Here is a 144,179-nt window from a genome sequence, read left to right on the forward strand (position 1 = left end):
CGGCAGGTACGTCTTCAGTAGAATGGTATTTATATACATATATTGGTGTCTGTGATGGTCTGTGGGTCACAAGAGTATATAAGAGATGTGACAGAATCCAGGTACCATTTCTGACCTCTGATTCTTGCTGTTATGGTTATCCTCTGACCATTGTACTCCCCGCATGACTGACCAGGAACCAGAAGGTGGCCAGTCAACACCTGATCTGTATTCCGATTTCAGGTCAGTTACTAAAAAAACCCGTATTTGTCTTTTGGTGGTAGGTTACGGCCGCGCCATAATGGCATCTACCTTCCCTATGTGTGGTTTCAGGGTACGACTGCCTACTCTGTGCCCTACGTACTGCACCTCTGTCATGGCAATCTGCATTTGTTGCCTTAATGGTTAGATTGGCAGCGGACAGCCTTCCCAATACCTGTGACCAAGGTGATCTTCCCAGGTTGGACTGAATACAGCATTATCATCCAGGTACTGTAGGCTACTCTGGAACTTTGCGTTCCTTCTAGAAGTTCATTCATGGCTGTTCGCACCAGGCAACGGGTGCAGTGAAAAATGGCGTGGGATAAATAAGGGCGCGCGGAGACGCCGATAAAGTTATTTAAAACGCTATTTACCGTTTTAATCAAACTGCGCTGCAGCTTACCCCTCCTGGCTGTAGTGAAGCCCCGTCATAGCACCGGCAGACTTTTCTGGATGATCGGCTCAGGCAAGTGCCTGCAGCTGCGAGGATTGCAGAGGCTGGGCTGTGTGCTGAGGGCCCCATAGTTCCGGAGCTGTTACCGCTCCTCTGATTGACCAAACATCATGGAGCACAGTGCAAGCTGGTCAGGCAGAGGAGCGGTAACAGCTCCGGAACTATGGGGCTATCAGCGCACAGCCCAGCCTCAGCAATCATCGCCGCTGCACGCACTTGCTGAGCCGATCATCCAGCAAAGTCTGCGATGCTTCAATAGAAGCAGGAGGGGTAAGCTGCAGCGCAGTTTGATTACAACGGTAAATAGCATTTTAAATAACCTGCGCCAATTTTTAACAGTTAAAACGCTAAATAACGTTTTATAATATAACTGAATGTGGCGCCATTATTGTACCGGCTGTGCTGTGCGCCATTATTATCTGCTCCGCCAGGCAACATCTACATGTCAGTTCACATGTGGAAACCCCTATGTGCCTGTTCACTAACAGCAATACCTCTTCAAATCATAATACAGAAGATCTGCAGCACACCTCAAATGTGTATATTTACAGCAGTAAGGAGATAATAATGGGAAGAACCCTCAATCCCATGCACAGACCGTAAATTAAACTATATAGAATAGAACTCCTGTGCTATTGTAGTTAAATACTACTGATACTCTTTTTTTTTATTGTTGCATAAAAACATAAAAATCTATATTGATAAAAGTGCTAAGATCATGTAAGCACAATAACTGACTAAACACAGCTGAAGAAACAAGAACAAGATTAAAGCATTAAAGATGTCAGGACACAATCATATTGGACCAGTCTCAGTCAATACACACAGGCAATCCAATCATACTGAGAGATCTCGCTTGCTCAAACAGTAATCTTGGGTTTGTAACCGTCTATTAAACTACCATATGGCTTCAATATTCAGAGAGGTAGTTGTTACTATAACACAGATTGTTCCCTTTGAATTAAACTCCGTAATGTATTGGAAACTGCCCCGTACGCATAGAACACTAAATGCAACGTCAATGCTGGTAAAATGCAAGAATCTACAAAATGATATAGGGAACCCCGGCAGGTACTGTCTGCGAGATCAGCTTATGTTTTTATGCAACAATAAAAAAGAGTATCAGTAGTATTAACTGCAATAGTACATGCCTGCTCACTTGTGGCAACACCAATGGCGTAGCAATAGGGGTTTCAGAGGTAGCGACCGCATCGGGGCCCTTGGGCCAGAGGAGCCCCGGAGGGATCTCCCTCAACTACAGTATTAGCTCTCTATTGGTCCTGTGCTCATAATAATCACTTCTATAGATACTTTGAATAGTAGTAATTATTAACACACTGTTCCCCATCCCCTTCTTGCACCTCTGACACTGTAGTTGCCATTGGCAGGTTTTGGTGCGCCGCAATTGTTATGTATAGAGTGCTTGGGGGGCCCCATTGTAAAACTTGAGTTGGGGCCCACAGCTCCTTAGCTATGCCACACCTACTTGCCAGTTCACTTTTTATAGAACATTTTATAGAAGTAGATGTGATTGGTGGACTCATGTCTTGCAGGGCTCTGCGGGGGAGGAGCTGGAGATTGCCGGACCGGACTGGAGAACGTGGCAGTCACATGTATCAGAGAGAAGGGGGACAGGAATATAATAGAATTATGGTGCAATATGGAGACTCTATTCTGCTCCTCTACAGAAGGGAGAGAGGAGATCAGCATAGAGAGATCTTCCATCCAGGGATCCTGCCGGGATCTGGTGTTCAGGACAATACGGGGATCTGATCATGTGACCTACAGCTGCCAGACGGGAGAGGCGGGAGATCCGGAATCAGCTACAGGTATGTCACCCACTGAGATCCATACCATATAAAGTCACATGTACCAAATATCACCGACTCTGTGACATAACACTGTACAGATGTGGTGATCTCTGATGTCTGTTCTATTATTATTATAGTCATAGTCTAAAGTCCTACCATATTATTATTATGTATTTATATTGCACTGACATCTTCTGCAGCACATTACAGAGTACATAGTCATGTCACTGACTGTCCTCAGAGGAGCTCACACTCTAATCCTACCATAGTCATAGTCTAATGTCCTACCATATTATTATTATGTATTTATATAGCACTGACATCTTCTGCAGCACATTACAGAGTACATAGTCATGTCACTGACTGTCCTCAGAGGAGCTCACACTCTAATCCTACCACAGTCATAGTGTAATGGCCTCCCATATTATTATTATGTATTTATATAGCACTGACATCTTCTGCAGCACATTACAGAGTACATAGTCATGTCACTGTCTGTCCTCAGAGGAGCTCACACTCTAATCCTACCATAGTCATAGTGTAATGTCATACCATATTGTTATTATGTATTTATATAGCACTGACATCTTCTGCAGCACATTACAGAGTACATAGTCATGTCACTGACTGTCCTCAGAGGAGCTCACAATCTAATCCTACCATAGTCATAGTATAATGTCCTCCCATATTATTATTATGTATTTATATAGCACTGACATTTTCTGCAGCACATTACAGGGTACATAGCCATGTCACTGACTGTCCCTCAGAGGAACTCACAATCTAATCCTACCATAGCCATAGTCTAATGTCCTACCATATTATTATTATGTATTTATATAGCACTGACATCTCCTGCAGCACATTACAGAGTACATAGTCATGTCACTGACTGTCCTCAGAGGGGCTCACACTCTAATCCTACCATAGTCATAGTGTAATGTCCTACCATATTATTATTATGTATTTATATAGCACTGACATCTTCTGCAGCACATTACAGAGTACATAGTCATGTCACTGACTGCCCTCAGAGGAGCTCACAATCTAATCCCACCATAGTCATAGTCTAATGTCCTACCATATTATTATTATGTATTTATATAGCACTGACATCTTCTGCAGCACATTACAGAGTACATAGTCATGTCACTGACTGTCCTCACAGGAGCTCACACTCTAATCCTACCATAGTCATAGTCTAATGTCCTACCATATTATTATTATGTATTTATATAGCACTGACATCTTCTGGAGCACATTACAGAGTACATAGCCATGTCACTGACTGTCCCTCAGAGGAACTCACACTCTAATCCTACCATAGTCATAGTGTAATGTCCTACCATATTATTATTATGTATTTATATAGCACTGACATCTTCTGCAGCACATTACAGAGTACATAGTCATGTCACTGACTGCCCTCAGAGGAACTCACAATCTCTACCAGTCAGTGAATGTCTTCTGTTGCTTTAATAGTCTAAGGAGAATAGTGTGGACCAATTAACTGCATGTTTTAGAGATGCGGGTGGAAGATGGAGTACCCACTCAAACATGCAAAAAATGTACAACTGACCAAGAGGTGAAGCAAGGACTCCAGTTCTGCAAGGTCCTACCAACCTCCTCTCTGCTTCCCCATTGCTGAAAGATGACCTCTTTGTGGTCAGCACTGCAGCTAAAGGGAACCGCCTCTTGTCTGCCAATAAGGAGCTAATAGATGCTAACAGACAAATACTTTTGAGATATTTATTTCATAAAGCACAAAATTGTATTCCTTACCTTTTAATGCACATTTACCATCTTGACTGCAGCTGCATGTCATTTCACCTTCCAGCAATCATCACTGTGATATGAGCTTTTAAAGTTCAGGCACTTCTTAAATAGTCTACTCTAAAGCATAACTGCAGTGAAAGGAATATGGAAGCTGCCATATTTATTTCCTTTTAAACAATGCCAGTTGCCTGGCAGTCCTGCTGGTCTATTTGGCTGCAGTAGTAACTGAATAACACTAGAAACAAGCATGCAGCTAATCTTGTGCCAGATCTGACAATAATGTCAGAAACACCGGATTTGCTGCATGCTTGTTCAGGGGCTATGGATAAATGTATTAGAGGCAGAGGATCAGCTGGACGGACGGGCAACTGGTATTGCTTAAAAGGAAATAAATATTTCCTTTCTTTTTAAACACAGGACTCTCATTCTCAGCCAACGTAAGAGTCCTGTGCATGTGCGTTTCTCTAAGACTGAACCGCCCATAGGCAAGACTCTTACGCCTTCCGGCGTGATGACGCATAGCGTGCACGCACGGCTGACTTCAGACCGAAGACAACAATTAACAGAGCCGCTAGCGGGACACCAAGGGACCTTGTGGGCTACTGGGGCTGGAGGAAGCCCCAGGTAAGTCCAAATTGTGATTTAAGACAGAGCTCAGGCCCCCTTTACCTTTATTTGTTTCATTCAATTCAGAGCTGGAACATTTCACGTTAATCCATTTCTGATTCAATGCCGTTTCTCTCATTGTAATGTTCTACTCCTTGTTGTAGATCCGGAGTTCTCCTCCTGGCCAGCGGCTCCTCTGGAGACCACTAACCAGAACATGACGGCCAATGGAGAGCAAAGCAGGTCCAGGAAACCACGAGAGAGTCACCATGCCACTAAGGAGAGAGCAGTCCCCGGACATCCAACCCAGCCTGCTGATCTGCAGAAGAAGGGACATAAAAGGAGGAAGAGACAGAAAAGACACTCCAATACATCTCCAGCAGGGTCCAGGGGTAATAATTGTGATGAAGAAGATGGAAACACAAGCAACAATGGATGCAATGACTGGCAAGATGCAGAAGAATGTTGTGGTGATAACAATGCTCGAGAGAGGCCTGGGGATCCAGACAGAGGAAACCCTAACAGGACACCAGGACACTCTCCTGACAGCGGTGAAGATGTGACCACTGAGAGCCCTCAGACAGATGCTGCAGGTACCAGCGTTAAAGATGTGACTTCAGAGTCTCCTGACACAACGCCTGAGGCTGGGTAAGAATAGCAGATCTCTCACTGACACTACAGGGAAGAGAGGCTGGGCCCATAAACAATACAATCTCCTATAAAGGTGCCCATTAAGGGTAAAATGTTTTCACCAAATGTGATCTTTCGACACAATTTAAATGATCGTAACTAATCGGAAGGCAATTATTGATTGTTCACATTTACTGAACGATTCTTTCTTCAAATCCGATCATGAAATCCAACTTTCAGATTGATTTTATCCTATTTGGAAATCGACCAAAGAATCGTTCCTTATGGATTGCCTTCATAAACGGCAAATTTTCTACACAATTCGATCATTAAAATCACATTAAAGTCAAATTATCGCATTTGGTGAAAAAATTGTACCATTAACCCCCCTGGCGGTATGAATCTGCGCGGCCGCGGGAGGGTTTTTCTCACTTTTTTTTTTTTTTTTAGCATGTAGCTAGCCTAGCGCTAGCTACATGCTTCCCCGCGGCGTCCGCCCATCCCCTCCGATCGCCGCCGGCGCAGCTTGCACATAAGGAAATCCCGTTCTGAATGGGATTTCCTTGAGGGCTTCCCCCGTCGCCATGGCGACGAACGGAGTGATGTCATCGACGTCGCCGACGTCGTGACGTCACAGGGAACCCCGATCCACCCCATAGCGCAGCCTGGCGCCGATTGGCCAAGCTGCGCAAGGGGTATGCGGGGGGGGGCCCATGTATCGCGGCGGGTAGCGGCGCATTGGCGGCGGCGATCGCAACAAACACACAGCTAGCAAAGTGCTAGCTGCGTGTTTGAAAAAAAAATGATGCAAATCGGCCCAGCAGGGCCTGAGCGGCACCCTCTGGCGGCTTACCCCATGTCCAGCACGGGGTTACCGCTAAGGAGGTTAATTAGCACCTTAACGATTGAGTACACGATCGATCAAATAGGCAGTTACAGGGCCAGGCCGACACAGAGGCTGGAGAGGCACTAGCCTCTGGGCGTGGGAAATCAGAGCAGGCACAGGATCAGCTCCTCCCCTCCCCTCCTAGCTGTATATGCCCGCCTGAGCCGCCCTGATATCATGCCTCAGAGCTCGGACGGTAGTTGCTATGGTGATGATGCTTTACCAGCCGCAGTGCGCAGCTCACCTCACCACCAGCCTGAGGGTTCCAGCAGGGAAAGCAGGGCTACAAGAAAATGGCGTCTTAAGCCCTGCACTGGAGACTATTTGTGTCTCCAGTGCAGGGCTTCGGGCAACATCTTCCCATAGCTCTGCTCTGTCTGTCAGCATGGGAGTTTTGCAGCTGGACTTGCTGCACTGAAGATCATGAGGGGAACTACGCTGGAGGCCAGGAGAGGAGCGTTCTGCCAGGCGAGTAAATATTTTTATTTACAGCTGCACCATGGCTATTAGGGGGCACTATTGGGGGGACATAAAAGAGGAACCCTACCTACGTGCATTTTCTGGGGAAACGCTACAGCATTATTTATATTTTCTGGGAAAACGCTTCACCAGAATTGTCTGGTGAAACGCTCCTGATATCTGCGTCTGTCACCTATTAAGTCTCAGCAGGATATGATATGGACATGAGGAAAGCTGGCTGGAAAGTAAATCTGGCCATACACAATACAGTGTTCTTGTCCAATTACACATTTGATCCGATTGTCTAATTGGTCAAAAATTGTGGTTAACCATGGCACCGCGATTGTCCCGTGGACAACATTACATGATCAGGAGTGGTGTTATTTTGCCGATGTTGAGGATGATCTCGATCATGGATTGCGGTCCAGCCAGCAGGGAGGTGACATTTTTATGGCTAGCTTAAGACATAGATATAGAGGGAGGAGATGAGTGTAGATGTGATATTACTCTGCGTTCAGTATATACAGTCATTGCATCAGCACCCATACAGCTGTGTGAGCCAAGGCGCTCTGGGAATCGGAAGGTTGGCGATGGAGAATGGCTGCCAGGCTAGCTGTAGACACTGATGTTTGTGATGTTTTTTTGTGTTGTAGTTCTGGGAGCAGTCTGACGATCCTCATCCTGTCTCTTCTGGTGGTTCTCCTCTTCCTGGCTGCCGGCACAGTTCGGAGATGGGCTGATGGGATGGGTGCCAGGCTAGCTGTAGACACTGATGTTTGTGATGTTTGTTGTGTTGTAGTTCTGGGAGCAGTCTGACGATCCTCATCCTGTCTCTTCTGGTGGTTCTCCTCTTCCTGGCTGCCGGCACAGTTCGGAGATAGGCTGATGGGATGGCTGCCAGGCTAGCTGTAGACACTGATGTTTGTGATGTTTGTTGTGTTGTGGTTCTGGGAGCAGTCTGACGATCCTCATGATGTCTCTTCTGGGGATTCTAGTCCTCCTGGCTGCCGCCACAGTTCGGAGATGGGCTGATGGGGTGGGTGCCAGGCTAGCTGAAGACACTGATGTTTGGGATGTTTGTTGTATTTGTAGTTCTGGGAGCAGTCTGACGATCCTCATCCCGTCTCTTCTGGGGGTTCTCCACCTTCTGGCTGCCGGCACAGGTCAGAGATGGGCTGATGGGATGGCTGCCAGGCTAGCTGTAGACACTGATGTTAGTGCTGTTTGTTGTATTGTAGTTCTGGGAGCAGTCTGACGATCCTCATCCCATCTCTTCTGGGGGTTCTCCACCTCCTGGCTGCCGGCACAGTTCGGAGATGGGCTGATGGGGTGGGTGCCAGGCTAGCTGTAGACACTGATGTTAGTGCTGTTTGTTGTATTGTAGTTCTGGGAGCAGTCTGACAATCCTCATCCCGTCTCTTCTGGGGGTTCTCCACCTCCAGGCTGCCACCTGCCGGCACAGTTCGGAGATAGGCTGATGGAATGGGTGGCAGGCTAGCTGTAGACACGGATGTTAGTGCTGTTTGTTGTATTTGTAGTTCTGGGAGCAGTCTGATGATCCTCATCCCGTCTTTTCTAGGGCTTCTCCTCCTTCTGGCTGCCGGCACAGTTCGGAGATGGGCTGATGGGATGGGTGCTAGGCTAGCTGTAGACATTGATATTTGTGATGTTTGTTGTATTGTAGTTCTGGGAGCAGTTTGACGATCCTCATCCCGTCTCTTCTGGGGCTTCTCCTCCTTCTGGCTGCCGGCACAGGTCAGAGATGGGCTGATGGGATGGGTGCCAGGCTAGCTGTAGACACTGATGTTTGTGATGTTTGTTGTGTTGTAGTTCTGGGTCTGGGTGCAGTCTGACGATCCTCATCCTGTGTCTTCTGGGGTTCTCCTCCTCCTGGCTGCCGGCACAGTTCAGAGATGGGCTGATGGGATGGCTGCCAGGCTACCTGTAGACACTGATGTTTGTGCGTACGTTAAAAAGGGGCGATGGGAAAAAAGGGCGCCGGGTTTTTAACGATAAACATGGATTACGTTTAAAAATGTATTTCGTTTAAAAGTAATGTTTTTAAACGTTATAAATAATTAAATAATGTGCATTAAATCGGCAATTGTAAAAACGTTAATCTTTCGTTTAAATAATGAAACGTATAATAACGTTTAAAAAAAAAATTACTAAGTAACCCTCCCTGTACCTACCCCTAACCCCTAGACCCCCCTGTTGGTGCCTAAACCTAAGACCCCCCCTGTTGGTGCCTAAGTAACCCTCCCTGTACCTACCCCTAACCCCTAGACCCCCCTGTTAGTGCCTAAACCTAAGACCCCCCTGTTGGTGCCTAAACCTAAGACCCCCCTGTTAGTGCCTAAACCTAAGACCCCCCTGTTGGTGCCTAAACCTAAGACCCCCCTGTTGGTGCCTAAACCTAAGACCCCCCTTTTGGTGCCTAAACCTAAGACCCCCTGTTGGTGCCTAAACCTAAGACCCCCCTGTTGGTGCCTAAACCTAAGACCCCCCTGTTGGTGCCTAAACCTAAGACCCCCTGTTGGTGCCTAAACCTAAGACCCCCCTGTTGGTGCCTAAACCTAAGACCCCCCTGTTATTTTTTTCGTTTAAAAATAATGTAAAAAAAAAAAAAAAAGAAAAGAAAAAAAAAGTAATGTTTTTCGTTTAAAAATAATGTTTGGAAAAAATATTGTACTGGTTTTCGTTTAAAAATAATATTTAAACATGTATAAATCATTAAATAATGTGTAATCATGAGAAACAGTAATAAAACATTAAGTCTCCGGGCGCCACTTTTAAAACGTTAGTTTTCTCCGGCGCCCTTTTTTCCTACCGGGCGCCCATTAAACGATATTTATTATAGAAGTGAATGGCGGCGCCCGATTTGTCCACTAGCCTCAGGCGCCCGAATTTACTGTTTCCGATGTTTGTTGTGTTGTAGTTCTGGGAGCAGTCTGACGATCCTCATGCCGTCTCTTCTGGGGCTTCTCCTCCTTCTGACTGCCGGCACAGTTCGGAGATGGGCTGATTTCTGTCCCCCTGGCTGCCGGGACAGTTCGGAGATGGGCTGATAGGATGGGTGCCAGGCTAGCTGTAGGCACTGATGTTTGTGATGTTAGTGCTGTTTGTTGTGTTGTAGTTCTGGGATCAGTCTGACGATACTCATCCTGTCTCTTCTGGGGGTTCTCCTCCTCCTGGGTGCCGGCACAGTTTGGAGATGGGCTGATGGGATGGGTGCCAGGCTAGCTGTAGACACTGATGTTTGTGATGTTTGTTTGTAGTTCTGGGAGCAGTCTGACGATCCTCATCCCGTCTCTTCTTGGGCTTCTCCTCCTTCTGGCTGCCGGCACAGGTCAGAGATGGGCTGATGGGATGGGTGCCAGGCTAGCTGTAGACACTGATGTTTGTGATGTTTGTTGTGTTGTAGTTCTGGAAGTAGTCTGACAATCCTCATACTGTCTCTTCTGGGGGTTCTCCTCCTCCTGGCGGCCGGCAGAGTTCGGAGATGGGCTGATGGGATGGCTGCCAGGCTAGCTGTAGACACTGATGTTAGTGTTGTTTGTTGTATTTGTAGTTCTGGGAGCAGTCTGACGATCCTCATCCCGTCTCTTCTGGGGGTTCTCCTCCTCCTGGCTGCCGGCACAGTTCGGAGATGGGCTGATGGGATGGCTGCCAGGCTAGCTGTAGACACTGATGTTTGTTGTGTTGTAGTTCTGGGAGCAGTCTGACGATCCCCATCCCGTCTCTTCTGGGGCTTCTCCTCCTTCTGGCTGCCAGCACAGGTCAGAGATGGGCTGATGGGATGGGTGCCAGGCTAGCTGTAGACACTGATGTTAGTGCTGTTTGTTGTATTTGTAGTTCTGGGAGCAGTCTGACGATCCTCATCCCGTCTCTTCTGGGGGTTCTCCTCCTCCTGGCTGCCGGCACAGTTCGGAGATGGGCTGATGGGATGGCTGCCAGGCTAGCAGTAGACACTGAAGTTTGTTGTGTTGTAGTTGTGGGAGCAGTCTGACGATCCTCATCCCGTCTCTTCTGGGGTTTCTCCTCCTTCTGGCTGCCGGCACAGGTCAGATATGGGCTGATGGGATGGGTGCCAGGCTAGCTGTAGGCACTGATGTTTGTGATGTTTGTTGTGTTGTAGTTCTGGAAACAGTTTGACGATCCTCATCCTGTCTCTTCTGGGGCTTCTCCTCCTCCTGGCTGCCGGCACAGTTCGGAGATGGGCTGATGGGATGGCTGCCAGGCTAGCTGTAGACACTGATGTTTGTGATGTTTGTTGTGTTGTAGTTCTGGGAGCAGTCTGACGATCCTCATCCCGTCTCCTCTGGGGCTTCTCCTCCTTCTGGCTGCCGGCACAGTTTGGAGATAGGCTGATGGGATGGCTGCCAGGTTAGCTGTAGACACTGATGTTTGTGATGTTTGTTGTGTTGTAGTTCTGGGAGCAGCCTGACGATCCTCATCCTGTCTCTTCTGGGGCTTGTCCTCCTTCTGACTGCCGGCACAGTTCGGAGATGGGCTGATTTCTGTCCCCCTGGCTGCCGGGACAGTTCGGAGATGGGCTGATAGGATGGGTGCCAGGCTAGCTGTAGACACTGATGTTTGTGATGTTAGTGCTGTTTGTTGTGTTGTAGTTCTGGGATCAGTCTGACAATCCTCATCCTGTCTCTTTTGGGGGTTCTCCTCCTCCTGGCTGCCGGCCAGGGGCGCCGCGAGGCATAAAGCGAACCAAGCGGTCGCTTGGGGCCTCACAATCTTAGGGGCCTCGGCGGCTCCGTGACGTCGGCGTGACGTCACTTTTTCCCCGCAGCCCCGCCGGGCTGGCAGAGCAGAGCAGGGCTACAGGAAGATGGCCGCCGCCGAAGCCCTGCTCTGGAGACTATGTCTCCAGTACAGGGCTTCGGGTGGCCATCTTCCCGACCCGTAGCCCTGCATGAATCAGCGCGGGAGATTGGAGGAGGAAGCCAGGAAGGGAGCTCCGTGGGAACTGCGCGCCTGAGAAGCCGGCCGGGAGAGGAGACCAGGGAGAGAAGACTTCTGCCAGTGCCAGCCTGCCAGGTGAGTAAATTCTTTTCTTTTTGCAGCCGCAGCCCTAATTGCGAATTTGCGATTGATTTCTGCTGAACTGTGCCCTAATTGCATTTGATATCTGCTGAAAATGTGGCCCTAATTGCGATTGATTTCTGCTGAACTGTGCCCTAATTGCGTTTGATATCTGCTGAAAATGTGGCCCTAATTGCGATTGATTTCTGCTGAACTGTGCCCTAATTGCGTTTGATATCTGCTGAAAATGTGGCCCTAATTGCGATTGATTTCTGCTGAACTGTGCCCTAAATGCGTTTGATATCTGCTGAAAATGTGGCCCTAATTGCGATTGATTTCTGCTGAACTGTGCCCTAAATGCGTTTGATATCTGCTGAAAATGTGGCCCTAATTGCGATTGATTTCTGCTGAACTGTGCCCTAAATGCGTTTGATATCTGCTGAAAATGTGGCCCTAATTGCGATTGATTTCTGCTGAACTGTGCCCTAAATGCGTTTGATATCTGCTGAAAATGTGGCCCTAATTGCGATTGATTTCTGCTGAACTGTGCCCTAAATGCGTTTGATATCTGCTGAAAATGTGGCCCTAATTGCGATTGATTTCTGCTGAACTGTGCCCTAAATGCGTTTGATATCTGCTGAAAATGTGGCCCTAATTGCGATTGATTTCTGCTGAACTGTGCCCTAAATGCGTTTGATATCTGCTGAAAATGTGGCCCTAATTGCGATTGATTTCTGCTGAACTGTGCCCTAAATGCGTTTGATATCTGCTGAAAATGTGGCCCTAATTGCGATTGATTTCTGCTGAACTGTGCCCTAAATGCGTTTGATATCTGCTGAAAATGTGGCCCTAATTGCGATTGATTTCTGCTGAACTGTGCCCTAAATGCGTTTGATATCTGCTGAAAATGTGGCCCTAATTGCGATTGATTTCTGCTGAACTGTGCCCTAAATGCGTTTGATATCTGCTGAAAATGTGGCCCTAATTGCGATTGATTTCTGCTGAACTGTGCCCTAATTGCGTTTGATATCTGCTGAAAATGTGGCCCTAATTGCGATTGATTTCTGCTGAACTGTGCCCTAAATGCGTTTGATATCTGCTGAAAATGTGGCCCTAATTGCGTTTGATTTCTGCTGAACTCTGCCCTAATTGCGTTTGATTTCTGCTGAAAATGTGCCCTAATTGCGTTTGATTTCTGCTGAAAATGTGCCCTAATTGCGTTTGATTTCTGCTGAAATGTGGCCCAAATTGCGTTTTTATTTTCTGGTGTCTGGGGTAACTGTTGCTGCATTTATTATTTAATGGTCATAGTTGGCTATATTTGCTGTGCTACGGTTAAGCTTCGCCCATACAATGTCATGGCCGCGCCAATCTTTCGGCGCGCTACGCGCGCCTCAATCACCCCAACATCCATTTTTTCCCCGCAAACAGCCCCGCCCCAATCCGCCCTCCTGCTCCACCCACATGTCATGGCCACGCCCACTTATGCGGGATAGCCACACCCATTTTTCGCCGCCGCAGGATAGGGCCTCTTGCTACAGTCCGCTTGGGGCCACAAAAACCTTAGCTGCACCCCTGCTGCCGGCACAGTTCGGAGATGGGCTGAAGGGATGGGTGCCAGGCTAGCTGTAGACACCAATGTTTGTGATGTTTGTTTGTAGTTCTGGGAGCAGTCTGACGATCCTCATCCTGTCTCTTCTGGGGGTTCACCTCCTACTGGGTGCCGGCACAGTTCGGAGATGGGCTGATGGGATGGGTGCCAGGCTAGCTGTAGACACCAATGTTTGTGATGTTTGTTTGTAGTTCTGGGAGCAGTCTGACGATCCTCATCCTGTCTCTTCTGGGGGTTCTCCTCCTACTGGCTGCCGGCACAGGTCATCGATGGGCTGATAGGATGGGTGCGAGGCAGGGGCGGACTGGCCAGGGGGGAAGGGGGGCAATCTCCCCCTAGGCCACCTTTCATTCAGTGATTTAGGGCCGGGCCAGTGTCTGGTGTATTCAGGTTTGTTGTTGTAAGGCAATGTGAAGCACTAAGCTAGCTGATAAAAGTGCAATTAGAGGGCTTGCTAGCTGGTAAATATAAGCAGCATGATGCAGATCTTGCCTGGAGGGTCTGTGGGAAAACATCTGTCTTGTCTCTCCCCATTGTTATGACTGCATGTGTGGATAAGGCGTTAAACAAGTTGAAAAGTTTTTGACAGTCCCTAGACTCCAGGAGGGCTGCTTTCTGACTTGTGTGAGAGACTGGCAGGGTGTCCTATTACAGGCAAGTAGCCTCTGTGTGATGTGAGACTACAATACAGCTCTGCTCTATCTCAGGTTATTCTCAGTCTCTCTGCACTCCTCTCTCTCTGGGCTACTGCACGCCAAAATCGCAATAGCAATCGCTAGCAATTTGCGAGTGTGATTTTGTGAAGCGATTTTCAGAGCGATTTTTGAATGAATCGCTCAAAAAAATGCTACATGCAGTGTGTTTGCGATTTAAAAAAAAAATCACAATGCTGCTGCCTGCTGTGAGAACACGGTCATAAGGTAACATTAGCCAAGCGCTTTTCAAATCACTGTCGATTAAAAAAATCGCTCAGAAGCCCTCTTGGTGTGCACCAGCCTCCTTCATTCACCTTTGTTTCCCTCTTCCCCTAGTGCTGGCTGTGTGTGTCTTCTTCTTATACAGGAAAGCTAAATGAAAGTGCAATCCTAGTGAGGCAAATTATTGATATAATTTAGAATTTATATAGCGCCGCCATCTTCTGCAGCGCTGTACAGAGCATATTGTCTTGTCACTTAACTATCTTCTTCCTTCTCTTTCAGCATTTCTCTCCTCACCGTTTCTCCCCTTCTCTGCATAAGGTCTCAGACACACTATAAGCTCTTTTCTGAGCGATTTTACAGCGATCACGATTTTACCGTGATTTTAATGTAAGTCAATGGAAGCCCTTTTTTAAAAAGCTCTCAGAAAGTTCTGATGGCTAAAAAGTGCTCATAAAAGTGCTTATAGTGTGTTTGAGCTCTTAGTATTTGTATGCTGCGAGTAAGTTGGGCACCAGGAGCGCCGAATGATGGCTCTTCCTGCTGCCACCAAACTCCCTGGCGGTGTTAAATACTATTCCCCCTCCGAGTCGTTGCAACTCTGAGGGAGGTGTAATTTGGGTTACGGTGATCACGATCAATTAAAGTGGCCATACATCTGTTGACTTGACAGCCAATCGACCATCAGTTTTGATATTATCGAATAGGGATGGTCGGAAATGCAGAAAATAGGCATATGCGGATTTTCTGCATTTACATTACAGTAAAAATCTGCCGATTTTAGCAGTTACCGGTAATAGCAAAGCCCCCGTAAGTCCTAGAAACACCAAATTCTCAGGGTTTATTAAACAGAATCTTGTGAACAAGATGCAAAAAATTTTTTCAAAAAGACCTTATAGTTTTTAGGAAAATTGATGTTAAAGTTGGGTGAAATTTCCGTGATTTCCAGCGGAAATCCGCCTACCGCACTTGCATTACCAATTTCCGCAATCCGATGCAGAAATGCAATTTCCGATCGGAATTTCGGAAATTGCATTTCCGCGGAATCCGAATGAGCATCCCTATTATCGAATCAGATAAAAATTTGGGGTGGAATTTGGTTGAATGTATCAATCTGAGATGTTGGCCAATGTTGTTGTCAGGTGCGATAATCACGGCATGCGATAACCACAAATGATAGACACGATGTAAATCCCGGCCGTGGTCCCTCAAAATGTATTATTTATGTGCACCCGTTGCCTGTATTTCTGCATTGGTGCTCCACAAGACTACTGGCATATACGACGTGGGGTGAGTGTGTGACGTTATTTGGGCTGGGGCTGCCATGATAAAGGGCCTCTGGTTTGTGTTCCCCCCCCCCCCCCCAGGCCAAAAGGTTCCAGTCCTCCCCTGGTGCCAGGCTAGCTGTAGACACTGATGTTTGTGATGTTTGTGATCAGTGGCGTAGCTAAGGAGCTGTGGGCCCCGATGCAAGTTTTACAATGGGGCCCCCCAAGCACTCTATACATAACAATTGATACGGCGCACCAAAACCTGCCAATGGCAACCACAGTTTCAGAGGTGCAAGAAGGGGATGGGGATCAGTTTATTAATGATTACCACTATTCAAAGTATCTATAGAAGTGATTATTATGATCACAGGACCAATAGAGAGCTAATACTGTAGTTGAGGGTGGGCCCTTCGGGGCCCCTCTGGCCCAAGGGCCCCGATGCGGTCGCTACCGCTGCACCCCCTATTGCTACGCCCCTGTTTGTGATGTTTGTTGTGTTGTAGTTCTGGGAGCAGTCTGACGATCCTCATCCCGTCTCTTCTGGGGCTTCTCCTCCTTCTGGCTGCCGGCACAGGTCAGAGATAGGCTGATGGGATGGGTGCCAGGCTAGCTGTAGACACTGATGTTAGTGCTGCTTGTTGTATTTGTAGTTCTGGGAGCAGTCTGACGATCCTCATCCTGTCTCTTCTGGGGGTTCTCCTCCTCCTGGGTGCCGGCACAGTTTGGAGATGGGCTGATGGGATGCCTGCCAGGCTAGCTGTAGACACTGATGTTTGTGATGTTTGTTTGTAGTTCTGGGAGCAGTCTGACAATGCTCATCCCGTCTCTTCTGGGGCTTCTCCTCCTTCTGGCTGCAGGCACTCTCACACAGAACCCTCCCTGTACCTATCCCTAACCCCTAGACCCCCCTGGTGCTGCCTAACCCTAAGACCCCCCTGGTGGTGCCTAACCCTAAAACTCCCCTGGTGGTGCCTAACCCTAAGACCCCCCTGGTGGTGCCTAACCCTAACCACCCCCCTTGTGGTGCCTAACCCTAAGACCCCCCTGGTGGTGCCTAACCCTAAAACTCCCCTGGTGGTGCCTAACCCTAAGACCCCCCTGGTGGTAACTAACCCTAACCACCCCCCTGGTGGTGCCTAACCCTAAAACTCCCCTTGTGGTGCCTAACCCTAAGACCCCCTGGTGGTGCCTAACCCTAACCACCCCCCTGGTGGTGCCTAACCCTAAAACTCCCCTGGTGGTGCCTAACCCTAAAACTCCCCTGGTGGTGCCTAACCCTAACCACCCCCCTGGTGGTGCCTAACCCTAAAACTCCCCTGGTGGTGCCTAACCCTAACCACCCACCTGGTGGTGTCTAACCCTAACCATACCCACTGCACAAACACCCTTACACACATATAAACAATAATATATATAATCCTTAAAATACTTCACTATAAATAACATGAATAAAATAATTTATGTATTTGTAATAGAATAAATAGCCTTAAAATCACGTACACATTAATAATATTATAAATAGAAAAAGGTGTATATATATATATATATATATATATATATATATATATATATATATATATATATATATATACGCAGTATATATAATAGAATAAATAGCCTTACAACTACGTACGCATTAGAATTCTTAAAATAATGGTAGTATTAAAAGCGATATATTAGTGTTAATAAAACTATAATCGATGCATTATAAGTGTAAAAAACAAAGTTAATACCAAAAGCGATGTATTTCTAATAGAATAAGGTTGAAAACGATATTTAAGCATTATACGTATGAAAACGAATCTTAAATGACAAAATAAGTGTAAACGAAAATTTACTTGTTACAGTCCCGTAAGCGAAATTTAAAACCGGGAAAATAAGTTATAGCTCCTATAAGCGAAATATAAAAACGGAAAAAAAGTATAACACAGAGTCAAAACGAACTTGTAAACGATATTTGTTATAAACCTTATGCTATAAACTAAAACTTTTGTTAACACGATCCCTGTAAAACGCTATTTCTCGGGCGCCCTTTTTTCCTGTCGGGCGCCGAATAGCCGATATTTTGCATTGCAGTCTATGGGGCGCCCTTTTTGTCCACTATCCCTGTGCGCCCTTTTTTACTAGCCCGTTCTCCTCCTTCTGGCTGCCGGCACAGGTCAGAGATAGGCTGATGGGATGGGTGCCAGGCTAGCTGTAGACACTGATGTTTGTGATGTTTGTTGTGTTGTAGTTCTGGGAGCAGCCTGCTGATCCTCATCCTGTCTCTTCTGGTGGTTCTTGTCCTCCTGGCTGCTGGCGCAGTTTGGAGATGGGCTGATGGGATAGCTGCCAGGCTAGCTGTAGACACTGATGTTAGTGCTGCTTGTTGTATTTGTAGTTCTGGGAGCAGTCTGACGATCCTTATCCCTTCTCTTCTGGGGGTTCTCCTCCTCCTGGCTGCCGGCACAGTTTTTCTGTGGAAAAAGAAGCAAAACACAAAAGGTAAGCACTGATACCCAAAAGTTCTTGCCTTCCTACTTTACACTGGAGGTAAATTATATTACAGGGAGTAAGAACTATTTGCTCCATAGTTTCATAGTTAGTTTGGTTGAAAATAGACATACAGTAGGTCCATCGAATTTAACCAGAAAATGAAGTACAAACCAGCCTGCACTCTCACATATCCCAGCTAATTGAGAGGAAGGCAAAAACCTCTTACAAGGCATGGGCCAGTATGGACCAACTTGCCCTAAAAGGGAAAAAAATCCTTCCCAACGCCAGATAAAAGTTAAATAAAATCCCTGGAACAACATTACCAGGAAGTACCTCGTAACTCTAGCCGTGGATGCCCATTAATGCAAGGAAAGCATCCAAGCCCCCCTAAAACGCAGGCTTAGAATTTGCCATATCTACTTTCTATGGTAAATAACCCTTTTCTAAATAAATGGCTAAAACATTTTTCCTCCATACGCAGATTCCTTTGCACAACCCTAGGGACAAGAAGCTCACCTGCCACGCTTTTGTATTGCCCTCTGATGTATTTCTACATGCTAATTAGATCTCCTCTAAAGGCTCGTACACACATCCAACAAAGTGCAAGACAAATCCAACAACATGATTAACCGCACGACAACCCATTGACACTGCCTAACGACCAACTGATTTACATACAGAGCATGCAAGCAGAATGACAGATTGCACGAGATTCTAAACAAGGACAAGTCTTTCAAATGACTTGTGCACACATAGCCACCTGCATGATATCAGCCCAGTAGTCGTGTGAGTTGATCCGCTGGTTGGATCGGGCAACCTGCCTGCTATTAGTCACTCCTGTAGTCATTGGTCACGTGTACACACGCCCAACTATCGTCCAACAGGGAATCAAGTTTAGACAATTTTTGGGCAGAAAAGTTGCACGTGTGTACAAACCTTTAAAGAGAACCCGAGGTGTGTTTAAAGAATGTTATCTGCATACAGAGGCTGGATCTGCCTATACAGCCTAGCCTCTGTTGCTATCCCAAACCCCCTGCACTCTGCAATCCCCCATAAATCACAGCCGTGCTGTGAGGCTGTGTTTACGTCTGTAGTGTCAGTCTCAGCTGCTCCCCCGCCTCCTGCATAGCTCCGGTCCCTGCCCCCGTCCCTTCCCTCCAATCAGCAGGGAGAGAAGGGATGCAGGCGGGGACTGGAGTTCTGCAGGAGGCGGGGAGAGCAGCAGACTGACACTATAGAGATAAACACAGCCAGCTCTGACAAGCTGTTTGTCAGCAGCATGACTGTGATTTATGAGGGATTGCAGAGTGCAGGGGGACCTTAGTGGGGTTTGGGATAGCAACAGAGGCTGGGCTGTATAGGCAGATCCAGCCTCTGTATGCAGATAACATTCTTCAAACCCACCTCGGGTTCTCTTTAACACAGTAGACTGATTATCCATTCACCTAGCCTGGGGCAACCAATCAGACATCAATTTATTTACTACCAGTGAAAAGTGAACCCCTGTTATGATTGTGATCTAGCACTTTACAAATCACAGATGGCAGCATATAATTCCACATTAATCTGTGGAATAACCTAATTTTGTGTGTTGTTATAATTGTCTCTCTGTAATTACCCCCTTTATGTTTTTCCAGGTGATCACCAAATAGGGGGCGCTAGTGCACAGGTAAGCCACGTGTCTGCTACTATAGGTGGAAAGGGATCTGAGATAAGTGGAGGGAATATGACCAGACACCCCAAATATCATGGCAGAGCAACATCTGACTGTTTTCTATCTACACACAAGAAGATATTGTTCACTACACTCATGTGTGTTGCACATGAGTACAGCCGGTTCCCATGGGGGAATCTATACGTTCTCACCCAGTTTCCATAGAGGCAGTGGCAAAGCTAAGGAGGTATAGGCCCCAGTGCAAGTTTTACAATGGGGCCCCCTCAAACACGCTATACATAACAAGTGATATGGAGCACCAAAACCTGCCAAGGACAGCCACAGTGTCAGAGAGGGGGGCTTGGGAGGAGAAAGCCGAGTGTCAGAGAGGAGTAAGCATGGGAGGCGATGGCGGCAGTGTCAGAGAGGTATAAGTAGAGGAGGGGACAGCCACAGTGTCAGAGAGGGGTAAGCAGGGGAGGAGACAGCAGCAGTGTCAGAGAGGTGTAAGCAGGCGAGAGGACAGCCGCAGTATCAGAGATCTGTAAGCAGGGGAGGAGACAGCTGCAGTGTCAGAGAGGGGTAAGCAGGGGAGGAGACAGCAGCAGTGTCAGAGAGTTGTAAGCAGGGGAAGAGACAGCCGCAGTATCAGAGATCTGTAAGCAGGGGAGGAGACAGCTGAGTGCAAGAAAGGTGTAAGCAGGGGAGAAGACAGCTGCTGTGTCAGTGAGGTGTAAGCAGGGGCTGGGGAAGAGACAGCGGCAGTGTCAGAGAGGTGTAAGTAGAGGAGGGGACAGCCATAGTGTCAGAGAGGGGTAAGCAGGGGAGGAGACAGCTGAGTGCAAGAGAGGTGTAAGCAGGGGAGGAGACAGCTGCTGTGTCAGTGAGGTGTAAGCAGGGGCTGGGGAAGAGACAGCGGCAGTGTCAGAGAGGTGTAAGTAGAGGAGGGGACAGCCACAGTGTCAGAGAGGGGTAAGCAGGGGAGGAGACAGCTGAGTGCAAGAGAGGTGTAAGCAGGGGAGGAGACAGCTGCAGTGTCAGTGAGGTGTAAGCAGGGGCTGGGGAAGAGACAGCGGCAGTGTCAGAGAGGGGGGCTGGGGAGGAGAAAGCTGAGTGTCAGGGAGGAGTAAGCATGGGAGGCGACAGCGGCAGTTTCAGACGGATTTGTACTCTTTACCGCCCAAGGCCACTGTCACCAGCTGCCCACCTTCAGTACGGGTAGTGAGATGACCCCTCCCCCCTTCCCTCCAATATAGGTAGCCAGATGACCCCTCCCCCTTCCCTCCAGTATAGGTAGCCAGATGACCCCTTCCCTCTAGTATAGATAGCCTGTTGACCCCCCCAGTATAGGTAGCCAGATGACTACCCTCCTTCTAATATAGGTAGCCAGATCACTCCCTTAATCCCTCCTTTTCCCACCCCCCCTTTCAGTACAGGTAGCCAGCTCTCCTTCACACTGCAGCAGCCCTCAGTGTCACTCATTTCTCCACTCGCCTCCAGTGCAGCTCTTCCTTTCCATCTCCAATGCTGCCCAAGTCCATAGCTGCAGGCCACAATGCAAATGTGCACAGAGAGCAAGGTGGCTGCTGCACAGGCGGCTAGCAGCAGAGTACAGCAGTCAGGCGCTCGCCTGATCTCCCTGCATTGCTGCATTTGCAAGCTTGCAAATGCTGCACCAGTTTAGCCTGCTGCTTTGGTGCCCTTGCTCCTGTGGTGCCCTAGGCCATGGCCTAGGTGGCCTTGGCCTAAATCCGGCCCTGAGAGTGTCATAGAGGTGTAAGCAGGGGAGGAGACAGCGGCAGTGTCAGAGAGGGGTTTAAGCAGGGGAGGAGACAGCTACAGTGTCAGAGAGGTGTAAGCAGGGGAAGAGACAGCCACAGTGTCAGAGAGGTGTAAGCCGGGGAGGAGACAGCGGCAGTGTCGGAGAGAGGTGTAAGCAGGGGAGGGGACAGCTGCAGTGTCAGAGAGATGTAAGCAGGGGAGGGGACAGCTGTAATGTCAGAGAGGTGTAAGCAGGGGAGGGGACAGCCACAGTGTCAGAGAGGTGTAAGCAGGGGAGGAGACAGCGGCAGTGTCAGAGAGGTGTAAGCAGGGGAGAGGACAGCCGCAGTATCAGAGATCTGTAAGCAGGGGAGGAGACAGCTGCAGTGTCAGAGAGGTGTAAGCAGGGGAGTGGACAGCTGAGTGCAAGAGAGGTGTAAGCAGGGGAGGAGACAGCTGCTGTGTCAGCGAGGTGTAAGCAGGGGCTGGGGAAGAGACAGCGGCAGTGTCAGAGAGGGGGCTGGGGAGGAGAAAGCTGAGTGTCAGGGAGGAGTAAGCATGGGAGGCAACGGCGGCAGTTTCAGAGAGATGTAAGCAAGGGAGGAGACAGCGGCAGTGTCAGAGAGGGGTAAGCAGGGGAATTGACAGCCACAGTGTCAGAGAGGTGTAAGCAGGGGAGGAGACAGCGGCAGTGTCAGAGAGCGGTAAGCAGGGGAATTGACAGCCACAGTGTCAGAGAGGTGTAAGCAGGGGAGGAGACAGTGGCAGTGTCAGAGAGGGGTGTTAGCAGGGGAGGGTACAGCTGCAGTGTCAGAGAGGTATAAGCAGGGGAGAGGACAGTGGCAGTGTCGGAGATGGGTGTAAGCAGAGGAGGGGACAGCTGCAGTGTCAGAGAGGTGTAAGCAGGGGAGGAGACAGCGGCAGTGTCAGAGAGGTATAAGCAGGGGCTGGGGAAGAGACAGCGTCAGAGGGGAGGCTGGGGAGGAGAAAGCTGAGTGTCAGGGAGGATTAAGCATGGGAGGCGGTGGCGGCAGTGTCAGAGAGGTGTAAGCAGGGGAGGAGACAGGGGCAGTGTCAGAAAGTGGTAAGCAGCGTAATTGACAGCAACAGTGTCAGAGAGGTGTAAGCAGGGGAGGAGACAGTGGCAATGTCAGAGAGGGGTGTAAGGGGAGGGGACAGCTGCAGTGTCAGACAGGTGTAAGCGGGGGAGAGGACAGTCGTAGTGTCAGAGAGGGGTGTAAGCATGGGAGGGGACAGCTGCAGTGTCAGAGAGGTGTAAGCAGGGGAGGAGACAGCGGCAGTGTCAGAGAGGGGGGCTGGGGAGAAGAAAGCCGAGTGTCAGGGAGGAGTAAGCATGGGAGGCGATGGCGGCAGTGTCAGAGAGGTATAAGCAGGGGAGGAGAAAGCGGCAGTGTCAGAGAGGTGTAAGCAGGGGAGGCGATGGCGGCAGTGTCAGAGAGGTGTAAGCAGGGGAGGAGACAGTGGCAGTGTCAGAGAGAGGTAAGCAGGGGAGGAGACAGCTGCAGTGTCAGAGAGGTGTAAGCAGGGGCTAGGGAAGAGACAGCGGCAGTGTCAGAGAGGGGGGCTGGGGAGGGGAAAGCCGAGTGTCAGGGAGGAGTAAGCATGGGAGGCGATGGTGACAGTGTCAGAGAGGTATAAACAGGGGAGGAGACAGCGGTAGTGTCAGAGAGGTGAAAGCAGGGGAGGAGACAGCAGCAGTGTCAGAGAGGTGTAAGCAGGGGAAGAGACAGCCACAGTGTCAGAGAGGTGTAAGCAGGGGAGGAGACAGTGGCAGTGTCAGAGAGGTGTAAGCAGGGGAGGGGACAGCAGCAGTGTCAGAGAGGTGTAAGCAGGGGAGGAGACAGCGGCAGTGTCAGAGAGGTGTAAGCAGGGGAGGAGACAGCGGCAGTGTCAGAGAGGTGTAAGCAGGGGCTTGGGAAGAGACAGCGGCAGTGTCAGAGAGGGGGCTGGGGAGGAGACAGCGGCAGTGTCAGAGAGGTGTAAGCAGGGGAGGAGACAGCGGCAGTGTCAGAGAGGTGTAAGCAGGGGCTTGGGAAGAGACAGCGGCAGTGTCAGAGAGGGGGCTGGGGAGGAGACAGCGGCAGTGTCAGAGAGGTGTAAGCAGAGGCTCGGGAAGAGACAGTGGCAGCAGAGAGGTTTAAGCAGGGGAGTAGACAGCGGCAGTGTCAGAGAGGTGGAAGCAGGGGAGTAGACAGCGGCAGTGTCAGAGAGGTGGAAGCAGGGGCTGGGGAAGAGACAGCAGCAGTGTTAAGGTGGCCACTAATGATCCAATCTTTTTCATCCAATCTTACCATTTCTATGTAATATAAGGTAACTGCCTGAAGTATCCATTCAGTATATTCACTCAGTTTACCCGTATACTACATAGATTTGGTAAGATTGGATGAAAAAGATTGGATCATTAGTGGCCACCATCAGAGAGGGGTAATCAGGGGAGAAGAACAGTTTGTTAATGATCACCACTATTTAAAGCACATAAAGAGGTGATAATTACTAATATAACACCAATGAAGAGCTAATACAGTGGCTGAAGGAGGGCCTCTCTTGTCCAAGGGCCCCGATGCGGTCACTACCACTGCTCCCCCTATTGCTATGCCACTGCATGGAGGGGATCTATACATTTTCGTCCAGGTCCCATAGAGGGAATCTATAAATTCTCAGCCAGTTTGAATTGCAGGATCTATATGACAGCGTGTTGTTATAGGATGATCTATATACTGTATTCTCAGCCAGTTTCCATAGTGGGACCTATAGATTCTGATTCAGGTTTCATAGGAGGATCTATATATTCTCATCCAGTTACCATATATGGGATCCAGCGGTGTAGTTAAGGAGCTATGGGCCCCAGTGCAAGTTTTACATTGGACCCCCCAAGCACTCTATACATAACAATTCAAACGGCGCACCAAAACCTGCCAAGGACAACCACAGGGTCAGAGGCGAGTGTTGTAATAACAGCGCAGGAGATTTGGGCGCAGCCGGCGCCACCATAGGCCATAATAGGAATTACGGCTATAGTGGCGCTCAGTGAGTAACTTCGGCGCCGTCAGAAGACGGATCTGAAGTTACTTATAAAACACTGTAACTCGTCCTCCAGCAATAGCTGGAATTACTTCATTCCCCACTATCCCCACTATCCACGTGGACCTGGAGGGGGAATAGTAATTAACGTCACCGGGAACTTATGCAGCAGCAGGATAAGCCATATACCGGCTGTATCCTGCGCCCAAATCTCCCGGCGGCCACTTCATATGTATCCGTCAGAGGTGCCAGAAGGGGATGGGGAACAGTGTGTTAAGGATTACTACCATTCAAAGCATCTATAGGAGCGATTACCAGCACAGGGCCAATATATTATTATTATTATTATTTAGTATTTATATAGCGCCGACATATTACGCAGCGCTGTACAGTGTATATATATATCTTGTCACTAACTGTCCCTCAAAGGAGCTCACAATCTAATCCCTATCATTGCCATATGTCTATATTATGTAGTGTAAGTACTGTAGTCTAGGGCCAATTTTTTTATTTTTAGGGGAGCCAATTAACTTATCCGTATGTTTTTGGAATGTGGGAGGAAACCGGAGTGCCCGGAGGAAACCCACGTAGACACGGAGAGAACATACAAACTCTTTGCAGATAGTGCCCTGGCTGGGATTCGAACCAGGGACCCAGCGCTGCAAGGCGAGAGAGCTAACCACTACGCCACTGTGCTGCCCAAGAGCTAATACTGTGGTTGAACGTGGGTCTCTTGGGGCCTCCCTGGTTCAAGGGCCCCGGTGCAGTTGCAGGCTCTGCATTCTCTATTGCTACGCCCCTGATGTGATCTATGTATACACTCTCAGCTAGTTACTATGTATTGGCTTCTATACATCCTTATTGATTATCTCTCAAGGATTCTGGTGGTGAGACGCCGGTCACACCTATTACCTGAATCCCTCCCCTTCCACAGGATGGTTCATATGCTGTAAAGTATGTGACATAAGCAGTGGGAACCCCCTAATATGGGAGGTATCACCCAGTATGACGAGGTGGTGGGGGATGGGCAGATCTCAGGTCAGGGGCTTTTACCTTCTACGATCTATAATCTCTTTCTCTTGTTCACAATCCACAGCAGGAAGATCCCAAGAAGAAGATGGTTACCATCTATGTGACGGCCAATGCCTCGGGAAACGCTGGGCTGCCCCCCACCAATAATACGACTGATCACATCTACCAGGAAATTCCCAATCCTCCTACGGTGAGCTGCGATTTCTGCTACTTACCTCCTGGAGAAACATCAACAATCATATACAAAATTCTAAAAATAGAAGGAACTATTCATAATAAATGGTTACATATAATGTACTGATGTGAGAGAAGATACACGTTCCAACCCAGAGAATGAGGTCCAGGGGCTTGTGGTGTACACCATGGCTGAGAGGTCAACCTTGTGTTCAACTTCCTGGAAATCATTCCAACAAGCAGAATATTTACAAAGGAGCTCTTATACTCAGGTCATGGGATATCCTAAGGGAAACCAGGTCACTTCAACTGGACACCTAGTTCTAGAAGATGTCTTGTCACTCCTACAGGGGAGCTCCTAAACGTGTTTCCCTGAAGAAGTGTTGTCTAGAAGGGATATAGGTGCCCGGATTGGGCTTCTATATTGTTTTTTTTGTTTTGCCATGGATATTAGACAAGATGAATCAGCGTATTTGGAGACAATAACATCAGAACATCTTTCTATTCAGAGCAACAGAGTTTGTCAGGAGGTGGGTTGAGGCGGAGCCAAGAGGGCTTCAAGCCAACTTTATAATAATATCAGAGAGGACATTGTCACCACTGAGTATCCAGGGGAAGTCATCAGAATCTCAGGGCAGAGGTCATCATTGGGCAGAGGTCACATGTGGTTCAAAAGACCACTTCACCCCCCCCCCCCCCGCCCCCTCCAGGCATTGTGCATAGCTATCAGTTTCTCCTTAGCCACACACCTCTCCCATCTGCCCATCTCCTGACGCTTGGATATGTGATGCACATCAGCTCTTGTCACATGACAAAGGGCGGGAACTGAACTACTGTACAGGAAGAGCTGGAAACTAAACTTAAATGTTGTGTGCTTCTCTTCCACGCTGTGTGTTATAAGGAGAAGGACTGGGGGGGAGGGGAGGGGGTCAGCATGCAGGACACACTTATCCTGAGCTATGGGTGACAGGACCTAAGGAGAGTCTGCCCACTGAAGTAAATTTTAATCTAAAAAATGGTAAATCATATTAAAAAAAAACCTGGATAAATGTTTTTAAAATTCTTATTCCTGGTGTGGACACATGAATACAGTTATATAGACCTTCATGAAAATGTAATCCAAATTATATGCAATGTGGAATTGTAAGGACATGTGTTTAACTGGCCTAATCCTTCCAAGATGCATGATATTTGCATTAAATTTGCATGTACGCAAGAACTATAGGTTCCCTGGTCTGAGATAAAATAGGACAAGTTGTGATAATGTTGAGAAACACTGCTGCAAGGGTAGGTGAGGGATAAAAGAGGATTTTTATTTACCTGAGCCTTCTTCCAGCCCCCTGCAGTCCATGGGCTCCCTTGGTGTCTGTCTATTCAAGTCCATTTCACTCCCAGTCAGGGACTACTGTGCATTCGTGGTCCTTTACAGTGGCCACACCCTTCTATGGTTGCGCTCCCGATGCTGGGAGAATTCTGGCCTTGTGCAGTTGACCTGGTGCAAAATGCTGGAGATGCCTGGCCAGGGCCATGCGTGTGCAGTAGTCCTGGACAACCAGAGCCCCAAGTATAATAATCCACACATAAAAACAATTAGGCTAGCTATACACTTATATGATTCTTCTGCAAAATTACGCAACACAAATTTGCATTCATATGAAAACCAATTGTTGTGGATGGACTAGTTTCCATTTCATGCAAATTATTGCATTCCATTGTATGCGTAAAAAAAAAATGGCAACCTGCTCCATATTTTCACATTCCGTATGTGATTTTTTTGTATAGAAGGAGAAAAATTGCATCAAAATGTGAATTTTCGTATCTGTTTTCTGACCAGAAATAGGAACTTGTCATATTGCTACTAAGCAGAACATGCAAATTAGGGCAATTGCAAAAATTTACATAAAACACATGCAAAGTATCGTGCCGTTTTTTTTCATTTTCAGAAAAATCATGTGATCTTTCTGATGTGAAAACACAACGCTACAGTGGAAACATAGCCTAAGAAAAAGTCCAATAAAACTAGTAGCTGCCTAAGAAATATCAATCAATATACTGTATATTGTGTTTCATAATTGATAGTTGTAATCACCGGCCATAGATGTAAAAGGCAAAATTAAACAGTTGCGCCTGACACTCCTCTAGCCCACCCCCCCCCCCCTCCCCCAGGTGTTCCCTCACAAGTATTTTGTCCCCGGGGCCCCTGCAGACTAGTGACTCACCTGTTCCAGCTGTCACATGCTCCTCCATATATCTGTGGCTCCAGCCATTCCAATATTAATTCTTTGTGGGTACCGTGATATTACATATAGCATGCACTGGGACACGTAGGACCGGTGCCACGGCAGGGATGAAGATGAGAGTGCATGGAGCCACGGACATATGGAGGAGCGCGCATCAGCTGGAACAAGTGAGTTCTTACACTGCCAAGGCCCCGGGGACCAAAATGAAGTTGGGTGACCTGGGAAGGGATTCCTGGGGCAAATGCTTAGGTTGTCCCTATGGTAGTGCGGGCCCTAGAGGCAAATAATTGTAGGATACTTAGCCCAGGGTCATGGAGTGTCAGCAGATACAGCCAGGAAGTTTAGAAAGACAGCAAACAATGATGGAGGACTTCCCAGACAACCCCCTCTAGTTCCACGGGGGTTCAAACTGTTTTCTCAAGAAGAGCAGAGAACCCACCCAGCACTGGCACCGCTAGGCATGTTTGTGGTAGATGTGGTCACCTGTCTGTCTGTCGCTGACTGGCACTTGTTTTCTTTCTAGGAGTCGGCGGAGATCATGAAGAACCCCCTGTATGTGCCTGTGGAGTCTCCGCCTCCGGAGCAGCAGGCTGGAACACAGGCTCCGCCCCCTGCAGAGGGGGGATACTGCCTCCTCACGTTGCCGGCCCAGCAGTAATGCCACAGAATGCAGAGACTGTGAAGATGGAGCTGCTGACAAGATCCAGAAACACAACGCCCGTCTCTGGCCATTTCAGACAGATGACTAACCAATGTACAACACCACAGAAATAGTAATGATATATTATTTGTTAACCTTTCATAAAGGAGCTGCAACAAGTATTTCTCAGTGACACGATAGAGGAAATCTCTCCAACACGGACAATACATCTGTGTACCCAAAACGTGTAAGTCCAGACACAGAACTGTCACAGGAACTCCAGATTCCCACTTCATGAGACTTTGAGGACAGAAAACAAAAAAGCCTAGCATTTAAAACCCGGCCCATTTGTTTATGTCACTCCTCAAGCCACACCCCTTTTCATGCAGCCAGTTTTTTTTTTTTTAATCTCGCAATATTAGAGATATACATCTTGGAATTGGGCGCACCAAATATACTTCCCGGATCAGTCCAGCTCCAATGGGGAATAAAATTCACCTTACACTGACCGAGCCACCATCTCCTCCTGGTACACAGCTCCTGTCATTGTGCCCCGTACACGGTGAGCCCACTTGGGCAGGGCTCTTTCCCCCAATGCGTTATTACTGCCGTGTAACCGGTTACATATGCCCACCTTCATATATGATCCATTGCTGGCCTGCCCATTTGTTGTGTATCTGTAGCCCATTTCCTTGTAACTTGCTGTACTGTGTATTCTCTAATGTTATGATTATCAGAAGGAGGCAACACCTGAAAGCAATCTGCGAGTCCCTTTACAATGGAACACACACTGTGAATATGATCAATGTGTAGAGGAGGCTGAAATGGAGAGGTCTCACCTGGTTTAGAATGCCGGGACAGCCCATAAGAGTTCTCCATCTGGCACACATATGTCTCTTGAGGCCGGGGACCTGGCCTGTGTTTGTGTCCTCAGGACGTCAGATGGAACTTCCACACCGAGATGGGCACGTCATCCAAGGTCGTGCAGATAGTCAATGTATGCACTCGGCCAATACAAGCTAGTTCCCAGGCTATGCATGTGGTTAGAGAGGGGGCAGCTGGCAAAACAGAGTGGCATTAAACTATCCATGACCCGGTTCCCCCTTCCCCTCAGGCCTTCCTCACATTATAGGCGTTTTTGTAAATATTTAAGCGTGGGCGATTTTCAAAATAGTCTTGAAAACGCTTGTGCAATGATTCTCTATGAGAGAATTCATATCAGAGTGGTTCGTTTGCGATCCGCTTTGAAAAGCGGTGCTTGGGCCATTTTTTAGGTGATTTGCCTCAATGGAAGTATTAGACTGAACAGAGGCGCCAACAGGTTAAAAGCAGAAATTAAAATGTTTAAAATTGCTTAGGAGGCAGTGGTGGACTTACCTCCCTCAAGCAGACACAAGTAACTGTGTGTTTCAACAGAAATTGAATTTATTGGTACACTCCAGGGTATTGTTTACAACGCGTTTCGCAGGTCTATACCCGCTTCATCAGGCAATAGAAGTAGGAGTACACTATTAGGAATAAAAAGGCACGTATTTGGTATGTGATCTGACAAGCATAAACAAAAGTACAGACATTTTTCTTAGAAAATCGTTGATATAGGTAATTGCAGGGGGAAAGTGGAGGTGGGGGTTATTGTTTTATTGAAAAGGAACAGCTGGGTCAGGTTCTAGTCTATTTAGCATAAATGGCGCAGGGCGAACCTGCACATGCGCATAGCGAATACCCCCGTCCCACAGGCCAGACGGATATGTCGCACCGCTACCACTCTTCCGAACACGGAAATAAACATGCGTTCCACACTGCCCCCCACGTGGCGTCATGGCGACGCATCGGCGCCGCCCGATGACGCGTCAAAATGGCCGCTTACATTGCGGGCGTGGCTAACAGGGCCCGCCCAGCCAGTAATCACCCAATGAAGGACGCTCCATCCACTACATAAACAGCAGGTCAGAAACACCTAGGCACAAAGGCGCCAGGTGTGATTCTGACACTCTGCTGGTAAGTCTAACACCTTGTGGTTTTATTCACCCAATACTGTTCCCATTTCTCTACTGCCTCCCAATCCACCCCCCCCAATGCTATTCCCGTTATTCCTCTGCCTCCCAATCCACCCTTTAGAATGTATATACCCACTTTATTTTTCCCCCATGTTTTCACTCCACCAGGTGTACTTTGCCCCTCCCCCAACACCATTACTACTCTATCCATAAGCATTTTGAGTCACATAACTATTCCACCATACACTACTATTCCTATCTATACCTACCCCCTCTCCACCCCCTCCCTAATACTCCTCCCCTCCCTCCGCACAGACCCTGCTTATAAAGCTCCAATTATATTATTCTACATAGTAGATTATACTTCTTTATGCTAAATAGACTAGAACCTGACCCAGCTGTTCCTTTTCAATAAAACAATAACCCCCACCTCCACTTTCCCCCTACAATTACCTATATCAACGATTTTCTAAGAAAAATGTTTGTACTTTTGTTTAAGCTTGTCAGATCACATACCAAATACGTGCCTTTTTATTCCTAATAGTGTACTCCTACTTCTATTGCCTGATGAAGCGGGTATAGACCTGCGAAACGCGTTGTAAACAATACCCTGGAGTGTACCAATAAATTCAATTTCTGTTGAAACACACAGTTACTTGTGTCTGCTTGAGGGAGGTAAGTCCACCACTGCCTCCTAAGCAATTTTAAACATTTTAATTTCTGCTTTTAACCTGTTGGCGCCTCTGTTCAGTCTAATACTATATCATATATCCACCCTTGGTGGAGGGGGATACCCCTTTTCTTCCTCACGTCTACAGAGAGCGACTTCTTAATCCTGAGTGGGGACAGGTCAATCTCCTCACCTGCGTATTCAGTGGTTACCTGGAGGTAACCCTGGTTTGTGAGTATAAATTTTACTCCTTACATATACCATTTACCTTGACTTACTACACTATATTGGGCTCTCGGTTCTCCCTTCTTATATATTTTTACTGCCTCAATGGAAGGTATAGGAAAACACAAAACGCTCACAAAATCGCTTTGGCAAGCGATTGCATGAGCTTTTGTAAAAAAAAAAAATGCATTGTATTTATTGTTTCCAGATTTTTTTTCCTGATCAAAAGACAGAAGCGCTCTTCAAAAGCGCTTACAAAAACACCCACAAAGACTAACGAACGCGCAGAAAATCGACAGAAAACACTTAAAAAAAACACGGAAAAATGCCCACTGCAGATGGCCATATTTTACCTTGAAGGATTAAAGCACACCTGTGAAGTTTTGAAAGAAAAGATAGATATTATACTTACCTTAGGAGAGGGATCCTCAGACGCTTCCCCCGCCTCCCTGTTCCAGCACTGCTGGTGGCCACTCCAGTATGAGAACCAGTGTGGCTGCACTGCAGCTGCGAAGCATGGACCTGCTTGAGCTTAGGGGGGAGAAGCCAACCCTGATCCACGGTTCTGTGCTGCATGCACGAGATGTCAACAATAGCTTGTAGATGGTTTTCAGGAGGGCACAGCTCTGGAACAGCCAGGAGGGGGAACATGGGAAAAACTTCTGGATTATCAAGAGGCTTCCCTCTATTGAGGTAAGTAAGTACCCATTTGGGGCCCTTTTTTTTGCTACAAGTACACTTTAACATTTGCAGAGTGGGATCATTTTTCACATCTCCTTTAATGAACAGGGACGCATTGTTTGGCTCAGTTTCGGCTAGATGCCATGCTGACATACAGACCTAACTATTGGGGATGTTCCCTCGGCTTGTTTGACTGCAGGGGGCCAGTTGCATTGAGGTCACAATGGAATGTCTTTTTCAGTTATCCAGACATCCAGGTGATTGTTTTTCAGTCCCACTAGTGCAGGGGTCTGCAACCTTTAAGAATGAAAGAGCCACTTGGACCCGTTTCCGAAAAGAGAAAAAAAACTGGGAGCCGCAAAACCATTATAAAACAGATATGACTCCAATATGCACAAATCGTTAGCAGATATGTCCCCAATATGCACAAATCGTTAGCAGATATGTCCCCAATATGCACAAATCGTTAGCAGATATGTCCCCAATATGCAGATATAACCCCAATATGCACAAATCGTTAGCAGATATGTCCCCAATATGCACAAATTGTTAGCAGATATGTCCCCAATATGCACAAATCGTTAGCAGATATGTCCCCAATATGCAGATATAACCCCAATATGCACAAATCGTTAGCAGATATGACCCCAATATGCACAAATCGTTAGCAGATATGACCCCAATATGCACAAATCGTTAGCAGATATGACCCCAATATGCACAAATCGTTAGCAGATATGTCCCCAATATGCACAAATCGTTAGCAGGTATGTCCCCGATATGCACAAATCGTTAGCAGATATGTCCCCAATATGCACAAATCGTTAGCAGATATGTCTCCAATATGCAGATATGACCCCCAATATGCACAAATCGTTAGCAGGTATGTCCCCGATATGCACAAATCGTTAGCAGATATGTCCCCAATATGCACAAATCGTTATCAGATATGTCCCCAATATGCACAAATCGTTAGCAGATATGTCCCCAATATGCACAAATCGTTAGATATGACCCCAATATGCACAAATCGTTAGCAGATATGTCCCCAATATGCACAAATCGTTAGCAGATATGACCCCAATATGCAGATATGTCCCCAATATGCACAAATCGTTAGCAGATATGTCCCCAATATGCACAAATCGTTAGCAGATATGACCCCAATATGCAGATATGTCCCCAATATGCACAAATCGTTAGCAGATATGTCCCCAATATGCAGATATAACCCCAATATGCACAAATCGTTAGCAGATATGTCCCCAATATGCACAAATCGTTAGCAGATATGTCCCCAATATGCACAAATCGTTAGCAGATATGACCCCAATATGCACAAATCGTTAGCAGATATGACCCCAATATGCACAAATCGTTAGCAGATATGACCCCAATATGCACAAATTGTTAGCAGATATGACCCCAATATGCACAAATCGTTAGCAGATATGACCCCAATATGCACAAATCGTTAGCAGATATGACCCCAATATGCACAAATCGTTAGCAGATATGACCCCAATATGCACAAATCGTTAGCAGATATGTCCGCAATATGCAGATATGACCCCCAATATGCACAAATCGTTAGCAGGTATGTCCCCAATATGCACAAATCGTTAGCAGATATGTCCCCAATATGCACAAATCGTTAGCAGATATGTCCCCAATATGCACAAATCGTTAGCAGATATGACCCCAATATGCACAAATCGTTAGCAGATATGACCCCAATATGCACAAATCGTTAGCAGATATGACCCCAATATGCACAAATCGTTAGCAGATATGTCCCCAATATGCAGATATGACCCCAATATGCACAAATCGTTAGCAGATATGTCCCCAATATGCAGATTTGACCCCCAATATGCACAAATCGTTAGCAGATATGTCCCCAATATGCACAAATCGTTAGCAGATATGTCCCCAATATGCACAAATCGTTAGCAGATATGTCCCCAATATGCACAAATCGTTAGCAGATATGTCCCCAATATGCACAAATCGTTAGCAGATATGTCCCCAATATGCACAAATCGTTAGCAGATATGTCCCCAATATGCACAAATCGTTAGCAGATATGTCCCCAATATGCACAAATCATTAGCAGATATGTCCCCAATATGCACAAATCATTAGCAGATATGTCCCCAATATGCACAAATCATTAGCAGATATGTCCCCAATATGCACAAATCGTTAGCAGATATGTCCCCAATATGCACAAATCGTTAGCAGATATGTCCCCAATATGCAGAAATGACCCCCAATATGCACAAATCGTTAGCAGATATGACTCCAATATGCACAAATCATTAGCAAATATGACCCCAATATGCACAAATCCTTCAGCAGAAATGACCCCAATATGCACAAATCCTTCAGTGGAAATGACCCCAATATGCACAAATCCTTCAGCAGAAATGACCCCAATATGCACAAATCCTTCAGCAGATCTGAAAAGAAAAACCCATTTACTCACCTAGTAAGAAGACCTCCTGTCACGATCTCCTCCTGTCCCGACCTCCGGTCCCGACCTCCTTGTGGCGCGCAACTTCGTCGGCTCCTCTTCCTTCCCGACGTCACGTCCTGCCTGCACTACACTGCAGGGCTACGGGAAAATGGCCGCCCGAAGCCCTGCACTGGTCCGGCGGCCTCTCTGATAGGCTGCCGGCCAGCGGCAGCACACGTGACGTCACACGCGCAAACGTCACACGCGCGCCGCAACCACTGACACCCACTACCGGTGTAGTGTCAGAATGTGCAGCCCTGCAGCACCGGAGCCGGGACTGAGCCGCGGCAAAGGGGAAAAAGAGCCGCTTGCGGCTCCGGAGCCGCGGGTTGCCGACCCCTGCACTAGATATTCTGAAGCAGGCTGCATCAAGTGATTGGATCCATTGTAAAATAACATGGTGCAGAAACACAACAAAGTGTAAGCAACAAGATCTTCAATGGTAAAAAAAGATCTGGAAGCTCTTTTGTTACTTTTCTCTGTACAATCTGACCTACCAATAAGGAAATGTCACTAGCTGGCTTCCATCTGCTTCCATTATGGGTGAGGACCACAAGGATCCGGAAAGACAGTCCGGAAGTGATACGACCCCGTTGCCAGGCTTTGTAAGATGGTGGGATAACTGAATGGGAGACACTGAGCTATTGTAATGAGTACTGCTGAACTGTGTTACTATTTCTCAATAGTCCATGAGATGCATATAATTACAATCTGCTTGCAAATGTAATGCAAATTTCAGCTTGGATTTGGCCCAATCAAATGCACTTCCTGTTACATTTCAATTGGCTGAATTCCAAGCCGCAAACAATTTGCATGAAACTTGCAGGCAGCCCAGAATGACTTGCATCTCATTCACCATCTATATATACATATGAACAGAACAGTCCTCTCTGGAGGAGTTAAAGGATGGGCAGATAGGGACATACAGCCCCATTTCCAGAAATATTCAGACTTTGAAGTATGTAAATAAAAACAGAATTCAATCTGTTATAAAGTAAGTCTATTTTAATGAAAACAGTACAAACAACATTGCAAATGTTACACTGAGAAATGTATTAATATGCTTATTTTCAATACAATACCAACTGAAAAAGTTCAGACAAGGACATGCTTATTGTCGTATTGCATAGTTTCTGTAGTTTTGTAGTGAAATGTTGTGGCATTCTTGTCTGATGTAGGATTTCAGCTGTTCAGCAGTTCAGGATTATCCTCGAATTTTATATTTCACAATGCCCCAAATGTTATCAGTGGGTGACAGTCTGGGCTGCAGGGAAGCTATTCGAGTATACAGACTCTTTTATTTTGGAGCTATGCTGTTGTTATATGTGCAGAATGCAGTTTGCCATTGTCTTGCTGTAATAAGCAGAACCTTCCCTGAAGAATATGTCCTCTAGATAGCAGCACATGTTGCTTAATAACCTGTGTATAATATCAACAATATAGAGTGAAGATTAAACCCTGACCTTTTGGAGGATATAATATGAGTATGCATCCGTACTGGTGATGTCTCAAACCACTCAACAACTATGCATGTATTTGTATCAAGAAGGTTTCAGACTGGTGAATATCCGATCAGCCTCACACCTGAGGAAGGGCTCTGCCCGAAACATGTAGGCTTGATTCACAAAGCGGTGCTAATTGGACGCTTGTGAAAAGCCCCTCTTCACACTTAAAGTCAGTTTGGCCGCGCTAACTAGCGAAACATCGATGCGATGAAAACGCCGCACCTGATGCGCCTATAAGGTCCTTATAGGCGCATCGGGTGCACCGTTTTCGGCGCACCGCGATGCGATGTTTCACACGCACTGCGCTGTGCACATTCAAAGTTTTGCACGTGGGACTTTGCGCGCGATCTAAATTTCACTGGTGCGTGCTAAGTACTTAGCACCCTAGTTAGCACGCCCAAAGCCTTTAGGCGTGCTAACTAGGTTAGCACCGCATAGTGAATCAAGCCCGTAATGTTTGTCCACTAAGCTCCAATACAGCTTGTAGCTGGTTACAGCCTTCTGCGTGCTGTGCCCTTTGTTTCATACTGCCTATGTATGTATTTATATTGCTGGATGTCCAGCACGGTGGCGTAGTGGTTAGCTCTCTCGCCTTGCAGCGCTGGGTCCTTGGTTCGAATCCCAGCCAGGGCACTATCTGCAAAGAGTTTGTATGTTCTCTCTATGTCTGTGTGCGTTTCTTCCGGGCACTCCGGTTTCCTCCCACATTCCAAAAACAAACAGATAAGTTAATTGGCTCCCCCTAAAAAAATGGCCCTAGACTACAGTACTTACACTACATAATATAGACATATGGCAATGGTAGGGATTAGATTGTGAGCTCCTTTGAGGGACAGTTAGTGACAAGATATATATATATATATATATATATATATATATATATATATATATATATATATATATATATATATATACACTGTAAAGCGCTGCATAATATGTCGGCGCTATATAAATACTAAATAATAATAATAAAAAATAATAATGTCCTGATTATACAGAGTTCTGAACTTCTCATGTATCTATGCTCCACAATATATATTTTTTTGTACTATGTAGAGGCGCAATGGGAGCATTTGATGCTTTATAAACAAAGTAAAAATGTGGCCACTGCACTTCACCAGTCAGAAGGTGCTCTGGGCATGAGAATAGAATATTAAGAGCAAAGGATTACCCATAGAACAGCACCACTCAAGTATTACAAAATAATAAATAACATGTCTTTATGCAATAATTTTGCATTTCATATGAAAACGTCAAGATATAAAAGCAATTAAAAGCAAGCCCCAGACACCAATTCATATACCATGTAATAATATATCAATATTGAATAAATAAAACCAGTGTATCAGTATGTGAACCTAGGTTTAGTTCGATGCAAAAAATCTGTGTACAGTGTTAAAGAGACACTGAAGCGAGACTAAATCTCGCTTCAGCTCTCATATATAGCAGGGGCACGTGTGCCCCTGCTAAAACGCCGCTATCCCGCGGCTTAACGGGGGTCCCTTCACCCCCAACCCACCCCCCGCAATACTTGGTCGTAAAATGGTCGCTGGCTGTCTCTTCCTGGAGGCAGGGCTAACGGCTGCAGCCCTGCCTCCCAGCGCCGTCTATCAGACGCGCATCGCCGCCTCTCCCCCGCTCCTCTCAGTGAAGGAAGACTGAGAGGGGCGGGGGAGAGGCGGAGATACGCGTCTGACAGACGCGCATGGGGCAGGGCTGCGGCGGTTAGCCCTGCCCCAACCAGGAAGCGCTCCCCCGCTGCACGGAGGGGGTTTGGGGGGACAGGGACCCCCGTTAAGCCGCGCTATAGCGGCGTTTTAGCAGGGGCACGCATGCCCCTGCTAGCTATGAGGTCTGAAGCGAGATCTATTCTCGCTTCAGACTCTCTTTAAGTGCAATATATAAACAACTCCAAATAATACAAATAATACTTATAGTGATATTGAACCAATACATATAATAATATTGTGCTAGAAAAATAGTGTGCAGAAATATAAAGTGCTAAGTGAGCAGTGCTATGGCTGTCATAAATATGATGCTGGCAGGTAGCTGAAAGTGCAATAGGAGGTTATACATCACCCAAGTAAATAGGTATGGACCAGGTATAGGTACATTCTATTACAAAAAATATTAATAATATTAAATGTACATACAGCTAGCTAACTAGACTTGGTCTGTGGGAATAATTCATAAAAAAACTATAAACAAATCAATCAGCCAGTATTAAAGGTAATGGGTATCTTTCTAAAGACTTCTTAATTCAAATTGGGCTAGACAAGGATGCCCTCTCTCCCTTTTAGCGCTCAACATTTGAATTGAAGTCTTAATTAATTCACAATGATGATGATATTCAGGACCTTACAGGAATACCTTTTGACATGATGAGATAGATATGTATGCCCAGTTCCAATCACACAAACATAGTTACATAGTTACATAGTTATTTTGGTTGAAAAAAGACATACGTCCATCGAGTTCAACCAGTACAAAGTACAACACCAGCCTGCACCCTCACATATCCCTGTTGATCCAGAGCAAGGCACAACACCTGCCTGCACCCTCACATATCCCTGCTGATCCAAAGGCGAAAAAAACCCCACAAGGCATGGTCCAATTAGCCCCAAAAGGGAAAAAATTCCTTCCCGACTCCAGATGGCAAGCAGATAAAATCCCTGGATCAACATCATTAGGCATAACCTAGTAATTGTAGCCATGGATGTCTTTCAACGTAAGGAAAGCATCTAAGCCCCCTTTAAATGCAGGTATAGAGTTTGCCATAACGACTTCCTGTGGCAATGCATTCCACATCTTAATCACTCTTACTGTAAGGAACGCTTTCCTAAATAAATGGCTAAAACGTTTTTCCTCCATGCGCAGCTCATGTCCTCTAGTCCTTTGAGAAGGCCTAGGGACAAAAAGCTCACCCGCCAAGCTATTATATTGCCCTCTGATGTATTTATACGTTAATTAGATCTCCTCTAACGCGTCTTTTCTCTAGACTAAATAAACCCAGTTTATCTAACCTTTCTTGGTAAGCGTGACCTTCCATCCCACGTATTACTTTTGTTGCTCGTCTCTGCACCTGCTCTAAGACTGCAATATCTTTTTTGTAATGTTGTGCCCAGAACTGAATTCCATATTCCAGATGTGGCCTTACTAGAGAGTTAAACAGGGGCAATATTATGCTAGCATCTCGAGTTTTTATTTCCCTTTTAATGCATCCCAAAATTTTGTTAGCTTTAGCTGCAGCTGCTTGGCATTGAGTACGATTATTTAACTTGTTGTCAATGAGTACTCCTAAGTCCTTCTCCAAGTTTGATGTCCCCAACTGTATCCCATTTATTTTGTATGGTGCTAGACCATTAGTACGTCCAAAATGCATGACCTTACATTTGTCAACATTGAATTTCATCTGCCATGTATGTGCCCATATAGCCATCCTATCCAGATCCTGTTGCAATATGACACTATATGTGTTCCTTTTTTTCTTTTTCTGCCTGAAAGAGTTAACTTTTGGATATGCAATTGACAGTCTCTATCAAGTCAGGATACATTCACATCAATTGATTTTCCATTTTAAAAAAAATAAAAACTATCAAGTGTATATGAAGTTAAAAATATATATTTATTTTCAATTAAGAAAAAAAAAACCTATAGATGATTGTGATTATTGTTTTCATCTGATCAGATGTGTTGGAAAAATCAGACAGAAAAAAAATAAAAAATGAAATGAGAGAGGCTCTTGGCCTGAGAAAAAGGTTCTTTGTTTCTCAGGTTTTTTTGTAACCATGACTAATGGCACATATTAAGCCTGATACGCGTCAGTCTGATCCTGTGGATGTCTATGTCCTGTGTGTAGATTTTTTGAATAAAGACAACCAGCTTTTGTGCAATTGAGTGAAGTTTGTGGATCCTGTCCTTTTTTTTTGCTCATCATGGTCTAGCTCACCAGGACCAGCAGACCTGTCTCCTACTGCACTGAGGAATTACACGTAGGACAGTGGATACAAGATGCCAGTAGTGGTGTGAAGGTGGGTGATGGTTGGTGCACTACTAGGACCAGCAGACCTGTCTCTTACAGCACTGAGGATTTACACGGGAGACAGTGGATACTAGATGCCAGTAGTGGTGTGAGGGTGGGTTATGGTCGGTGCACTACTAGGACCAGCAGACCTATCTCCAATAGCTAACTTGTGCACAGGCCACAGAAGAGCAATACAATAGCAAGAAAAACAATGAATCAGCCCTAAGAAGGGCTTAGCTGTTTAGGACAATGTGGTAGCAGCAAGAATTTGCCCTGAGGACACAGAACAGAGGCCTAGCTAACGCTTTCCCTATGTGCAGCAGCTGTCTCCCTGCTCTCACTAACACTGCAGCCACAGAATGAATCCAATATGGCTGCCGTCCTGGTGTTTTTACAGAGGAGTGTTGAGACTAGGAGGGGGTGCTAGCTGATTGGCTGCCATGTGACTGCTGACTGTGAGGTAAGGGTTCAAAGTTTAGCTTAATGATGATGTATAGGGGGCGAAACAAATCCACTATGTATTCACCTGAGGTGACGAATGCGAATACGTGATCTTCGCAGCAAATGATTCGCTTAACAAATACTTCGGCCCATCTCTAGTGACCACCTGTCACACGCTTACATTGAGAGATCATCCTAATATTCCCCCAGCTAGGACAGCCTCCTGGTTCATTTCCAGTGGCCTAAGCCTGGATGCTAGGGTATGACATCTGCTCAGTAATAGATAGATGAGGGTGGACAGAATTATACCAAGTCTGGGGAATAAGAACCCGTGGCAGGCTACACAAATTAAAAGCTATTTAACATATAGAAAATAGGAGGTCAATAAATAAGGTCTTACTGGAATGCATTTGAAAAGATAATCTTTGAAAACCAAAGACCATCTGAGTTATTGAAACATTTGTAGAAATGTAAAGAATATTGAGAGGCTGCAGGACCCCTACAGTTGTGTCAAAGGTGGGAAGAGGGGTTAAACGGCTCTGTGAGCACTACCAGTAATACATGGCAGGGTTTATGCTCTAAAATATGGCATAATCACTGTATGAGTTTACAACTAATCCAACACAAACTGAATTCCAGATGCCATAGAACCCCAATATGCGGAGCGGACTTACCATGAAGGCACCTGAATCATGTGATCTATGGTGTGTCGTTTGGACAAACAATATGGGGCACCTGCCTTCTCTCCGCTCTCTCGCCCACCTTCCTGGTTCAGGCTGCTGGAAACATCAGAAGGCAGAAGGTCCGATCAATCACATATGGTGGAGCTGTCAAATCGTTACCAGATTTAGGCAAGAAATAGAACTTTCCTGCCAAAGGAGGGGGGAGGGTTGGTTATTAGGAAGGAGATTATGTTGGAGGTGATGAGGGTTAAGCATCAGGAAGGAGTTTATTCCGTGGGGGGTGGGGGGGGGGGTTAAGTGTCAGAAAGGGGTATCATTTCAGGAAAGTAAGAATTAGGAATTAGCAAGGGTTTTAGATGCCTGAACTAGGCATCCCATAGCAGTAATGTAATACTGCGCAGGGCGCATAAGTAGGGTGGCCACTTGCAGAACCCCAAAAGGGAGGACATCACACCTTAAAAAGGACATCTTACCGTGGACAGTGGCGCACAATAGTCCACATGGTGGAGGGCCGGCCGACCACAAAATGCAATCTCATTGGCAGACGAGTTCCCCACAAAATGCAATCTCATTGGCAGACGATTTCCCCACAAATGCAATCTCATTGGCAGACGAGTTCCCCACAAAATGCAATCTCATTGGCAGACAATTTCCCCACAAATGCAATCTCATTGGCAGACGAGTTCCCCACAAAATGCAATCTCATTGGCAGACGAGTTCCCCACAAAATGCAATCTCATTGGCAGATTTCCCCACAAATGCAATCTTATTGGCAGATTTCCCCACAAATGCAATCTTATTGGCAGACGATTTCCCCACAAAATGCAATCTCATTGGCAGAAGAGTTCCCCACAAAATGCAATCTCATTGGCAGAAGAGTTCCCCACAAAATGCAATCTCATTGGCAGAAGAGTTCCCCACAAAATGCAATCTCATTGGCAGAAGAGTTCCCCACAAAATGCAATCTCATTGAACTGACCAGAGACTCTCTGGCAGAGAGTGGTGGACTGGAGTGACCTCCTGAAGTGACCACGAACGGCAGGCTCTCACTCACTGCGGATGGCCACCCTACTGCTGGCTTACTAGGCTAGCAGGCCTAGTAATCTGGTAAGACAAGTGCGGAGCGACTGGCAGTGGCTTTGGCTGCGTAGTTAATGGCTCTCTCTGGGTCGCTCGCATGGTCAGGTCGGCTCCTCCCCCCGCCAAGCGTAATGGTCATGGATGGCCCGCCTTCCTCCCACTGCGCCGACGTCTACGTGTGTCACACACGTAACGTGTGACATCATGCGTAGTGTACAGAGCGTACAGGCATTAGAGGGAGATGGAGGAGATCGGGCCGAAAAAGAGGACATTTGACTGTCCTCCCTTGCTTTCCGCCGGACGGAGGACCACAGGTCCAAAAACCGGACTGTCCGGCGGAAATCCGGACGGATGGCCACCCTACACATAAGGGTACTTTGGGGTTTCCCAAATTACTCCTCCCTCCCAGTTGCTGCGACTCGGAGGGGGAATAGTATTTAACGCCGCCAGGGATTTGAGTGGCAGCAAGGTGAGCCGTCATTCACCTGACCCTGGGCCCGGCTCACTGGCATCATACATATATGTACGCACCAGGGGGAGTCCTAAATAAATACGTGTATTTGAGTCTAGGGTTGGGGAAAGAATAGGGATGCTCATTCGGATTCCGCGGAAATGCAATTTCCGAAATTCCGATCGGAAATTGCATTTCCGCATCGGAATGTGGAAATCGGTAATACAAGTGCATTAGGCGGATTTCCGCCAGAAATCGTGGAATTTCCGCCGGAAATCGCGGAAATTCCACCCGACTTTAACATCGATTTTCTCAATAACTATAAGGTCTTTCTGAAAACTTTTCTTTGCATCTTGTTCAGGAGATTCTGTTTAATAAACCCTGAAAATTTGGTGTTTCTAGGACTTACGGGGGCTTTGCTATTAACCGCTAAAGCTGGCAGATTTTTACTGTAATGTAAATGCAGAAAATCTGCACCTGCCTATTTTCTGCATTTACATTACAGTAAAAATCCGCTGACTTTAGCGGTTAATAGCAAAGCCACCGTAAGTCCTAGAAACACCAGATTTTCAGGGTTTGTTAAACAGAATCTCCTGAACAAGATGCAAAAAAAGTTTTCAAAAAGACCTTATAGTTTTTGAGAAAATCGATGTTAAAGTCGGCTGGAATTTCCGCGATTTCCGGCGGAAATTCCGCATCGGAATGCGGAAATTGGTAGCGGAAAGCAGAATCGGTATTTGGCAATGGCGGAATGCGGATTTACCACGGAATCGGAAATTGGCATTTTCGACCATCCCTAGGAAAGAATAAGTTACACGTTGTTTCTCCCCAAATCCTATGTTAATAATTGTTTCATTTCAAAAGGCAGTTTAGGATTTTTCTCAGGTTTTTATACACTTACTAGTAGATCTAATCCCGTTTAAAAATGGGCTCCAATCTGCCCGCCTCACCTCCTCCCGTCCCAACGGCTACACATGCGCAGTAGCCAAAACCCACGGGACACCGGGACAGGAAGATGACGCAGGGACAGTTAGGGTTTTATTATATAGGATAAGACGACATTAGTGTAAGTAGGTATGAGTCTGGTCATTTGTTCCTAATAATAAAAAAATATGAAGTTTATTCACACAGACAATCCATAGACATCATAACATTTGCATAACAATGCACTTTTCCATCTACAATGGTCGTTTTACATGACAACATATACTGTATCTATTATTGCATTTCTGCCAACAAGTAATATGCAGAAAAATTGGTAGAACCTCCTTTTTATCCAGGAGTGTGTCCACTAACAAGTGTTTCAGCCACTCCTAATGGAGGAATATAGCCATAAATATTATTCACATGTCACTAATTATGCTTTTTACAGCCTAGGCAAAGACAAAACTCAAAGCGTTTCGTGAACCTGACACAGATAATGTTCACTTCTTCAGGAGTAAATTCTTTGCTTAAAGGACTCATGGATAAAGCTTGTTTCAGTATATAAAAATAATTTCACATAAAGGAGCACATTCATTAATGTTACAATGCTGAAACAGTGAGAGTAAAATCTGCTTACGTAAGTTAAATGTATCGTTATATGTATCGTTAAATGTATTTAACATGAGTTAAATATTTAAAAGTATCGGCCATTGCTAAGGGGCCCACACAATGCTGCCAGTAGCGCGTGTAGCGAACCCGTGAGATTATTAAGTCACGCTAATGTGGTTCGCACATGGAGGCACATTTAACTTGTGTTGCTTCAGAATGGTAAGATGAAGGAATCTGCCCTTAAGTGAGGTAAATCCATGTCACCTACACAGAGGGGACACACAGATGACATCGTATCCACTGGACATTGAATAAGAATGCCATCCAGGACTGCCTCTGAGGACACGGTGGAATGGCAAGTATAGGAGACCGTGGCTTGTCCATGGAGGAGTTGGCCACTCAGGACTGTGTCTGAGGCCTTGGTGGAATGGCAAGTATAGGAGACCATGGCTTGTCCATGGACGAGTTGGCCACTCAGGACCGTGTCTGAGGACGCAGTGGAATGGCAAGCATAGGAGACTGTGGCTTGTCCATGGACGAGTTGGTTGCTCAGGACTGCGTCTGAGGACGCGATGGAATGGCAAGTATAGGAGACTGTGACGTTTCCATGGAGAAGATGGTTGCTCAGGACTGCATCTGAGGCCTTGGTGGAATGGCAAGTATAGGAGACTGTGGCTTGTTCATGGAGGAGTTGGCCGCTCAGGACTGCATCTGAGGCCTTGGTGGAATGAGAAGTATAAGAGACTGTATAAGAGACTGTGGCTTGTCCATGGAGGAGTTGGCCGCTCAGGACTGCATCTGAGGCCTTAGTGGAATGACATGTATAGGAGACCGTGGCTTGTCCATGGAGGAGTTGGTCGCTCAGGACTGCGTCTGAGGATGCGGTGGAATGACAAGTATAGGAGACCGTGGCGTTTCCATGTAGGAGTTGGTCACTCAGGACTGCGTCTGAGTACGCGGTGGAATGGCAAGTATAGGAGACCGTGGCTTGTCCATGGAGGAGTTGGCTGCTCAGGACTGCATCTGAGGCCTTGGTGGAATGACATGAATAGGAGACTGTGGCTTGTCCATGGAGGAGTTGGTCGCTCAGGACTGCGTCTGAGGATGCGGTGGAATGACAAGTATAGGTGACTGTGGCTTGTCCATGGAGGAGTTGGTTGCTCAGGACTGCGTCTGAGGACACGATGGAATGGCAAGTATAGGAGACCGTGGCATGTCCATGGAGTTGTTAGGGTTCTCTGTTAGCGCAGAGTTAGGATATTACCTGATATATTACAATGTTCCCTTTCTGAGTCACTTCCTGTGTGACAACACAATAGTTACACAAGCAGTTGGTGAAGGCTTCCTTGTATTCCTGTATCGTGCTGTGGCTGCTGGACTTCTCTGCTGAACAAGCCCAGGAGAACACTATGAGATATCTTATCTGCATCTTTGTGGTGTCTATCACAGGTAGGTCTTCTCTATGATCCCCATTGTACCGCAGGCATCTCTGTCAATTATCTGAGGTGAGAACAGGAAAGCAGTGCTGAGTGTAATATGCCAAACGCTTTCTAAGAATCCTACTCACTCTGCTGAGAAAATATGCCTTTACATTCATCAAATAAGGAGAGGAGAGAACAATGAGAGGAAAGCACCTGTTATACCACTCATTTACCTGAAAGGGGACAATCGGCAAGAATGTGGCAAATACTGAGGTATTATATTGCTTAAAGCAAACCTGAAATGAAAAAAAAAAACAAAAAAAACAAGACAATGTGATTTGTATGTGTAGTACGGCTAAGAAACAGAACATTAGCAGCAGAGACATAAGTCTCATATTGTTTCCAGTACAGGAAGAGTTAAGAAATGTCAGTTGTTATCTGTGCAAAAGATCTTCTCTGAGGTCTCCTACCCAACTTGGGTGGATACAGTCCTGTTTTCTGAGGCATTTAAACAGGCAAGAAACAGTGAGAGACAGCTTGAAATAAGGGTCATTATTTCTGTTTTGTTTTATAGCTTAAAATACAGATTGTGGATTATAAATTGTAAATAAGACAGAATGATGCAATGTTATAAATATATATATGAAAATAAAAATATGAGACTCTTTTCTTTGCTGCTAAAGTTCTATTAATTAACCGTGCTACACATACAATTCATTATATCGTAAGGGTTTTCTTTTCGCCTCAGGTTTGCTTTAAAGGGGAACTGAAGTAAGAGATATATGGAGGCTGCCATATTTATTGCCTTTTAAGCAATACCAGTTGCCTGGCAGCCCTGCTGATCCTCTCCTATTAGCCATAGACCCTGAACAAGCATGCAGCAGATCAGGTGTTTCAGACTTTAAAGTCAGATCTGACAAGACTAGCTGCATGCTTGTTTCTGGTGTGATTCAGACACTACTGCAGAGAAATAGACCAGCAGGGCTGCCAGGCAACTGGTATTGAATAAAAGGAAATAAATATGGCCGTCTCTGTACACCTTACTTCAGTTCCCCTTTAAATTTGCATATACAATTGTCTCTAGTTTACAAAGAACCTGTACTGAAGACAAAAAATAAAAAAACAAGTCTCTGGATAATCTGGTGGATGGCTCTAGTGCCCAGCGTCACCACACATGGTCCCTCTGAACATATCTGACCAGCCTGTCGTGGCTGCGCTCCTGTCCGTGTACAAGCGCAGCCACACTGTGCAAGAGTGAGTGCGGAACATACCTGCGCTGTAGCGTCGCGCCGCTCATCCTCAGCTTTCCCCTGTGCTGAGCAGCTTTGTGGTACTCTTGTACACAGAGTGGATCGGACGCAGAGAAGCAGAGGGTGCTGGGCAGCAGCATCGGGGTCCAGGAAGACACGATGCATAACATTGTGTAATTACATGCGATGGGCCATAGAGAAGAGGCAGACAGCAGGGATGCATGGACAGAGTAGCACACTTGGACAGGTGATCTGCAGCGCTGACGATGCAGGGGCACGGGGAGCACAGTAGAGTTGAGGGAGGTGATCGGAGATGGGGAGGAGTCTGGCAGCACAGGGGGGCTCGGCAGCACAATGGCTTTCGTTGCCCTAATGGTAGGGCCGCCCCAGTTACGTAGGACATAGTCATGTCACTGACTGTCCTCAGAGGAGCTCACACTCTAATCCTACCATAGTCATAGTCTAATGTACTACCGTATTATTATGATGTATTTATATAGCACTGTCATCTTCTGCAGCACTGTACAGAGTACATAGTCATGTCACTGACTGTCCTCAGAGGAGCTCACACTCTAATCCTACCATAGTCATAGCCCAATGTCCGACCATATTATTATTATTATGTATTTATATAGCACTGACATCTTCTGCAGCACATTACAGAGTACATAGTCATGTCACTGACTGTCCTCAGAGGAGCTCACAATCTAATCCTACCATAGTCATAGTCTAATGCCCTACCATATTATGTATTTATATTGCACTGACATCCTCTGCAGCACTGTACAAAGTACAAAGTCATGTCACTGACTGTCCTCAGAGGCAGGGACGAATCGTGGGGGGGGGGGGGCAAGCGGTTATCTTGCCCCAGGCGCAGTTTGTTGAATTCTTAAAAAGCCGGCAAAATGAATGGCAGTTTAGGTGCAAAAACCTGACCTTGCCCCAGGCGCAACTTAGTCTTGATCCATTCCTGCTCAGAGGAGCTCACAATCTAACCCTACCACAATTATATGTCTAGGGTCAATTTTAAGGGTTTAAGGAATTTACCTATCTTTATGTTTTTGGGAAATTAGGAAATGGGAATAAGAAGCTGTAAGATAAAGGTGTCTGATAGGTCAGAATGGAATAATAGAATAGTGTTAGGAAGCACCAGCTCCACCGAGGACTGAAGTAGCGGAAGAAGTAGAAGAGTAACTTGCCACAAACTTGCCGCCAGTGTGGTCAGAACTTGGGACAAGTTTGCCGATCAGGAGAGGTGAACACTTAAGGTGCCCATTAAAGGTCCAATTTCTTCATCAGATGTGATCTTTCAATGCAATTTTTACGTTTGAATTGTGTGGAAAACTTCGCAGTGTGTGGCAACAATCAATGTAAAACAATTGTATGGTCCATGAGATCAGAAAGTCCAAACATTGGATGTATGATCAAATTGGAAGAGAGAAGATGCCCTAATCAAACTGTTTATGGGAAAAATCAATAATTATCTTCCGATTACTTATGTTTTGATTGTAAAAATTGCATTGAAAATTGCATCTGATGAAAAAAATTGTACAATGGACACCTTGAGGCCGGTTTCACACTGTAAACCAGCATTAGCGATGCAGTGTCTCGCTTCCGCCTCACCGCATCGCTGCGCCACAAACAGGCGTTCAGGGAACGCGGTGTTCCCTGTCTGGCCACCAGCCAAGCAGGAAGTGACGGGCACTTGTGGTCACTTCCTGCATCGGGTATGCGGAAGTGCACAGAAACGTATTGTTAAAATGCCTTCCCACGCATGCGGGCCACGGCGTCGGTAATTTTTTAAAAATATCCCCGCGTCGCCATAGACTAACATGACTTCCGGGCCGCCGCAGATGGTGCGTGGTAATATAACTCTGGACCAGCACCAGGGATGCAGCGAAAACGCCACTTCTGCCATGTCGCCATGTACCACGGAAGTATGAAAGTCTCCATAGAGGGATGCAGTAAAAATACATGAAAGCTCCCTGAGGGTCATTGTTATTACAACCAGAGGATCACCATGGCACATAAAGTATAAAATCAACTTTTTTTTAGACCAAGGACAAACATGACAGCTTTGTTAGTCCTCTTATTTTCCTAGTCTAATAATTATTATTATTATTTTATAAAGCGCCAACATATTCCGTGGCCCTGTACAAAGTAAATATAATGTATGTCTGCTTTCTCCAGGCAAGAGTTCACATAATTGTAATTTTACTTTAACATTCGCAATTATCATGCAAAATCGTAATGCAAAATTTCAGGCAAATTTGTAAATAATTTTGCTTGTAATCAGGATGTGTGATTTTGCAGTTGTGCGTAATTTCATAATTGACATTGAAATCAATACCACCACTAGGAATGTTAAGGGGTATAGTGGGAACAATTTTTTTTTTCAAAAAGACCTTTGAGAAAATCAGTTTTAAAAATGAAATATGACAAGGGAACCCTCAAATGCCCAACCCCCCAGGTGAAATTGGTATGGGGGTACTAAAGTCCCCCTATTTCCATAAAGAGTAAAACAAAAATCCAACAATGACAAAAGTAGTTTATTATTCTTAATAGCCATAAATACTTATCTTTAACCACTTCAGCCTTCAGTGTTTTTTTTCACCTTGCATCCAAATAATTTTCACCTTCCATTCATTTGTCAATAACTTTAACACGGTTTATCACAACAAAATGATCTATAACTTGTTTTTTCTGCCACCAATTAGGCTTTCTTTGGGTGGTACATTCTGCTAAGAATTATTTTTTTCTAAATGCATTTTAACAAGAATATTAAGAAAACAATTGAAGAAATTCATTATTTCTCAGTTTTCAGCCATTATAGTTTAAAATAATACATGCTACCATAATTAAAACCCACGTATTGTACTTGCCCATTTGTCCCGGTTATTACACCATTTAAATTACAATACAGAATGTCCCTATCACAGTGTATGGTGCGAATATTTTATGTGGAAATAAAGGTGCATTTACAAGCTTATAATTTAAAAAGTAATATACCCTCTTGTTACGCATATTAAAAAAAAAGTTCAGACCCTTAGGTAACTATTTGTGTTTTTATTTTTTTTAATTGTAATTTTTTTTTATATATTATTTTATTTGGGTATTTTTTTGAGAGTGTGGGAGGTAAACAGTTAATTTTAAATGCAATTGTGTGTTTTTACTATTTGGCCACAAGATGGCCTCAGTCATTTTTTAACACGTCTGTAAGCGTAACATGTACACCTACAGGAAGTGAAGAGGGGACGTAGCACTTAGAAAGACCGCGGCTTCTCATAGAAGCGATTGGTCTTTCTAACGGGGACTTAGATCAATGAATGGGAACTGCGTTACCATTCATTGATTTCCAGGCTAATGGGTGGCGGCACAGGAGCACGCGTGATCGGCCACGGGAGCGCGCAGCAGTGCGGCAGCAGCCTTTTGGACGTAGAAGCTACACCCAAAAGGCTTAAGAGGTTAATGTTCCCTTGCCAATATCCTTGGGAATGTCCCATGCCAATATCCTCTCGCTATGTTGACTTAATATCTCCGCACGTTCTGCATTTGTTCACCTCCAGCACTTGCTATACAAAGTAAAAATGTGGGTGATTGTTTGTGAAATTGTATAGTGTATGTTAGGTTGTATAAGAAAATACTATTAGATATACCAATTTTATCTTCATAGTCCACTGTTTTCCCTGATTTTCGGAAAAATCGAAAGCTTGTGTATGGTACCTCAAGAAGAATTTTAAACACTATTTGACCAAACAGAATAATTGATCAAATTTCTCTGATTAAAAATGAAAAAGAAAAAAAAAGTACCGTGTATGGGCACCAAAAGGCAGGGTTCTGGGTTTTTTTTTTGTTTTTTTTTTGCATGCTCTGGAAAAAGGCACACAAATGCAAGTTTTAAACACATGCAAACAAGTGCACATGTTCTTCCAAAAAGCTGCAGAGTGGGGATATTGTGGCCTGGCAGAAAGGGAAAATTACTATTTATTTTTTACATAATTTTGTGTTTGAAACTTTTATTATATTCACAATGTATACTAGACTCTTGCTTGACTCATGTTGGTAAGCTGCAGGTGAAAATTAATTGAATCACTTGTTGCAGAGAAATTCAGCAGAAATTGAGTCAATGAGACATTATTCAAAATAAATAATGTCTCATTGACCGTCACTATTCAGTGTAAAGTGCAGTGGAAAATGTCAGAGCTGCATAATAATAATAACAATAATAATAATAATAATAATAATAATAATAATAATAATAATAATAATAATAATAATAATGTTATTATTATGTTTAGATCCCTGCCTGGGGGTGGTAATGAGTCATCACACTCTGGCCTCACCACTCACAGGCACGTTTTGTTTTGCTGTCTGGCAAGATCTGATTGTAGGAATGTTGGGTAATTTTCGGTGAGACTTCTAGAAAGGGAAGTCACGTTTTCGGATACAACAGTGAGAGGTGTGATTGGCTGAGGCAGAGAATACCACAAGCAAGAAAAGGAGAAATGGATAAGAGGGGACTTTCTTCAGCAGTGACTAGCGTCTGTATACATACCATTTATATACTGTATATACAATATATGAATTATTCTCATTACAAAATCTTACTAGAAGTAGAATATCCATAGGAACTCAGTGGCTTCCCGAAGAGCTGGACTGGAACCTGGTTGGGAATAAACTACATTTGCCACAATGAGTATCTCGCCAGCTGTCTCCAAGATAATGGCCACAATTCATTGAGATCATACTAATGATAATAAGGCAAGCTAAATCACCACACATTGATCAGTATTTTAAGTGTTGCTAGGTACACTCCATACAATTTCCTGTTAGATTTTCTGTTAGATTTACCTGCCAGATAGATTTTTTCCAGCATGTTGGAAAAAATCTACCTGGCGGGTAAATCTAACAGAAAATTGTATGGTGTGTACCTAGCAGCCTTTGGTGAATTGATGCCATGCTAGGTACACACCAAACAATTTTCTGTTAGATTTAACTGTCAGATAGATTTTTTCCAACATGTAGGAAAAAATCTATCTGGCAGGTGAATCTAACAAAAAATCTAACAGAAAATTGTACGGCGTGTACCTAGCATGAGTTTTCTAAAGAAGCTAAATGAGCTTGCCTTATTAACATGTACTGATAAGCTTTCATAGAGAGTGTTGTCTTATCACTCCAGTCCTTAGGTCATCACTTCTGTAGTTATTCTCACATGCAGTAGATAGGGAAGGGAGGAGCACACACAGGCAGAATGTAGCTCCACCCCTCCTGCTGCCAGGACCATTAAAGATAGCCTGTGTAGAACAGCCACGAAAGGAGAGAGAGGCTGTGTGTGTGTGTGTGTGTGTGTGTGTGTGTGTGTGTGTGTGTGTGTGTGTGTGTGTGTGTGTGTGTGTGTGTGTGTGTGTGTGTGTGTGTGTGTGTGTGTGTGTGTGTGTGTGTGTGTGTGTGTGTGTGTGTGTGTGTGTGTGTGTGTGTAAATATATGCTTGATGTCTCTCTCCCCCTTTCTCTGTGTGCCTGCTGTGTTTATTTCTTTCTAAACAGAGTCCCCTTCTGCATAATTAAGTAAAATATAAATCAGACAAATGAAGATCTCTTAGGAAAAAACTCAGGGGAAGAAGTCAATTGCATATAGGCCCCTGTCTTTAACTTTAGAATTATGTCATTATTTTAAGCATTGAAACCTTAACTTTAGAAATCCTCCTTAACTTCAGGACAGAATTTTTATTTTAAGGTTTGCCTGAGGAGTATTGCTTAGTAAATACTAAATGCTTTGTCACCATGGTGATAACAGTAATAACAGCTCAGAATTGTTATTAAAGACATTAGATGAGCTTAGTGAATGCTGGCCAATGTTCCTGTGAGGAAACGCAGAAAAGCCGCCACGTGTACTGATAGCAAGGCGGCTGGCTCCGCGTCCAGCGCGGCGGTTTGTACGCAGCAGCATGCGTCCAAGACTGTTGGAGATCGCGGAAAAGCCGCCGCATGTGCTACTGAGCAGGCGGCTGATTCCGCGTCCAGTGCGGCGGTTTGCACGCGGAAGCCTGTGTCTGATAGCAGGGCAGAACGCGGAAAAGCCGCCGCATGCAGCAACAGTAAGGCGGCTGGTTCCGCGTCCAGCGCGGCGGTTTGCACGCGGCAGCGTGTGTCTGGTGTGGCTGAGTCTGTTAGTGCACCTGGATGGAGAACTACACGCGCGAGCCAGAAGTCAGGCCAGCAGGAGATGGGTCAGCTGATCAGGACGATCAGCTGATTCCTGCTGGTCTCCTGATTGGTTGAGTGGCTCGGGCGGGGCGGCAGAGTCCAGCAACTATATATACGGCTTGCTTGTCAGTTGCTGGTGGTCTGCCATTGCAAACACTTACGTGGAAGCATTCAGACCATAGTCAGATCCTACAGTGTGTTTGAACCAGGAGGACCTGGGAATTCACACTGAGCCAGATTACTTTTGTTTATCATTGTATTATTATTCAGACTAGTTCCAGGGTGTAGAGACCAAGGACCTCACACCCAAGACTAGGGAACTGTATTATCATTTGTGTTATTATTCAGACTAGTTCCAGGGTGTAGAGACCAAGGACCTCACACCCAAGACTAGGGAACTGTATTATCATTTGTGTTATTATTCAGACTAGTTCCAGGGTGTAGAGACCAAGGACCTCACACCTAAGACTAGGGAACTGTGTTATCATTTGTGTTATGCTCCAGATTAGTTCCAGGGTGTCAAGACTACGGACCTCACACCCAGACTAGGGACTCTGTATTATTATTTGTGTTATACGTCAGACTAGTTCCAGGGTGTAGAGACCATGGACCTCACACCAAGACTAGGCATTGTTTAAGATCTGTTATTCCTTGGGAGCTATCTCTCTCCCTAAGAGATAGTTTCCAGACCTGCTAGTGACATCCACCCTTCAGGTGTCACTCCCGCTCAGGTTACTCCTACCTTCAGCCTGACTCCACCCCTTGGAGTAACTCAGGCTGTTGGAAGGTTCCTGTGACCTCAAAAGCAGTATTTCAGGCTGCTTCTGATCACCTGCTCAGCAGGTGCATGTCTCAAAGTATTACTGTTACACCAAACACTCACATACCTTAGGTGTCCAGAGGTTAGCAATATATCTGATTATCGGTGATTCTGCAGATCATCAATAATCGGGTATATATCTGCATTCTTGGTGATTGTAACGATTGTGGAATTCTCTCCGTGATCAGCGCACAGGACGTGCGCTGACACTGCGGAAATCCTCCACATATATAATTTGAGGGAACCCAGCAACTCCTCTGCCCTGCCACAGACGCAAGACAGGAATTGTACGAAGGGAAGAAACGCAATCGCAAGAGCGATTGAGAATGAGCACAGAGACAGATTGTATGTGTGTGCACCAAACTAGTCGCCAACCCGCGACGGTGCACACACATACAATCTGTCTCTGTGCAGATATGAAGTAGGAACGCAATCGCGAGAGAGGCGATTGCCAGAGGTGACACAAGGCTACAGCAAGGCAGAGCATGAAAGTAGCAAAGGCACAGCAAATCATACAATGAGAAGACAAGGAAAATATCAAATGCTAACTAAACGCGAACACCGCACTCATTCGCAACAGTGCACGCGTTTATGCGCGGTCTCTGCATGATAAGCACAACAGAGACAAGCACGCCTAACTAACCACCGACAGACAAACATGAAACAGAGGACGCGAGCGCTTGCTTAACGGTTACCTCACCGAGCCTCCAGCAAGCGTTCGTAGCAGACAAGACAGATACACGAAAACAGAAATAAGTGAGAGAGATGATCCACTGCTCTTTCCGCCAGAGCAAGTGCGATCCAAGTATGGAAACAGAGCGAGCTGGATCCACTGCTCTTTCCGTCAGAGCAAGTGCGATCCAAGAACAGCAAGAGAGCGAGTCGGATCCACAGCACTAGCGCAAGGCGAGTGCGATCCAGGCAAGACAGATCAGATGAGATAGCTGTTAGCAACCGCTGCTCCAGCTATACTCCAAGAAGACAGATCAGAACGACTTCCTGTCGGCCACCGCTGGGACAGGACAATCGCAACAGACAAACAAAACAGATATGCAATCCTAACTGTACTAGGGAACCTGCCTAGTGCAGTCCCAGGAATTACTCTAAGCTGATCTTCAAACAATGAGCAAGGCTGACATTCCACGAGTGTTCCACAGGAACAAATCCTTATGACCAGCCAAGGTCTGTGATATCACATGGTATATATAGTGCAAGCCTACAAAGGATGTGGCTAGGCAATTTGCATGACAAACATATGCAAATTCCTCAGCAGCAACAGGCTGCAAAACTGACAAAAGGTCTCTCTTCCAGAGACCTGCAGAATGCAGACCTGAACAGTGGTCAAAAGGCTGCCTGCCTGCGCAGGCAGCCGCGCGGATCCTCACAGTACCCTCCCCCCCCCTCTAGGGTCAGATTCCAGACGAGCCTCTAACCTGATAATAGCAAAAGACTCTAACTGAAGACTCATGAAGGTCAGGACAGCCAGACAAGGCCCAATTCCAGAGTCAGCCCACCCGAAACCGACCTCATCGGAAGGAGAAGCCACCGAAACATGCCCATGAGCACCACAAGTCTCAGTGTAACACCCATCAGGACTGTGAATGCCCGAGAAGAAGCCATCGACACCCACCGAGCCATGCCCACCACCTTCCAGGGACCGTCCAAGAATACCAAACCTGCCACAATATCCATTCGAAGTGTCCCTTTCCAAAAAGCACCCACTGCTGCTCTCATCCAAGGTACCAGGAAATATTTCTCCCAGGATCTCACAGAACACTTTGAAGCTCCGCAGAGATCCCAGGAGGGCAGAACGATCACCAGGCTCACACGGAGAACTATCAAGAACCCCTATGGAACCAATGACAATTCCGGATTCAGAATTACCAGGACAAGCATCAAGACCAGGGCCTTCAGGGACCACCTCTGGGCATGCAGGCAGAGAGGCAACATCAGACCAGGTTTCCACCAAGGAAGCATCTGAGCAGGCTGGCAACCGAGACACACTTGGGCTTTCTGGGTCACAGAACACATCGGGGTACACTAGCCCAAGGGGAACCTCAGGACACGTCGAGGAACTTCCAACCTCAGAGTCCGTTACGACAAGACCAAAACCAGAACCGGGCAGAGAATCATCACGAGCAATGGTCTCAAGCACTGGACTTGACAAGAATATCATCATTGACTACATATGAGTGAAGCTCCACCAGAGCTGCAAAGGTAGTCAGCACAACAGCAATGCCTACTAAAGTGGGCAACACCTCAGAAGGACTTGGGGGGCAGGAGACATCTCCTACAAGTTCTGCACCCTTTGGGAGGAACTCGGAGGTCTCCAGGACATCAGACAAGACTTCAGGAACATCATTTTTCAAGTTTTCTGAGAAGGATTCTGAACTATCCATGTTACAGGGCAAAACTGGAACTTTATTTTGTGGACAGGGCAGATGTCCCAGGGAAGGTTCCACCATAAACTGAGACTGAATTTCATCATCATGAGTGGAACGTAGAGGAATATTTACTGGAACACACACTGACTCCCTAACTTTAATCTCACTGCACCTAGAATTCTGCATAGCAGTCAAACTAGCTTGCAACTCTAAAACTGCAGAGAAACAGGTGAGTATAGTAGCAATACCTAGACGAGCCTCTAGGGACACTGCAGGAGACTCTAAACAAGGCCATATTAACTCATCCAGAGTACAGGGTGCAGAATCAGCATTTTCCTCAGAACAAGAAAGGGACTCACAAATGTCAATGCGAGTGGAGATCATGTTTTTATTCATGGTACAGGGCAGATTCAGAGAAAGCTTCTCTGGGCAAAGCAAAGAAGCTTCAGCATCAGATTCGCAAAACCAAAGTGCTGTCTCACTCTTAGATTCGGCTAACAATGTCAAATCCGAGGAGTCAGAACGCAACACTTGCGGATCAAAAATCGCTTTAGGTTGTGAAACTGACGCTTCCATAGCGCAAACCTCCGCGATCTGCGGGGCAGACTGTAAGGCGTTCAGGACAGAAACCCTGGAGCAACTGTCACCAGGCAACGGGCCCTTACAGGTGTGAACAGGGTGAGACAAAGACGCATTTGCAGTAGAAATAGCGACAACATCAGGAAAAACATTGTTAGGCATATTAATTTTACTTTTGATGCTGCATAATTTAGGAATTTTCCCCATAGCAGGATCACAGATGGAAGATCTTAAAGATCTGTCTCTAAATGACAAGGAGTCCCACACATCCTTGAGAAAACTGGCACATTCATGCTGATCACAATCTGCAGGAACATCCGAGAAACAGGCATTAGATCGCATAGATTCAAACTGCACACTGTCAGGAGAGAATCCTTCAGGATTCGCACAGGAATCAACCACAGCGGCATACTCATTCATTTCAGATTGCACAAAGTCAAGACTCTCATGCTTTACCCCAGAAAGGCAGGAACAATCATCCGACAACGATGTCTCTTTATTGGAATCAAGTGATTGGTGTGTGTGCAACTCATCCAAAATCGTCTGCCACACATAAATCACCAGATCCACATCACCCTCGTCACATTCATCGGAATCAATCAAAAGGTACATAGAATCGAGACAATCATTCAAGACATCTTCGCTTTTTGCGATGTAAAAATCGCAAAAGGCTTTCCAATCAAAATCAAATTCCTCCATCAAGGCCCCAATGTCCCATGAGGCAAATGGAGGTTCAAATAAGCCAGTATCTAGATAATCTCCATATGGGTGGAGATCAGGAACCAGAACAGATTTTTTAACTGCTTTAATATAGTGTGCGATCCTACCTATAATAGGATCCACATAAGCTTTGGATTGGGGCAAAAAACCCGGAGACTGAGCAACATCATTGTAAACATCAATAGGGAGTGTCTTATTTAGATGCTTGCGCTTTTTAGTTTTTCCCTTTTTAGTCACTTTGCATGTCTGTTTAAATGCAAGAAACGTGTCCAGGCAGTTCTCTTGCATCTGCTTAGAAGCTGAAGTGGCGAGAGAAACATTGAACTGATTATCATACTGAATGATTTTGCACATTTCAGACTTGACAGAAATAACCTTCCTATTTGTGGTTGCAACGGGCAACGACTCTTTTGGCTGACAAGCCGAATCAGCAGATTGGCCTGCAAGCACCAATTCATTAACATATGGTAATGACACAGAAATGTTGCATAACCTAATCTGATCAGCATCATGCACTGCAGGAAAAAACTCATAGAAATAACTTGGCATGCAAGATCCAAACTTACGAGAAAATACATGAGCCAGAAATCTGCGAGGGTTATGTCTCAGATTCTTGTGTCTGGCATACTCATCAGCCCACACAAACAGATCCCCTTGGAAAAGATTGTAAGCAATCTGACCACTCCAAGTGGAAATATTGGTGGCCTGAAATTCAGGATTTGCCAAGAATCTGGAACATTCAGATATAAACTCATCTCTGGTTTCAGAGTCCAGTATCTTAAACCTCTTAAAGACACAGGACCCATATTTGACCAAATCGTACAAATCGGAAATTCCCTCTACACTGGGAATTTCCGTTAGGCTGGTCATACTGTAACGATTGTGGAATTCTCTCCATGATCAGTGCACAGGACGTGCGCTGACACTGCGGAAATCCTCCACAAGCGTATAACTTGAGGGAACCCAGCAAAAGGTGCAACGCACCTGTAGAGGGAAATTCCTGTCGGCAGGTGGAGCTGTGGAGTGCAGAGGAACAACTCCTCTGCCCTGCCACAGACGCAAGACAGGAATTGTACGAAGGGAAGAAACGCAATCGCAAGAGCGATTGAGAATGAGCACAGAGACAGATTGTATGTGTGTGCACCAAACTAGTCGCCAACCCGCGACGGTGCACACACAACAGCAGATATGAAGTAGGAACGCAATCGTGAGAGAGGCGATTGCCAGAGGTGACGCAAGGCTACAGCAAGGCAGAGCACGAGAGTAGAAAAGGCACAGCAAATCATACAATGAGAAGACAAGGAAAATAACAAACGCAAACACCGCACTCATTCGCAACAGTGCACGTGTTTATGCGTGGTCTCCGCGTGATAAGCACAACAGAGACAAGCACTCCTAACTAACCACCGACAGACAAACATGAAACAGAGGACGCGAGCGCTTGCTTAACGGTTGCCTCACCGAGCCTCCAGCAAGCGTTCGTAGCAGACAAGACAGATACACGAAAACAGGAATAAGTGAGAGAGATGATCCACTGCTCTTTCCGCCAGAGCAAGTGCGATCCAAGTATGGAAACAGAGCGAGCTGGATCCACTGCTCTTTCCGTCAGAGCAAGTGCGATCCAAGAACAGCAAGAGAGCGAGTCGGATCCACAGCACTAGCGCAAGGCGAGTGCGATCCAGGCAAGACAGATCAGATGATATAGCTGGTAGCAACCGCTGCTCCAGCTATACTCCAAGAAGACAGATCAGAACGACTTCCTGTCGGATACCGCTGGGACAGGACAATCGCAACAGACAAACAAAACAGATATGCAATCCTAACTGCACTAGGGAACCTGCCTAGTGCAGTCCCAGGAATTACTCTAAGCTACCTTCAAACAATGAGCAAGGCTGACACTCCACGAGTGTTCCACAGGAACAAATCCTTATGACCAGCAAAGATCTGTGATATCACATGGTATATATAGTGCAAGCCTACAAAGGATGTGGCTAGGCAATTTGCATGACAAACGTATGCAAATTCCTCAGCAGCAACAGGCTGCAAAACTGACAAAAGGTCTCTCTTCCAGAGACCTGCAGAATGCAGACCTGAACAGTGGTCAAAAGGCTGCCTGCCTGCGCAGGCAGCAGCGCGGATCCTCACAGTGATACTGCAGATCACCAATAATCAGATTCTCTCTGCGTGCTGACACCAATCGTTACAGTTCCCTTCTTTCTGAAAATGTCCTCCTCATGAGATCCATTTACAGTGGATTGCAAAAGTATTCGCCCCCTGGAAGTTTTCCACATTTTGTCACATTACTGCCACAAACATGAATCAATTTTATTGGAATTCCACATGAAAGACCAATACAAAGTGGTGTACACATGAGAAGTGGAACGAAAATCATACATGATTCCAAACATTTTTTACAAATCAATAACTGCAAAGTGGTGTGTGCATAATTATTCGGCCCCCTTTGGTCTGAGTGCAGTCAGTTGCCCATAGACATTGCCTGATGAGTGCTAATGACTAAATAGAGTGCACCTGTGTGTAATCTAATGTCCGTACAAATACAGCTGCTCTGTGACGACCTCAGAGGTTGTCTAACAGAATCTTGGAAGCAATAACACCATGAAGTCCAAAGAACACATCAGACAAGTCAGGGATAAAGTTACTGAGAAATTTAAAGCAGGCTTAGGCTACAAAAAGATTTCCAAAGCCTTGAACATCCCACGGAGCACTGTTCAAGTGATCATTCAGAAATGAAAGGAGTATGGCACAACTGTAAACCTACCAAGACAAGGCCATCCACCTAAACTCACAGGCCGAACAAGGAGAGCGCTGATCAGAAATGCAGTCAAGAGGCCCATGGTGACTCTGGACGAGCTGCAGAGATCTACAGCTCAGGTGGGAGACTCTGTCCACAGGACAACTATTAGTCATGCACTGCACAAAGTTGGCTCTTATGGAAGAGTGACAAGAAGAAAGCCATTGTTAACAGAAAAAGCATAAGAAGCTCTGTTTGCAGTTTGCCACAAGCCATGTGGGGGACACAGCAAACATGTGGAAGAAGGTGCTCAGGTCGGATAAGACCAAAATGGAACTTTTTGGCCAAAATGCAAAACGCTATGTGTGGCGGAAAACTAACACTGCACATCACTTTGAACACACCATCCCCACTGTCAAATATGGTGGTGGCAGCATCATGCTCGGGGGGTGCAGCTCTTCAGCAGGGACAGGGAAGCTGGTCAGAGTTGATGGGAAGATGGATGGAGCCAAATACAGGGCAATCTTGGAAGAAAACCTCCTGGAGTCTGCAAAAGACTTGAGACTGGAGCGGAGGTTCACCTTCCAGCAGGACAATGACCCTAAACATAAAGCCAGGTCAACAATGAAATGGTTTAAAACAAAACATATCTATGTGTTAGAATGGCCCAGTCAAAGTCCAGATCTAAATCCAATCGAGAATCTGTGGCAAGATGTGAAAACTGCTGTGCACAAATGCTGTCCATCTAATCTGACTGAGCTGGAGCTGTTTTACAAAGAACAATGGGCAAGGATTTCAGTCTCTAGATGTGCAAAGCTGGTAGAGACATACCCTAAGGCCCCGTTCACACTTGCGGTTTTGTCAAAACCGCACCGGATGTCCGGACCGCACCGTATCCGGACCGGACCTGATCCGTACGGTTCCTATCCGGATCCGGTCCGGATCCGGTCCGTTTGCATCCGGTTTCCGTGCGGTGTGAACACGGTTGCGGTCCGGATCCGGTTTCTTAAGGAGATAACAACCTGTAAATACCTGGGGTCTGGGAGGTCAGCAGAAGGGTCTGGGGTCATTGTTGGAGACAGGTGGACGTGTGGAGACCATCCGTGGATACAGAGACTGCAGTTGGGACCATGGATCCAGGCATTTTTCGTATACCTGGGAATTCTCTGTTGTTCGCCTCCTCGTTATCAGACATGTTGCTGCCTAGAGCTCCAGCATGAAATCGCTGCTGCCCCACTCTGTGAACTCCATGTGGTCCCCATCCAAAATGCATAGGAAGTGGGGTAGAACGTCCGGTTTTTGTAGCCAGTGTGTTGTGCGCTCTCCGGTTCTCATTACTTTGTATTGGCCGGATGGTGCAGTCCGGCTCCGCCCCGGATACGGCTGCCGGATGAGCCGGACCAAAAAATAGCGCATGTTGGAACGGACGCCGGAGTCCGGATCCGGTCCGGATCCGGTCCGGCAGAACGGACGCATGTGAACGGACGCATAGGCTTTCATTGCTATTGCCGTGCGTCCGTTCCGTCCGTTCTGCAAGCGGTCCGGCTCCGGCACGGCGATTCCGGACGGCCACCGCTAATGTGAACCGGGCCTAAAAGACTGGCAGCTGTAATTGCAGCAAAAGGTGGTTCTACAAAGTATTGACTCAGGGGGCGGAATAATTACGCACACACCACTTTGCAGTTATTTATTTGTAAAAAATGTTTGGAATAATGTATGATTTTCGTTCCACTTCTCATGTGTACACCACTTTGTATTGGTCTTTCATGTGGAATTCTAATACAATTGATTCATGTTTGTGGCAGTAATGAGACAAAATGTGAAAAACTTCAAGGGGGCCGAATACTTTTGCAAGCCACTGTATCCTCTCCAATGTTATCTATGTCAGATACTGGATAAAACATTTTAGGGAATCAATGATATAACTATAAGATAAGGAAAACTTTGTTACTGGCCTGGCAATCATTTCCTTGTTTTCTGTTTTTGGATAATTTCCTTAATAACTATACTATTTGGGAAAATGTTATTTCTTGGGTGGAAACTTTCATTAAATGGGAATATTGACATATCCACTATATCAGATAAAATGCATCTGCCTTGTGTTATATAATCTATCACGTTTGATTGAACATTCTTTATATGAGTTAATTCTCTTCTTTATCAATAAACAAGGTTTTGAAAGCAACAAATCTTATCAGAAGACAAAGGTTGCCTGTGCTTCCAAAATACATAAATTCATCAGAGGTTTGCTTCCTCTTCCAGAAAGCAGTGCCTTTTCCTGTCCAGCCTGAGGTTTGGTGGAGACAGACTGGCTTAGTAGTCACGCCACTCTCAGTACAGTGTTATTATTTATCACAATGTGTTTCCTGTGTCAGACGCATTCAGAATGAGGAAACTGCGCACGTTTATTAGTGAGGATCGTAATCAGCTCATTACAATTACGTTACATTTTGTGTAAATGTTCTTACTTACACCCGTACGTAATTACGATTTGTACATTCAGTTGATTTCATGTAACCCATTGGTAATTTTGCATAATTTTTTGCATAATTTTGTGCTGGTTAATAGCACAGCCCCCGTAGTCAAGCAAATTATGTTTTTAAAGATCTTGTAGTTTTTGAGATAATCAATTTTATAAATGCAAAGGAAAAATGTTTTTGGTTTTTTTTAAGTTTTTCTTTGCATTTTTAAAATGGATTTTCTAAAAAAACAAAGGTCTTTACATTTTTTTTTTTATTGTACCCACCATTCTTCTTCACATACATGCCTATTTTGGTGACAATAGCATGTATAGGGGCTATGCTATTAACCACCAAAGCCTACAATTACAATTACAGATGAAATTAATAATGATTTTCCCAAAAATGTCGCATTACACTTTTTCATTGTAATTGCGAATTTTGATGCAAAATTACGACTGCGAAATTTGTGCTCATCGCTAGTGTTTATAGACAAACCACAAAGCTGGGAATGGATTTACATGCAGGTATATGACAACTTGTTGATAAATGATCTTTCCCCAGTTTACCTGACTCTTATTTGGTACACAAAAAGGAAGTTGCAGGGCATGCTGGGTTGCCTTTTGTTACTTCTCTATTTTTCCTCAGACTTAAAGAGACTCTGAAGTCTCCTAAAAATGAGGTTTTTACTTTAAAAACCTCTTTAACCTAATTGCCCCTCCTAAAACGCCGCATCCTCGTGGCTCTCCCCCGCCCCTCTCAGTCTTCCTTCACTGAGAGGGGCGGGGGAGAGGTGAAGATATGTGCTGATTGACGCACATGGAGGCAGAGCTACAGCCCAAAGCTCAGCCTCCTTAGGGCAGCAAAATCCACAACCAAGAAAGAAGCTGATTTTGCGGGGGGGGGGGGGGGGGGAATTAGGGGTGATTTATGGTGTTTTCAGCCGCGGGATGTGGCATTTTAGGAGGGACAATTAGGTTAAAGAGGTTTTTAAAGTAAAAACCTTGTTTTTAGGAGACTTCAGAGTCTCTTTAACTAATGCAGCCTGATTGGCTGAAGCCTCTTTGCCTCCTATTTTCCCCTCCCACACCTCTGTTTCTCTCTGATTGGCCAATATTTCTCATGCTGAGACAATGCACTTTCTATAGTGAAGGGTGGGCAATGCATACACAATCAGGCAGAGGAGATTAAGGGAGGAAATGAAATCAGAATTGGCTTCAAAATAGCCACACCTAAAATGGGAAATGCTAAGAAGGATTTTCTCTTTTTTTACTGTAGAAAAATCATTAAAATCAAAACGTGGACAGTGCAATACATCTGTTATGTATGCAGAGCAAGTATTTCTCTACTTATTTATGTGGTGTTTTTTTTCTAAGATAGTATGGCTGACAGCTCCTCTTTAATAACTGGCACATTAAATGCTGACAGGCATAGGTCACTGGTAACTAGAGCTGGGGGGGACCCACATGTTTCCTGGTCTTCACCAGCCTCTATGCATGAGCTAGAAGCATGACTTTTATCCTAAAGAAAGCTCTTCTGTGCACAGAATATGCAATGCCAGCAGCTCCTGCTTTGTGGTAACTGAACCAACAGACTCAGGTGACCTGATAATAAGCCATGGAGGAGACTCTTCACGTGTGAGATGAATCTTGCTTGACCTGGAATGGTGCTGATAGCGTAATGGTTGCTGTGTTAGTACCGGTAAAATTGCTGCCTGCACGTGGCAAATTTACCAGCCTTTTGAGCATTAGGCCCTTAGGGCCCTTTTCCACCTGCAATCGCTAGCGTTCATGCTGAACGCTAGCGATTGCTGAATCGCAAAACCGGCGATTTCCCCGACGTTTGCGGCCGCGATTTTGCTATGCTATGCACTGCATAGCAAAATCGCGGCAATTATCGCTCCGTCGCGCGTTCGCGTTCCCGACAAAAGCGAATCGCGGTAGTGGAAATGACCTACCGCGATTCCTATGTTAAAAAGCAAACCGTAGCGATTGTAAAATCGCTAGCGGTTTGCGGTTTTGCGATTCAGCCAGCGCAAACGCGCTGGTGGAAAAGGGCCCTAAGTGTCGTTTCTCACAATTTTTTTCTTCTAGGGCTCCTCGGAGGGGAAGGGAAGGATATTTCCACCAGAACAGAGGATGTTACAGCCACGTGTACACAGGAGACAGATTACAGCAATAACATCACATTGTGGTGCAATCTGGAGACTTTCAAGTGCTCATCAGAAGATACGCAGCTAAAGTTTAAGATACGCAAACCCAGCATCCGGAAATCCTGCAGGAAACGCGTATTCACAGTGAAACAGAAAAAAACCAAGAACTTTCCTAAAATCATTTACTGCTGCCAGGAGAAGGAGCAGAACCTCACCTCCATCATCCACGCCACTGCTCCAGGTATACTATGTGCTGACATGGTAATGTAACCAGGGTAGGGCAGCAGGGGCAGGTGCCCAGGGCTCCTGTCTAACTCTAACCTCCCTCTTCTTTGTCTAACATTACTTTCCCTTCCCTCACTTAAAGGGAAGGTTCAGGGACCGTTAAAAAAAATAAAAATCCGCATCCACTTACCTGGGGCTTCCTCCAGCCCATGGCAGGCAGGAGGTGCCCTCAGCGCCGCTCCGCAGGCTGCCGGTGGTCTCCGGTGGCCGACCCGACCTGGCCGCCGGACTGGAACTACTGAGCCTACGCAGTAAAGCCCAGAGGACGTCCGATGACGTCAGCGCGCCGCCGTGAGGCGCATTTTGGAACGCGGAAGGAGCCCGACCTGGCCGCCGGACTGGCCAGGTCGGGTCGGCCACCGGAGACCACCGGCAGCCTGCGGAGCGGCGCTGAGGGCACCTCCTGCCTGCCACGGGCTGGAGGAAGCCCCAGGTAAGTGGATGCAGATTTTTATTTTTTTAACAGTCCCTGAACCTTCCCTTTAAAGGAAATGTCAAGTGAAACAATTGCACTGTTTAACTTACCCAGGGCTTCTTCCTGCCCCCTTTAGTTCTCCTGGTCCCACACCATCATTCTGTGCTGCTTCCTTCAGCCACTGTGCATGTGTATGTGCCACGATCACTCGAAAGCGGCTTGACCGATTTGAACGAAACTTGGTATACAGATCCCTTACTACCTTGGATGATATGCTCTGGGGGTCTCGCGGCCCCCCTGCACACGTGGGCGGAGCTACAAACAGCAAATAAGATTTCACCCATTCATGACAGTGGAAAAAATGTAAAAGGCTGCCATTCTCACAGTAATCAAGCCAGAGTCCCCACACTTGTCACAGTTGGTCACTTGGTGACCGAGGTTACAAATCCAGGAAAAGTGGGCGGAGCATAAAACAGCCAATCAAATTTCAGCCATTCATTTTACATGGGAAAATGTAAACTGCAGCCATTCTTACACTGTTAATGGCAGGGTTCTCAAACTTGGCACACTTGGTCACTGGGGGACTTGAGCTTAAAATTCAGGGTGAGTGGAGCCTACAACAGCCAATCAAACTTCACCTATTGATCTTTAAGGGGAATATTTAACTGCTGCCAATCAGATTTGTTTCATTTCACTTGGAAAATACAAATTATTGTTACCAAGGACCCCAAAGCTCACAAACTTGGTCATTGAGAGACTGTATGTCCAGCTTACAAAAAGTGGGTGGAGCCAAAAACTAATTTCACTGGGAAAATATAAACTGCAGCCCTTCTTACACTGTTTATGGCAGGGTTCTCAAACTTTGCCCAGATGGTCACTGAGTGACTGAGATTAATATTCAGGAAAATGGGTGGAGCCTATAATAGCCAATCAAAATTCACCTGTTGATTTTTAAGGGGAATATTTAAATTGCTGCCATTTTTACACTGTTAATAGCAGAGGCCTCAAACCTGCTACAGTTGGTCATTGGCTGACTGGGGTTCAAATGCTGGAGAGGGGCGGAGCCACAAACAGCCAATCTGATTTGTTTAATTTCTATGGGAATATACAAATTATTGATTCCAAAGACCGCAAAGCTCACAAACTTGGTCATTGAGTATTTGTGTGTTAGGGTTTAAAAAAGTGGGCGGAGCCAACACCAGCAAAATACATACCTGGGCAACACCGGGTCATCAGCTAGTTATTTATAAAAGAATATTTTACAAATATTTAATATTATTTATTCCATTATGTTTACTACAGTTCCTCTCTAACTTTGTATGTACAATGTTATCTCAGTTTATGATGATTGGTGACACAGGGGGCTTTTTGAAGGAGAACATAGTCAGAGACTGTCGTTCTCTTGCTGGAACACAGCCAGATGCCCTTTCAATTCCATCAACTTGTTGGATATAAAATGTTCCATTTAGCGGGCTGGTGGTTTCTTGGTAAAAAAGGCTCCTCATTATCTGACCCTCTGAGTGGGTTTCCTATGGAAAGAAAGGTAAACAGCCAATATTTTTTTTTTAGCAGTCTCCTCTATTCTAATAAAATAAAAAGAGAAGGGGGTTCCATTTTGCCGCCTCTCTGAGATACACATTTAGCTGAATATTTTAGTGCACTACATAGTAAATCCAGCGGGTAGCGTAATTAAGAACTCAGAAACAGGGCCAGGCCGAGGCAGAGGCGAGAGAGGCTCCAGCCTCAGGGCGCAGTGTAGGAGGGGCACACACTGGGTAGGGCCGAGGCAGAGGCGAGAGAGGCTCCAGCCTCAGGGCGCAGTGTAGGAGGGAGCGCACAACTCACTCAGCTATCATTCCCCTATTGTGCTGAAAGCAGAGAGAAATAAGAAAAGGGGATACATGGCAGTGACTGCAAGCCTGATAACTAAGATTAAGGTGTTGAGGGCCCTGGGGAGCCTCTTAGTCTAATAGTAATCAGTGTGTGACGGCTGGGGTGGGAGGGATGGGGGAGGGGCCTCTTAGTCTAATAGCAATCAGTGTGTGACGGCTGGGGTGGGAGGGGTGGAGGAGGGGCCTCTTATGTAATAGCAATCAGTGTGTGACAGCTGGGGTGGGAGGGATGGGGGAGGGGCCTCTTAGTGTAATAGCAATCAGTGTGTGATGGCTGGGGTGGGAGGGATGGGGGAGGGGCCTCTTAGTGTAATAGCAATCAGTGTGTGACGGCTGGGGTGGGAGGGATGGGGAGGGGCCTCTTAGTCTAATAGCAATCAGTGTGTGACGGCTGGGGTGGGAGGGATGGGGAGGGGCCTCTTAGTGTAATAGCAATCAGTGTGTGATGGCTGGGGTGGGAGGGAGGGGGAGGGGCCTCTTAGTGTAATAGCAATCAGTGTGTGACAGCTGGGGTGGGAGGGATGGGAGGGGCCTCTTAGTGTAATAGCAATCAGTGTGTGACGGCTGGGGTGGGAGGGATGGAGGGGCCTCTTAGTGTAATAGCAATCAGTGAGTGACGGCTGGGGTGGGAGGGATGGGGAGGGGCCTCTTAGTGTAATAGCAATCAGTGTGTGACGGCTGGGGTGGGAGGGATGAGGAGGGGCCTCTTAGTGTAATAGCAATCAGTGTGTGACGGCTGGGGTGGGAGGGATGGGGGAGGGGCCTCTTAGTGTAATAGCAATCAGTGTGTGACGGCTGGGGTGGAAGGGATGAAGGGGAGCACTTTGGTGTCTCAGCCTTGGGTGCTGGAGGACCTTGTACCGGCTCTGTTCAGAAATACCTTGTATGATAATGTTCTACGTCTCTTTTCTCCAGGAACAAACATCACAGCCTTACAAGGGTCTCCTCAGCCTAATAATACCTTGAACCAGACCTTCTCTGCTGAACAAGCCCATCACAGAGAAACAGAACACTTCATTCAGATCACAGAGGACCCCAAGCCAAGTGGACAAGAGAGTACAGGGGAGAAAGGAATTCAAAAAAACAAAACAGCAAAAAATATTGGTAAGAATGAACAGAATAAGAACAACAAAGGCAGCAAAGACACACGTAAGAGTAATGATGGGAAGAGAAGCCCGGAGGAAGGCTGTGCTTGTGGGGTTGGAGTAAACAGGGCTGATGATGATGATGAAGAAGATGATGATGATGGTGACGATGATGAGGATGAAGAGGACAGCGGTAAACAAAGAAGGAGAAGATCTCGGTAAGAGCAGCAGACAGAGAGGAAAGCATTCTTTGTTGGGTACAGCAGGCATTATCTGGTATGATAGTTGTTTAATAAAAGGTGCATCTATAATGATCCACAGAGGGGCAGCCGGCTGTGACTGGAGAAGACATGGAGGGAGAGACAAGTCGCCGGTTCCTCTGTCCCTTCAGAGAATGGCCAATGCTCAATTGTTGTGTCTTTAATATTTTCTTACGATTTCACAAAAATGGGGTTCATATAGCGCTACATGCAATCAGAAGTTAGTTAGTCCAAGTTAACCATCTTTAGGTGCTCAAGGGGAGCCCCTAGTTCAGATATTAATCCCAACAAGTGTACAGGACCAGCTCGTATCTATGATCTGATCTCTCTCCCCTTTACTCTCCGGATGTTGTGGCCTATAATAGGCCCGTGCTCACCTCTGGGGTATTGGCCACCCCACAACCTCTCTGGCAGATCCGGTCCATGAAGGACTCTCTTTGTATCAGTGGTGTAGCAAGAGGGGTTGTAGAGGTAGCGACCGCATTAGGGCCCTTGGGCCAGAGGGGCCCCATGGGGCTCTTCTTCAACCAAAGTATTAGCTGTTTATTGGTCCTGTGGCGGTAATAATCACTTCTATAGATACTTTGAATAGTGGTAATTATTAACAAACTGTTCCCCATCCCCTTCTTGCACCTCTAATACTGTGGATGACCTTGGCAGGTATCAATTGTTACAGATAGAGTGCTTGGGAGGGTCCAATGTAAAACTTGCACCGGGGCCCATAGCTCCATAACTACGCCACTGCTTTGTATGACAGCAACTGTTTTACCTATACAGACCTGGTCGGAGTCCGAGGGGCGTAACTAGAAACCACTGGGCCCCCCTGCGAAACTTTGGATGGGGCCCCCCCATCCAAACACACACACCCTTCCTCCCCAGCAACAACCGCCCCCTCCATCCAAAAATCTTAAGGCAGGATATATATATTTATTATTTTTTTAAATACACTGTGGTTTAGGGTAAAGTCCCCCCCCTCCCCCCCCCCCCCACACACACACATCTCTGCAGCCCCAGCAACACACATCACCGACCCTACACACACACACCACAATACACATCACAGGCACACACTACACACATGCAGACAAGCACACTACACACATCACAGGAAAACACTACACACACATGCAGACAGACACACACTACACACATCACAGGCACACACATGCAGACATCACACAGGCACTCACATGCACACATCACACAGGCACACACATGCAGACATCACAGGTACACACATGCAGACATCGCACAGGCACACACATGCAGACATCACAGGTACACACATGCAGACATCACACAGGCACACACATGCAGACATCACACAGGCACACACATGCAGACATCACACAGGCACACACATGCAGACATCACACAGGCACACACATGCAGACATCACAGGTACACACATGCAGACAGACACACACTACACACATCACAGGCACACACATGCAGACATCACACAGGCACTCACATGCACACATCACACAGGCACACACATGCAGACATCACACAGGCACACACATGCAGACATCACACAGGCACACACATGCAGACATCACAGGTACACACATGCAGACAGACACACACTACACACATCACAGGCACACACATGCAGACATCACACAGGCACACACATGCAGACATCACACAGGCACACACATGCAGACATCGCACAGGCACACACATGCAGACATCACACAGGCACACACAAGCAGACATCACACAGGCACACACATGCAGACATCACACAGGCACACACATGCAGACATCACACAGGCACTCACATGCACACATCACACAGGCACACACATGCAGACATCACAGGTACACACATGCAGACATCGCACAGGCACACACATGCAGACATCACACAGGCACACACAAGCAGACATCACACAGGCACACACATGCAGACATCACACAGGCACACACATGCAGACATCACACAGGCACACACATGCAGACATCACAGGTACACACATGCAGACAGACACACACTACACACATCACAGGCACACACATGCAGACATCACACAGGCACACACATGCAGACATCACACAGGCACACACATGCAGACATCGCACAGGCACACACATGCAGACATCACACAGGCACACACAAGCAGACATCACACAGGCACACACATGCAGACATCACACAGGCACACACATGCAGACATCACACAGGCACTCACATGCACACATCACACAGGCACACACATGCAGACATCACAGGTACACACATGCAGACATCGCACAGGCACACACATGCAGACATCACACAGGCACACACATGCAGACATCACACAGGCACACACATGCAGACATCACAGGTACACACATGCAGACAGACACACACTACACACATCACAGGCACACACATGCAGACATCACACAGGCACACACATGCAGACATCACACAGGCACACACATGCAGACATCACAGGTACACACATGCAGACAGACACACACTACACACATCACAGGCACACACATGCAGACATCACACAGGCACACACATGCAGACATCACACAGGCACACACATGCAGACATCACACAGGCACTCACATGCACACATCACACAGGCACACACATGCAGACATCACAGGTACACACATGCAGACATCGCACAGGCACACACATGCAGACATCACACAGGCACACACATGCAGACATCACACAGACACACACATGCAGACATCGCACAGGCACACACAAGCAGACATCACACAGGCACACACATGCAGACATCACACAGGCACACACATGCAGACATCACAGGTACACACATGCAGACATCACACAGGCACACACATGCAGACATCACAGGTACACACATGCACACATCACACAGGCACACACATGCAGACATCACAGGTACACACATGCAGACATCGCACAGGCACACACATGCAGACATCACACAGGCACACACATGCAGACATCACACAGACACACACATGCAGACATCACACAGGCACACACATGCAGACATCACACAGGCACACACATGCAGACATCACACAGACACACACATGCAGACATCACACAGGCACTCACATGCACACATCACACAGGCACACACATGCAGACATCACAGGTACACACATGCAGACATCGCACAGGCACACACATGCAGACATCACACAGGCACACACATGCAGACATCACACAGGCACACACATGCAGACATCGCACAGGCACACACATGCAGACATCACAGGTACACACATGCAGACATCACACAGGCACACACAGGCACACATCACACAGGCACACACATGCAGACATCGCACAGGCACACACATGCAGACATCGCACAGGCACACACATGCAGACATCACACAGACACACACATGCAGACATCGCACAGGCACACACATGCAGACATTACACAGGCGCACACATGCAGACATCACACAGGCACACACATGCAGACATCACACAGGCACTCACATGCACACATCACACAGGCACACACATGCAGACATCACAGGTACACACATGCAGACATCGCACAGGCACACACATGCAGACATCACACAGGCACACACATGCAGACATCACACAGACACACACATGCAGACATCACACAGGCACACACATGCAGACATTACACAGGCACACACATGCAGACATCACACAGGCACACACATGCAGACATCACACAGGCACTCACATGCACACATCACACAGGCACACACATGCAGACATCACAGGTACACACATGCAGACATCGCACAGGCACACACATGCAGACATCACACAGGCACACACAAGCAGACATCACACAGGCACACACATGCAGACATCACACAGGCACACACATGCAGACATCACACAGGCACACACATGCAGACATCACAGGTACACACATGCAGACAGACACACACTACACACATCACAGGCACACACATGCAGACATCACACAGGCACACACATGCAGACATCACACAGGCACTCACATGCACACATCACACAGGCACACACATGCAGACATCACAGGTACACACATGCAGACATCGCACAGGCACACACATGCAGACATCACACAGGCACACACATGCAGACATCACAGGTACACACATGCAGACAGACACACACTACACACATCACAGGCACACACATGCAGACCTCACACAGGTACACACATGCAGACATCACAGGTACACACATGCAGACATCGCACAGGCACACACATGCAGACATCACACAGGCACACACATGCAGACATCACACAGACACACACATGCAGACATCACAGGTACACACATGCACACATCACACAGGCACACACATGCAGACATCACAGGTACACACATGCACACATCACACAGAGGCACACACATGCACACATCACACAGAGGAACACACATGCAGACATCACAGGTACACACATGCAGACATCACAGGTACACACATGCAGACATCACACAGGCACACATCACACAGGCACACACATGCAGACATCAACATTTACACACATGCAGACATCACACAGGCACACACATGCAGACATCACAGGTACACACATGCAGACATCACACAGGCACACACATGCAGACATCACACAGGCACACACATGCAGACATCACAGGTACACACATGCAGACATCACAGGTACACACATGCAGACATCACACAGGCACACATCACAGGTACACACATGCAGACATCACACAGGCACAGACATGTAGACATCACAGGCACACACATGCAGACATCACAGGTACACACATGCAGACATCACAGGTACACACATGCAGACATCACAGGTACACACATGCAGACATCACACAGGCACACATCACAGGTACACACATGCAGACATCACACAGGCACAGACATGTAGACATCACAGGCACACACATGCAGACATCACAGATACACACATGCAGACATCACAGGTACACACATGCAGACATCACAGGTACACACATGCAGACATCACAGGTACACACATGCAGACATCACACAGGCACACATGCAGACATCACACAGGCACACACATGCACACATCACACAGGCACACACATGCAGACATCACAGGTACACACATGCAGACATCACACAGGCACACACATGCAGACATCACACAGGCACACACATGCAGACATCACACAGGCACACACATGCAGACATCACAGGTACACACATGCAGACAGACACACACTACACACATCACAGGCACACACATGCAGACCTCACACAGGTACACACATGCAGACATCACAGGTACACACATGCAGACATCGCACAGGCACACACATGCAGACATCACACAGGCACACACATGCAGACATCACACAGACACACACATGCAGACATCACAGGTACACACATGCACACATCACACAGGCACACACATGCAGACATCACAGGTACACACATGCACACATCACACAGAGGCACACACATGCACACATCACACAGAGGAACACACATGCAGACATCACAGGTACACACATGCAGACATCACAGGCACACACATGCAGACATCACACAGGCACACATCACACAGGCACACACATGCAGACATCACACAGGCACACATCACACAGGCACACACATGCAGACATCAACATTTACACACATGCAGACATCACACAGGCACACACATGCAGACATCACAGGTACACACATGCAGACATCACACAGGCACACACATGCAGACATCACACAGGCACTCACATGCAGACATCACAGGCACACACATGCAGACATCACAGGTACACACATGCAGACATCACAGGTACACACATGCAGACATCACAGGTACACACATGCAGACATCACACAGGCACACATCACAGGTACACACATGCAGACATCACACAGGCACAGACATGTAGACATCACAGGCACACACATGCAGACATCACAGGTACACACATGCAGACATCACAGGTACACACATGCAGACATCACAGGTACACACATGCAGACATCACAGGTACACACATGCAGACATCACACAGGCACACATGCAGACATCACACAGGCACACACATGCAGACATCACACAGGCACACACATGCACACATCACACAGGCACACACATGCAGACATCACAGGTACACACATGCAGACATCACAGGTACACACATGCAGACATCACACAGGCACACATCACAGGTACACACATGCAGACATCACACAGGCACAGACATGTAGACATCACAGGCACACACATGCAGACATCACAGATACACACATGCAGACATCACAGGTACACACATGCAGACATCACAGGTACACACATGCAGACATCACAGGTACACACATGCAGACATCACACAGGCACACATGCAGACATCACACAGGCACACACATGCAGACATCACACAGGCACACACATGCAGACATCACACAGGCACACATCACACAGACACACACATGCAGACATCACAGGTACACACATGCAGACATCACAGGTACACACATGCAGACATCACACAGGCACACACATGCAGACATCACACAGGCACACACATGCAGACATCACAGGCACACACATGCAGACATCACACAGGCACACACATGCAGACATCACAGGCACACACATGCAGACATCACACAGGCACACACATGCAGACATTACACAGGCACACACAGGCACACACAGGCACACATCACACAGGCACACACATGCAGACATCACACAGGCACACACATGCAGACATCACAGGTACACACATGCAGACATCACAGGTACACACATGCAGACATCACAGGTACACACATGCAGACATCACAGGTACACACATGCAGACATCACACAGGCACACACATGCAGACATCACAGGTACACACATGCAGACATCACACAGGCACACACATGCAGACATCACAGGTACACACATGCAGACATCACACAGGTACACACAAGCAGACATCACACAGGCACACACATGCAGACATCACAGGTACACACATGCAGACATCACACAGGCACACACATGCAGACATCACAGGTACACACATGCAGACATCACACAGGCACACACATGCAGACATCACAGGTACACACATGCAGACATCACACAGGTACACACAAGCAGACATCACACAGGCACACACATGCAGACATCACACAGGTACACACATGCAGACATCACAGGCACACACATGCAGACATCACACAGGCACACACAGGCACACATCACACAGGCACACACATGCAGACATCACAGGTACACACATGCAGACATCACAGGTACACACATGCAGACATCACAGGTACACACATGCAGACATCACAGGCACACACATGCAGACATCACACAGGCACACACATGCAGACATCGCACAGGCACACACATGCAGACATCACACAGGCACACACATGCAGACATCACAGGCACACACATGCAGACATCACACAGGCACACACATGCAGACATCACACAGGCACACACATGCAGACATCACAGGTACACACATGCAGACATCACAGGCACACACAGGCACACATCACACAGGCACACACATGCAGACATCACACAGGCACACACATGCAGACATCACAGGTACACACATGCAGACATCACACAGGTACACACAAGCAGACATCACACAGGCACACACATGCAGACATCACAGGTACACACATGCAGACATCACACAGGCACACACATGCAGACATCACAGGTACACACATGCAGACATCACACAGGCACACACATGCAGACATCACAGGTACACACATGCAGACATCACACAGGTACACACAAGCAGACATCACACAGGCACACACATGCAGACATCACACAGGTACACACATGCAGACATCACAGGCACACACATGCAGACATCACACAGGCACACACAGGCACACATCACACAGGCACACACATGCAGACATCACACAGGCACACACATGCAGACATCACAGGTACACACATGCAGACATCACAGGTACACACATGCAGACATCACAGGTACACACATGCAGACATCACAGGCACACACATGCAGACATCACACAGGCACACACATGCAGACATCGCACAGGCACACACATGCAGACATCACACAGGCACACACATGCAGACATCACAGGCACACACATGCAGACATCACACAGGCACACACATGCAGACATCACACAGGCACACACATGCAGACATCACAGGTACACACATGCAGACATCACAGGCACACACATGCAGACATCACACAGGCACACACAGGCACACATCACACAGGCACACACATGCAGACATCACACAGGCACACACATGCAGACATCACAGGTACACACATGCAGACATCACAGGTACACACATGCAGACATCACACAGGCACACACATGCAGACATCGCACAGGCACACACATGCAGACATCACACAGGCACACACATGCAGACATCACAGGTACACACATGCAGACATTACACAGGCACACACAGGCACACATCACACAGGCACACACATGCAGACATCACACAGGCACACACATGCAGACATTACACAGGCACACACAGGCACACATCACACAGGCACACACATGCAGACATCACACAGGCACACACATGCAGACATCACAGGTACACACATGCAGACATCACACAGGTACACACAAGCAGACATCACACAGGCACACACATGCAGACATCACACAGGCACACACATGCAGACATCACACAGGCACACACATGCAGACATCGCACAGGCACACACATGCAGACATCACAGGTACACACATGCAGACATCACAGGTACACACATGCAGACATCACAGGCACACACATGCAGACATCACACAGGCACACACATGCAGACATCGCACAGGCACACACATGCAGACATTACACAGGCACACACAGGCACACATCACACAGGCACACACATGCAGACATCACACAGGCACACACATGCAGACATCGCACAGGCACACACATGCAGACATCACACAGGCACACACATGCAGACATCACACAGGCACACACATGCAGACATCACACAGGCACACACATGCAGACATCACAGGTACACACATGCAGACATCACAGGTACACACATGCAGACATCACAGGTACACACATGCAGACATCACACAGGTACACACATGCAGACATCACACAGGTACACACAACCAGACATCACACAGGCACACACATGCAGACATCACACAGGTACACACAGGCACACATCACACAGGCACACACATGCAGACATCACACAGGCACACACATGCAGACATCACACAGGCACACACATGCAGACATCGCACAGGCACACACATGCAGACATCACAGGTACACACATGCAGACATTACACAGGCACACACAGGCACACATCACACAGGCACACACATGCAGACATCACACAGGCACACACATGCAGACATTACACAGGCACACACAGGCACACATCACACAGGCACACACATGCAGACATCACAGGTACACACATGCAGACATCACACAGGTACACACAAGCAGACATCACACAGGCACACACATGCAGACATCACACAGGCACACACATGCAGACATCACACAGGCACACACATGCAGACATCACACAGGCACACACATGCAGACATCGCACAGGCACACACATGCAGACATCACAGGTACACACATGCAGACATCACAGGTACACACATGCAGACATCACAGGTACACACATGCAGACATCACAGGCACACACATGCAGACATCACAGGCACACATCACACAGGCACACACATGCAGACATCACACAGGCACACACATGCAGACATCACACAGGCACACACATGCAGACATCGCACAGGCACACACATGCAGACATTACACAGGCACACACAGGCACACATCACACAGGCACACACATGCAGACATCACACAGGCACACACATGCAGACATCACACAGGCACACACATGCAGACATCGCACAGGCACACACATGCAGACATCACACAGGCACACACATGCAGACATCACACAGGCACACACATGCAGACATCACACAGGCACACACATGCAGACATCACAGGTACACACATGCAGACATCACAGGTACACACATGCAGACATCACACAGGCACACACATGCAGACATCACAGGTACACACATGCAGACATCACAGGTACACACATGCAGACATCACACAGGTACACACAACCAGACATCACACAGGCACACACATGCAGACATCACACAGGTACACACAGGCACACATCACACAGGCACACACATGCAGACATCACAGGCACACACATGCAGACATCACACAGGCACACACATGCAGACATCACACAGGCACACACATGCAGACATCACACAGGCACTCACATGCACACATCACACAGGCACACACATGCAGACATCACAGGTACACACATGCAGACATCACACAGGCACACACATGCAGACATCACACAGGCACACACATGCAGACATCACAGGTACACACATGCAGACATCACAGGTACACACATGCAGACATCACACAGGTACACACATGCAGACATCACACAGGCACACACATGCAGACATCACAGGTACACACATGCAGACATCACAGGTACACACATGCAGACATCACACAGGTACACACAACCAGACATCACACAGGCACACACATGCAGACATCACACAGGTACACACAGGCACACATCACACAGGCACACACATGCAGACATCACACAGGCACACACATGCAGACATAACAGGTACACGCAGGAGGTTTAGGAGGGGGGAAATAAGTATGCCTCCAGGTCCTAGTTCCCGCAGCCGCACTCTGCAGCAACAGCCTGCTCCAAAACAAATCAATTTTTTGTCTTGTGCTTCTGCCCGCTCGGCATAAGTGCGGGCGGAGAGCCCAGAGCCCGGGCCCCCTCTCAGGTTTCTCCCCCCGGCCCCACCTGCGGCCGCATCCCTTGCAGGGCCAGTAGTTACGTCCCTGCCCGTCGGACATAACTTCAAGTCTCGGAGTAACAGGTGGACCGGATCTGCCAGAGAGGCTGTGTAGTGGCCAATACACCAGAGGCACCCATTATAGGCCGCAACATACGGAGAGTAAAGGGGAGAGAGATCAGATCATAGATACCAGCTGGTCCTGTGCACTTGTTGGGATTAATATCTGAAACAGGGGCTTCCCTTGAGCACCTAAAGATGGTTGACTGACTTGTTTTGGACAAACTAACTTCTGATTGCATGTAGCGCTATATGAACCCCATTTGTGCCAAATCATTGTATTAGTACACCTAGCAGGGAAAGCGCTCTGCTTGGACTTTACATTGATTACTGTGTATCCGTTTTGAATCTGATTGATTTTTTGTGAGCGCTGAACTATTTTTATTTTGTATTTTGTTTTAATATTTTCTTAGTCACTGAACCAGACTGAGTCTGCAGATCAGCTATTCCCCGGCCTACAAATCATAAAGAACTCCCTGTTCCTAGTACCATATTCAGATTAGGTTCTGTTCTTGTTTAGAAGGAAAAACATGTTCCTGAACTTAAGCCTTCAGTTTTGATTGGCCAATCACTGACCAATTTTACAAGTCCCTTGTAGTATGAGCGTTTATCTGCACAATCTGCTCCTAGTATTCAAAATCTGAAGGCCCTCATGCTTCACGGAGGTGATAAAATTGTCCAATCATTACCCAATCAGAATTAAAGGCGTGCACCTCCATAGTCTGACTTTGAAGCCAGAGACTTTTGTCATGCTGCCTCTACCTTTTGCCACACCCAATCAAGACAGCTCCAATCCTAGAGGTGTTTATAGATCAACACCGCAAAGCCACCAGTTTAGTGTGGCATGTATGATTACATAACGTTTTCCCTGCACATAACTACTGTATGTACAGTTCTGAGACAAGCTTATGCACTTTGGATCCTCAGGGAGAAAAGCGCTTTACAAATGTTTTGTTGTTGTTGCTGTTGTTTACTGTACCTACACACATCCCATTTTGCTTAGCCAATCATTTTCCAATTTTACCATCTCCATGTATGATAAGAGTCAATATTGTGAATACTTTGAACAGATTGTATAAGCTCTCATACTACATTGAAGGAGTAAAATTGGCCAATCAAAATTGGATGTACAGTATGTATCAGGCTTAACTGTTATAGTTCAGCAATCTAGCATATCTCAGAGTTCTCCTTCAAAATACAACTCCGGGGCAAACTTTTCTAAATGCTATCTGGTCAGGAGCCCCCATACCAGCCCATTTCCAGCAGCCCAGACCCCCCCAGAGTGAAAGATGTGATCTTCTCAGACTATCATTTTACTTAAAGGGAATCAGAGACGAAGCACCCTTGTGTATTTTACCATATATATCAGTAAGAACATTAGAGAAAACACCTACCCTGCTCTCTGTTTCATCCTCACTGCTAAAAGTGTCTGTTATCAGCTGTGATAAGAATCCCGGACTGAGCATTCAGTCTGGCTTTGCAGGGAATAATTATAGCTAAGTCATTATAGCAGAGCCACAAGGGGGCAGGCTTGGGCTTGAAAAGACACCAGAGAAGACAGACTCAGCTATAATCATTCCGTAGCAAAGCTAGACTGGGTGCTCAATCGGGGATTCTTATCAGAGGTGATAACAGTCAGATTAAACAGAGAACAATGAACAAAGAGCAGATTAGTTGTTTACTGTCATGTTCCCACTGATTTATAAGGTAAAATACATGAGGGTGCTTTATCTCTGGTTCTCTTTAAAGCGCACATAAGGTGAAAGGGATATTTATTGCCTTTTAAACAATGCAGATTGCCTGGCTGTCCTGCTGATCCTCAGTAATACTTTTAGCCACAGCCCCTGCATACAGCATATCAGGTGCTCTGACTGAAGTGTGACTGGATTAGCTGCATGCTGGTTTCAGGTGGATGATTGAGACACTACTGCAGGCAGAGAGCTCAGCAGGACAGCCAGGCAACTGGTATTGTTTAAGAGGAAAGAAATATGGCAGCCTCTGTATACCTCTCTCTTACTTCAGGGGCGATTTAATGAAAATAAGATGCAGCTACATTAGTACACCTGGTGGAAGAGTTCTCCTTAAGTCTCCGCTATTACTATTAGAATTATAATGCGTTAGCAAAGTGTTGCTGTCATGTTGCAGCCAGGCTGGTATTGCCGCCCACATGTGACAATCTAGAGGAATATGATATTTCCTTCCTCATTTCACGGTACAGACACCGGGACGCGTGCATTAATATTAACAAAGGATGACGTAAGCCCCTCCCAGACTATTCACTTCTGCCAGCCGAAATGTATCTTCCTTAGTGTTGGGCGAACATCTAGATGTTCGGGTTCGGGCCGAACAGGCCGAACATGGCCGCGATGTTCGGGTGTTCGACCCGAACTCCGAACATAATGGAAGTCAATGGGGACCCGAACTTTTGTGGTTTGTAAAGCCTCCTTACATGCTACATACCCCAAATTTACAGGGTATGTGCACCTTGGGAGTGGGTACAAGAGGAAAAAAAAATTTAGCAAAAAGAGCTTATAGTTTTTGAGAAAATCGATTTTAAAGTTTCAAAGGGAAAACTGTCTTTTAAATGCGGGAAATGTCTGTTTTCTTTGCACAGGTAACATGCTTTTTGTCGGCATGCAGTCATAAATGTAATACATATAAGAGGTTCCAGGAAAAGGGACCGGTAATGCTAACCCAGCAGCAGCACACGTGATGGAACAGGAGGAGGGTGGCGCAGGAGGAGAAGGCCACGCTTTGAGACACAACAACCCAGGCCTTGCATGAGGACAAGAAGCGTGCGGCTAGCATGCTTTGTACCACCATGCAGTCATAAATGTAATAAAGATAAGTGGTTCAATAAACAGGGACCACGCGGCAACGCTAACCCAGCAGCAGCACACGTGATGGAACAGGAGGAGGCGCAGGAGGAGAAGGCCACGCTTTGTGAGACACAACAACCCAGGCCTTGCATGAGGACAAAAAGCGCGCGGATAGCATGCTTTGTACCGCCATGTAGTCATAAATGTAATAAAGATAAGAGGTTCCATAAACAGGGACCGGCAACGGTAACCCAGCAGCAGCAGCAGCAGCAGCAGCACACGTGATGGAACAGGAGGAGGCGCAGGAGGAGAAGGCCACGCTTTGTGAGACACAACAACCCAGGCCTTGCATGAGGACAAAAAGCGTGCGGATAGCATGCTTTGTACCGCCATGTAGTCATAAATGTAATAAAGATAAGAGGTTCCATAAACAGGGACCGGCAACGGTAACCCAGCAGCAGCAGCAGCAGCAGCAGCACACGTGATGGAACAGGAGGAGGCGCAGGAGGAGAAGGCCACGCTTTGTGAGACACAACAACCCAGGCCTTGCATGAGGACAAAAAGCGTGCGGATAGCATGCTTTGTACCGCCATGTAGTCATAAATGTAATAAAGATAAGAGGTTCCATAAACAGGGACCGGCAACGGTAACCCAGCAGCAGCAGCAGCAGCAGCAGCAGCACACGTGATGGAACAGGAGGAGGCGCAGGAGGAGAAGGCCACGCTTTGTGAGACACAACAACCCAGGCCTTGCATGAGGACAAAAAGCGTGCGGATATAGCAGCAATGCTTTTTGCCGCCATGCAGTCATAAATGTAATACAGATGAGAGGTTCAATAAACAGGGACCGGAAACGCTAAACCATCCCAGATGTTCATCGGTCATGTTACTTGGTTGGGGTCCAGGAGTGTTGCGTAGTTGTTTCCAATCCAGGATTGATTCATTTTAATTTGAGTCAGACGGTCTGCATTTTCTGTGGAGAGGCGGATACGCCGATCTGTGATGATGCCTCCGGCAGCACTGAAACAGCGTTCCGACATAACGCTGGCTGCCGGGCAAGCCAGCACCTCTATTGCGTACATTGCCAGTTCGTGCCAGGTGTCTAGCTTCATGCCCGGTTTCAGGTCCAGCGGTGCCAGCCACAAATCCGTCTGTTCCTTTATTCCCCTCCAAATTTCCTCCCCTGTGTGCTGCTTATCCCCAAGGCAGATCAGCTTCAGCAACGCTTGCTGACGCATGCCAACAGCTGTGCTGCACTGCTTCCACGATCCTACTGCTGCTGGTGCTGGGTTAGCATTTCCGGATGAGGTACAGCTTTGAGATGCGTTGGAGGAGAAGGAGTCAGAGAGGTAGGTGCTGCTGTTGTTATCCAGCTGTTTGCGGCGTGGGCAACACCCGCGCCGTAGCAGGTGAGGAATCGCTGCCAGGCTCCACAAGGTTCACCCAGTGCGCGGTAAGGGAGATGTATCGACCCTGGCCGAACGCACTCGTCCAGGTGTCAGTGGTGAGGTGAACCTTGCAGGCAACGGCATTCTTCAAGCTTCGGGTTATTTAGCTGACCACGTGCTCATGCAACTCAGGCACTGCAGAGCGCGCAAAGTGGTAGCGGCTGGGAACCACGTAACGTGGGATGGCCACTGACATCATGCCCTTGAAGCTGTTTGTCTCCACCACTCGATATGGCAGCATTTCGCAGGCCAGAAGCTTGGCTATGCTGGCTGGCTGTTACTGCCACGGCCCGGGGGTCATTTGCTGGCAATTTCCTCTTGTGCTCAAACATCTCGGAGACAGACAACTCAACCGTAGCGCTGCACACCGAAGGGCTGTTGGTTGTTGTGTTTGATGAACACTGGGAGACCTCAAGAGCACTAGTCCGGAAAGTGACAGTGTCAGCATCGTCTGATGTTTGTGAATGTTGTGAACCACGCAATGGCTGGGCTACTGCTGCTGCTGAGGCGGGTCTGGTGGTGAGTCTGGTGAACCCAAGGGAGGCAGTGTTGCTGGTGGTACCCTGTCCTGCCGCGTTTGCCCACAGAGTGGGATGTTTGGATAGAATGTGGCGGCTCATGCTGGTGGTGGAGAGGTTGTTAATACTTTTCCCCCTGCTCAGGCGGGTCTTGCACACCTTGCAAATCGCCATGGTAACATCCTCAGTGCAGTCTTCAAAGAAAGCCCAGACTTTAACTGGCTGAGGACTCGGACCTCGTGCGTGATGTGCTGGTGCTGCTTAACCCACTGCTGGACGCTTGAGAGGTCATCCAAGTAATTATCTGGTCCTGTTCTTTTGGATCTGTGAGGGTTGTTGTCCTGGACAACATGGGCAGTATTGAGTGGGTTTTCTTGGGTGCTCCCCTGTGGCCTGTACGTGAACCGTCAGGGGAAACACCTCTTCCCTTGCCCCTCCCTCTTTCACCGGATTTCTTCCTCATTTCACTTATCCTTAAAGTACACGCTGACTGGCAGCAGTACAGTGGCAGTACAGAAATGCTATACAGTGGTGGGTGAGCGGTGTACCACTATTGTCAGCAGTGACACAGAGCACAATGCTATACAGTGGCGGGTGAGCGGTGTACTACTGTTCCCAGCAGACACAGAGTGGAAGTAAACACAATGCTATATAGTGTGGCTGAGCCGTGTACACAGAGTGGCATTAAACACAATGCTATATAGTCTGCTATATAGTCACCCCGAACAGGGTGATGTTCTGCAGAACCCGAACAGTGGCAAACACTGTTCGCCCAACACTACTGGGAGGGAACGCAGATTTTAGTACCTAAACACACGATACAACATGTTTTCCGGGGTCGGACTCTGAGGCACATACAGATGGTCCCGATCATCATCCTCATCATACAACTCTTCTCCTGAGTCTGACCCACCCACCACCTCTGCCACCCCAACATCCCCAGACACAGACCCCTCATCGTCCTCAACATTAACTTGGGATGCTGGCCTGAGCCAGACCTCCTCCTCCACATCAGGCCCCATCATCTCCTCAATGGCAGCCCTCATTAATCGCTCTGGCGACGGACTGATGGACACAACGTTCTCCTCCGGGGAGGGCTGCTGCTGACCACTGGCTGCTGGGGTGGATGTTATAGCTTGCGTGGGGCGTTGGCTGTTGCTGTTGTTGGGAGTGCTGCTCACAGCGGAGGTCTCTGGGGAACTCATGTTGAGCTCATATAGTGGTTGACGGTGAGTGGAGTATTACTGATCCCAGCAATATACACACTGACTGGCAGAGTACGCAATGCTATATAGTGTGGCTGAGCGGTGTACACAGAGTGGCAGTAAACACAATGCTATATAGTCTGGCTGAGCGAGCTGTGTACTACTGTTCCCAGCAGAATCAGAGTGGCAGTAAACAATGGTATATAGTCTGGCTGAGCGGTGTACACAGAGTGTCAGTAAACAATGGTATATAGTCTGGCTGAGCGAGCGGTGTACTACTGTTCCCAGCAGAATCAGAGTGGCAGTAAACAATGGTATATAGTCTGGCTGAGCGGTGTACACAGAGTGTCAGTAAACAATGGTATATAGTCTGGCTGAGCGGTGTACACACAATGCTATATAGTCTGCTATATAGTGTCAGTAAACAATGGTATATAGTCTGGCTGAGCGAGCGGTGTACTACTGTTCCCAGCAGAATCAGAGTGGCAGTAAACAATGGTATATAGTCTGGCTGAGCGGTGTACACAGAGTGTCAGTAAACAATGGTATATAGTCTGGCTGAGCGAGCGGTGTACTACTGTTCCCAGCAGAATCAGAGTGGCAGTAAACAATGGTATATAGTCTGGCTGAGCGGTGTACACAGAGTGTCAGTAAACAATGGTATATAGTCTGGCTGAGCGGTGTACACAGAGTGTCAGTAAACAATGGTATATAGTCTGGCTGAGCGGTGTACACAGAGTGGCAGTAAACACAATGCTATATACTCTGGCTGAGCGAGCGGTGTACTACTGTTCCCAGCAGACACAGAACAGTAAACAGAATGCTATATAGTGTGGCTGAGCGAGCGGTGTACCACTATTCCCAGCAGACACAGAACAGTAAACAGAATGCTATATAGTGTGGCTGAGCGAGCGGTGTACCACTATTCCCAGCAGACACAGAACAGTAAACAGAATGCTATATAGTGTGGCTGAGCGAGCGGTGTACCACTATTCCCAGCAGACACAGAACAGTGAACAGAATGCTATATAGTGTGGCTGAGCGAGCGGTGTACCACTATTCCCAGCAGACACAGAACAGTGAACAGAATGCTATATAGTGTGGCTGAGCGAGCGGTGTACCACTATTCCCAGCAGACACAGAACAGTGAACAGAATGCTATATAGTGTGGATGAGCGAGCGGTGTACCACTATTCCCAGCAGACACAGAACAGTAAACAGAATGCTATATAGTGTGGCTGAGCGAGCGGTGTACCACTATTACCAGCAGACACAGAACAGTGAACAGAATGCTATATAGTGTGGCTGAGCGAGCGGTGTACCACTATTCCCAGCAGACACAGAACAGTGAACAGAATGCTATATAGTGTGGCTGAGCGAGCGGTGTACCACTATTCCCAGCAGACACAGAACAGTAAACAGAATGCTATATAGTGTGGCTGAGCGAGCGGTGTACCACTATTCCCAGCAGACACAGAACAGTAAACAGAATGCTATATAGTGTGGCTGAGCGAGCGGTGTACCACTATTCCAAGCAGACACAGAACAGTGAACAGAATGCTATATAGTGTGGCTGAGCGAGCGGTGTACCACTATTCCCAGCAGACACAGAGTGGCAGTAAACAGAATGCTATATAGTGTGGCTGAGCGAGGTACACAGAGTGGCAGTAAACAGAATGCTATATAGTGTGGCTGAGCAAGCGGTGTACTACTATTCCCAGCAGACACAGAGTGGCAGTAAACAGAATGCTATATAGTGTGGCTGAGCGAGGTACACAGAGTGGCAGTAAACAGAATGCTATATAGTGTGGCTGAGCAAGCGGTGTACTACTGTTCCCAGCAGTGACACAATGACAGGGGGGACCCTGGCTAGCGTGACTGGAGCGCGAACTACCCTGCCTGCCTACCCAAAGCTAAACCCACAGACAAATGGCGGAGATATGACGTGGTTCGGGTATTTATTTACCCGAACCACGTGACAGTTCGGCCAATCAGAGCGCGTTCGGGTCCGAACCACGTGACCCGTTCGGCCAATCACAGCGCTAGCCGAACGTTCGGGGAACGTTCGGCCATGCGCTCTTAGTTCGGCCATATGGCCGAACGGTTTGGCCGAGCACCGTCAGGTGTTCGGCCGAACTCGAACATCACCCGAACAGGGTGATGTTCTGCAGAACCCGAACAGTGGCGAACACTGTTCGCCCAACACTAATCTTTCTGCACTCTGCTGTCATGCCTGCTCTGTGCTGTGGAGGGGGAGGGGCAGGAGGCTCCCAGCCACCACACAGACAGACGAACTGAAATGGCGGGGAGGGGGGGGGGGGGGGTGTTGCGCCACTTACCTCAGGACCGGAGCATGGGTGGAAGCGGGCTGCCTCTCTCCCGGAGCGCATTGCATGTTCTGTGCTGTGGAGGGGGAGAGGCAGGAGGCTCCCAGCCACCACACAGACAGACGAACTGAAATGGTGGGGAGGGGGGGGGGGGGGTGTTGCGCCACTCACCTCAGGACCGGAGCATGGGTGGAAGCGGGCCGCCTCTCTCCCGGAGCGCATTGCATGTTCTGTGCTGTGGAGGGGGGGAAAGGCAGGAGGCTCCCAGCCACCACACAGACAGACAGACGCACTGTCTGTCTCTGGGCGCAGGTTGAAGCCGAAAAACAGCTGAACATGTTCCTGTAAGAGTCCTGGCGGCATTCATTACTATTCCCTCTCCAGGCTGCCATGGACATAATTAGGCTATTGCTGGTGGCCAAATGACACTGTTTCTAAAGTAATTTGGGCTCAGTCTTTCGCCGGTGCACAAATTACCCTCTGAGCACTGCTATAGCTGTAATACACATTACAGCCTATGGGGGCGCCTGGTGCGCACAAATCTCCCGGCACCTATTTGTTCTGTTTCGAAGCTACATACCCCCTCTGACACCAATGCCCTGTACGGTTGGGCAGCTTTGGCTATCTATTCTGAGGGTTATTAGCTATACAGATTAGGAACACACTTATACAGTGACAATATTCATCCAACAAAATCAGCAAAAAAAGTCTGAAAACCAAATAAGCCAGCTTGTAAATGTGAAAGACGTGTGCTGCGATTTACAGGAAATGCCTCTTAATAAAAAAATATATCTATTGCTGTGTCAGAGCTGTAAGATGTGATGATATCTGTTTTCTGTCGTTTATGGCAGTGCAGTGAATTGGAAGATCATCGTCCCCTCTGTCATTTTCACCCTCATTCTCCCCCTGGGAACCTGTCTACTTAGTCTCTGGCTCTGGAAAAAGATGAAAAATCTACAAAGTAAGGAAATATATAGTGGAGAATTACTCATGAAACTGTTTTTTGGCATATTGCTGTCATGTTCTCCAGTCTATGCTGCTACAGAGTGTCTTCTGCCCTTCCTTACCCGCCCCTCTCCGTAGGACAGGAGTGCAAAGTTTTTGTCTGTGCGTTGCAAGAAACACATTGAAAGTACCTGTCTGACTAGCTCCTGTGGTTCCTTACTGCTAAGAGAGTGGGAGGAGCTTCTCCAACATTCAGCACATCTGACTCCACCCATCTTCTACCTGTGCCGGAAGAAATTAACTCGTTTGGGGTAGCTGTGCAGCTACAGTTCCTCCCTGCTTATGTTTAATACGGTATTTAACCAATCAGCAACCTCCCCTAGTGTTTTTATAAAAGCCATGTATACCTGTCCCTCTGCCCTGCCTAACCCATCAAGAAACCATGCCTAACCAGGGCTTCCCTGGTGGATGATGAGGAGGGAAGAAGTCCAGGACACTCCTCCCCACCAGTAACACCTGTACAAACATAAAGCCAGCACAGTCACACCTGGAACAAGCATAAAGCCAGCACAGTCACACCTAAAACAAGCATAAAGCCAGCGGAGTCACACCTGGAACAAGCATAAAGCCAGCGCAGTCACACCTGGAACAAGCATGCAGCCAGTGGAGTCACACCTGGAACAAGCATGCAGCCAGCACAGTCACACCTGGAACAAGCATGCAACCAGCACAGTCACACCTGGAACAAGCTTGCAGCCAGCACAGTCACACCTGTAACAAGCTTGCAGCCAGCACAGTCACACCTGGAACAAGCATGACGCCAGCACAGTCACACCTGGAACAAGCATGCAGCCAGCACAGTCACACCTGGAACTAGCATGCAACCAGCACAGTCACACCTGGAACAAGCTTGCAGCTAGCACAGTAACACCTGGAACAAGCATACAGCCAGCGGAGTCACACCTGGAACAAGCATTAAGCCAGCAGCGCCACACCTGGAACAAGCATGCAGCCAGTGGAGTCACACCTGGAACAAGCATGCAGCCAGCACAGTCACACCTGGAACAAGCATGCAACCAGCACAGTCACACCTGGATCAAGGTTGCAGCCAACACAGTCACACCTGGAATATGCATACAGCCAGTGGAGTCACACCTGGAAAAAGCATGCAGCCAGCACAGTCACACCTGGAACAAGCATGCAACCAGCACAGTCACACCTGAAACAAGCTTGCAGCCAGCACAGTCACACCTGGAACAAGCTTGCAGCCAGCACAGTCACACCTTGAACAAGCATGCAGCCAGCACAGTCACACCTGGAACAAGCATGCAGCCAGCACAGTTACACCTGGAACTAGCATGCAACCAGCACAGTCACACCTGGAACAAGCTTGCAGCCAGCGGAGTCACACCTGGAACAAGCATAAATCCAGCAGCGTCACACCTGGAACAAGCATGCAGCCAGTGGAGTCACACCTGGAACAAGCACGCAGCCAGCACAGTTACACCTGGAACAAGCATGCAACCAGCACAGTCACACCTGGATCAAGGTTGCAGCCAGCACAGTCACACCTGGAATAAGCATACAGCCAGTGGAGTCACACCTGGAACAAGCATGCAGCCAGCACAGTCACACCTGGAACAAGCATGCAACCAGCACAGTCACACCTGGAACAAGCTTGCAGCCAGCACAGTCACACCTGGAACAAGCTTGCAGCCAGCACAGTCACACCCGGAACAAGCATGCAGCCAGCACAGTCACACCTGGAACAAGCATGCAGCCAGCACAGTCACACCTGGAACTAGCATGCAACCAGCACAGTCACACCTGGAACAAGCTTGCAGCCAGCACAGTCACACCTGGAACAAGCTTGCAGCCAGCACAGTCACACCTGGAACAAGCATGCAACCAGCACAGTCACACCTGGAACAAGCTTGCAGCCAGCACAGTCACACCCGGAACAAGCTTGCAGCCAGCACAGTCACACCTGAAACAAACATAAAGCCAGCACAGTCACACCTGGATCAAGGTTGCAGCCAGCACAGTCACACCTGGAACAAGCTTGCAGCCAGCACAGTCACACCTGGAACAAGCATGCAGCCAGCACAGTCACACCTGGAACAAGCATGCAACCAGCACAGTCACACCTGGAACAAGCTTGCAGCCAGCACAGTCACACCTGGAACAAGCTTGCAGCCAGCACAGTCACACCTGGAACAAGCATGCAGCCAGCACAGTCACACCTGGAACAAGCATGCAGCCAACACAGTCACACCTGGAACAAGCATGCAACCAGCACAGTCACACCTGGAACAAGCTTGCAGCCAGCACAGTCACACCTGGAACAAGCTTGCAGCCAGCACAGTCACACCTGGAACAAGCATGCAACCAGCACAGTCACACCTGGAACAAGCTTGCAGCCAGCACAGTCACACCTGGAACAAGCTTGCAGCCAGCACAGTCACACCTGGGACAAACATAAAGCCAGCACAGTCACACCTGGAACAAGCTTGCAGCTAGCACAGTCACACCTGGAATAAGCATAAAGCCAGCAGGGTCACACCTGGAACAAGCATGCAGCCAGAACAGTCACACCTGGAACAAGCTTGCAGCCAGCACAGTCACACCTGGAACAAGCTTGCAGCCAGCAGAGTCACACCTGGAACAAGCATGCAGCCAGCGGAGTCACACCTGGAACAAGCTTGCAGCCAGCACAGTCACACCTGGAACAAGCTTGCAGCCAGCACAGTCATGCCTGGAACAAACCTGCAGCCAGCACAGTCACACCTGGAACAATCATGCAGCCAGCGGAGTCAGACCCGGAACAAGCATGCAGCCAGCACAGTCACACCTGGAACAAGCTTGCAGCCAGCACAGTCACACCTGGAACAATCATGCAGCCAGCGGAGTCAGACCCGGAACAAGCATGCAGCCAGCGGAGTCACACCTGGAACAAGCATGCAGCCAGCACAGTCACACCTGGAACAAGCCTGCAGCCAGCACAGTCACATCTGGAACAAGCATGCAGCCAGCACAGTCACACCTGGAACAAGCATGCAGCCAACACAGTCACACCTGGAACAAGCATGCAACCAGCACAGTCACACCTGGAACAAGCTTGCAGCCAGCACAGTCACACCTGGAACAAGCTTGCAGCCAGCACAGTCACACCTGGAACAAGCATGCAACCAGCACAGTCACACCTGGAACAAGCTTGCAGCCAGCACAGTCACACCTGGAACAAGCTTGCAGCCAGCACAGTCACACCTGGGACAAACATAAAGCCAGCACAGTCACACCTGAAACAAGCTTGCAGCTAGCACAGTCACACCTGGAATAAGCATAAAGCCAGCAGAGTCACACCTGGAACAAGCATGCAGCCAGAACAGTCACACCTGGAACAAGCTTGCAGCCAGCACAGTCACACCTGGAACAAGCTTTCAGCCAGCACAGTCACACCTGGAACAAGCTTGCAGCCAGCACAGTCATGCCTGGAACAAGCCTGCAGCCAGCACAGTCACACCTGGAACAATCATGCAGCCAGCGGAGTCAGACCCGGAACAAGCATGCAGCCAGCACAGTCACACCTGGAACAAGCTTGCAGCCAGCACAGTCACACCTGGAACAATCATGCAGCCAGCGGAGTCAGACCCGGAACAAGCATGCAGCCAGCACAGTCACACCTGAAACAAGCCTGCAGCCAGCACAGTCACACCTGGAACAAGCATGCAGCCAGCGGAGTCACACCCGGAACAAGCATGCAGCTAGCGGCATCACACCTGGAACAAACATGCAGCCAGCACAGTCACACCTGGAACAAGCATAAAGCCAGCAGAGTCACACCTGGAACAAGCTTGCAGCCAGCACAGTCACACCTGGAACAAGCATAAAGCTAGCAGAGTCACACCTGAAACAAGCTTGCAGCCAGCAGAGTCACACCTGGAACAAGCATGCAGCCAGCGGAGTCACACCTGGAACAAGCATAAAGCCAGCGGAGTCACACCTGGAACAAGCATGCAGCCAGCGGAGTCACACCTGGAACAAGCATAAAGCCAGCAGCGTCACACCTGGAACAAGCATGCAGCCAGCGGAGTCACACCCGGAACAAGCCTGCAGCCAGCAGAGTCACACCTGGAACAAGCATGCAGCCAGCACAGTCACACCTGGAACAAGCATGCAGCCAGCAGAGTCACACCTGGAACAAGCATGCAGCCAGCGGAGTCACACCTGGAACAAGCATAAAGCCAGCAGCGTCACACCTGGAACAAGCATGCAGCCAGTGGAGTCACACCTGGAACAAGCATGCAGCCAGTGGAGTCACACCTGGAACAAGCATGCAGCCAGCATAGTCAAACCTGGAACAAGCATAAAGCCCGTGAGGCCACACCTGGAACAAGCATGCAGCCAGCGGAGTCACACCTGGAACAAGCATGCAGCCAGTGGAGTCACACCTGGAACAAGCATGCAGCCAGTGGAGTCACACCTGGAACAAGCATGCAGCCAGTGGAGTCACACCTGGAACAAGCATGCAGCCAGCACAGTCACACCTGGAACAAGCATGCAACCAGCACAGTCACACCTGGAACAAGCTTGCAGCCAGCACAGTCACACCTGTAACAAGCTTGCAGCCAGCACAGTCACACCTGGAACAAGCATGCAGCCAGCACAGTCACACCTGGAACAAGCATGCAGCCAGCACAGTCACACCTGGAACTAGCATGCAACCAGCACAGTCACACCTGGAACAAGCTTGCAGCTAGCACAGTAACACCTGGAACAAGCATACAGCCAGCGGAGTCACACCTGGAACAAGCATTAAGCCAGCAGCGCCACACCTGGAACAAGCATGCAGCCAGTGGAGTCACACCTGGAACAAGCATGCAGCCAGCACAGTCACACCTGGAACAAGCATGCAACCAGCACAGTCACACCTGGATCAAGGTTGCAGCCAACACAGTCACACCTGGAATATGCATACAGCCAGTGGAGTCACACCTGGAAAAAGCATGCAGCCAGCACAGTCACACCTGGAACAAGCATGCAACCAGCACAGTCACACCTGAAACAAGCTTGCAGCCAGCACAGTCACACCTGGAACAAGCTTGCAGCCAGCACAGTCACACCTTGAACAAGCATGCAGCCAGCACAGTCACACCTGGAACAAGCATGCAGCCAGCACAGTTACACCTGGAACTAGCATGCAACCAGCACAGTCACACCTGGAACAAGCTTGCAGCCAGCGGAGTCACACCTGGAACAAGCATAAATCCAGCAGCGTCACACCTGGAACAAGCATGCAGCCAGTGGAGTCACACCTGGAACAAGCATGCAGCCAGCACAGTTACACCTGGAACAAGCATGCAACCAGCACAGTCACACCTGGATCAAGGTTGCAGCCAGCACAGTCACACCTGGAATAAGCATACAGCCAGTGGAGTCACACCTGGAACAAGCATGCAGCCAGCACAGTCACACCTGGAACAAGCATGCAACCAGCACAGTCACACCTGGAACAAACTTGCAGCCAGCACAGTCACACCTGGAACAAGCTTGCAGACAGCACAGTCACACCTGGAACAAGCATGCAGCCAGCACAGTCACACCTGGAACAAGCATGCAGCCAGCACAGTCACACCTGGAACTAGCATGCAACCAGCACAGTCACACCTGGAACAAGCTTGCAGCCAGCACAGTCACACCTGGAACAAGCTTGCAGCCAGCACAGTCACACCTGGAACAAGCATGCAACCAGCACAGTCACACCTGGAACAAGCTTGCAGCCAGCACAGTCACACCCGGAACAAGCTTGCAGCCAGCACAGTCACACCTGAAACAAACATAAAGCCAGCACAGTCACACCTGGATCAAGGTTGCAGCCAGCACAGTCACACCTGGAATAAGCATACAGCCAGTGGAGTCACACCTGGAACAAGCATGCAGCCAGCACAGTCACACCTGGAACAAGCATGCAACCAGCACAGTCACACCTGGAACAAGCTTGCAGCCAGCACAGTCACACCTGGAACAAGCTTGCAGCCAGCACAGTCACACCTGGAACAAGCATGCAGCCAGCACAGTCACACCTGGAACAAGCATGCAGCCAACACAGTCACACCTGGAACAAGCATGCAACCAGCACAGTCACACCTGGAACAAGCTTGCAGCCAGCACAGTCACACCTGGAACAAGCATGCAACCAGCACAGTCACACCTGGAACAAGCTTGCAGCCAGCACAGTCACACCTGGAACAAGCTTGCAGCCAGCACAGTCACACCTGGGACAAACATAAAGCCAGCACAGTCACACCTGGAACAAGCTTGCAGCTAGCACAGTCACACCTGGAATAAGCATAAAGCCAGCAGGGTCACACCTGGAACAAGCATGCAGCCAGAACAGTCACACCTGGAACAAGCTTGCAGCCAGCACAGTCACACCTGGAACAAGCTTTCAGCCAGCACAGTCACACCTGGAACAAGCTTGCAGCCAGCACAGTCACGCCTGGAACAAGCCTGCAGCCAGCACAGTCACACCTGGAACAATCATGCAGCCAGCGGAGTCAGACCCGGAACAAGCATGCAGCCAGCACAGTCACACCTGGAACAAGCTTGCAGCCAGCACAGTCACACCTGGAACAATCATGCAGCCAGCGGAGTCAGACCCGGAACAAGCATGCAGCCAGCGGAGTCACACCTGGAACAAGCATGCAGCCAGCACAGTCACACCTGGAACAAGCCTGCAGCCAGCACAGTCACATCTGGAACAAGCATGCAGCCAGCACAGTCACACCTGGAACAAGCATGCAGCCAACACAGTCACACCTGGAACTAGCATGCAACCAGCACAGTCACACCTGGAACAAGCTTGCAGCCAGCACAGTCACACCTGGAACAAGCTTGCAGCCAGCACAGTCACACCTGGAACAAGCATGCAACCAGCACAGTCACACCTGGAACAAGCTTGCAGCCAGCACAGTCACACCCGGAACAAGCTTGCAGCCAGCACAGTCACACCTGAAACAAACATAAAGCCAGCACAGTCACACCTGGATCAAGGTTGCAGCCAGCACAGTCACACCTGGAATAAGCATACAGCCAGTGGAGTCACACCTGGAACAAGCATGCAGCCAGCACAGTCACACCTGGAACAAGCATGCAACCAGCACAGTCACACCTGGAACAAGCTTGCAGCCAGCACAGTCACACCTGGAACAAGCTTGCAGCCAGCACAGTCACACCTGGAACAAGCATGCAGCCAGCACAGTCACACCTGGAACAAGCATGCAGCCAACACAGTCACACCTGGAACAAGCATGCAGCCAGCACAGTCACACCTGGAACAAGCTTGCAGCCAGCACAGTCACACCTGGAACAAGCTTGCAGCCAGCACAGTCACACCTGGAACAAGCATGCAACCAGCACAGTCACACCTGGAACAAGCTTGCAGCCAGCACAGTCACACCTGGAACAAGCTTGCAGCCAGCACAGTCACACCTGGGACAAACATAAAGCCAGCACAGTCACACCTGGAACAAGCTTGCAGCTAGCACAGTCACACCTGGAATAAGCATAAAGCCAGCAGGGTCACACCTGGAACAAGCATGCAGCCAGAACAGTCACACCTGGAACAAGCTTGCAGCCAGCACAGTCACACCTGGAACAAGCTTTCAGCCAGCACAGTCACACCTGGAACAAGCTTGCAGCCAGCACAGTCATGCCTGGAACAAGCCTGCAGCCAGCACAGTCACACCTGGAACAATCATGCAGCCAGCGGAGTCAGACCCGGAACAAGCATGCAGCCAGCACAGTCACACCTGGAACAAGCTTGCAGCCAGCACAGTCACACCTGGAACAATCATGCAGCCAGCGGAGTCAGACCCGGAACAAGCATGCAGCCAGCGGAGTCACACCTGGAACAAGCATGCAGCCAGCACAGTCACACCTGGAACAAGCCTGCAGCCAGCACAGTCACATCTGGAACAAGCATGCAGCCAGCACAGTCACACCTGGAACAAGCATGCAGCCAACACAGTCACACCTGGAACAAGCATGCAACCAGCACAGTCACACCTGGAACAAGCTTGCAGCCAGCACAGTCACACCTGGAACAAGCTTGCAGCCAGCACAGTCACACCTGGAACAAGCATGCAACCAGCACAGTCACACCTGGAACAAGCTTGCAGCCAGCACAGTCACACCTGGAACAAGCTTGCAGCCAGCACAGTCACACCTGGGACAAACATAAAGCCAGCACAGTCACACCTGAAACAAGCTTGCAGCTAGCACAGTCACACCTGGAATAAGCATAAAGCCAGCAGAGTCACACCTGGAACAAGCATGCAGCCAGAACAGTCACACCTGGAACAAGCTTGCAGCCAGCACAGTCACACCTGGAACAAGCTTTCAGCCAGCACAGTCACACCTGGAACAAGCTTGCAGCCAGCACAGTCATGCCTGGAACAAGCCTGCAGCCAGCACAGTCACACCTGGAACAAGCATGCAGCCAGCACAGTCACACCTGGAACAAGCTTGCAGCCAGCACAGTCACACCTGGAACAATCATGCAGCCAGCGGAGTCAGACCCGGAACAAGCATGCAGCCAGCACAGTCACACCTGGAACAAGCCTGCAGCCAGCACAGTCACACCTGGAACAAGCATGCAGCCAGCGGAGTCACACCCGGAACAAGCATGCAGCTAGCGGCATCACACCTGGAACAAACATGCAGCCAGCACAGTCACACCTGGAACAAGCATAAAGCCAGCAGAGTCACACCTGGAACAAGCTTGCAGCCAGCACAGTCACACCTGGAACAAGCATAAAGCTAGCAGAGTCACACCTGAAACAAGCTTGCAGCCAGCAGAGTCACACCTGGAACAAGCATGCAGCCAGCGGAGTCACACCTGGAACAAGCATGCAGCCAGCACAGTCACACCTGGAACAAGCCTGCAGCCAGCACAGTCACACCTGGAACAAGCATGCAGCCAGCGGAGTCACACCCGGAACAAGCCTGCAGCCAGCAGAGTCACACCTGGAACAAGCATGCAGCCAGCACAGTCACACCTGGAACAAGCATGCAGCCAGCAGAGTCACACCTGGAACAAGCATAAAGCCAGCAGAGTCACACCTGGAACAAGCATGCAGCCAGCACAGTCACACCTGGAACAAGCATGCAGCCAGCAGAGTCACACCTGGAACAAGCATAAAGCCAGCGGAGTCACACCTGGAACAAGCATGCAGCCAGCGGAGTCACACCTGGAACAAGCATAAAGCCAGCAGCGTCACACCTGGAACAAGCATGCAGCCAGCGGAGTCACACCCGGAACAAGCCTGCAGCCAGCAGAGTCACACCTGGAACAAGCATGCAGCCAGCACAGTCACACCTGGAACAAGCATGCAGCCAGCAGAGTCACACCTGGAACAAGCATGCAGCCAGTGGAGTCACACCTGGAACAAGCATGCAGCCAGTGGAGTCACACCTGGAACAAGCATGCAGCCAGCATAGTCAAACCTGGAACAAGCATAAAGCCCGTGAGGCCACACCTGGAACAAGCATGCAGCCAGCGGAGTCACACCTGGAACAAGCATAAAGCCAGCAGCGTCACACCTGGAACAAGCATGCAGCCAGTGGAGTCACACCTGGAACAAGCATGCAGCCAGCGGAGTCACACCTGGAACAAGCATGCAGCCAGTGGAGTCACACCTGGAACAAGCATGCAGCCAGCACAGTCACACCTGGAACAAGCATGCAACCAGCACAGTCACACCTGGAACAAGCTTGCAGCCAGCACAGTCACACCTGTAACAAGCTTGCAGCCAGCACAGTCACACCTGGAACAAGCATGCAGCCAGCACAGTCACACCTGGAACAAGCATGCAGCCAGCACAGTCACACCTGGAACTAGCATGCAACCAGCACAGTCACACCTGGAACAAGCTTGCAGCTAGCACAGTAACACCTGGAACAAGCATACAGCCAGCGGAGTCACACCTGGAACAAGCATTAAGCCAGCAGCGCCACACCTGGAACAAGCATGCAGCCAGTGGAGTCACACCTGGAACAAGCATGCAGCCAGCACAGTCACACCTGGAACAAGCATGCAACCAGCACAGTCACACCTGGATCAAGGTTGCAGCCAACACAGTCACACCTGGAATATGCATACAGCCAGTGGAGTCACACCTGGAAAAAGCATGCAGCCAGCACAGTCACACCTGAAACAAGCTTGCAGCCAGCACAGTCACACCTGGAACAAGCTTGCAGCCAGCACAGTCACACCTTGAACAAGCATGCAGCTAGCACAGTCACACCTGGAACAAGCATGCAGCCAGCACAGTTACACCTGGAACTAGCATGCAACCAGCACAGTCACACCTGGAACAAGCTTGCAGCCAGCGGAGTCACACCTGGAACAAGCATAAATCCAGCAGCGTCACACCTGGAACAAGCATGCAGCCAGTGGAGTCACACCTGGAACAAGCATGCAGCCAGCACAGTTACACCTGGAACAAGCATGCAACCAGCACAGTCACACCTGGATCAAGGTTGCAGCCAGCACAGTCACACCTGGAATAAGCATACAGCCAGTGGAGTCACACCTGGAACAAGCATGCAGCCAGCACAGTCACACCTGGAACAAGCATGCAACCAGCACAGTCACACCTGGAACAAGCTTGCAGCCAGCACAGTCACACCTGGAACAAGCTTACAGACAGCACAGTCACACCTGGAACAAGCATGCAGCCAGCACAGTCACACCTGGAACAAGCATGCAGCCAGCACAGTCACACCTGGAACTAGCATGCAACCAGCACAGTCACACCTGGAACAAGCTTGCAGCCAGCACAGTCACACCTGGAACAAGCTTGCAGCCAGCACAGTCACACCTGGAACAAGCATGCAACCAGCACAGTCACACCTGGAACAAGCTTGCAGCCAGCACAGTCACACCCGGAACAAGCTTGCAGCCAGCACAGTCACACCTGAAACAAACATAAAGCCAGCACAGTCACACCTGGATCAAGGTTGCAGCCAGCACAGTCACACCTGGAATAAGCATACAGCCAGTGGAGTCACACCTGGAACAAGCATGCAGCCAGCACAGTCACACCTGGAACAAGCATGCAACCAGCACAGTCACACCTGGAACAAGCTTGCAGCCAGCACAGTCACACCTGGAACAAGCTTGCAGCCAGCACAGTCACACCTGGAACAAGCATGCAGCCAGCACAGTCACACCTGGAACAAGCATGCAGCCAACACAGTCACACCTGGAACAAGCATGCAACCAGCACAGTCACACCTGGAACAAGCTTGCAGCCAGCACAGTCACACCTGGAACAAGCTTGCAGCCAGCACAGTCACACCTGGAACAAGCATGCAACCAGCACAGTCACACCTGGAACAAGCTTGCAGCCAGCACAGTCACACCTGGAACAAGCTTGCAGCCAGCACAGTCACACCTGGGACAAACATAAAGCCAGCACAGTCACACCTGGAACAAGCTTGCAGCTAGCACAGTCACACCTGGAATAAGCATAAAGCCAGCAGGGTCACACCTGGAACAAGCATGCAGCCAGAACAGTCACACCTGGAACAAGCTTGCAGCCAGCACAGTCACACCTGGAACAAGCTTTCAGCCAGCACAGTCACACCTGGAACAAGCTTGCAGCCAGCACAGTCATGCCTGGAACAAGCCTGCAGCCAGCACAGTCACACCTGGAACAATCATGCAGCCAGCGGAGTCAGACCCGGAACAAGCATGCAGCCAGCACAGTCACACCTGGAACAAGCTTGCAGCCAGCACAGTCACACCTGGAACAATCATGCAGCCAGCGGAGTCAGACCCGGAACAAGCATGCAGCCAGCGGAGTCACACCTGGAACAAGCATGCAGCCAGCACAGTCACACCTGGAACAAGCCTGCAGCCAGCACAGTCACATCTGGAACAAGCATGCAGCCAGCACAGTCACACCTGGAACAAGCATGCAGCCAACACAGTCACACCTGGAACAAGCATGCAACCAGCACAGTCACACCTGGAACAAGCTTGCAGCCAGCACAGTCACACCTGGAACAAGCTTGCAGCCAGCACAGTCACACCTGGAACAAGCATGCAACCAGCACAGTCACACCTGGAACAAGCTTGCAGCCAGCACAGTCACACCTGGAACAAGCTTGCAGCCAGCACAGTCACACCTGGGACAAACATAAAGCCAGCACAGTCACACCTGGAACAAGCTTGCAGCTAGCACAGTCACACATGGAATAAGCATAAAGCCAGCAGAGTCACACCTGGAACAAGCATGCAGCCAGAACAGTCACACCTGGAACAAGCTTGCAGCCAGCACAGTCACACCTGGAACAAGCTTTCAGCCAGCACAGTCACACCTGGAACAAGCTTGCAGCCAGCACAGTCATGCCTGGAACAAGCCTGCAGCCAGCACAGTCACACCTGGAACAATCATGCAGCCAGCGGAGTCAGACCCGGAACAAGCATGCAGCCAGCACAGTCACACCTGGAACAAGCTTGCAGCCAGCACAGTCACACCTGGAACAATCATGCAGCCAGCGGAGTCAGACCCGGAACAAGCATGCAGCCAGCACAGTCACACCTGGAACAAGCCTGCAGCCAGCACAGTCACACCTGGAACAAGCATGCAGCCAGCGGAGTCACACCCAGAACAAGCATGCAGCTAGCGGCATCACACCTGGAACAAACATGCAGCCAGCACAGTCACACCTGGAACAAGCATAAAGCCAGCAGAGTCACACCTGGAACAAGCTTGCAGCCAGCACAGTCACACCTGGAACAAGCATAAAGCTAGCAGAGTCACACCTGAAACAAGCTTGCAGCCAGCAGAGTCACACCTGGAACAAGCATGCAGCCAGCGGAGTCACACCTGGAACAAGCATAAAGCCAGCGGAGTCACACCTGGAACAAGCATGCAGCCAGCACAGTCACACCTGGAACAAGCCTGCAGCCAGCACAGTCACACCTGGAACAAGCATGCAGCCAGCGGAGTCACACCCGGAACAAGCCTGCAGCCAGCAGAGTCACACCTGGAACAAGCATGCAGCCAGCACAGTCACACCTGGAACAAGCATGCAGCCAGCAGAGTCACACCTGGAACAAGCATGCAGCCAGCGGAGTCACACCTGGAACAAGCATGCAGCCAGCGGAGTCACACCTGGAACAAGCATAAAGCCAGCAGCGTCACACCTGGAACAAGCATGCAGCCAGCGGAGTCACACCCGGAACAAGCCTGCAGCCAGCAGAGTCACACCTGGAACAAGCATGCAGCCAGCACAGTCACACCTGGAACAAGCATGCAGCCAGCAGAGTCACACGTGGAACAAGCATGCAGCCAGTGGAGTCACACCTGGAACAAGCATAAAGCCAGCAGTGTCACACCTGGAACAAGCATAAAGCCCGTGAGGCCACACCTGGAACAAGCATGCAGCCAGCGGAGTCACACCCGGAACAAGCATGCAGCCAGCAGCGTCACACCTGGAACAAGCATGCAGCCAGTGGAGTCACACCTGGAACAAGCATGCAGCCAGCGGAGTCACACCTGGAACATGCATGCAGCCAGCAGAGTCACACCTGGAACAAGCATGCAGCCAGCAGCGTCACACCTGGAACAAGCATGCAGCCAGTGGAGTCACACCTGGAACAAGCATGCAGCCAGCAGAGTCACACCTGGAACAAGCATGCAGCCAGCGGAGTCACACCTGGAACAAGCATAAAGCCAGCAGCGTCACACCTGGAACAAGCATGCAGCCAGTGGAGTCACACCTGGAACAAGCATGCAGCCAGTGGAGTCACACCTGGAACAAGCATGCAGCCAGTGGAGTCACACCTGGAACAAGCATGCAGCCAGTGGAGTCACACCTGGAACAAGCATGCAGCCAGCGGAGTCACACCTGGAACAAGCATAAAGCCAGCAGCGTCACACCTGGAACAAGCATGCAGCCAGTACAGTCACACCTGGAACAAGCATGCAGCCAGCGGATTCACACCTGGAACAAGCATGCAGCCAGTGGAGTCACACCTGGAACAAGCATGCAGCCAGCGGAGTCACACCTGGAACAAGCATGCAGCCAGCACAGTCACACCTGGAACAAGCATGCAGCCAGCGGAGTCACACCTGGAACAAGCATGCAGCCAGCACAGTCACACCTGGAACAAGCATGCAGCCAGCGGAGTCACACCTGGAACAAGCATGCAGCCAGCGGAGTCACACCTGGAACAAGCATGCAGCCAGCACAGTCACACCTGGAACAAGCATGCAGCCAGCACAGTCACACCTGGAACAAGCATGCAGCCAGCGGAGTCACACCTGGAACAAGCATCCAGCCAGCGGAGTCACACCTGGAACAAGTATGCAGCCAGCGGAGTCACACCTGGAACAAGCATGCAGCCAGTGGAGTCACACCTGGAACAAGCATGCAGCCAGTGGAGTCACACCTGGAACAAGCATCCAGCCAGCGGAGTCACACCTGGAACAAGCATCCAGCCAGCGGAGTCACACCTGGAACAAGCATGCAGCCAGTGGAGTCACACCTGGAACAAGCATCCAGCCAGCGGAGTCACACCTGGAACAAGCATCCAGCCAGCGGTGTCACACCTGGAACAAGCATGCAGCCAGTGGGGCCACACCTGGAACAAGCATAAAGCCAGCGGAGTCACACCTGGAACAAGCATGCAGCCAGTGGGGCCACACCTGGAACATGAATGCAGCCAGCGGAGTCACACCTGGAACAAGCATGCAGAATTAGCGATGGATGGGAGTCAGAGCACCTGATCTGCTTGCTCATTCTGTGTTGGTGACAGGAAAGGTAGTAGAATAATCAGGCAAGGAGCCTATTTAGCGGGGATTCAGCAATGGCAGCTCCCATATTCCTCTCACCTCAGGCTAAGCCAGATGACATAACAGTGTCTTTATTCCCTGTGATCACCCTCTGATAGTGTTTGTATCTGTTCTTCCAGGTAAATACAAGACAGGGGGTGCCAGTACGCAGGTAAGGCATGCATTTTCTCCATGCATTTATAGGCACAAGACAAGCAGGACTCATATGATGTAATAGGGGTACATATAATACACTGGATCCTCAGATGGGAGATTTCCCCAGCAAGATCATACCCACACATACACTCCCATCCAGCTCACTCATAGTGTATGGGACCTGTACATTATCAGACAGTTACTAGATTGTATATGGAATGCATATATTCTCAGTCAATTCCAGTAAAAGAGATATACTGTATATACTGTACATTTTCATACAGTGAGTTACAGAAATAGTGCAACTTGGCCCAACATAACCCATCTGCACCTGAAATATCTGCTGAAAGTTCTTTATCGCTCATGATTTCCTTCTGTAACTTCTTTCTCTTTCACACAAGGCTCAGCAGGTGTGTGAGAAGAAGCAGGTGGTCACTATTTACTCCAAAGCCAGTGACCCAGGAGATGCTGATCTGCCTCCCATGTATGACCAACTGGACCACCTCTACCAGGAAATATCACACACACCAGGGGTAAGCTCCAAGCTCTTCTCTGTTATCACTGGAAGTAGGAAAAACATACAAGTCATGCTAATAACGCCATGGAATAGAAGAGCAGTATCTTGTAGTGAAATAAACTTTGTTACACTTGATATGCACTTCGATATTATGAGTCGGGTATCAGACGGCTGTCTTCCGGTATGTCTGGAGGCAAGAAGAGGCCACCACTGGACAGCAGGCACAGGTCCCTCAGAAGCCTACAGTATGATCATTCCTGTACTACAGCCAAGACCTGCAAGTCATGAACACTGGGCTGTTAGAGGCAGTCATTAGCAGCACAAGGATCAGTGATGCTCGGATAGCCCCAATCATAAACTCGAATGATCACGAATTTGACTCCGCCCATTTAGGAATTGACTCATGATCACGAATAGTAACAGATATACGACTTGAGTGCGGTTTTGAGTCGAATACCTGCATGTAGTCACAAATCACGAGTTGTGATTCGTAGTGAAAAAAACCTGCCGACTTTAACAGTTAATAGCAAGGCCTTCTTACATGCCAGAAACACCAAATATGTTAAGAAGATCAGTGGGAACAAGAGGACAAAAATATTCAAAAAGACTTTATAGTTTTTGAGAAAATCGATTTTAAATTTTCAAATGAAAAAAGTATACAAATAAATGCCGTAAATGACAGTTAATGTAGTAAACCTAACAGTAGTGTAAATTTACATGTATCAGAAGAGCAATTAATTTCCTGACAGGTTTCCAGGGGGTCCATACGGAGTGCATACGGACCCCCTTTAAACCCCTCTGGAGCCACAACGCTTTGGCCAGGGATCGCAGGTAATTAATTGCTCTTTCTTTTGATATAGGTAAATTTTCCCTTGTTCCCACTGTTCTTAACATAACCTGCAAATGTCGTGTTTCTAGCATGTAATGGAGCTTTGCTATTAACCGTTAAAGTTGGCGGGTTTTTAACCATTTATGCCGCCTGGGCGTGATACTCATGTCCAGGCGGCTGCTGCAGGGCTGCTGCTTGCTTTGGCGTGCTCCCATGTGCGCACCCACAGGCCCCCTTGCCGCCCCCGGTAGCTCGGAGATCAATGAATGGGAACATGGTTCACGTTCATTGATCTAAGTCCCCAGCAGAAAAACCGACGGCTTCTCATCAGAGGCCACGGTCTTTCTGAAGAAAAAAAAAATGTTTCCTATCCACTATATGCTTCCTGGAAGCTAGAAGGACTGAAAAAAAAATCTCACTGTAAATAGTAAAACTACATCTACATACATTTTTTAATATAATAAATACACATTATTAAATTTAACATTAACTGTTTATTACCCACACCAAAAATTACCCAAATAAAATTTTTATTGAAAAAAAATTACAATAAAAAAAAACATAAATAGTTACCTAAGGGTCTGAACTTTTGAAATATGCATGTGAAGAGGGTATATTACAACCATTTTTTAAATTATAAGCTTGTAAAATTATAAGCTTGAAAAAATGCACCTTTATTTCCAAATAAAATATTGGCGCCATACATTGTGATAGGGACATAATTTAAATGGTGTAATAACTGGGACAAATGGTCAAATAAAATATATAGGTTTTAATTATGGTAGCATGTATTATTTTAAAGCTATAATGGCCGAAAACTGAGAAATAATGTTTTTTTTAAAAAAAATTTTCTTAATATTCCTGTGAAAATGCATTTAGAAAAAAATAATTCTTAGCAAAATGTACCACCCAAAGAAAGCCTAATCGGTGGCGGAAAAAACAAGATATAGATCAATAAATTGTGATAAGTCGTGATAAAGTTATTGGCGAATGAATGGGAGGTGAAAATTGCTCAATCCCTGCGGGCTGAAATGGTTAATTGCGAAAACCGACTCGAGTAACTCGTGATCACAAGTCGGGTAATGAGTGCAATCACGAGTGCATTCATGATCGGCATTCGTGATTGAGAGCCGATCACTAGTGCCGATTACGAGGTTGTGATTGGCAAAAACGACTTATGATCACGAGGTCGCGATGAGCATCCCTGACAAGGGTGCATGAACTGTAGTTTAACAGTGACACCTAGAGGCTGGAGGGTCTCCAGATGTTTATTTCAGATGTGGACAAACACAACTGTGTGGGGGTTCTGTGAGCAATTATACCTCAATGAGGCAAGATATTCCTTTTTCACACCATACAGACCAGTGTCGAGTTTGAATATCAAACAGTAGTAATTCCTAGTAAAATTCACAATTAGGATACAAAATCGTAATGCAAAATTTCCAACTACGGCAAAGTTAATTTTGCATGTAATCATAGTTAGATGGTGTAATTTTCTATTGACTCAAAATATTCATCTATGAGGATTTTTTTTTTCTTATGTCCATTGACTTCAATGCATTTGGTAAAAATTAATTTTTACATATATGCCCCCCAATTTTTGCACATATACTCATCTATGCGAAAATATATTTAAAAATACTTAAAGAGTAACTGTTAGCCCCCAAAGTGAAATTTAAATCTCTACAGCAATGTTTTATTTAGTATTAAAGTGATCCAAAAAGCCAATGCAGAACTTAAAAATCAATATAATTTTGTTACTATGTAGCCTTTTGCCCAAGCTAAGGACGCAAAGCCGCATATCAGATACTGATGAGCATGCAGAGCATGCCTATGTCTGCCCGCTATGTCTGACCGCTCTGACCGGGAGAGGGAGTGGCAGCACTTCCAGCGCAGCCACGGCAGAGCAGCCGCCACCGTGCATCTCTCTCACAAGTCTCACATGTGACTCGGCAGCGGCTGCTCTGCGTGGCTGCGCTGGAAGTGCTGCCGCTCTCTCTCCGTGTCAGAGCGGTCAGCTGTTTGTGGTGCGAATAGATCGGCACCTGGTCCTGGTGGGGAGAGGGGGGTCGGGCAGACATAGGCATGCTCTGCATGCTCATCAGTATCTGATATGCGGCTTTGCGTCCTTAGCTTGGGCAAAAGGCTACATAGTAACAAAATTATATTGATTTTTAAGTTCTGCATTGTTTTGGATCACTTTAATACTAAATAAAACATTGCTGTAGAGATTTAAATTTCACTTTGGGGGCTAACAGTTACTCTTTAAGTCAATTCCATGGACATAATTTCACGTAACTTTTGTGCAAAATCTGGATTACGTGCAAAATCGTAACTATGATCAGAATTGTAATTGTGAAATTGATGTAAAAAAAAAGTTGAAATTATCCACAACGATCCACACTAGTACTACAGACACAGAGCTGTGAGACAGATAAGGTATTTGGTTCTTCGAGGCCAGGACAAGAAGCCTAAACGCCTTAGCAATGAATATAAAGCAGGGATGATCATAATCTGCTAATTTTCGGCCATATGTAACTACTATTTGGACATTCAGCTGATTTAGTGTAATCCTTTCATAATTTTCAATACATTTTTGGGTAATTTTTTTTTTACTGAACTGGTGGTTAAAGTGGACCCAAATTAAAAATAAAAGATGCAGAAATAAAATCTATTTTCTAAATTATAATAATAAATAGCAGCCTTTTTTCAGCTGCATGATGACCGATATAAAATATTTTACATTTATTGGAAGAACGCCTCCCTTCCTTTCATATTGCCGGGACAGAATCCGGTAAACTGGTGGAGTAGGAGGTGTCCAGCAATGGAGGAATTGCTAATGGCTGCCACCAGTATAACTCTAGCAATGAAAAGAGAAGGGTGAAAAGCATGCACTGAAATGCTCATAGGTTTGAAGGAGTGTTTATTTATCTATGTATGTGTCAGAGTGGTGCAACTAAATATTTTGAATTAAAAAAATGTTTGGTTTGGGTCTACTTTAATAGCAAAGCCCCATACATGATATTAATATTATCACTAAAATGGTTACGTATGTTAAGGATAGGGTTGAGAACATGGCAAAAACATTTTTCAAAAATACCTTTTTTTCTTTCTTTTTTTTTAGAAAATTCATTTTAAAAATGCAAAGTAAAAATGTTTTTTAAACTCGAAAAATGACAGTTTAAAAAAAAAAAATGTTTTCCTTTTTCGATTTTCTCGAAAACATAGCAATTTGTGACAGTAGCTTGTATGGGGGCTTTGCTTTTAAAGTCATCACAAAATTATGCGGAAATTACACAAAATTGTGAAATTACAGTTCCTGATTACATTTAAAAATTAAATGAATTACGATTTTACCTGAAATTTCACATTACGGTTTCACATTGTAAGTGCACATTACGATGCAAAGTTACGATTATGTGAAATTTGGGCTCATTACTAATATAAAGCACTATTGTCATTATAAAGCACAGATCCCGGTCTACCTTATTATTGTCATTTTTGGAAAAGTGCCTGTGAGGCAGAGGAGGGAGATGCTGAACATCCTTAGTGCCTAACATAAGATCCTCACTGCAGGATTGGCTGGATCCCTGGAAGGCACAGCTGACACTAAGTAACAGTGATGGCCAATGAGAGTACGGCTTGCTAGCAAGCTAAATGCCAGTGATATACGACTTAGAGCTGGACACGTCCGAAGAACCGGTAGACAGTGAATCTGACTGTCCCACTGGCTGCCTTTTTACTCCTGATATCAACTTCAAAGCAGATCTCCATTGCATAAAACCATTTAATAATCTTTATACATAAAAAGCGTTTGCACGTATAAACATCCAAATAAAATGCGCATATCAAAAAGAACTTCCAGGTGTAGTCCACAGCGTCTCCTTTCCTGCTCTGTAGAAGCTTGTTTTTTGCGGTGCAATGCGATCATCTAATCTAATCACACTGCAATAAAAACGCTGGTTGCCGATATGAAACAGGCCTGACATTTTATTTAGAGAGTATCACAGTTGTACTCACTCAGCTCCCTAATCAGCAGGAGAATTAGTGATACTGAGTGATATTTTCCTTCCTCCTAGGAGTCGGCTGAGTTCCGGGACAACCCCCTGTATGACCCAACAGAACCTCCTCCAGAAGAGATGGAGATTGGGACACCGGCTCCTCTACCACCCCCTCGTGGATAAGTGGACTCTTCCTCACTAGGGATGACCATTCAGAGTGGAGAGATCATGTGAATGGATCTTCTAACATGCTTTAGGAGGACATCTCACAGTGTTTAGAGGGACATCTGATGGACATACAACGACCGCACTTTATGAAGTGTTTTTTGTAATCATGTTGATGTCATATATTAACTGTATGTACTGACATGTCCATTGTGTCATTGCATTGATGGAACACAAACTCTCACCCTGCATGACTTTCCTGGACACTGCACAGAAATCGAGCAAGTCCTAGACGGCAATTCTATATATGTTATATCTGTTACAAAGGACACGTAACCTCAGAAAAGTAACTTGAGCTGCTGAATGGAAATGGGGGAAATCGCGTCTCGATTCCTAGATTACAAGGCCAAACTGTTACTCTTCCACACTGCCCTCTCTGAAGCTAAACAAAGGTACTTTGCAGCCCTGATTGGAACCCAAGCATCCAACCCTCAAAGGCTTTTTGCTACCTTTAATTCCCATCTCAACCCCACTCCTCCCCCTCCCAGCTCCTCCCTCTCCGCCACCGACTTCGTCAACCACTTCACCACTAAAATTGCAACAATACTCAATTAAATTTCCCTCCTCCATCCCTCCCTTCCCAACGCCTCTCAGGTCATCCCCTTGCCTTCCCTCCCAGCTGCTCCCTTGTCTCATTCACCCCTCCTGTATTGCTCTTGTCACCATTGATGAAGTCAGCCTGCTGCTAGCCGCTTCCCCTCCCACCTCCTCCCTCCCTGATCCTGCACCCTCAAATACCCTTTACCCCTACTTCCCTAACCTGGCCCCAGTCCTCACCTACTTGTTCAACCTCTCCCTTTCCACAGACACCTTCCCCAAAGCCTTCAAACAGGCCACTGTAGTTCCCCTGCTGACAAAATCCTCACTTGACCCATCCATACCCTCAAACTACCGCCAAATCTCCCTCCTTACCTTTGCCTCTAAACTCCTCGAACGCCTAGTCCACCAACACATTACCCAATACCTCAACACCAATATCCTACTTGACCCCTTACAGTCTGGATTCTGACCTGCACACTCAACTGAAACAGCACTCGCCAAGGTGGTCAATGCCTTACCCTTACCAGGGCCAAAGGCAGTTATTCCATCCCGCTCCTCCTTGACCTTTCCTCAGCATTTCATACGGTAGACCACCCCCTCCTCCTCCAATCTACAGTCCATGGGCATCCATGCTCTTGCCTTGGCCTGGATCTCCTCCTACCTATCCAACTGCTCCTTCACGACTTCCTTCAATGGCTCCTCCTCAACCCCTGCCCCCTTCTCAGTCAGGGTCCCCCAGGGCTCTGTTCTGGGCCCCCTCCTGTTCTCTATATACAATTCCTCAAGTGGCAAACTTATCTCCTTCCTGGGCTTCAAATACCACCTTTATGCCGATGACACTCAGATTTACCTCCGTACCTCCGATCTCTCATCCACCACCATGAACAAGGTCTCCTCATGTCTCTCAACAATTTCCTCCTGGATGTCAGTTAGGTTCCTGAAGCTTAACCTAGACAAAACTGAGCTCCTGATTTTTCCACCCCATGCTGCTGCACTCCTCCCAGATTTCCACCTCACAATCGACAACACAACCATTCACCCTATCTCCCAGGCCCGTTGTCTAAGCATCACCCTGGACTCTGACCTCTCCTTTATCCCCCACATCCAAAACGTCAACAGAGCCTGCAATTTCCACCTCCGTAATATCTCCAAGATACGCCCCTTCTTAACCCCGGACATGACCAAGCTGATCATCCATGCCCTCATCATCTCCCGCCTTGATTACTGTAACTCCCTCCTTTCTGGCCTCCCCTTGAACCGCACTGCCCCCCTTCAATCAGTTATGAACGCAGCTACAAGACTCATCCATTCTTCTCACCGCTCCACATCCACATCTCCCCTTTGTGAATCCCTGCACTGGCCTCCTATCTATGTCAGAATAAGTTTCAAGATTCTATGCCTGGCATATAAATATGTGCACAAAATCTGCCCTACCTACATCTCGGAGCTTGTTCACAGGGATACACCAGGTCGCCCCCTCTGATCCTCCAACGACCTTCACCTCACCACCCCACGCATTTCCCACTCCCAAGCGCGCCTGCAGGATTTCTCAAGAGCTGCCCGCACCCTCTGGAACGCCCTCCACCGCCCATCAGACTTGCTCTCTCCTTCAACACATTCAAGCAAGCCCTCAAAACCCACCTCTTTGAGACGGCCGACCCACCCCCTACCACACAATAACTCTCTACTGAATATTTATTTCACAACCCTACCTAGTGTTACCACCCCCTCCTTTATATTGTAAGCCTCTTGCAGGGTGCTCCCTTCCCTAGTGTAATCTACAGGATCGTGTGCTTCTGTCCTATGACAGCCTCATACTTGTATTACTGGACCTATCTAACCTGCCCCAGTCACATGATCATGTATCTTGTACCCTCTCCCTTCCCTAGTGTAATCTACAGGATCGTGTGCTCCTGTCCTATGACAGCCTCTGCTTGTATTACTGGGCCTACCTAACCAGCCCATATTGCATGGATTATGTATCTCGTACCATTTGCCTTGTATAACTTTGTTTTATGTTATATAACCCTGTTATGTCTGTCATCCTTGTATCATTGTATATATTTATTGTCCAGCGCTGCGTAATATGTTGGCACTCTATAAATACAATAAATAATAATAATAAAGGACACAAATCAATGGGTGTAACGATTGGTGTCAGCAAAAACAGATTTTCTGATTATTGGTGATCTGCAGTATCACCAATAATACAGATGTTATACATGATTATGTGGTGATCTGCAGAATCACCAATAATACAAATATAGCAAGACACAGGACACCCAGGTGTGAGGTAAGTGTTTGGTGCAACAGTAAATATAGATAGATACCCACTATCCCAGAGGAGCTGATGGAGGGAGGTACCTCTAAAGAACACAGTAATCAGTATTCCAGCAAGCTGGAGACTCAGAGGAGTAGTGATAGGTTCACCTGAGGAGCGGGTGATGCACAGTAAGACAATGTAGAGTGAACACTCGAGGAGCGAGAGATTCAGACTGTACTGCAGCAGGTGATCCCCTGAGGGGCAGGAGATCCAGGCAGTACTGTAATAGCTAGTCACCTGAGGAGCAGGTGATTAAGACTGTACTGCAGCTATCAACCTGAGGAGCAGGTGATTAAGACTGTACTGCAGCTATCAACCTGAGGAGCAGGTGATTAAGACTGTACTGCAGCTATCTACCTGAGGAGCAGGTGATGCAGACTAAACTGCAGCTATCTACCTGAGGAGCAGGTGATTCCTAAACTGAGAGTCCCTCACCAGGACTATGCTCACTGGTGAGGGCAGAAGAGTCAGACAAGCAGGTTCGGCAACACACGGACAGATACGGTACAAAGGTAGAAGACAGAATCAGAGTGAGGGATAAGCTAAGTCGGCAACTGGATCAGATAGGCAAAGGCACAGAATCACAAGACTGAAGAGTAGTCAAGGCTAGCAGAGGGTCATAACAAATAATACAATTCAATTAGTACTTTAAGCTATCAACAGAATCTGGCTAAGTGTGGATCCCCAGCTCCTGCTGCTTCTAGGCACACTTTCGGATCTGACTATGGGTCTGAGTGCTAACACGTAGCATATGCAACAGCAGACGCCGAGCAACTGACAGGCATGTTCTATATCAGTGTTTCTCAACATTTTATTGGTATGTACCCCTTTTAAAACCCTGTACTCACCAAGTACCCCCTAGCATAGTACACATTATCACAAGTACCCCTTGACAAATATATATTTAATCGTAGTACATGATAATTTGTTCTAAACAGTTTTCAAGCATTTACTATTGCTTTTAATTGGCTAAAATACTAATTAGGTATTGTTTAAATAAGATTTATCATTTTCTAAATCTCTAAATTTTGTTTTTCTTGGTTAAGTATATCGAGCTCGAGTACCCCCTGGAACCATCAGAAGTACCCCCTGGGTAGAGTGACCAGACGTCCCGGATTGCCCGGGACACGTCCCGGATTCGGGGTCCGCTGTCCCAGGCTTAATGAGGTCCCGGGAAACGTCCCGCTTTGAGCAGCGGGACGTCCCGGCCTCGGGACTCTGGCCACTCTCTCCTCAATGAACTGGCAGCGGCGTCTATAGACGCCGTGCCAGTTCATTGCCCGCAGCCCCGCTCCAGCCTCCTCTTCCGGTGTCTGTTTCCGACACCAGCAGGCGAGCAGGGCTACGGCAAGATGGCTGCCGGAGCCCTGTACTGGAGACCTATTTGTGTCACTAGTACAGGGCTTCGGGCGCCATCTTGCCGTAGCCCTGTCAGCGCGGGAGACCAGAGCAGGAGGAACAAGACGGTCCCGGGACGGAGCAGCGCGCCAGAGGCCGGACACTTCTGCCAGGTGAGTAAATGCTTTCTTTTCCAGGTGAAATGTTTGCCCGCATTGTTTCTTTTCCGGTGAAATGTTTGCCCGCATTGTTTCTTTTACAGGTGAAATGTTTGCCCGCATTGTTTCTTTTCCAGGTGAAATGTTTGCCCGCATTGTTTCTTTTCCGGTGAAATGTTTGCCCGCATTGTTTCTTTTCTGGTGAAATGTTTGGCCGCAGTGCGTTTCTTTTCTGGTGAAATGTTTGCCCGCAGTGCGTTTCTTTTCTGGCGAAATGTTTACCCGCATTGCGTTTCTTTTCTGGCGAAATGTTTGCCCGCAGTGCGTTTCTTTTCTGGCGAAATGTTTGCCCGCATTGCGTTTCTTTTCTGGCGAAATGTTTGGTCAAAGTGCGTTTCTTTTCTGGTGAAATGTTTGGCCGCAGTGCGTTTCTTTTCTGGTGAAATGTTTGGCCGCAGTGCATTTCTTTTCTGGTGAAATGTTTGCCCGCAGTGCGTTTCTTTTCTGGTGAAATGTTTGCCCGCATTGCGTTTCTTTTCTGGTGAAATGTTTGCCCGCATTGCGTTTATTTTATACTGACATGTTGCCTATTGCGTTTATTTTCTGGTGTCCGGGGTAACTGTTACTGCATTTATTATTTAATGGTCATAGATGGCTATGTTTGCTGCTTTGTGGTTACGGTATACTATTAGCATCACACAGTTTCTGCACACCCATGATACAAAGTCTCATTTGTCCACATCATGGCGTAAACACTGCTTTCTTATGCCTCGCTGTTACATCATTACGTTAGCTCCGCCCATACAATGTCATGGCCACGCCCATTTTTTCGGCGCGGCAGCCCCCCTCCCCCAGTCTTCGCCGCTGCACGCTCCTCACTCCTTCCCACTTTCCGTCGCGGCGCGCTGCGCGCGCCGCCCCCCCCCCCCCCTCCCCGTCCCAGGTTGGACCCACAAAAATATGGTCACTCTACCCCTGGGGTACGCGTACCACACGTTGAGAACCTAGGTTCTATATATACTGGGAGCGCTCCTTAGCACCGCCCCAGTCACTCAGCCAATCCGGATCAATGTTGGAGTCAGCTGACCGGCTGATCAGCTGACTCCCCTTCTGCTTGCATAAAGATCCTGTCTGTGCGCACACGTGCGCATAGCCCTCAGTCTATGTGCGACTGAGGGACCAGGAAAAGTTCCATCATGTGACAATGCGGCGAAGGCCGCTGGCTGAGACGCGGGGACAGCCGCTATGCCGCTCAGCGCTGCGGTGGCCTCCCCCTCATTCACCACAGTCCCAGGCACAATTCCATCATTTACCCGCGCGGCGGAAACCGCAGGCTGAGACGCGAAGATAGCCACCACGTCGCTCCCTACTGTGGCGGCATCTCCGCTATCCCTTACAGTACCCCCCCCTTCCTGAGGAGTGGACTCTGGACGCTTCTTACACAGCTTTTCAGGGTATCGCTCATGAAACTCTCTTTTCAGATCCTCGGCATGCATGCGGTACTCCGGAACTCAAGTTCTCTCCTCTAGACCATACCCCTTCCAATGAACCAGGTACTGTACAGAATTCTGCACTAATCGAGAATCCAAAATGTTCTCGCTCACATACTCAGGTTGATCGTCAATCATCACAGGGGAGGGGGGGGGGGGGGGGGGTGGAGAGGAACAGCAGGCTTCAACAAGGAAACATGAAATGATCTCACAACTCTCATGCTGGCTGGGAGATCAATCATATATGTCACATCATTAATTCTTTTGGACACCGGGTATGGGCCTACAAATCTGGGTCCCAACTTGGGTGATGGTTGTTTTAGCGCCAGATGCCGAGTAGATACCCACACCATGTCTCCTGGAGAAAACTTCCATTCAACAGACCGCCTTTTATCTGCCTGTTTTTTCTATGTCTGTGTAACGATTGTGGAATTCTTTCCATGGTCAGCGCACAGGATGCGCACTGACACTGCGGAAATCCTCCACAAGCATATAATCTGAGAGAACCCAGCAATGGTGCTATGCACCTGTAGAGGGGAATTCCTGCCGGCAGATGGAGCCGTGGAGTGCAGAGGAACAGATCCTCTGCACAGCCACAGATGCCAGATAGGAATTGTATGAGGGGAAGCAATGCAGGGCAAGATAGCCCTTAAAGAGAGAGAGCACAGCGACAGAATGTATGTGTGTGCACCAATGTAGTCGCCAACCCGCGACGGTGAACACACAACAGCAGAAACAAAGTAGGAACGCAATCGCGAGAGAGGCGATTGCCCGTAGTGACACAAGACTGAGCAAGACAGAGCACGAGAGTAGCAAAGGCACAGCAAACAACAATGAGAAGATAAGGAAAATAACAAACGCTAGCTAAACGCGAAAACCACATTCTAGAGTAAAATGAGCCATAAATGACTTCTCTCCTATGTTGCTGTCACTCACAGTAGGTAGTAGAAATCTCTCAACTTACCGACAGGTTTTGGGCTAGTCCATCTCTCCATATGGGATTCTCAGCATGGCCTTTATCCGTTATAAAGACATTCCCTGAAAATGATTAATACAAAGATGCTGGCCAGCCTCCCTGCTCGCTGCACACTATTTTGGCAGTTGAATGGAGCAACTGCCATTCACTAAGTGCTTTTAAAAATAAAGAAAACCCTGAGAACTCCCCTATGAGAAGATGTGCTGGTCCAAAATCTGTCGGTAATGTCAGATTTCTACCACCTACTGTAAGTGACAGCAACATAGGAGAAAAGTAATTTATGGCTCTTTTTACTCGGGGAGAAATGTACTTCTTATTTGTATGTGTTTTAAATTTTAAGGTTTTCGCGACTGAATGGGAAATGTCCACAGACAGTGTCAGTAGAAGGCAGCACTAACACTGAATACAGATAATGAGAATGGTCAGACAAAACAGGGTCGGTAACAGATCTGGCAGACACAGTACAAAATCGGCAGGCAAATACAATGTTAGGAGACAGGCAGAGGTCGGCAACAATCAGATGTGCAAAGGTACAGAATCGGTGCGCAAAAGCTAAGTGAGTGTTCAGGCAAAGGTCGGCAGGATTACTGACACATATTGTGTTACATATGTTTCACCACTGAGAACCATTGCAGTGTTTGCACTATGCATTCTGTTGTGTTTATGTTTTTTTTATTATTTTTAATTGTCTTTTTACATAGTGCAGGGTGCATTCTGTGACAAGATGTGTCAATAGATATTGCTGAACAAGAATGCAAACTCCAGACCCACAATGAGTCAAAGCGACTCAGGGGACACATATTTTGGGCACCAGCCAAATTACTCTTTTTTTTCACTAATTTGTGTGGCATCCGCCCAAATCAAACGTGGAGCGCCGAAACGATAGGCATAGCGTTGCACCAAAATCAGACGGTTTGCGGTTCTCGTTATAATGGAGCATACAGGAAAAATTATCCTATGGTAGGATTAGATTGTGAGCCCCTCTGAGGGACAGTTAGTGACAAGACAATATACTCTGTACAGCGCTGCGTAATAAGTCGGCGCTATATAAATACATAAATAAATAATAATAATGGAGCAAACAGGAAACATCCTGGGACCCCTGACTGACCCGAGCCCTCTCCTAAAGCAGCGTTAGGTGCCCTTTTGTTGCTGTTAAATTCTCCCAAGAACCCTCAGGGTCCCAAACAAGCTTCTGCCCTCCCCGCCCCCCCCAGGTCTCCCCCCAACTTCATTGTGGTCCCCTGCAAAGTTTTCATCAGCATAGCAGCTCATCTGTCCCGCCAGGGATGATCGTAATCAGCTAATTATGATTACGCGGAACTTCACGTAAATTTCCGCAATTACGCCTATATGTAATTATGAATAAATTCAGTTGACTTTGTATAATCATTTATTTTGTATATGACTTTGTATAATCATTTATTTTGTATATGACTTTGTATTATCATCATGGATTTATGCATAATTTAAGGGTAATTTCATGCCAACTTTGGAAGTGAATTGCAAAGCCCCCATACATGCTATTGCTACCAAAAGTGCTGCATATGTTAAAGGATACCCGAAGTGACATGTGACATGATGAGATAGAGATAGGTATGTACAGTCCCAATCACACAAATAACTAGGCTGTGTTCCTTTTTTTCTTTCTCTGCCTGAAAGAGTTAAATATCGGGTATGTAAGTGGCTGACTCAGACAGGAAGTGACTACAGTGTGACCCTCACTGATAAGAAATTCCAACTATAAAACACTTTCCTAGCAGAAAATGGCTTCTGAGAGCAGGAAAGAGGTAAAAAGGGGAATTTCTTATCAGTGAGGGTCACACTGTAGTCACTTCCTGTCTGAGTCAGGACTGAGTCAGCCACTTACATACCTGATATTTAACTCTTTCAGGCAGAAAAAGAAAAAAAGGAACACAGCCTAGTTATTTGTATGCTTGGCACTGTACATACCCATGTCTATCTCATGTCACATGTCACTTCAGGTATCCTTTAACCACTTGAGGACCACAGTCTTTCTAAACCTTAAGGACCAGGCACTTTTTTTCCATTCAGACCACTGCAGCTTTCACGGTTTATTGCTCGCTCATACAACCTACCACCTAAATGAATTTTGGCTCCTTTTCTTGTCACTAATAAAGCTTTCTTTTGGTGCTATTTGATTGCTCCTGCGATTTTTACTTTTTATTATATTCATCAAAAAAGACATGAATTTTGGCAAAAAAATGATTTTTTTAACTTTTTGTGCTGACAGTTTTCAAATAAAGTAAAATTTCTGTATACATGCAGCGCGAAAAATGTGCACAAACATGTTTTTGATAAAAAAAAACCCATTCAGTGTATATTTATTGGTTTGGGTAAAAGTTATAGCGTTTACAAACTATGGTGCAAAAAGTGAATTTTCCCATTTTCAAGCATCTATGACTTTTCTGACCCCCTGTCATGTTTCATGAGGGGCTAGAATTCCAGGATAGTATAAATACCCCCCAAATGACCCCATTTTGGAAAGAAGATATCCCAAAGTATTCACTGAGAGGCATAGTGAGTTCATAGAAGATATTATTTTTTGTCACAAGTAAGCGGAAAATGACACTTAATGACAAAAAAAAAAAAAAAAAAAGTTTCCATTTCTGCTAACTTGCGACAAAAAAAAAATGAAATCTGCCACGGACTCACCATGCCCCTCTCTGAATACCTTGAAGTGTCTACTTTCCAAAATGGGGTCATTTGTGGGGTGTGTTCACTGTCCTGACATTTTGGGGGGTGCTAAATTGTAAGCACCCCTGTAAAGCCTAAAGGTGCTCATTGGACTTTGGACCCCTTAGCGCAGTTAGGGTGCAAAAAAGTGCCACACATGTGGTATTGCCATACTCAGTAGAAGTACTATAATGTGTTTTGGGGTGTATTTTTACACATACCCATGCTGGGTGGGAGAAATACCTCTGTAAATGACAATCTTTTGATTTTTTTACACACAATTGTCCATTTACAGAGTTATTTCTCCCACCCAGCATGGGTATGTGTAAAAATACACCCCAAAACACATTGTACTTCTTCTCCCGAGTACGGCGATACCACATGTGTGGCACTTTTTTGCACCCTAACTGCGCTAAAGGGCCCAAAGTCCAATGAGTACCTTGAGGATTTCACAGGTCATTTTGCGGAATTTGATTTCCAGACTACTCCTCACGGTTTAGGGCCCCTAAAATGCCAGGGCAGTATAGGAACCCCACAAATGACCCCATTTTAGAAAGAAGACACCCCAAGGTATTCCGTTAGGAGTATGGTAAGTTCATAGAAGATTTTATTTTTTGTCAAAAATTAGCAGAAAATTGATTTTTATTGTTTTTTTCACAAAGTGTCATTTTCCACTAACTTGTGACAAAAAATAAAATCTTCTATGAACTCGCCATACACCTAACGGAATACCTTGGGGTGTCTTCTTTCTAAAATGGGGTCATTTGTGGGGTTCCTATACTGCCCTGGCATTTTAGGGGCCCTAAACCGTGAGGAGTAGTCTGGAAATCAAATTCCGCAAAATGACCTGTGAAATCCTAAAGGTACTCATTGGACTTTGGGCCCTTTAGCGCAGTTAGGGTGCAAAAAAGTGCCACACATGTGGTATTGCCGTACTCGGGAGAAGTAGTAAAATGTGTTTTGGGGTGTATTTTTACACATACCCATGCTGGGTGGGAGAAATAACTCTGTAAATGGACAATTGTGTGTAAAAAAATCAAAAGATTGTCATTTACAGAGGTATTTCTCCCACCCAGCATGGGTATGTGTAAAAATACACCACAAAACACATTGTACTACTTCTCCCGAGTACGGCGATACCACATGTGTGGCACTTTTTTGCACCCTAACTGCGCTAAAGGGCCCAAAGTCCAATGAGTACCTTTAGGATTTCACAGGTCATTTTGCGGAATTTGATTTCCAGACTACTCCTCACGGTTTAGGGCCCCTAAAATGCCAGGGCAGTATAGGAACCCCACAAATGACCCCATTTTAGAAAGAAGACACCCCAAGGTATTCCGTTAGGTGTATGGCGAGTTCATAGAAGATTTTATTTTTTGTCACAAGTTAGTGGAAAATGACACTTTGTGAAAAAAACAATAAAAATCAATTTTCCGCTAATTTTTGACAAAAAATAAAATCTTCTATGAACTTACCATACTCCTAACGGAATACCTTGGGGTGTCTTCTTTCTAAAATGGGGTCATTTGTGGGGTTCCTATACTGCCCTGGCATTTTAGGGGCCCTAAACCGTGAGGAGTAGTCTGGAAATCAAATTCCGCAAAATGACCTGTGAAATCCTAAAGGTACTCATTGGACTTTGGGCCCTTTAGCGCAGTTAGGGTGCAAAAAAGTGCCACACATGTGGTATCGCCGTACTCGGGAGAAGTAGTACAATGTGTTTTGGGGTGTATTTTTACACATACCCATGCTGGGTGGGAGAAATAACTCTGTAAATGGACAATTGTGTGTAAAAAAATCAAAAGATTGTCATTTACAGAGGTATTTCTCCCACCCAGCATGGGTATGTGTAAAAATACACCACAAAACACATTGTACTACTTCTCCCGAGTACGGCGATACCACATGTGTGGCACTTTTTTGCACCCTAACTGCGCTAAATGGCCCAAAGTCCAATGAGTACCTTAAGGATTTCACAGGTCATTTTGCGGAATTTGATTTCCAGACTACTCCTCACGGTTTAGGGCCCCTAAAATGCCAGGGCAGTATAGGAACCCCACAAATGACCCCATTTTAGAAAGAAGACTCCCCAAGGTATTCCGTTAGGAGTATGGTGAGTTCATAGAAGATTTTATTTTTTGTCACAAGTTAGTGGAAAATGACACTTTGTGAAAAAAACAATAAAAATCAATTTTCCGCTAACTTTTGACAAAAAATAAAATCTTCTATGAACTTACCATACTCCTAACGGAATACCTTGGGGTGTCTTCTTTCTAAAATGGGGTCATTTGTGGGGTTCCTATACTGCCCTGGCATTTTAGGGGCCCTAAACCGTGAGGAGTAGTCTGGAAATCAAATTCCGCAAAATGACCTGTGAAATCCTAAAGGTACTCATTGGACTTTGGGCCCTTTAGCGCAGTTAGGGTGCAAAAAAGTGCCACACATGTGGTATCGCCGTACTCGGGAGAAGTAGTACAATGTGTTTTGTGGTGTATTTTTACACATACCCATGCTGGGTGGGAGAAATACCTCTGTAAATGACAATCTTTTGATTTTTTTACACACAATTGTCCATTTACAGAGTTATTTCTCCCACCCAGCATGGGTATGTGTAAAAATACACCCCAAAACACATTTTACTACTTCTCCCGAGTACGGCAATACCACATGTGTGGCACTTTTTTTGCACCCTAACTGCGCTAAAGGGCCCAAAGTCCAATGAGTACCTTTAGGATTTCACAGGTCATTTTGCGGAATTTGATTTCCAGACTACTCCTCACGGTTTAGGGCCCCTAAAATGCCAGGGCAGTATAGGAACCCCACAAATGACCCCATTTTAGAAAGAAGACACCCCAAGGTATTCCGTTAGGAGTATGGTGAGTTCATAGAAGATTTTATTTTTTGTCACAAGTTAGTGGAAAATGACACTTTGTGAAAAAAACAATAAAAATCAATTTTCCGCTAACTTTTGACAAAAAATAAAATCTTCTATGAACTTACCATACTCCTAACGGAATACCTTGGGGTGTCTTCTTTCTAAAATGGGGTCATTTGTGGGGTTCCTATACTGCCCTGGCATTTTAGGGGCCCTAAACCGTGAGGAGTAGTCTGGAAATCAAATTCCGCAAAATGACCTGTGAAATCCTAAAGGTACTCATTGGACTTTGGGCCCTTTAGCGCAGTTAGGGTGCAAAAAAGTGCCACACATGTGGTATCGCCGTACTCGGGAGAAGTAGTACAATGTGTTTTGTGGTGTATTTTTACACATACCCATGCTGGGTGGGAGAAATACCTCTGTAAATGACAATCTTTTGATTTTTTTACACACAATTGTCCATTTACAGAGTTATTTCTCCCACCCAGCATGGGTATGTGTAAAAATACACCCCAAAACACATTTTACTACTTCTCCCGAGTACGGCAATACCACATGTGTGGCACTTTTTTTGCACCCTAACTGCGCTAAAGGGCCCAAAGTCCAATGAGTACCTTTAGGATTTCACAGGTCATTTTGCGGAATTTGATTTCCAGACTACTCCTCACGGTTTAGGGCCCCTAAAATGCCAGGGCAGTATAGGAACCCCACAAATGACCCCATTTTAGAAAGAAGACACCCCAAGGTATTCCGTTAGGAGTATGGTGAGTTCATAGAAGATTTTATTTTTTGTCACAAGTTAGTGGAAAATGACACTTTGTGAAAAAAACAATAAAAATCAATTTTCCGCTAACTTTTGACAAAAAATAAAATCTTCTATGAACTTACCATACTCCTAACGGAATACCTTGGGGTGTCTTCTTTCTAAAATGGGGTCATTTGTGGGGTTCCTATACTGCCCTGGCATTTTAGGGGCCCTAAACCGTGAGGAGTAGTCTGGAAATCAAATTCCGCAAAATGACCTGTGAAATCCTAAAGGTACTCATTGGACTTTGGGCCCTTTAGCGCAGTTAGGGTGCAAAAAAGTGCCACACATGTGGTATCGCCGTACTCGGGAGAAGTAGTACAATGTGTTTTGGGGTGTATTTTTACACATACCCATGCTGGGTGGGAGAAATACCTCTGTAAATGACAATCTTTTGATTTTTTTACACACAATTGTCCATTTACAGAGTTATTTCTCCCACCCAGCATGGGTATGTGTAAAAATACACCCCAAAACACATTTTACTACTTCTCCCGAGTACGGCAATACCACATGTGTGGCACTTTTTTTGCACCCTAACTGCGCTAAAGGGCCCAAAGTCCAATGAGTACCTTTAGGATTTCACAGGTCATTTTGCGGAATTTGATTTCCAGACTACTCCTCACGGTTTAGGGCCCCTAAAATGCCAGGGCAGTATAGGAACCCCACAAATGACCCCATTTTAGAAAGAAGACACCCCAAGGTATTCCGTTAGGAGTATGGTGAGTTCATAGAAGATTTTATTTTTTGTCACAAGTTAGTGGAAAATGACACTTTGTGAAAAAAACAATAAAAATCAATTTTCCGCTAACTTTTGACAAAAAATAAAATCTTCTATGAACTTACCATACTCCTAACGGAATACCTTGGGGTGTCTTCTTTCTAAAATGGGGTCATTTGTGGGGTTCCTATACTGCCCTGGCATTTTAGGGGCCCTAAACCGTGAGGAGTAGTCTGGAAATCAAATTCCGCAAAATGACCTGTGAAATCCTAAAGGTACTCATTGGACTTTGGGCCCTTTAGCGCAGTTAGGGTGCAAAAAAGTGCCACACATGTGGTATCGCCGTACTCGGGAGAAGTAGTACAATGTGTTTTGGGGTGTATTTTTACACATACCCATGCTGGGTGGGAGAAATAACTCTGTAAATGGACAATTGTGTGTAAAAAAATCAAAAGATTGTCATTTACAGAGGTATTTCTCCCACCCAGCATGGGTATGTGTAAAAATACACCACAAAACACATTGTACTACTTCTCCCGAGTACGGCGATACCACATGTGTGGCACTTTTTTGCACCCTAACTGCGCTAAGGGGCCCAGAGTCCAATGAGTACCTTTAGGCTTTACAGGGGTGCTCAAAATTTAGCACCCCGCCCACTTGCCAGGACAGTTAACAAACCCCACAAATGACCCCATTTTGGAAAGAATACACGCTAAGGTATTCCATGAGGGCCATGGTGAGTTCATAGAAAATGTTATTTTTTGTCACAAGTTAGCGGAAAATGACATTTTGTGAAAAAACAAAAAAAAAACCACAAAATCACAATTTCTGCTAACTTGTGACAAAAAATAAAACATTCTATGAACTCACCATGCACCTCACGGAATACTTTTGGGTGTCCTCTTTCCAAAATGGCATCATTCGTGGGGTCTGTCCTGGCATTTTAGGGTCTCTGCAATCATTACATGTATGGCCAGTATTAGGAGTTTCTGCTATACTCCTTATATTGGGCATAAGGGTAATGCACTGTGGGCTGAAAGGAAAAATGAACGTCAAACAATCAATCAATGTGGATGAAAAAATATCTGCCAAAAAATTTTTGAGAAAAAAAAAAAAAAAAAGAGGAAGGCGTCTGCCAGGACATAGGAGCTGCCGCCCCAAAAATCCAAACCCACCAGCTCGTATGCCCTGGCAAACCTGATTTATCAATTCACACCGATCGATGTGGATGAACAAATCATTGCCAGAGTTCTTTTTTGATACAAAGTGTTTGCCAAAGCATATGAATCCCCAACACCACTCCTCGGCCCATATGCCTCGGCAAACGTATCTTTTTGACTGCGGAGGAGAAATCTCGTCCTGCAGCGCTGCATGCACCGACTTATGTGTAAGCTGACAGACGCGCATTGTTCTGTCAGGATGCACCATCAGTGCTGCAGCTGATTGGTCGGTCTGGATAGAAAAAAGAGATAAGAAAAAAGACAAAACAATACAAAAAGGAGGAGAAGGCGTCTGCCAGGACATAGGAGCTGCCGCCCCAAAAATCCAAACCCACCAGCTCGTATGCCCTGGCAAACCTGATTTATCCATTCACACCGATCGATGTGGATGAACAAATCATTGCCAGAGTTCTTTTTTGATACAAAGTGTTTGCCAAAGCATATGAATCCCCAACACCACTCCTCGGCCCATATGCCTCGGCAAATGTATCTTTTTGACTGCGGAGGAGAAATCTCGTCCTGCAGCGCTGCATGCACCGACTTATGTGTAAGCTGACAGACGCGCAATGTTCTGTCAGGATGCACCATCAGTGCTGCAGCTGGTTAGTCGTTCGCTCGGTCCACCTGGAAGGTTATTGGATGGAAAAAGGAAAAAAAATACCAAAAAAAAACAAAAAACAGGCAAGCAGCAAAGCAATTACTTCATTAACATTAATAAACTGAACTTTTTTAATGAAAACCTTAACATTGCAAACTAAACATTAGCTTCTTTGCTTACCTGTTTTTTTTTTGTTTTTGTTTTTTTTAACTTACCTCCCGAGGACAAACCTCTCCTCCTCCATGGGACAATGTGCGAAGTGCAAATCGCACAGAGTTGTGGCGAAGTACATTACGCATTTTGTCCCAAGTGAAAGGAGAGGTTTCTGGCAGCCCTGTGTATTACGCTCTCTCAAAACCAGATGTTTGGTTTCACACTGCATATTGACATATCCGGTGGGTCGAGCCCGCCGCACCATATCGTCCAAAACAGACCTTCACAAGAGTAGCATTCGGCCTAGTAATGAACTGCGTCGCCATAGACTAACATGACTTCCGGGCCGATCGAAATTGCCACAGAAGCCACGCAGTAACGTAGGCATGCACTAGTATTAAGTCAAGCACTTCCGGCGTAGGGGGGGACCGCAAAGTGTGACTTTCGCTAGGCATTTTGCCCTAACGCATCGCAGCAGTGTGAAATAGCACTGAGAGACCCTTGTGTGCCTACCGCTGTGTCTGTAGTTCCCTACTCTCTAATAGTGTACCTGCTCATGGTACCTCTCAAAACACTCCCCTAGGCATAGTCCAGGCTGGTCAGGGCAGCGGGGACAATAAACAGTGGTGTCACGCCTTGTTCCAGCCCTGCTGCAGACACGACAGCGTTTTCTTCGGATTCGGTGACCTGGGGTACTTGGAATCGGATAGGCGTAATGCCTTCCATGCAGCCTGCTAGTTGCATCTTGGGGTTGGGCCCGGGCACCTCCTGGATACAGGAGTTCCATAGTGATCTGTCTCTGAAATTGTAGAAACGATCCAGTTCTCCCAGCCTTACTGTAGAGAACAAAGCTGTTGTAAACTGCCAATTGAATTAAATAAAAGGACACTTTTTTATACCAGCGCCTTGTTTTGCGGGAAAGTAAATAGGGCGCTAACCTCTGGTCATTGAAGTCCACCCCTCCCATGTTGGTATTATACTCGTGGACGACAAGGGGTTTTTCAATGACCTCAGTTCGCCGTTGAATTTGGACTGTCGTGTCTGCGTGAATGGTGGACAGAAAGTAAACGTCCCTCTTGTCCTTCCATTTCACCGCGAGCAGGTCGTCAGCACTCAATGCGGCCCTCTGCCCCCGTTGAAGTTTGGTGGTAATGAGCCGTTGGGGGAAGCCCCGGCGACTATGCCGCACGGTGCCACAGCATCGGATTCCTTCTAACTTTAAGTGCTGATAGAGGGCCACACTTGAGTAGTAATTGTCCACATAAAGATGGTACCCCTTCTGGAACAAGGGTGACGCCAAGTCCCACACAACCTTTCCACTGCTCCCCAGGTAGTCAGGGCATCCGACCGGCTCCAATTTGGAGTCTTTTCCCTCATAGACCCTAAAATAAGATGTATAGCCTGTGGCTCTTTCACAGAGCTTATACAGTTTCACCCCATACCGGGCGCGCTTGCTTGGGATGTACTGTTTGATGCCAAGGCGCCCGGTAAAACGTATGAGGGACTCATCTACGCAGATTTGCTGTTCAGGGGTATAAGCATCTGCAAATTTTGATGACAGGTGGTCTATGAGGGGCCGCATTTTGTGGAGCCGGTCAAAAGCAGGGTGGTCACTTTCATGACAGGTTTCATCATCATTGAAGTGCAGGAAGCGCAGGATGTTCTCAAATCGTGTCCTGGACATGGCAGCAGAGTACAAGGGAACATGTTGTGATGGGTCTGTAGACCAATAAGACCGCAACACATTTTGTTTGATTTGACCCATGTTTAAGAGAAGGCCCAAAAAAATTTTAAGTTCGGAAACTTGGACTGGTTTCCACCGAAATGGCTGGGCAAGGAAGACATTCGGATTGGCGGTTAGAAATTGTGTGGCTTTACGGTTGGTCTCTGCCACGACTAGGTCTAAGAGATCCTGGGTGATGAACAGATAAAAAAAGTCTAGGGGCGATCCTAGATTATCTGTCATCACCTGGACTCCAGACTGGGCGGTGAAAGGGGGCAGTACGGGTGCGGCGGTATCAGGGGATTGCCAATTTGGATTTGCCAGCGCCTCTGGTAAACTAGGGGTAGTACGGGCCCGTCTACTTGATGGCTGCGACTGGGGTGTTACTACACGTGCCACCGAACCAGTTTCAACTTCCACGCTGGTGCTCGCCACTTCACCAGGGTGTACGGAAGTACTGGTTCTAGGTCCAGGAGATGCTGTGCTGCCTGCCCCACCATGAAATCTCAGACCAGCACGAGCACCACTCTGCTGCCCTTGAGGCTGATCCTGCGCCACCTGCGGTCCAACGACATGGGGTGTGGTACGGCTGGCTCTAGCCGGGACCTCAACCTCGTCATCACTATCGGTCAGTGAGCCACTGCTCAATTCAGGTACAAACTCTGACCCAGATGATTCGTCGAATGGTTCGTCCCAATCGTCCTCATCCGACTGGGCCATGTACCTGAGAACCTCATCATCGGAATACCCCTTTCTTGCCATGGTGGACTGCTAAATTTAGGGTGTATTCCTCTGAGACTACCCAGAAAAAAGAGCACCTACTTAGCGAAAGGGAGTATTTGAGCGGTAGAAAGCTGTGATCACTGAGTTTTGATTAAAAAAAAATCAAAACTGATGTTTACAGTGCACAGCTAGTGTACAGTGGTTTTTGCAGTGATCAGAAAAAAAAATTCTGTCACTGCGGTGGGGTGGGCTGAACGCAAGTGCAGGCGAACGATCAGACCTGATCGGGCAAACACTGCGTTTTTTAGTGGATCCTAGTGACCCTAATAGATCTGACTGCGATCAGTAATGATCACTTACAGATACTATATAGTAACAATGTTGATTAGCGACAGTGATGACGCTAATTAGTGACTGTGGTGCAGTGGGCTGAGCACTAACTGACACTAACAAAGGGGCCTAGCTAACTGGCCTAACTGCTAACACTAGTGATACTAAAAAAGTGACAGTTTCCACTGATCACTGTTTTTAGATCACTAGGATAGTGACAGGGGGGTGGTGGCGAGTGGGGAATCAGAAGCAATCAGAAACAATCACAGGCCAATCACGGGACAATCAAAGCCAATCACAGGCCAATCACGGGACAATCACAGGCCAATCACGGGACAATCACAGGCCAATCACGGGACAATCACAGGCCAATCACGGGACAATCACAGGCCAATCACGGGACAATCACAGGGCAATCACAGGGCAATCACAGCCAATCACGGGACAATCAAAGCCAATCACGGGACAATCACAGGCCAATCACGGGACAATCACAGGCCAATCACGGGACAATCACAGGCCAATCACAGGCCAATCACGGGACAATCACAGGCCAATCACGGGACAATCAAGGGACAATCACAGGCCAATCACGGGACAATCACAGGCCAATCACGGGACAATCACAGGCCAATCACGGGACAATCACAGGCCAATCAAATACAATCACGGGACAATGAAATACAATGACAGCACAATGAAATACAATGACAGCACAATCAAATACAATGCACTGGGAAGGTGATTGGGGGGGGGGGGGGGGGTCTGAGGGCGATCTGAGGGTGAGGGGGGTTGATTAGGTGCCCGCACGGGGCAGATTGGGTCCTGATCTGATGGGTGGCAGACACAGGGGGTGACCGATGGGAGGTCAGTGAGTGATTACAGGGGAGAATAGATGTAAACAATGCACTGGGGAGGTTATCAGGGGGGGGGGGGGTCTGAGGACAATCTGGGGGTCTGGGTGGGTGATCAGGTGCCCCCAAGGGACAGTTTAGGGTCTGCTCTGATGGGTGGTGGTGACAAGGGGTGATAGACAAGTGACAGACAGGTGATAGACAGGTGGTCAGTGGGTGAGGCAGATGTATACAGTAGTATACAGTATACAGGGGTGGGGGGCTGGGGGGGGGGGGTCTGGGGGGATCTGAGGGTAGGGGGGGGTGATCAAGGGACCCTAGGGGGCAGTTAGGGACCTAACCTAAATGATAGCGTCGGCAGATAGTGGCAGGGGGTGATTGATGGCTTTATTGGGGGGTGCTTGGGTGCAACTATTGCTGTGCTGGGGTGGTCAGGGGGGGTCCTGAGGGCTGGGGTGGGCGATCGGGGGGATCTGTGGGTTCACAAACTGTTTTCTGCTGCTCCCGCACAGGGCTGCCTCCTCCTCCGAGATCCGTGCGACGAAGAGTGCAGAGGAGGAGGAGGCAGCCAGTATAATACACTTTGTCATGTAAACAAAGTGTATTATACTATTTCATTGGCCCAGATCGTAATTTTAAACCCCGCCGGCGCTGCTAATTGGCCGGCGGGGTATCGGGCAAGGTGGGCGGGACCTTTCGCCGCGGGGAGCGCGCGTCATAGATGACGCGATCGCTCCCCGGACACGCCTTAAGGACCCGCCGCCGTCAGGCGTATTGCGGTCCTTAAGGCATCCACTTTGCCGCCGCCCATGGGCTGTGGGCGGTCGGCAAGTGGTTAAGGAGAGTAGTGGGTACAAGTTAAAAAAAAGACCTTGTAGTCTATGAGAAAATCGATTTTAAATATGCAAAGAAAAATAAATGGTTTTTCAACTCAAAAAAATTACAGTTTAAAAAACATTTTTCTTTGTATATTTAAAATAGATTTTTTTTTCCTCAAAAACTACAAGGTAACAATAGCATGTATGGGGGCTTTGCTATTCACCGCCAAAGTCGGCACAAAATGACGTGTAAATTCATGCGTCATTACCAATGCTTACAATTACATACAACATTAATTTCTGCTCACTACTAGTCCTGGCTCGCTCCTCCATTAGTCCCTCCATTGCCATCCTTACCGGCTTGCCTCTTCTCCATGACCCCGGTAATATGGGTCACTGAGAAGATGTGGCCATCAGGGATAAAGCCGGGAGTGCACCGAGCCATGCACTGATAGAAGAGCACGCCGTCCAGGACATGTGTCCAAATGCTGCAGGGGCCCCCGGGACCACAATGAAGTTGAGGGGAAACCTGGGGGGGGGGGGGGCAGATGGCTTTGGGGCCCTGAGGCAATTGCCTAGGTTGCCCCTATGGTAGCACCAGCCTTGCTGAGTATATGTAAATATGTGTTGAAGCGGCTGGTACCCTCACACACATGCACAAGGGCATGGCCGGCAGGGATTGGGACTTGATTGGTGGGGTGATGGTTTGGGGCTGAAGCTGTATAGACACGCCCCTCACATGCAGGCTGTTCTCTTGCTATGCAGGGGGAGGAGGGACGATGACACAGCGTAGGACGAGGCGTGTGGGGGAAGTGGGGAGAAGAAAGCACTCGGTCTGTTTCTTCTAAAATGTTCTGACTCATCCTAGAAAATAAAGTGATTTGTACAAGAAAGAATGGTTCGCTCTGTCTGTATTACACAGCCCACAAGTCCTGATCAGAGGTTTAAAAGTTGGAGAGTAACAGATGTGTTTTGGATTCCAGAGGAGGGGTGAAGCCCGTGAGAAATCTTGTATAGGTGAATCTGAGGGGAACATATCTGGAGTCTCTCTGCAGACTGAGCTGCCAGTTGGTGTATTTTGTTCATTCCCTGCTGTAATTACACAAACGTCTTGCCTTTGTGGGTTGGGTGATCAGTAGGTGGCATTTATTAATGTCTCTTATTGTACTTCTGGAGCCAGCAGAGCGTAATTCCCCTCCTGATACTCAGAATATAACAGACACATCACTGTCAGACTCATCTTCCTGATAATCGCGGTATGGCGGACGCTGCTGTCCCCTCTGGTGTGACCCCCGGGGACCTCAGCTCAGGGGAGCCTCTGCAGGACGGTAAGTAGTGCTTCAGCAGCAGATTATTATTAATATTAATTGTATTTATAAAGAACCAACATATTACGCAGCACTGAACAATAAGTGTAGTTTCCCTTCTGGCCTGCGGGTGTTTTAGGAGCGCTGTCTGCAGATTCACACTCAGGGCTCATTCACATTACAGGCATTTTTGTGAACATTTAAGCGCAGGTGATTTTTCACAATCGCCCTGAAAGAGCTTACACCATCATTTCCAATGAGATAGTTCTCACTGCGGCGTTCCATTCGCTTTCCGATCAGATAAGCGCTGCATGGACCATTTCTGAGGCCTGAATAAAAGGTATAGGAAAAACGCAAAATCCTCACAAAATTGCTTTGTGCAGGGAATGCGTTCTCGTTTTTAAGAATTAAAACATTGTATTTATTCATTTTCGGGGACAAATATATCACTTTCTGACTGACGTCAGGAAGTGATTTGAATAATCGCTCTGCTAAAGCGCTTAAAAAAATGCTTAGCAAAAATGCCCAGTGCACAGAAATCGCCGGAAATCGCAAATAGTAGCGCATCAAAAAAGGCGAAGGCAATCGGAATGTGAACGAGGCCTCACTCCACCAGCTGCTTCCTGTGTTTGCCAATCATACTAATTACCTGGATTATACTAAACTACTGCCTTTTGCTCCAGAAAATTGCCAGGACTTTGTTGCTCCCAGGTCTGAGTATTCTGGGCACTCCTGTTACCTGATGCTGTATCTGATTCCCCTGTTGCTGAACCTGTATCTTACTAGTCCATCCTAACCTTGACCTTGTCTGTTCCTTTCTGTACTGCTACCCAGTGCCGGACCGAGGCAGAGGAGAGAGAGGCTCCAGCCTCAGGGCGCAGTGTAGGAGGGGCAGGGCTGGGCCAAATGAGAGGCGAGAGAGGCTCCAGCCACAGGGTGCAGTGTAAGAGGGGGTGCATGGCCGCGCCGAGGCAGAGGCGAGAGAGGCTCCAGCCGCAGGGTGCAGTGTAAGTGTAGACTGTATTACTATGGTTGATGTTTTTTTGTATATATTTTGCTTTGAGTAATTGCATGTGGTTTGCATGCAATGTTTTTGTACACACATTTTGCACTAATATTTAAGGAGAGAAACAGAGCGCTCCGATAGTGCGTTACCACTTTTAATAAAATCACACGCAAAAATGTATACACTTACAGTGTATGCGCAAGAGTTGCGCATATAGGAGGCCACCGGCGAGTCCCCTCAGCTTCCTGTGCCTGGCCAGGGCAAACAGGATCCGTGCAGATGGTGGGCAGGTAACGGAGAAGGACAACCGCCGGCTCGGAATCCTCACGGCAAGCCGTCTGACGTCACTACGCGTTTCGGCGCTTTAGCCACGCCTTCTTCGGGTGACGCGACGGCTGGACGGCTGCCGTTTTTCTAGAGGAGCATTACTTGTAGACCCGCCTGGTGGGGCGGGGCAAGGCGCTCTGTGTCAAGATTTAAAACTTAATAAAGTTTAATTAAAAGTTAATGAAGTTTAATTAAAAATTCGTAAAAGATTTTTGGAAAAACTTTAGAAAAAAGGGGTTTAATAAAAAAGCTCATGTAAAGCAATATTTGTATAAAATTGAGACATTCAAAGTTAAATAGGATGACGTGCTACGGAGGGAATATCCGGAATGCGGAGGGTGCTTGGCTGTGTTAGAATAAACACAGGAATTACGTAATCCGTGATGCTGGGCTGTGTATGGTCAGCCTCAGCCAATATATTAAAACCAGCAATGTTATTTGGTATTTAATTGATTAAAAGACACGGGGGTAGCGTAATCTGTACCGCTAGGCTGTGTGGGACTCGCCAATGGACCCCTGTCAATACATTAAAACATCCAATGGTATTTGATTTAGTGAAGAAAAAGGAAAAAGGGGGGGGGGGGTGAAATAAATGCACATTGTTGATGGCAGATGACATCTGAGGTGTGGGTAGGGGTAGGACTAGTAGTGTGAGACATTGAAAGTAAGTAGTGTGTTATGAATATGAAAATGAGGCCCCATATGTTGCATGTTATGGTGAGAGTGAGTTTGATAGTTAAATGGCAACATGACATGTGGGAAGGGAGGGGATGACATAAATAGACTTGGAGCAAGACCAAAGAAATTCTATAAGGACACATACAATCCTAAACTACAAGGTTATCAGCGGTCCCCATATGGATCGAAACCCACCCAGAGAAGTCGAACCACGCAAAGAATCGATGCCATAAGTCATTGTAAATCCATCACTTCATATATAGAAAAAGCTTGGGACCAAGCTCTAATTGGAAAGGAAGTAAACCCCAATGGAGGACAAAGGGCGGATATTGAGCCACATGAGGAGAGACAGGTTGAAGAAGCATATAGAGACCCAGGAAAGGATAGACCTACACCGGCTCATTTTTTAGGACTTCTCCACACCCCGGTGGCCTTGAAAAGACAACTCGAACTAGAAGAAGACGAGGCACCAGAGGAGGGAAGAGAGTTCAATCACAAAAAAGGAAGAAAACAGAACAGTGTGGAAACCATAAGTCCACAACGACAATAAAAATCTTCAACTTGTCACAGCATCAGCTCACAGACGGAGATTACACTCTGTTGCAGAAAGGTTTAAACTTTGCTCCCACTGCACAACCCAATTCCTTTCAATTATTTAAAGATCTGCATCGGTTTATAAGGAGTCTTACATTAAAAAGATTTTTCTGTATACAGGAGAAAAAGAACATCCCAATGAGAAAAAACCCCTATGAGATCGACAATGACGGAATAATCCATAACGTGTCATCAGGTCCTGCCACTACAGCAGAACAAGAGACCATGCAATGCCTCGTTGAATTACTAGGGGATGATCCAGATGGAGATCTGGGTATAGATTATACATTTATGAATGAAACCATAAAACACACACAATTTAAGCCTAAGTCCATTTTCTACCCCACACAGTCAAAAGGGCCCCAGATAAACACTTTTTATCAGGTGGTCCTGGAGGAATTTAAATCATTATGTAAAAAACAACAATCAAAAGGAGGTATAAAAAACCTAAATAAGAAAGAGCAAGAGTCACTAGAAGCCCTGAAAAAGAATAAGGAAATAGTGATCCGCCAAGCGGACAAAGGTGGGGGGATTGTCATCCAGGATTTTGGTGCATATAGGGGTGAAGGTGACAAATTACTGAGTGACACTAATACCTACAAAAAATTGAAAAAAGATCCCACCAAAGATTTCACCAAAGATCTCCTAACTATTCTCGATCAAGGGATAGAGAAGGAAGTGATTAACAAGGACGAATATAGGTTTATGGTACAGAAAAACCCTCTGTTACCATATTTTTACCACATCCCAAAAATACATAAATCAGAAACCAATCCCCCAGGACGGCCCATAATTGCCGGCATGGAGGGTCTGTTGGCACCATTATCCGATTATATAGATCACTTTCTCCAGCCTGTAGTACAAAATACAGAAGCATATACAAGAGACTCTCTACACGTTTTAGAAATTTTGAAAAACTATACATGGAAAAGGGAATATCTGTGGGCGTCTTTAGATGTCTGTTCCTTGTATACTTGCATACCACATGAAAGAGGAATTGAGGCAGTTAATTATTTTCTTATGAAAGAAGGTTCATTTAACCCCACCCAGGCCCAATTCATTTTGGATCTCTTAAGGTTCGCATTGCAGCACAATTATTTTAAGTTCATGGATGACCTTTACCTCCAAATCTGTGGGACATCTATGGGGGCGGGGTTCGCTCCGAGCTTCGCAAACCTCTATATGGCCTACTGGGAGGAAAGATATATCTGGTCGAACCATCAGTTTGGAGCGAACCTCGCCCTCTATACCCGTTACATCGACGATGTGTTAATTATTTGGGAGGGGACAGAGGAAAAATTCATTGAATTCGTCGCTTATTGTAACGATAACAACTTTGGGCTTAGGTTTACTCATGTAGTGGATAAAAAAGAGTTGATCTTTCTGGATCTAGAACTATTCGTGGGAGAAAACCAAAAAAAAAAAAAAAAAAAAAAAATTAACACCAGAACCCACTTTAAACCAACTTCTGGCAATTCGTACCTCCATGCAAAAAGCTGCCATCACCAAAAATGGATAAATAACATACCAAAAGGACAGTTGTGCAGGTTGAGGAGAAACTGCACTAATGACAGTGATTATTTTAAACAAGCAGATGAACTAAAGAAAAAGTTTGAAGAAAAAGGATACAAAGCCGAAAAAATCAATACAGCCATTAAAGAAAACTTTAAATTATCAGAAACCTGTGAAGCAAAGAGAGGCCAACATAACAACATGGATCCGACTTTCATTACAACATACACTAATGAGTCAAGGAAGATAGAGGGTATTATTCGAAAGAACTGGCCTATTATACTACAGGACTCACATTTGAAGAGTATCTTACCCACAAAACCTAAAATAATCTTTAAACGTGCGAAATCATTGAAAAATGAAATCGCTCCAAGTAATATAGGGTTAGATAAACCACAAACTTGGCTGAAGAATCCCACAGTAGGAAATTACAGATGTGGATCCAGCAGATGTGGATGTTGTCCCTTCATGAGACATGGTCTTAAATACTTAGACCTACCAGATACCAACAGTATACCTCTAAAAAGCTTTGTAAATTGTGCCACAAAATTTGTGGTCTACATGCTAGAATGTAGCTGCAAGTTAAAGTATGTAGGTAGGACCACCCGAGAGCTGAGAAGACGCCTCGGTGAGCATAAGTGTAACATTTTAGCAAAGTCCGACAAGCATAGTATCCCAAGACACTTTAACCAATATCATCAGTCAGATCCTGGAGGCCTCAAAATCATGGGTATAGAAAGTATATCAGTAGAAATACCAACTGGTCAGAGATACAAAAGACTATGTGAAAGAGAGATGTACTGGATCTTCAGGCTAAACACTTTAGCACCACGGGGGCTCAATGAAGAACTTGAAGTCCAAAGTTTCCTAAAATAACAACTTAGCCCCTATTACCTGAGGCTTCCCATATTATTGTGTGTCATTTTTTTCCCCTCTTTTTTTGTTTTTTTGATTGTTTGGTTTCTCTTCCTACCATCCCCCCCCCCCCCCCCTTTCCCTTTCCCACCTTTTACCCACCCCTACAAAAATCCCCTCCCCCCCCCCCCCCCCCCCTTCTGTTCACACCCATTCAGGGTCCTTTTTTCCATCCAATTAGACCACCTGATAGATCCGGACTATCCTCTCACATAGACCCGTTTCGCGTCCCCCACTCCAAAGTCATATTTCTTCGTCCATTTCACATCTCCATTCATTCATCACTTTCATTACTTTCTCATGCATATCCGTACATATTGATCCATACATACACACACACCTCCACACAGTTCTTATCAACATACACGGTTCTAACAGTTCACACACATCCCTTCAATCACTTCCCTTTGGCAATATTTCATTCCATCATACTTAGTCTCATCACAACATGACATGTATGGGGTCCCACATTCTTCCATCACCCTCCCTTCCCACATGTCATGTTGCCATTTAACTATCAAACTCACTCTCACCATAACATGCAACATATGGGGCCTCATTTTCATATTCATAACACACTACTTACTTTCAATGTCTCACACTACTAGTCCTACCCCTACCCACACCTCAGATGTCATCTGCCATCAACAATGTGCATTTATTTCACCCCCCCCCCTTTTTCCTTTTTCTTCACTAAATCAAATACCATTGGATGTTTTAATGTATTGACAGGGGTCCATTGGCGAGTCCCACACAGCCTAGCGGTACAGATTACGCTACCCCCGTGTCTTTTAATCAATTAAATACCAAATAACATTGCTGGTTTTAATATATTGGCTGAGGCTGACCATACACAGCCCAGCATCACGGATTACGTAATTCCTGTGTTTATTCTAACACAGCCAAGCACCCTCCGCATTCCGGATATTCCCTCCGTAGCACGTCATCCTATTTAACTTTGAATGTCTCAATTTTATACAAATATTGCTTTACATGAGCTTTTTTATTAAACCCCTTTTTTCTAAAGTTTTTCCAAAAATCTTTTACGAATTTTTAATTAAACTTCATTAACTTTTAATTAAACTTTATTAAGTTTTAAATCTTGACACAGAGCGCCTTGCCCCGCCCCACCAGGCGGGTCTACAAGTAATGCTCCTCTAGAAAAACGGCAGCCGTCCAGCCGTCGCGTCACCCGAAGAAGGCGTGGCTAAAGCGCCGAAACGCGTAGTGACGTCAGACGGCTTGCCGTGAGGATTCCGAGCCGGCGGTTGTCCTTCTCCGTTACCTGCCCACCATCTGCACGGATCCTGTTTGCCCTGGCCAGGCACAGGAAGCTGAGGGGACTCGCCGGTGGCCTCCTATATGCGCAACTCTTGCGCATACACTGTAAGTGTATACATTTTTGCGTGTGATTTTATTAAAAGTGGTAACGCACTATCGGAGCGCTCTGTTTCTCTCCTTATATCTTCCTTATCAGCATACTGGCACCACCCAGTTAAAGGAGCAGCACCGAGGCACATCCACTTAAAGGGCCATATTTATCTCTAGCTAGCGCTAGGATCAACACTTTGCAGCTCTTTGCACTAATATTGCCTTACAATAAACCTTGTTGCACATTATACCCAGGTCCGGCGCTACCATAGAGGCAAAGGAGGCAGTTGCCCCAGGGCCCCAGAGCTTGTAGGGGCCCCCAGTGGCTACAAGAGGAAACAAAAAAATTCAAAACGACCTTATAGTTTTTGAGAAAATCGATTTTAAAGTTTCAAAGGAAAAAAAATACACATTTAAAAACCTGCCGACTTTTCCGGTTAATAGCAAATCCACCTTTTTGTTCCGGGGAATCTGTTGGGGGGCGCCCCAGGTTTATTTTGGCCTGGGGCCCCATTGTTGCTTAAACCGGCCCTGATTATACCCTTACCCGTGCCTGTATTGCTGCACACTGTAGTCATATCCTGGTCCTCTGTTCATGCTCATGGCAAATGTCCTATCACAATTATGTATTTATACAGCACTAGCACTGTACAGAGTACATAGTCATGTCACTGACTGTCCTCAGAGGAGCTCACACTCTAATCCCTACCATAGTCATGGTCTAATGTCCTACCATATTATTATTATGTATTTATATAGCGCTGACATCTTCTGCAGCACATTACAGAGTACATAGTCATGTCACTGACTGTCCTCAGAGGAGCTCACAATCTAATCCTGCCATAGTCATAGTCTAATGTCCTGCCATATTATTATTATGTATTTATATAGCACTGACATCTTCTGCAGCACATTACAGAGTACATAGTCATGTCACTGACTGTCCTCAGAGGAGCTCACAATCTAATCCTACCATAGTCATAATCTAATGTCCTACCATAGTCATGGTCTAATGTCCTACCATATTATTATTATGTATTTAAATAGCACTGACATCTTCTGCAGCACATTACAGAGTACATAGTCATGTCACTGACTGTCCTCAGAGGAGCTCACACTAATCCTACCATAGTCATAATCTAATGTCCTACCATAGTCATGGTCTAATGTCCTACCATATTATTATTATGTATTTATATAGCACTGACATCTTCTGCAGCACATTACAGAGTACATAGTCATGTCACTGACTGTCATCAGAGGAGCTCACAATCTAATCCTGCCATAGTCATAGTCTAATGTCCTACCATATTATTATTATGTATTTATATAGCACTGACACCTCCTGCAGCACATTACAGAGCACATAGTCATGTCACTGACTGTCCCCAGAGGAGCTCACACTCTAATCCCTACCATAGTCATGGTCTAATGTCCTACCATATTATTATTATGTATTTATATAGCACTGACATCTTCTGCAGCACATTACAGAGTACATAGTCATGTCACTGACTGTCCTCAGAGGAGCTCACAATCTAATCCTGCCATAGTCATAGTCTAATGTCCTACCATATTATTATTATGTATTTTTATAGCACTGACATCTCCTGCAGCACATTACAGAGTACATAGTCATGTCACTGACTGCCCTCAGAGGAGCTCACAATCTAATCCTACCATAGTCATAGTCTAATGTCCTACCATATTAATATTATGTATTTATATAGCACTGACATCTTCTGCAGCACATTACAGAGTACATAGTCATGTCACTGACTGTCCTCAGAGGAGCTCACAATCTAATCCTACCATAGTCCTAGTCTAATGTCCTACCATGTTATTATTATGTATTTATATAGCACTGACATCTTCTGCAGCACATTACAGAGTACATAGTCATGTCACTGACTGTCCTCAGAGGAGCTCACAATCTATTCGTACCATAGTCATAGTCTAATGTCCTACCATATTATTATTATGTATTTATATAGCACTGACATCTTCTGCAGCACAATACAGAGTACACTTTACAGAGTACATAGCCATGTCACTGACTGTCCTCAGAGGAGCTAAGAGTCTAATCCTACCATAGTCATGGTGTAATGTCCTACCATATTATTATTATGCATTTATATAGCACTGACATCTTCTGCAGCACTTTACAGAGTACATAGTCATGTCACTAACTGTCCTCAGAGGAGCTCACAATCTAATCCTGCCATAGTCATAGTGTAATGTCCTACCATATTATTATTATTATGTATTTATATAGCACTGACATCTTCTGCAGCACAATACAGAGTACATAGTCATGTCACAGACTGTCCTCAGTGGAGCTAACACTGTAGTCTTACCATAGTCATAGTCTAATATCCTACCATATTATTATTATTATTATTATTATTATTATGTACTTATAAAGCACTAACATCTTCTGCAGCACAATACAGAGTACATAGTCATGTCACTGACTGTCCTCAAGGGGAGCTCACAATCTAATCCTATCATAGTCATAGTCTAATGTCCTACCATATTATTATTATGTATTTATATAGCACTGACATCTTCTGCAGCACTGTACAGAGTACATAGTCATGTCACTGACTGTCCTCAGAGGAGCTCACAATCTAATCCTACCATAGTCATAGTGTAATGTCCTACCATATTATTATGTATTTATATAGCACTGACCTCTTCTGCAGCACATTACAGAACACATAGTCATGTCACTGACTGTCCTCAGAGGAGCTCACACTCTAATCCTACCATAGTCATAGTCTAATGTCCTACCATAATATTATTATGTATTTATATAGCACTGACATCTTCTGCAGCACTGTACAGAGTACATAGTCATGTCACTGACTCCTCATAGGAGCTTACAATCTAATCCTACCATAGTCATAGTCTAATGTCCTACCATATTATTATTATTATGTATTTATATAGCACTGACATCTTCTGCAGGGACTGAGTAGGGAAAACATACAGACTCCATGCAGATAGTGTCCTGGCTGAGGTTGTGACTGTGATGCTGTGAGGTGATGACCACTGCACCATCCATGCTTAGCAGCTCATACATTATCAGCCAAACTGCAGGTTATAATGTCACATGTTTGTCAGCCATACTGATTGCTATTTCTATACTGCAGGTACCCGGAGGAGGAGGTCTCAGACTGTTGTTCTGCTGCTGTCGCTGCTCTGCCTGGTCCAGTGTGCGGCGCTGATCACCCTGACACTGAAATGTACGTCACAATCTATGCTCTATAAGGTGTATCGCTGGGGGGGAGGGGAGGGACACGGGAGGGGAGGGACACCTCTCGACTTTTTGAGATCAGAAACAGGGACAAACCCCCAACACACCACTAGTCACGCATAATATATATAATGATTTTATATGAAAAATATGTTTTTTTATAATTCAAACCACACTGGTCCTTTCTATCCTGGTTCATTTTCCTTCATATTTGCATTTAAAAATAAGAAAAAATAAAGAAAGAAAGTTTAGCGTTAATTAACCCCTTCACCACTGAGGGGTTTTACCCCTTGAGCACCAGAGCAATTTTCACCTTTCAGCGCTCCTTCCATTCATTCGTCTATAACTTTATCATTACTTATCACAATTAAATGAACTATATCTTGTTTTTTCCGCCACCAATTCGGCTTTCTTTAGGTGGGACATTATGCCAAGAATTATTTTATTCTAAATGTGTTTTAATGGGAAAATAGGAAAAATGTGGGAAAAAATCCATTATTTTTCAGTTTTCGGCCTTTATAGTTTTTACATAATGCATGCTACTGTAATTAAAACCCATGAAATGTATTTGCCCATTTGTCCCGGTTATAAAACCGTTTAAATTATGTCCCTATCACAATGTTTGGCGCCAATATTTTATTTGGAAATAAAGGTGCATTTTTTCAGTTTTGCGTCCTTCCCTAATTATTTATAAAGTAACAGTGTTGTACCCTCCTGACATAAATATTTAAAAAGTTCAGTCCCTAAGGTAACTATTTATGTATTTTTTTTAATTGTAAATTTTTTTTTTTTTTTTAATTACAAAAAAAAAAAAATGGGGAGTGTGGGAGGTAATGAGTTAATTTTTTGTGTATAAGTAATGTATTTGTATGTGAAAAATGCTTTAGGGTGGAGTTTTACTATTTGGCCACAAGATGGCAACAGTAACTTTTTGTTTAATGCGACCTTTAAGCGTCCTTCTGGACGCTTGGAGGAAGTACTAGGAGGCTGGGAAAGTTTTTTTTTTTCACAATGATCGCGCTGCTTATCGGAGAAGCAGCGGATCATTGCGGGGGCTTAGATCAACGAACGGGAATGGATTTTCCCGTTCATTGATCTCCAGGCGAGCGGCCGGCGGCGTGTTTACGAGCGGGAGTGCGCGTTACAGCGAGCGGGAGCGCGGGCAGCGGCGGGAGCGCGGAAAGTACGGATTTCTCCGTCCCTGGGGGTGAAAGGATGGAAAAAGGGACGGAGAAATTCGTACGGGCGGGGGTAAAGTGGTTAAACACATTTTCCAGTAGGAAAATACAAATTTTTGCTAAGATTTGAATATGAGTCCTGTAAGCGGAACAGACGGACAGGGTTCCCAAAGAGGGACTGTCCCTCCAAAAGAGTGGACAGTTGGGAGCTATGGGGGGGGGGGAGCAGTAATTGTAGTGGCTACTGTGGTGCCCAGAGGCAAAGGGAAGGGGGTCCTGCCAACACAAACCACTCTGCACTTTTCCAAATGGTGCCGATATTACAGATTTTGGAATTCTTAAACAGCTGTGATGTAGAGATGGCCCGAACCTCTGATTTTCGGTTCGCAAACCTACCGCGAAAGTTCGGTTCGCGCAAACTTTCGCGAACCGCAATAGACTTCAATGGGGAGGCGAACTTTGAAAACTACAAAAAATTATGCTGGCCACAAAAGTAATGGAATAGATGTTTCAAGGTGTCTAACACCTGGAGGGGGCATGGCGGAGTGGGATACACGCCAAAAGTCCCAGGGAATAATCTGGATGTGACGCAAAACAGCGTTTTAAGGGCAGAAATCACATTGAATGCTAAATTGCAGGCCTAAAGTGCTTTAAAACATCTTGCATGTGTATACATCAATCAGGGAGTGTAATTAGTGTACTGTTGGACAAACAGGACTTTTTGCAAGATTGGTATCGTTAAGAGATGAAATGCAATAATGTGATCTTGTTTATATGTCATGTGTTTATTTTTAATATGACAGTACCTGGGTGATCCATTCCTCAGTTAACTGGGGTAGACACTGTTTTGTGTAGTTCTCCAGAAGGAAATTGTATTATGTTGCTATGTTTTAATTGCACTTTAAGGTCACATGACTTCCTGTTGGGTGGGTATTTAGGTGTTACTGATGATGGGTGTGGCACACCTGAGGAAGGGCTCCACCCCGAAACATGTCGTACGTGTGCCTCTGCATGCTATCCAATACAGTTTTTGACTGAAGTCATTTGTATGCTGTTTCTGTTTGTCCAATTGTACCATGACGATGCAGGAGTGGTGTACCTGCAGGAGGCGAGCACCGGCACGGAGGCCTAATCCTAGGCCTAGTAGGTGTGTGACAGGTGAATATTGGAAGATAATTAGTGTACTGCTTTACACTGACACACCAAACTCACTGTGTAACGCACAACAAACAGCTGTTTGCGTAGTGACGGCCGTGGTGGACTGGTGCGCACCATGGCCAGAGTGCAGGCCGTGGTGGTTTTCAAGCCCATATGGTCGCCGGGCTGTGGTAGCTCAATTATAGAACAACAGTGACTGTCCAGCTGATCAAATTTGGTCTGTCCACAATGAAGCAACAACCTAATTATCTTGGGTGTGCCACCCCCCGAGACACTCATATAGCCGGCGGTCATTGCTTCATTGTGATACGCAAGCCCCTTCACCGCGGCAAGGTAATGATCACGAAGGGGAATGGGCACATGCACATACCTTTTGTTTTGTTAGGCAGGCATGTACACACACCAGAAAAATTATTATAGCGGCCACTGCTAGCAGCGGCCTTAAAAATTCAGGAATCCGCGTGGAATCCTGGACCCTGTTGGTGGTGGTGGAGAAGGCAGTCAAGCGGCCTGTGGGCAGATATGCTGTGTGGGGAGCGACTTAGTATTGGGGCAGGCAGTCACACGGGTGCATG

At 46.9% G+C, this 144,179-nt stretch overlaps 2 protein-coding genes across 2 annotated transcripts in view; both read left to right on the plus strand.

The window, feature by feature from the left end:
* The first annotated feature begins 32,212 nt into the window (after positions 1-32,212).
* Positions 32,213-89,518, plus strand: LOC137544539 (uncharacterized). The gene is made up of 6 exons (XM_068265639.1): positions 32,213-32,302; positions 45,845-45,974; positions 65,210-65,509; positions 68,776-69,163; positions 89,287-89,396; positions 89,466-89,518. Exons 1-6 carry the CDS (start codon positions 32,213-32,215, stop codon positions 89,516-89,518), a joined length of 1,071 nt encoding a protein of 356 aa, XP_068121740.1.
* Positions 89,519-131,557: 42,039 nt separating this feature from the next.
* The window catches only part of LOC137544546 (B-cell differentiation antigen CD72-like), a 173,033-nt gene continuing 160,411 nt past the window's right edge, over positions 131,558-144,179 (plus strand). The window contains exons 1-2 of the mRNA XM_068265648.1: positions 131,558-131,627; positions 141,165-141,257. Of these exons, the coding sequence (XP_068121749.1) occupies positions 131,558-131,627; positions 141,165-141,257 (163 nt within the window). The remainder of the gene's footprint in view (positions 131,628-141,164; positions 141,258-144,179) is intronic.

The sequence above is a fragment of the Hyperolius riggenbachi genome, chromosome 1 (assembly GCF_040937935.1).
Source record: "Hyperolius riggenbachi isolate aHypRig1 chromosome 1, aHypRig1.pri, whole genome shotgun sequence".
Lineage (NCBI taxonomy): Eukaryota > Metazoa > Chordata > Amphibia > Anura > Hyperoliidae > Hyperolius > Hyperolius riggenbachi.

Bases quoted from the DNA above. Each gene is read 5' to 3' on its own strand.
- LOC137544539 (XM_068265639.1), top strand. From the start codon at position 32,213: ATGGTTTTCAGGAGGGCACAGCTCTGGAACAGCCAGGAGGGGGAACAT. The intron at 32,303-45,844 runs GTAAGTAAGTAC...ACAACACAATAG, and splicing joins AGAGGCTTCCCTCTATTGAG to TTACACAAGCAGTTGGTGAA. The intron at 89,397-89,465 runs GTAAGGAAATAT...CATGTTCTCCAG, and splicing joins AAAGATGAAAAATCTACAAA to TCTATGCTGCTACAGAGTGT.